The sequence below is a fragment of the Chenopodium album genome, chromosome 24 (genome assembly GCF_948465745.1).
Source record: "Chenopodium album chromosome 24, dcCheAlbu1.1, whole genome shotgun sequence".
Taxonomy (NCBI): Eukaryota; Viridiplantae; Streptophyta; class Magnoliopsida; order Caryophyllales; family Amaranthaceae; genus Chenopodium; species Chenopodium album.
In genome coordinates this window covers 5,055,773-5,157,715 of record NC_137857.1, presented here as the reverse complement: position 1 = coordinate 5,157,715, position 101,943 = coordinate 5,055,773, and the positions used below count along the sequence as shown (strand labels likewise).

Below are 101,943 nucleotides of genomic sequence, written 5' to 3'. Positions count from 1 at the left end.
CATAAGCGGAGTGTAGCAAATTGATTCACATTAATGTTTCAAGAGGAAAATTATTACATGCCCTAAATAATACTACTCAATATAAAAGTATATATTTTTGATGCAACTATAAAAGTATATATAAAACTCATGCATGTGCTTTCATATCTAAATTTGTTTTACATAGTCAAGTATTTACACCTTATAAATGGTACATTTTCTGATTATGGTAATAACTTTATTGCTTTCTTATTCTTACCTTAACTCAATAATCATTCAATCTCTATAGTCCAAGTCAAAAAAGCTTAATTTAATTTACCCAAAATAACATAAACATATAGATAGTCATCATCTAACCACTAAAAACCCTCTTTTTAACCATTTTGAGTATTTGATAGTTGGGTATACTGCAAGTTTTTACTTGCTATTTTTAACTTTCAAATTAAATAAACTTCATTAAATTATTCTATATAATAAGATATATATAATGAGAGTTCATATAATATATATTCTAATAATCTTATAAAATTATGGAACAACAAATAGCTGATCAAGAAAAAAATATTAGTAGTGAGTTACAAAGAAGGAGAGGTAGACCAAAGAAATTTAGTTCAATAATTATGAGCAAGAAAAATATTAATAATAGTGGTGTTATTATTGATGAAGATAAAAAGATTAGGACTTTGGATGATATTGATCAAGATGCTGCTGCTGCATTTGTTGCTGATACTACTCAAGCTGAAGAATCCACTTCCCGAGCTGGCGGCCGTGAGGTGGTTATTGCTATTGGAGATGTCACCAGCAAGCCTAGGACAACCAATGTCGTCCCTAAGGTCGTTGTTCCTACTAGACGACGTCGTAAGAGTAATCCTAGACGTTCACCCTTGGCTTAACTTCTAGATAGAGCATGCATTTTTATTTTATCTAATTATGATTTTAGTCATACTAGTTATTTACATATGATTACTTGAAATAATTTTGTGTTAGAGTTTGTTAGTAATTATAACTAAGATTTGAACTCGTAAATTAGGGTTGGAAGAGAAAATTACTTGTAATTGAACGATACAATGTAACATGGCAAATCATCTAGGTGAATTTAATTTCAACTCGATTTGATAACAAAATTGCTCCATTAATTAATGTTGCGTCAAATATTGGGTGATCAATCGTTTAATTGTTGTATTGCTTATTTTTGCGTATTATGAAATTCTTAAATTTTTTAGTAAGCTTGATCATTATTAGTACAAGTATTAGTGTAATGCTAATTGTTTTTCGAATACTCGTCCATCATCTCACTATCTCTTTTTCACATTATGTACAACAATTGATTTTTTTAAATCTCACAATTAATAAATATTAATTTTTGCACATAATGTGAAAGGAATGTAGTGATTTATTCACATGATGCTTAGAGATCTTCATATCAATCATATGTAAGGCCAGAATTTACACTTCACTACCTAAATTTTTTCGGCTCTTGTGACCACGATTTGATTAGCCTCGTTTCCTTAGGATAGAAATTAAGATTTTTTTTTTTTTTTTTAATATTTTTTTTATATTCTATTTTTTTTTTGTGACAAAGAGATTAAGAAATAGATGTTGGAAAATATATATATTGATGCTATATACCTACCAATCTACCATATTTGATATTATGAATAGTATATGCAATTATGCAAACAATATTCTTTGGGCTAGATTATGCTAAATTCTGTTATAGAATTACAGTACATCTTTTGTTATCAATGTGATTTTTTGTTTTCCCTTCTGATTTCCACATTTTATTTATTTATTTATTTATTTATTTTTTGGAAACATGATTTCCACATCTTTAAGACTTTAACGTCACTTCCATTAGTCATATCGTTGCACAGCATCACCTACTGCGGCCTTGCGGAACACTTGATCTTGTTCTCTAAGGGGGGTGGTCGAGGAGGGTAAAGGAATCCCTACCTCAAAGTAGTCTCATTAATAGTAAAACTCGAATCTTAATCTCTAAAATCTAAAATAAGACCGTTTATCAAGTGAGTCAAACTTTGTTTGATCTACTAGGTATTATGTGAAGTTACGTTTGATAATTTAAGCATCATATTCATATAATTACTTTTACTTTAGTGCAAATGACATGATTATTATAGCTTTAGGGGACAATTCTCTTCCTAACGTGAAACCATCAAACCATAGAGTAATTGAGTTGATGCCATAAGCTTTTTCTAGTCGAAATCCAGAGAATTCAACAAATCTTGACTTCAAGTGTCTCCCTTGAATGATTAAAACCATTTCAATCTGATTTGATCCGATCCGATCCGATCCTACCAATAATTGTTATGACAATCACAACTCTTGCCTTGACTATACGCCTATACTCGCTTGCTACTCTAAAAACAATTACTACATGCTTAGCATGTACTTTAACAATGGCGGAAAATTTTCCTTTGAGAGCATCAAAGATAGTCCAAGAACTAGCTACTAAAGGCGACGATATACCAGAAGAGTACCTCTACAAAGATGGCTACCCTAATGCCATTGACGCTCCTGATGATCTATGGAGAGATGATCTTCTCATTGATTTCTCTCTTCTCTCCTCTTCCTCAGCACCTGAACTCGAAAAGCTCCGATCAGCTCTTTCTCAATGGGGTTGCTTTCAGGTACACTTTTCTTTTAGCTCAAACGTGTGATTTTAGATTATACAAAGCACTACTACGTTGAATGATCCCCCAAAATAACTCAACACATTAAATGAGCTAGCTAATATGAGTAACAAACGAGGTAGAGCAATCAAAAAAGTCAAGTAAAAATAAAGATAATTAGACTCACTGAGAAGCTGATTGAAGTTTAAATTATTTTACTCAGTTTTTTTTTTTTTTTTTTTTTTATTTTTTTATTTTTTATTTTTTTATAAACACTTCAAATTTTTTAATCAATTCAATAGGTCATAAACCATGGAATAGAGAGCTCATTTCTTGAAGACCTGATTGAAGTTTCTAAGCAATTCTTCGCGCTTCCCTTAGAGGAGAAGTTCAAGTGTTCTGCAGCAGATGAAATCTTTCAAGGTTATGGCAGTGATTCACTTACTTTTGGGACTCAAACTCACAATTGGAATGATAGGCTACTTCTATTTTTCTATCCTAAGGAAATTGTCAGGCTTCAGTGCTGGCCACAGAAGCCTGAGAAATTCAGGTAATAAACCTTAAATTCCTACTTCATATCAAAGTTTGTTTGTTTTCGACGTCAGTACTAGATTGTGAGTATGGCTGCCGAATTTTGGCAGTGCAATGATAGAAGAGTATGCAAAGAAGATAGCAACCGTGAATACAGTCATTTGTAAAGCAATGGCAAAGTCACTTAACTTGGAAGAAAACAGCTTCAAATCTGGCAAACAAGGACCAAAAATAGCAAGGTTTAACTTCGTTCCTCACTGCCCATGCCCGGAACGTGTTCTTGGGGCCAAACCTCACTCGGACGGCTCAACGATCACATATCTCTTGCCAGATAATGAGGTTGATGGTCTCCAGATCTTGAAAGGTGATCAATGGTACAAGGTATCAGTCATCCCAGGCACGCTGTTTATCAACTTGGGTGAATTAGGAGAGGTAACTGTGCTGTCTGCACATTCACAGCAAACTCATAAGATAAAAATAAAAATTTAAAAACAACCAACTTGATTCTTTTGCATTTTGATTTATATGTTTTTGCTCAATGGACCAAAAGATTGTAATGTTTACAATTTGCAGGCAATGACTAATGGGGTGTTTAAGAGCACGGTGCACAGGGTAAGCACGAATTCTGTAAAGGACAGGGTCTCCGTGGCCATGTTCTTCTCCCCAGACGATGAGGAAATCGAACCCCTAAAAGGACTGGTTAGTGCTGATCAGCCTCAACTCTACAAGAATATTAACATGAATGAGTACATGCAGAAACTCGATGAAAGCTTTAGGCTAGGGTCAAGAGCAATTGATGCATTCCAAGTTTAATATCTTCTGATAAGTGTAAAACTCGTTCAACTCGGGTACTCATATAAGACACGTGTATGTGTTAATTTATTATTTGGCTGATTGGCTACCAAATCATGAATATTTTTCATGTTCTTGGTATAAATTGAAGTGTCATGTGTTTATACCCATAGTATGGCCAGAGGATTGCAAGCAACATACTTGCATATATCCGTGCTCAAACTGTTCTTTACATTTACAAATTACAATATAACAGTTTCTCCTAAATAGGCGTGGGCTGCACGGCTGCATCCATTAACGAGGAGAGTCTAAGCACATACAATCTCAGCATCCAAAAATTAGGTTATATGAGTATTTCCAAAGTTTAGATTAATACTCTCCCAATCTACCATTTTCCAATGCAGGGCAACACTTTCCACTCATATGAAATTTAGCAATCAGATTCACAAATAGTGGACCAATATTATTAGCCTAGGCCCCAAAAGGCCAAAACTTGAGCAGAAACACTAGAATATCCTAGCATGATATTTGCCTTTCTACAAAGACAAAATACTAATGGCCAAAATAATTCAACCTCCATCAAGATATGAAACTATTTATTCAACTAGTAGTGATTATACTGTTATTATACTTGGAATCAAACAAGCCACCAACTAATGAAATTCTGCATCAACATAATAATCACAAAAAATACAAAAGCCTAGAAGTCGACACAAAATTATCTTTGGAAATATTTTACTATATACTACTAGTCTATTACTACAGTAGCAATGACAGAAGTTCTTCCTTGAACAAGAATTAAAATCAATGCTAGTTCAAGAGATAGCTATAATGCAATAAAATAAAAGAGGAATACCTTTGCAAAGATGGTTTTCCTGAAGCCGTTGATGCACCTGATTTGTGGCGAGAGAATCTGGTCATTGATCTAAGCATGAGTTAGTTGTAATCCAAGCTGAAATGCTGGATCAAGAAACCTATAAGGGGAACCAAGCATATAACTAAAATAGACATATATCTAAGCATGAGTTAGTTGTAATCCAAGCTGAAATACTAGATCAAGAGGGAGGCAAAATGAGATGGCATACCAGAGAACTTCCTGCGCAAAGATGGTTTTGATGAAGCCATTGTTCATGCCCTAAACTTATCATTTTATGAATAGCAGATTACATAGTAAGCTCTTTGAAATCTACTTTTATTCCACAGCACCTGCTGCTAGAGCTGAACTCGTAGAGCTCTGATCAGCCCTCTTTAACTGACAGGTGTACATTCTGTCAATCACAACTAGGAAGAAAACCCATCAAAAAAATGAACTCAGTTGTGGTTTATAATACCCTGCTCAAATAAATGTTGATCATAACCATAAATAATGCTTGCATTCTACATTGCAACCCAAACTCAGTAGATCAAATCTATCATGCATGAATTTCCAAAAGTCTGATTGCCTAAGAAGTTATGCAACTAACTCCAAGCAATTCATCAATACTCCCTGATTAAAATTAAATCTAGACATGCTTGCATTTTTTGTTCATAAAGTGCCCCTTGATAGTTGTTTGAAAATCAATAAGGAGATCAGTAAGAACATTCATTCAGATTGTTAGAAAAGAGCATAAACCATGTAGAGTACGTGATGCATTTAAAATGGTATCTATTAACTATTACTAAAACAAAACATTTGCTGACATCATCAACATTTAAACTATCCTACGTGTCATTCTCACATTAAAAATTTTCCCTCCATTTTTACATCTGATGTCATCATCAAACTATTTTTTACGCATAACAAAATGGAGTAAAATTATTCAAATCGTGCAATGCACAAGTCTAATCTAGTATCTTCTATTTTTAAGGGTAAAACTAGTTGGCACTTAACTGACAAGCATATTTGTAGAATAGAACTTCAGATAGAGTAAATCAATTTGTTTCTGAACGAGTTCAGTTAGCATTGTACACCTTTACACTTAAAAAGCTAAATCCTACAAATCATAAAATACTAGCAATGTCTTAGCTACTACCAAGAGGGAAAAATCACAACGTGAATCACTTGGACATTATTATATGGCTTTGAACAAATGAAATGGTTGCATAAAAAAAACAACGTTAAACAACCACCAAAGACAATATTATTTCTAAGATAGCATGAGATACTGTCGGGAAATCATTATAGTTGGATCACAATTATTGGCAAAGGCTCCAAAAACTTAAGCCTCCCTAATGTAGTAAAATATTAGGCCTCTCCAAAATATGCTTAGGCCACCCTTATGTCCTTACTAATGCAATTAACACCTAAATTTAAAAAGTACAAAGTTATATACTTAAATTTCTTATGACAAATTCATAGTAACATGCTCGTTTGAAAACCAATAATAAAGAAAAAATCACAAATAAACTGTTTTTGTAAAAGAAACTTCAAGCTATAAAACTGCCAAAAAACATACGCAAAATTGATTTCAATCCTCTGTCCATGGTAAATTGGTATGTATGATCCAGAGCCTTCTAACTGAAGACAAAATCACTGATGGCTACAAAAAATCCAATCATCTTGATTTTTTAAAATAACCATTCAATTTTATAAACGCATCAAAAACACCGTCACAGCTCACAGACACCAAGTTAGTTTGAATTTCCATATAAAGTAGTGTCTACATTTGGCATGCAAGTGAATGACAAAAGGAAATAATTGATTGTATTACCTACCACTATTAAAAATAATCAAGAATTGATTTGCTGCATCAGCGAGTGATGATTTGCTTTGTCAGCTAGTATTAAAAAGTTTTTTTTTTAATAATTGATTTGTTTTATCAACTAGGACACGAGTTACAAATACTGAGTATCATTTGTTCTCTTATTTGTAGTTGTTCAACTGTAACTAGCAAATTTGCCAACATACATTTTTGACCATTAATGTCTTAAATAATCTTTTAGGATCAGCTTATAAAACGTTGATTTAAAAAAATAAAAATTGAGATGAATCCAACAACATTTTACATCATTATATATGTGTAATCTACCTTTGTTTCATATTATTTGCAACTTTTGCCAAAAATAGATGCTACACATTATTTGCAACAAATATTTTCTTTCAATTGTAAGTGGTTGTTTCTCTCTATCTATCTCCTCATCAAATGAATTCATACTTCTCGCTCTACTTTACACTCACAAACAAAATTTACCTAGGAGACCATGGAGTCTCCAAAGTTGCAAATAATATGAAACGGAACAAAAATACAGTCAAAGCAAAATTAGAAAATAGCCCACCAAAAGTCCAATTCGAACAACTAATAAAATGGAGGGAGTATCAAAATTTGAAACAGGCAACTAAATAATTTCTGGGTAAAATTGGTATAAACCACCTTTTTTGTCCGACTTTTTTGAAAAAACCACCTTTTAAGTTTTTTTTTTTAACTAAACCACCTTTTAAGTAACTAATTTTTTTATTGCACCACCCCTATTTCAAATCTAACATATTGTATCTCAACCATCTACTTCCAAATCATCAACCATAACAAATCTTTCCCTTCCATCTCAACCATCCGCTTCAATTACCTCAATTTAGGTTTTGAGAATAAACAAATATTACAATTTAATTTTTGTAGCAAAATTAAGTTTGGTTTTTTAGAGCTTTACTCAATTTAGTCATGCATATATATAAAGGGGAGGGTCAAATGTTTTTGGAGGTGAAAAAAATACATGATTTAGGAGCGAAAGTCACAAGTTGTGGACCCTTTTGACGTTTTAGTTAATTTTTTCGTCATAACTTGAAATAGGGGTGGTGCAATTAAAAATTTAGATACTTAAAAGGTGGTTTAATTAAAAAAAAAAAAACATAAAAGGTGGTTTTTTCAAAATAGTTGAACATAAAAGGTGGTTTTTACCAATTTTACCTAATTTCTGCATCAAAATGATACAAGTAATCAGACTAATCACATGAATTACAAAAGCCTAGAAAATTCATTCTTCAAGCATATCATATGAATCTATTAAATATATAATACTATAATAGTACTACTTATTATATACTTGTACTTGTATATAATAGGCAGCAGCTAATACAACTATGACCATTTTACTGTCACTATATAATAAGTAGTACTATAAGTCTACTAAAATGGCAATGGAAGGAGTTGTTCCCTTGACCAAACAAGAACTAGCATCAAAATTAGTTCAGGAGATAGCTAAAAAAGGAGATGAAATACCAGAGGATTTTATCCGCAAAGATGGTTTCCCTGAAGCCATTGATGCCCCTGATTTGTGGAGAGGTGATTTGCTCATTGATTTTTCCCTCCTCTCTTCGTACTCTGAACCTGAACTCACCAAGCTCCGATCAGCTCTCTCCAAATGGGGTTGCTTTCAGGTAAGCTTGCTTTCTTCCTACTTCTCCTGTTCATTCTTTCAATCTACAAACCAAGAAGTGAATTTCACTGTTTTGCATGTTTTCATTGCAAACGTCCTAAATTTGACAAGCATAGGAGAAAAATTAAGTAGTATATTGATCTTTGGCATGTTTGTAAAAAGAATATTTAAACCAATCATAAAAGTACACTAAATGAACATCACTTAAGCATTGAAATTCAAGAGTATGGTACTTTGATTCAAAATATAACACTTCCAATTTTCTGTTAACTAAAAGGTCATAAATCATGGGCTTAGAAGAAAACTGCTTAGAGTTCGGAAAACATGGACCAGCAATAGCAAGGTTCAACCTTTATCCTCGTTGCCCATGTCCTGAACGTATTCTCGGAACAAAACCTCACTCAGACCACACAATGATCACGTATCTCTTGCCAGAGATTGAAGGTCTCCAAATCTTAAAAGATAGTCAATGGTACAAAGCCTCAGTCATCCCAGGCGTGTTTATCAACTTTGGTGATTTAGGAGAGGTAAGTGTGCTCTCTACACAATCACAGCAACCCATAAGAATAAAAACTAACCATTTTTTTTCCCTTATAAGTTACTTGTAATACAATGAAATCAAAGGATTGTTATGTTTTTACTTTGCAGGCTCGTACTAATGGAGTATTTAAGAGTGCAGTGCACAGAGTGATCGCGAATTCTGCAAAAGATAGGATATCTACGACCATCTTTTTCAACCCGGATGATGACGAAGTTGAACCCCTAAACGAATTGATTAGTGCGGATCAGCCACAACTCTACAGGAAATTTACCATGAAAGAATATAGGCCAAAAATCTTTGAGAATTTTAGTCTAGGCTTAAGACCACTTGATGCATTTAAAATTTAGTATCTACTCTTCATTAGAGTATAAGTCATTTTTATTCAATTTCACGGGTGCTTTACTTTTTCAAAAGAGTGGTATCCAACAGAGCTTTTCTTCTGAGCTTGATAAGAATTGTTCAATAGTACACTATGTTAGGGTGTATATGTTCCAATATGTTAAGTGTCAATGATCTGGTATTTGAAGTTAATTGATTAGTGAGAGTAATATAGGGAGCACTATATTTGCACATTTTTACCCATGAAATGTTTGACGTAACATTAAATTATTTAAAGAAGATTGCTACTAAACCAGAAGAAAAGAAGAACCAACAAAAGCAAGGTCTATCCACTATCCTCCTAACTCATGCCCATGACCTCTTTTGCTAGAGAAAGAGGCCAATGGTCTCAAATCATCAAAGATGACCAATTCAAAATGTTACAAGGTCTCGGTCATCCCAGGGGCACTATTTATCAACTTTAAGTTGGTAACTCGGGGGAGATGATGATTGCACTTTGCAGGTAGCAATTTATCGGGTGTTCAAGAGGGCAAGGCAAAGGGTGCTATGAAATCAGAAGGCAGGATAATTGTGGCCATATTTTTCTCCCGGAAAGAGAATAATGAAATTAGACCTCTAAGGCTCTTAAGTGAACTAATTAGTGCTCATTGTCAAGTTTACAAGAAGTTCAATATCAAGTCTATGACCCTATGCCAACATGAAATACCACTCGCAATATTGACCACCAGATACCTTTACCCAACATAGATAATTAAGCCCAAAACTTGAGCAGAAGCACTAAAAGATTGGGCATTTAACAACCACAAATGGGCACTCAGGTAAGTAAAGGAAGTATAAAGTCGAGGAGCCAGCTCCAGTTAATCTTAATGATTGACGAAATTCGTCAATCTAATGGCATTATTGTAATATTGGTCAACAGTACTCGATGCCACCTCATGGTTGAATTAACGGCCAATTTGACGGTTGTTTTGCCATTACTCCACCCATACCACCATTAAAACTCCCTCTGTTGAAAAGCTTCCTGCTTCTTCCTCCATTAACGCTTCTCGAACCTCAACCACCATTGAAGCATCTCCTATACCAACACCAATGAAGCTTCCCTGACACCAACACCGTTGAAGCACCCCGATCTCCACTCACCTTCCCCGACCTTAAACGAAAACCCTGTGCATAAAGGGTGAAATTAAGGGCATGGTCAACCCCAAAGGGTAGGGGTGACCATGCCCTCCATTGAAGCTCCGTCAATTGAGCTTGATTTTCGAAAATGACGAAAGAAGTGATGTCGGCGGTGTAGAAGAAAGAGATAGCAAATGACAATAATTGTGATGGTGGTTGTGGTGGTGAAGTGAGGTTGAAGAAGCGCCATTGTTGAGTAAGTAGATGAGTGACGAGAGAGAATGATGGAGAAAGCAGTAAGAAAGAGGAAGGAGGAAGGAAGAAGCTAAAGTAACGAACATCCTAGCACATTGACAAAAATATCCCAAATAATTTATAGAAAAGTTGATTTTACCCTTATGATCAACAAATTTTGTCAATCATTAAGATTAACTTGTATTTTCTCAAAGTTGAGTGTATCACATATCCCTTGACCTCATACCAATAAAAGCTTGTCTCACTTGAGGTAAGACTTTTACCTTAGACCCTAGAGGCTAGAGGTTTGGGGTTCGTATCTTATCATGTGAAGGTTGCTAGGAGGTGAAAATCTCCTTATCTTCCCTCCCTACTTCTTAGTTCCAAGCCCGCAAATACCCTTAAGTCCTTAACTTCATACGCTAATGCCAAACTCATTTGAAATGCTTGCGTAGCATATCCCATGAAATTGAAAGAGTATCATGATTTCAGGAAAAACAAAAAGAAAAAACAAAAACCAAAAAAAAAAACAAAAAAAAACCTATAAATGGAATCCAAGCATATAATTAAAGTGGAATATATCTAAGCAAGAGGTAGTTGTAATCAAAGTTGAAATACTGGATCAAGAGGGAGGCAAAATGAGTGATGACATACCAGAGAAATTCCTGCACAAAGGTGGTTTTGATGAAGCCATTGTTCATGCCCTTAACCTATGATTGTATGAATAGCAGATTATATAGTATTATAGTAAGCTCTTTGAAAGCTAGTTTTTTTTTTCCACAGCACCTGCTGCTGGAGCTGAACTCGTATAGCTCTGATCAGCCCTATTTAACCGACAGGTGTACATGCTCTCAATCACAACTAGGAAGAAAACCCACCTAAAAAAAAAAAAAATCAGTTGTTTCATAATACCCTACTCAAATTCATGTTATTCATAACCATAAATAAAGCTTGCACTCTACATTGCAACCCAAACTCAGTAAATCAAATCTACTTCCTTCATTTTTAAAAAGATACTTTACTTTCTATAAAGGGAAGTTTCTATTCAGATGCATCACTTTCCCTTTTAGTCAATAAATTCTCTCTATCTTTATCTTATCACATGGGCCTCCTTATTATTTCTCTCTATCTCTCTTTACTCTAAAAATTGCCTAGAACTCCACAATTACAAAAGTGATACATCTAATAAAAACGGAGGAAGTATAATGAATATCTAATTAAAAAAGTCTGATTGCCTAACAAATTATGCAACTAACTCCAAGCAATTTATCAATACTCCCTGATTAAAATTAAATCCAGGCAGTTTTGCAATATTTGTTAATAAAGTGCCCCTTGATAGTTGCTTAAAGATCAATAAGGCAATCAGTAAAAGCATTCATTCAAATTGTTAGAAAAGGGTGCAGACCTTGTAGAGTACTTGATGCATTCAAAATGGTACATCTTCTATTTTAAAGGGTACAATTAGTTTGCATTTGACTGTCAAGCATGTTTGCAGTCTTGTAGAATAGAACGTCAGAGTAAATCAATTGGTTTCTGAGTTCAATTAGCATTGTATACCTTTACACTTAAAAAGGTAAATCCTACAATTCATAAAATACTAGCAATGTCTTAGCTACTACCAAAGAGGGAAAATCATAACGTGAATCACCTGAACATTATTATATGGTTTGAGCAAATGAAATGATTGCATAAAAATCAGCAAGATTAAACAACCACCAACGACAATAAAGCATGAGATATTGTCGGGAAATCAATATAATTGGATCACAATTATTGGTGAAGGCTCCAAAAGTTAGGCCTCCCTAATGCAGTAAAATATTAGGCCTCTTCAAAATATACTTAGGCGGTTAGGCCTTATGAAAATATACTTCGGCCTCCCTTATGTCCTTCCTAATGCAATTACCACCCAAATTTAAAGAGTACAAAGTTTTATACTTAAATTTCTTATAACAAATTAATAATAATATGCTCGATTGAAATCAACCAATAATAAATTAAAACAAAAAAAAATGACACAAAAACTGTTTTTGTAAAAGAAACTTCAAGCAATAAAACTGCCAAGAAAACATACGCATAATTGATTTTAATCCTTTGTCCATGATAAATTGGTAAGTGTGATCCAGAGCCTTCTAACTGAAGACAAAATCACCAATGGCCACAAAAATCCAACCATCTTGATTTTTTAAAATTATCATTCCATTTATAAACGCATCGAAAGCATCGTCACAGACACCAAGTTAGTTTGAATTTCCATATAAAGTAGTGTCTACATTTGGCATGCAAGTGAATGACAAAAGAAAATTATTGATTGTATTACCTACCAATATTAAAAATAACCAAGAATTGATTTGCTGCATCAGCGAGTGGTAATTGATTTGCTTTGTCAGCTAGTATCAAAAGTATTCAATAATTGATTTAGCTAGGACACAAGTTACTAATACTGAGTATTATTTATTCTCTTATTTTTAGTTGTTCAACTGTAACTAGAAAATTTGCCATGACCTTTAGTGTCTTCAATAATATTTTATGATCACCTTATAAAAGGTAGATTAAAAAAATAAATTGAGATGAATTCAACAACATTTTACATCATAATATATGTGAAATACTACTGTTGTTTCATATTATTTGCAACTTTTGCCAACAATATATGCTATACATTGTTTGCAACAAATAATTTCTTTCGTGTTTAAGTTGTCACTTCTTTCAATCTATCTCCTCATCACATGAATTCATATTTCTCTCTCTATTTTACTCTCACAAACAAAAGTTACCTAGGAGATCGTGTGGTCTCCAAAGTTGCAAATAATATGAAACGGAAGTACTGCCTTGACTACAAAACGGAGGGAGTATCAAAATTTGAAACATGCAACTAAATAAATTCTGCATCAAAATGATACGAGTAATCAGACTAATCACAAAAGCCTAGAAAATCATTCTTCAAGCATATCATATGAACCTAATATATATATATATATATATATATATATATATATATATATATATATATATATATATATATATTGTAAGAATTTCTCCTTTATGTGAGAATTATTTCCTATGTAAGAACACTCTCATGTTCTAAATTTTTACTTGTATATTCTAAATTTTAAATCACATGTTTTAAATTTTAAATCACTTATTCTAAATCTTAAATGAGTTAAATCAAATTAAATATTTTAAATTATTAATCATATGTTCTAAATCTTAAATTATTTGTTCAAAACTTTAACTTATGTGTTTTAAATTTGAATTGTTTTCTATGATATTTAATTATGTGTTCTAAATTTTTACTCGTATGCTCCAAACTTTTACTCACTTGTTCTAAATGTTACTCATCTTGTTCTAAATTTAAAATCTGGTGTTCTTAATTTTTATTCATATGTTCTAAATCCGAAATCAGATGTTATTATTTAATTTTCTAAAATTTAAATCAGGTTTTTAAAATTTTAATCACACGTTATAAATCCAAAATCAGATGCTCTAAATTATAACTCACTTAGATGTTCTAAATTATTACTCACGTGTTACAAATTTTAAATCACGTGTCTGAACTCTGAAGTTTAAATAATGTGTTCTGAATTTTTAATCATATGTTCAAAATTTTTACACAGATATTCTAAGCTTTTACTCACATGTTCTAAATTTTAGATCAGTTCTCATATAAGTATGTTTTCTCACATATTGACTTATTCTCACCAGATCCCTCCCATATATATAGGCAGCAGCTAATGCAACTATCACCATTTTACTATCACTACATAATAAGTAGTACAATTAGTCTACTAAAATGGCAATGGAAGGAGTTGTTCCCTTGACCAAACAAGAACTAGCATCAAAATTAGTTCAGGAGATAGCTAAAAAAGGAGATGAAATACCAGAGGATTTTTTCCGCAAAGATGGTTTCCCTGAAGCCATTGATGCCCCTGATTTGTGGAGAGGTGATTTGCTCATTGATTTTTCCCTCCTCTCTTCGTACTCTGAACCTGAACTCACCAAGCTCCGATCAGCTCTCTCCAAATGGGGTTGCTTTCAGGTAAGCTTGCTTTCTTCCTACTTCTCCTGTTCATTCTTTCAATCTACAAACCAAGAAATGAATTTCACTGTTTTGCATGTTTTCATCGCAAACGTCCTAAATTTGACAAGCATAGGAGAAAAATTAAGTAGTATATTGATCTTTGGCATGTTAGTAAAAAGGAATATTTAAAAATAGAAGTACACTAAATGAACATCACTTAAGCATTAAAATTTAAGAGTATGGTACTTTGATTCAAAATTAACACTTCCAATTTTCTGTTAACTAAAAGGTCATAAATCATGGAATAGAAGTCTCATTCCTTGAAGAGTTGATTGAAGTTTCCAAGCAATTCTTTGCACTTCCCTTAGAGGAAAAGCTTGGGTACTCTGCAGCAGATGACATATATCAAGGATATGGCACAGATGCAGCTTATTCAGGTTCTCAAACACGAAACTGGAATGATAGGCTATTTCTTTTTCTCCAACCTAAGGAAAAACTCAGGCTTGAATGCTGGCCACAGAAGCCAGACAAATTCAGGTAACAAACTTTACATTCCTAACAGTCGTTTCAACACCAGTACTGAGACTCTTAGAGTAAGATCACGGATATTGGCAGGGAAATGATAGAGGAGTATTCAAAAAAGATATCATCGGTCAATAAGGTTCTCTGCAAAGTAATGTCAAGGTCACTTGGCTTAGAAGAAAACTGCTTAGAGTTCGGGAAACACGGACCAGCAATAGCAAGGTTCAATCTTTATCCTCGTTGTCCATTTCCTGAACGTATTCTTGGAACAAAAGCACATACAGACAACGTAATGGTCACGTATCTCTTGCCAGAGGTAGAAGGTCTCCAAATTTGGAATGATGGTCAATGGTACAAGGTCTCGTTCATCCCAGGCGCACTTTTTATCAACTTCGGTGAGTTAGGAGAGGTAAGTGTGATTTCTTCACATTCACAGCAACCCATAAGAATTAAAAATAGGAAAATTTCACATTTGCTACCAGGGAAAGGACCCTAATTCACATTTGCTACCCCTTTATTTTTTAATTTTATGTTACTACCACCTAAATCAGAGTTTTTTAAAAATCGCTACCACTTAACGGATCCGTTACGATTTCCGTTAAGTTTATTAAAAAAAATTAAAAAAAAAATTAAAAATTAAAATAATTGAAATAAAAAAAAAAACCACCCTCCCCCTCCCCTGCCACCCCTCCCCCCTCCCCTGCCACCCCCTGCCCTCCCCCATTGCCGGCGTCCGGCGCCCAGAACTTCAGCCGGCGCCGGCACGTCCCCCCCCCCTTCCCCCACCCCTACGCAGCCAACGGCGAACCCCCCTCCCTTTTTCCCGTTCTCGCTGCCCCGACCAACCACCCCAAACCGAAACCAAAACTACCCCCGGAATCAGCCCCCAACCCCGTTCCCTCCACCAAATCGACCCCCCTCCCCTTCCTCGTCCCCCGTTCCTTTTTCTAGCCGCGTCAATCGCAATTCCCTGCCACCAAAACCACCCTAAACGAAACCCTAAAACTTGTTTAGGGTGGTTTCGGGCAGGGCGTTTAGGGTTAGGGGTTGTTAGTTTTGGGTGGGGAGGGGAAGGGCTTCAATTCCGACCAATATCGCCGGCGGCGGCTGCAGCTTGGGCGCTGGCCGCCGGTAGGGGGAGGGGGGAGGGTGGTTGACGGGGAGGGCTAGGGTTTTTTGGGTGGGTGGTTTTTAATTTTTTTTATTTTAATTTTTATTTTATTTTTTTTAATTTATTTTATTTTTTTTAATAAACTTAACGGAAATCTTAACAGATTCCGTTAAGTGGTAGTGATTTTAATAATTAGTGTGTTTGAGTGGTAGTAACATAAAATAAAAAATTAAAGGGGTAGCAATTGTGAATTAGGGTCCTTTCCCTGATAGCAAATGTGAAATTTTCCTTAAAAATAACCATTTTTTCCCACTTAAAAGTTACTGGTAATACAATGAAACCAAAGGGTTGTTATGTTTTCACTTTGCAGGCTTTCACTAATGGAGTATTTAAGAGTGCAGTGCACAGGGTGAGTGCGAATTCAACAAAAGATCGGATATCTGCAGTCATGTTTTTCAACCCAGATGACGATGAAGTTGAACCTCTAAAAGAATTGATTAGTGCTGATCAGCCACAACTTTACAGGAAGTTTAACCTGAAAGAATATAATCCAAAAATATATGATAGTTTTCGTCTAGGCATAAGAGCACTTGATGCATTCAAAGTTTAGTATCTACTCTTCATTTCATGGGTGCTTTACTTTTTCAAAAGAGTGGCGCATCCAACCAAACTTTTCTTCTGAGTTTGATAAGACTTGTTCATTAGTACTATATATACATTACATGGACTCGGGTACTCAGTGTAAATGTGTTCCAATAATTGACAGTTTTTATGTATGAAAACTTTCCATGTTTTTGGTACGAATAAGAGTGTCATATGTTTATAACTATGTGGCTATCTGTTATTGTCCAGGATAAAACATGGCACTTGAAGTGAAATGAAGTATGAGTTACATAGTTTGTAATTGTATGTGTCCTTTTCAAAATCCAAATACTAGCAGAGGCAAGCATACCAGCTCTCTCCATCGTTAAACAGAAGTTTTATTAAAATTTTGAAAGCATTTTACATATTATTGTGCATATAATAAAAGTATTTGTCTAACATACCACTTGTATCCATTACAAATATATTATCCTATAGCCTTATTTGTGAATTGTTATATTGTAAGAAAGCAAAACTAGTACACAAGTATTGATCAAAAATCACTCGGTTATAATGGAACACTGTTTGCACTTACAGCCATCAACACACTATCAAATCTAGAAAAGTACTCCCACAATATTAAACTTGTCCGTGAGTTGTACTGGTTTTCAAATCTAATGCACCAACATCTACCGCATTTTATTGAATTTTATATAGACCGAGTTTTAAGTTAAGTCGTCTGATAATTTATGGTCTTGGTGATATTTGGCACTATCACTCGATACCTACCCCTACCGCTCTAATAATGGCTTTAAACCTTTACACATTGTTTGAACTAATGGAAATGGGGAGAAGGGTAATGGAATGATGGATTATGTTTCATTTGGATAACAAATGAGGAAGGAAGGGAATTAGAGGGGGGAAATGGAGGGAATAAATTGTAGGAAATTGATCTCTTAAACAATGCAAAGATTTGGAAAGAAAACTCATCTTTCTTCCCTCCCTTCCCTTTCCCTTCCCTCTCCCTCACCTACCTCCCCTTCTTTTCCTTCTCTTTCTTTTTCTAAACACACTATTAATGTATTCAGGATAATCCAGAATACACTAGATTTATGGTACTATTATGCTATTATCAGTTGTAGAATCCTAATTTTAGGTACAGATAGAAATTCTAGAGACTTTTAAACCACATTTATGCTGTAATAATCGCAATCCAGTTGGCGATAATTGCATCATCTCCGAGACGGGCCGAGATACCGCAATAAAAAAATATAATAAAAATAATAAGTTGCACTCCCTTAAATCAGCTGTTTTTTTTTAAAGCGATACACTTCTATTTATGACAAGATATTTTTAAAGGCCATATCTCTCTTTTTTCATGGTCCTCTCACCTACTTTTGTTTATTACTTCTCTCCTCTCCTACCTCTTACCACTTGAATAAACAATTAACCCCACTATCTTCTTACATCAACCTCCTAGAACTCCTCTGTGTAACAAGTACAACACAAACAAGTCTAACAACCAAACATGGGCTACCATAACTCCATAAGCATACAGGAATAATTAGTCCTTGCATATTTTGTTTTTTTCTTCAGTAATTGTTCCACTTTGACTTTTGTACAATTTGAATGCCTTACTGTGACCATATTGTTTATATTTTAATCATTTAATGTGTATTTTAATATTAACATTTAAAATTTATACTTGTATACTTTGTATAATTTTATCAACTAGGTCCTATAATATAGTTTGTGTTTTGTATTTTCACAAGAACTAAGGAAAGTGGAATACTACAGTAGTTACTTGATTTACAATAGATGTTTACCAAATATTGGGATCAAAGACGAAATTTTTATACTTTGGAGTGTTGTGCATTTTCTCGTTGTTATTTGCTATCTTTTTTTCATGGGAGATTAATGTTTTAAAGGAATTAAAAATAAAAAAAATTAAAAAAAAATGAAAAAAAAAAAAAAAGTATGCACATATATATTAGGAAAATTTCACATTTGCTACCAGAGAAAGGACCCTAATTCACATTTGCTACCGCTTTAATTTTTTATTTTAAATTACTACCACTTAAATCAACGTTTTTTAAAAATCACTACCACTTAACGGAATCCGTTAGGATTTCCATTGCCACCACCCAACCACCGTCCAGCCACCACTCCTTCTCACCCACCGCTATTGCTAAACATCAAACCACCGCCCTTGTTCAACATCAAACCACCGCACCACCAATCACCGTCCAGCCAATCGTCGCCTGAGCCCACTCCCTGCCCGTGACTCCGGCGAACCCCTTTTTTGCTGCCGACCAGCCACCAACACGAACCCAAAACCACCCCTTTCCCCTTCCCCCCACCGGAATCCGCCCCTACCCCTTTTCCCCCGCCAAATTGACCCCCTCCTCTTCCCCTACCGCGTTTTCGGCGTTCCCTAACCCTAAACCACCACCCAAAACAAAACCCTAAATTCGTTTTTCGTGGAATCTGGGTGGTGGTTTAGGGTTTGTGAAGGTCGAAAACGGTAGGGGAAGGGGAGGGGGTTGATTTGGTGGGGGGATCGGGGCTGGGGGGGCGGATTCCGGTGGGGGGATCGGGGCTGGGGTGGTTTTGGTTCGGGGTGGGTGTTAGGCAGCAAGAACGGGGAGAGGGAAGGGGAATTTGTTGGCTGTGTAGGGGTGGGGGAAAGGGAGGGGGGTGGGTACGCACCGGCGCCGGCCGCCGGCATGGGGGGAGGGCAGGGTGGTGGTAGTTTAAGGGAGGGGTGGCAGGGGAGGGGGGAGGGTGGTTTTATTTTATTTTAATTTTTTTGGTTAATTTTTTATTTTTTAATTAATTTTTTTTAATAAACTTAACGGAAATCCTAACGGATTCCGTTAAGTGGTAGTGATTTTTAAAAAACGTTGATTTAAGTGGTAGTAATTTAAAATAAGAAATTAAAGCGGTAGCAAATGTAAATTAGGGTCCTTTCCCTGGTAGCAAATGTGAAATTTTCCTTATATTATATGTAGTAAAATGAAGGAAATTGATGTTAAAAACAAAATGTAATTAAATAGGAAAGATTCAAACAAGACCATTTTTTGGGAACTGAAAAGGGAAATAGGAAGTATTATGTAATGGAAAGAGTATAATAATTGTAAAAGTTATGCATTGGAAAATGTTTACGTCAAAGTAGAATGATTAATTAGACAGGAAAATCAACTTAAAGTTATGACAACCCTAGGTGTAAATATATATTACTACTAGCACATGCTTTAAGTCAGCCAAAAATTCAACAACTATACTTTTAACTACAATGGCAGAACCTACTCCACTAACCAAGCAAGAAGTAGTAGCAAAGCTAGTTCAAGAAATAGCCAAAAAAGGTGATGAAATACCAGAAAAATACCTCCACAAAGATGGTTTCCCTGAAGCCATTGATGCCCCTGATTTGTGGAGAGATAATTTGCTTATTGATTTATCTCTTCTCTCTTCCTCCTCAGCAACAGAACTCGAAAAAATCCGATCAGCTCTCTCACAATGGAGTTGTTTTCAGGTATGCTTAAACAATCTGATAATCCAAAGTCAAGTTTGTTAGAGCTAAGTCACCCAAAAATGAGATGAAGAAAATCAGTAGCTATATATCATCATCATCATAACAAACTATTTTATCACTTTTTTTTAAATCCAGAGTGTCATACAGATGCATTATGTCTTTATGTTTGTTGGGATCACCCAATCATTCTTTGACACTTGAAAGGACACCAACATAATTTAAAAAAAAAAACTTGCATAAAAGATGGTGCTTAAAATCTGTCTGATAGAGGTTTGATTCAAAAACCAATTTTCCAAGAAATACATTACACCATTTGCCTAAAAGGCGATGTTTTTTCAAATGACAAATTAAGCTTTACTGTATAGCAATTAGAGCCAACAATTTAGAACTTTATTCTTTCTACAGGTCATAAACCATGGGATAGATAGCTCAATTCTAAACAGCTTGGTTGAAGTTTCAAGGCAATTTTTCGCGCTTCCCCTAGAGGAAAAGATCAAGAGCTCTGGATCAGATGACATCTTCCAAGGTTATGGGAATGATTCAATTTATGGAGATAATCAGTAAATAGCCAGCTGGAATGATAGGTTATTTCTTCCACTTCACCCAGAAGAAGACCGAAAGCTTCAATTCTGGCCTCAGAAACCAGAGAAATTCAGGTAAATCACAACCTCTTAACACCCCCCTACCCCTCTATCCCCTTAAGAAAGATCACAACCCATTTATACAAACTATAACTCCTAAACAATTTCATTTAATGTGACTATAAACTTGGCAGAGGAATGTTAGACGAGTACTCGAAAAATTGTAAGCATACAGTAGACTATATACAGGGCAATGGCGAGATCCTTGAGCTTAGAAGAGGATACCTTCATAAACTCTCAGGGTGAAAAAGGACTTTTAATAGGAAAGTTCAGCTTCTACCCCCATTGCTGAAGCCCTAAGCATGTTCTTGGGTTCCTACCACATACAGATGGAACAACTATATCGATTATCTTACCACAGCAAGGTGTTGAAGGCCTCCAAGTTCAGAAAGATGATATTTGGTACAAAGTTCCAACCTCTCCTAGAGCCTTGATTGTCAACCTTGGTGATTTAGGAGAGGTATTTCAAATCCAAATATCTTTGCACTCAGATATGTTCATATCATGATATTAACCCAAACAGTAGGAAAATAATATGATTCTTTACACATATATACTTCCAAATGTCATGATACCAATTACTAGGATTAATAGAATGATCGCGGGCCATTAGCAATACCACCATTATCCAACATCAAAAGTCATATACACCAAAGTGAATGTAACACCCAAAAAAAATTGGTATTGGAATGATAATGTTGTTTTTCAAAATCAAGTAGATCAAAACAGCGCTCCTCACCAAATACAATTTACTGATAATTAGTTTATATAATACTAACTTCTAAATAATACTTATGACGTATACAGGTAATGACTAACGGGGTATTTAAGAGTGCCATGCATAGGGTGGTCACAAGTTCTTTAAGTGAGAGAATATCAGTGGCCGCATTCTACCACCCAGATAAGGATCAGGAAATTGGACCTGTCAGCGAGCTAATCAGTGTCCACAAGCCTCAACTCTACAAGAAGTTTAACATCTACGAGTTTCAGCGGACATTCTTCAAGAGCCATGTACTAGGCCATAGGCCACTTGATGCATTTAAGCTTTAGTATGTTCAAGATTTGATCTTTGACTACAACTACAACCTAGCTCAAAATAAACCCACATGAGTTTTCTAAGGAGAGATATATCCTGTTCATAGAAATTCTCTCATTGAGAGAGTAAGATTAGTTCTAAGGTTGCTTAGCATTGTAGTTTTCATCTTTAAATAAAACCTAGACTAGAAGTCTGGAGCAAAATTAATACTCATATAAGTAATACTCTAATATCATTCTTGTATTATTTTTGGATGTTTAGAAAAATTGTCACATTTTCTAAAAATATAATTTGTCAGATTTCCAAAAACCCTCACTTTAATGAAGTGGGTGAAAGGAAGGATACAAATAACTAAAATGATAATTTAGTGAAACAACGGTAAATTTTTTTATCGTAAGATGTTGGAACAATAGGAAAATCAATTATAATGTGTCATGTTAAGCTTAACATGGTGCTCTGTCTTAATGTGTCATGTTAATGTTACTTGGTTTTTACTCTTGGTAGCAGCTTAACATGACACATTAAGACAGAGCACCCCATGTTAAGCTGCTACCAAGAGTAAAAACCAAGTAACATTAACCACAAAGAGAAATGAATCCAAAATATGCATTTGGGCTATTTTTCAAAACTATACCAACCTAACTGGGCCTGCATCACTTGTTAAATATCAGGGAAGCTAGGATGAGGCCATATATTGAGGCCCATTCTCAAAATTTGCTCAGCCCATTAAAAAATGAACCAAACAAGAACCCACCAAGAAATGTAGTGTCTTTATTTATGAAATAAATTGGAGGATCTTGGACAGAACTTTCTGACATGAAAATGAATTTACCTCAAATTCGACCCAAACAAACTTGACAGGCTAATAATTATGTGCAACTAAGTCATATAAAATCAGTATATGCATAAATAATTTTTAAATAAAAACCAACTTCAAACTTCAATGCAGATAATAAAAAATGGGAGGAGTAATAACAGTGACAGAAGATAGAAGCAAGGAAATACATGTGTTGGCTTGTGCAACAATTAATGCACATGTAAATTATCAAACATTGTGGCAAATTTGCAGACCAAGATGGTTGATTCGTTGGCTACAGGGCACTTCCTTATTTGAGCAAATTGGCATAACTTATTTAGTTATTTGTGAGTGTGAGTCACTTGTGAGCTGTGAACAGTGATGATAAATCTTATTCAAGCTAGTATAGAGTAAAATTATTTTATTTTGCAAAAAAAAAAAAACAATGTACCAAAGAACTTGACAGAATTTACTTGTACCTGATTACTCAATCTAGACCTAAACAATACCTGAATTATGTGACCTGATTTTGTTTATAACCAAAGTTGGCTCAATGAAAAGATAAATGAGATCAATACAACTAAAATCGACCCAAAGTAAGCCAAAATACTTATCACCCAAACATGACATGAACAGTATTGAGCTCAATCAAACTTGATTCGGAGGACTTGTTTGTCTGCTCTAGACTAATATTCCAATGATAAAGATGGTCACAATTAACAAAGAAATTAATCGTTGATAAATTAAAGACCAGATAAAAAAAAAATACTCATAATTAGTATTTTCTAAGTTAATACATAGAACTTGAACAGTAGGATCATTCTTCTGGGGCAGGTTATACCTCTTTTCCTATAGGAAACATAAAGAAAAATGTGCCAAATTCATTTGGGCAAAAAATGAAAAATGGAGTACTATCCTTGTTTCTCTTTAAATAATTTATACCCAATATGGAACTCTAAATTGATTGAGAAAAATTGAAGTTCACTCCAGAGTCCAGATTTGGTTAAAAAGGAAAGGACCACAAACTTAATTGTCAAGCTCAATTAATAATCAAAATTTTTGAAGCTATTTTGTTTCAATAAAAGAAGTTCAACTTCTAAACAAGATGCAATTTCTAAAGTCACTAATTCCTTATAAAAAGTTTTACATTGTTTTTTATGGGCAGTAAATAAGTTATATTTACCAAGCATCATTATGCCTTATGTATTCTAAACTTTCAGAAAATACATGAATCGTATTTCTTATTGTCAACATAACTAATCCATTTATCAATTTCTTATAAAGTACAAATTTGTATTTTTACATGTCAATCAAACAACCACTAAACGATTATCACACTATCAATAAAACTTTAATTCTAGTAATAAGTATTCAAAACCGAACCCATGCACAGATTAAAGAAGGGAAAGCATGTTTAATGCAACATTTCACTTAAAATTTTAAAAACCAGACCATTTAAAACAAGATCATTATTATTATTATACATCATCTTTACAAGGAGAAACCAAAGTCAAAAGTCTAATGCTTAAAAGACGGGAAAGCCAGCTTCATCTACTGCTAGGATATGGCAAGGGACACTTAAATATTCATATAAAAATAACCCATCTTTATCATTGTCTTACCTGCTGATATTAAATAACTTGATAAATAGACTACCCAACTAAACTGATACTGCATAACAAATTTCACAAAAACACAGAGTAGCCCAGAAAATAAGCTCCCCAACCATAAGCTTTTAAATTACTAATACTACTAATTCTACTACTGCTACAATGCCAGAACCAGCTTCCATAACAAAAGATGAATTAAAATCAAAGCTAGTTCAAGAACTGACGAAAAAAGGAGATGAAATACCAGATATATACCTTCACAAAGATGGTTTCCCTGAAGCCATTGATGCCCCTGGATTGTGGAGGGACAATCTGCTCATTGATTTTTCACTCCTCTCTTCCTCAACACAGGAACTTGCAAAGCTTCGGTCAGCCCTTTCAGAATGGGGTTGCTTTCAGGTACGCTACGACCACAACTAGAGAAAGATCCAAATTCAAGTAGGAACAATCAAAAGTCAAAACACTGTCTTCAACCTCTTTTTCATTCTTTTATCTGTGGAAGGTGGGGGTGAAATATAATTACTTGTAGCATGACAAATAAGTACAAAATTAAGTACATTTAAAGCTCTACAGACCCTATCTGATCTGGATTAATTATAGGTTCTTGCTGCTTTTGACCTTTATGTAACTTGCATTTTTCTTGTACAACCCAAAATAAATTGATAGGAGTTTCATTCTTAAACCATTAAAAATTAAAATTGAGATAACTGATGATCATGATCCATGCAGTAGTATACAAATGATTAATTGAATCATAAGATTAAATATTATGTAAATTGCAAGATTTAACGCAAATTAGAAATTTGTATTCATAGGTCATAAATCATGGGATGGACACCTCATTCCTTGAAGAGTTGATTGAAGTTTCTAAACAATTCTTCGCGCTTCCCCTAGAAGAGAAGCTCAAGTGCTCTGCAGCAGATGATGTTTTCCAAGGATATGGAAGTGATTCAGTTTTTGCAGGGGCTCAAACTATCAATTGGAATGACAGGCTATTTCTTACACTTTACCCAGAGAAAAAGCGGAAGCTCCAATTCAGGCCAACAAAGCCGGCGAAATTTGGGTAAATTCTTAAGATAACTCGTACTTTTATTGAGCAAAATGTACAGGAATTCTGAGCAATGTCATCTCAAGGATCAACATTGACAGATTGTGACTTTTGTTGTGAATTTGACAGGGGAATGATAGATGAGTACTCAAATAAGCTAGCAGCAATGACTGAGGGCTTCTATAAGGCAATGGCAAGGTCACTGAACTTAGAAGAAGACTGCTTCTTAAAACATCAAGGGAAGCAAGGACCAATAACCGGAAGAATCACCCTGTATCCTCGTTGCCCATGCCCTGAGCGTGTTCTTGGGCTCAAACCACATTCAGATGGTGCAACAATGACATTCCTCTTACCAGATAAAGAGGTCGAAGGTCTACAAGTCCTGAAAGACGATCTCTGGTATAGGGTTCCAGTCATTCCAGGAGCCTTGTTCGTCAACTTTGGTGACTTAGGAGAGGTAAGTTTTTGCAAATCGACATTAGTCCCATGAAACCAAAAACAGATAATTCAATCATTTTATAAGTCTAGAAGATAAGGATAAAATATGTCAGAATTATATAATGTCCAAGAATGTTCTCTTTTCAGGTGATGACTAACGGGGAATTCAAGAGCGTAATACATAGAGTGGTAACAAACGCTGCAAAAGACAGGATATCAGTGGCTGCATTTTGCACTCCAGAAGATGAAAAGGAAATTGGGCCAGTCAATGAATTGGTCAGTATTCATCAGCAACAAAACTATAAAAGGTTCAACATCCATGAGTTTAGGCAGATTTTCTTTGAGAGCTATGCGCAAGAGCGCAGAACAATAGATGCACTGAAGCTTTAGTGTCAAAACGAGTGTTTCTTAGGGAAAACAAATAATTATGGAATGTATTTCACATTGAATCGATTCTGTTTTGGAATTGATATTTATTAGTATTTGCATTATCACACTAAGTTGAATTCCAATTCATGTCAGAATATGATAATTGTGTGTGTTTGCTTTTATGAATTATGATACACAAATTGATATGATAAGACTGTGCCACTTAATCTTCTAAGTTACCAGACACAAGAGCTCATGTCAAATGCTTGATATTCTGACATGGATGTGATTACTACACTTAAGCAAAAACATTTGAAATTTTCATAACTTTGTCGAGTTTGACACAGAGACCCACACAGGAATATAATCCAACACTAATAGAGTAATAGCCAACTATGACTGTCTGAGTAATAAAATCTATATCACAATGATGGTCACAAGACTCACAACATATAATCCTCGCTATCAATCAAGATTCAGGTGAAACTCAAACATTAATCACATAAATACTATATCAAATCATTCGAGTCTAGTCAACTGAGCCATAAATTAAGCCATTAGACATTAGATAACAAAAGCAGAGGTAGAGGAAACTAAACAAAGGGTGCAGATGTCCTGATAATAGTTGTTAGACTAAAAAACTGATAAAACAGAACAGATTTTGACATATAAAACATACAGGGAGCTAAGTAGTAAACATACCAGACAACGAACTTGGTCAGGCATGAAACTAACACGAGTTCAACAGATGGCTTTTTGTACAGGTCTTAGTTCTTCAAATTCAAGGGCTCATCCAAGCTTGATTGAAGAGAGTGATGTTGCTTTCACCCTGCAGACAACATTTTTCCTTGGATTACCTACAAGCCACAACAAGAACCAAGTTCGTCAAACATCAAGTTTCCTCCAACTCAAACAATATTCACAGATAAACATCAATCTGATTGATACACATAAACTAGTCATGTGCACCAACGACTGACCCCAAGCCTTCAAGAGAGCAAAACATAGACAGTGTTCACTTGAAATTAAGCACTTCGCCACTAGTATGGGTTAAGTAACCAATGTTCAATCATTCACGTTCGTGATAGTAAAAAAAATCATATTATGCTCGTGTTAGAAAGCCATTTAACAGCACATATATAGTCAATTAGACTAACAAAATCACAAACATATTCATTACATTCCAAACAAAGTCCATCTCAACAAATTAATGCATCCATTCCATAGGGCATACTTGTTTGGTGAAAGAAAAGCAAGATTAAGTAAGCCAAAGAAGAAATTGATGGAATTGTAAACTCTTAGAACATTCATAAAAGTAACAAGCACGTGCACGGCACACACACACCACAAACACAGCCCAACCCGACCAAACTCACCTAAGAATAAAAGCCTATCAACATCATCCCAACACCTATACAGAGAATCCCGCCTTGAGCAGGGTCAAATGGGTCCAAATGTACGCAACCTTATCCCTACGGTGACAAAAAGGTTGTTCCAATTAACAAATGACATTCAATAAAGTGTATTTAACACACAAATGTATTTCCTAGGTTTTTTATAAGGCGTCCACAAAAGGCAAGGAATTGTCCCAAAGACACTACCATCCTCTCAATTTTCATTACAAGTCAAATGACTCAAATTCCACTCTAATTAATGCTACCCCATTTTTTCAAATGTCTGAAATTATAATCTTAACAATTTTTTTGGGAAATTCACATTGAACAATAGCAACCAACCAAGTCTTGGCTCGGCGACAAAGATTGAGGACTCGTGTACACGGGTTCGAATCCCCACTCCGCCAATTGTAATTTATAATGCCCTTGTGGTTCATTCGGATCAAAGGAAAAGCATATAAAGAAAACATAACATTGGCAGAAGTGCAAATTAAAATATTACCAACACATTTAACCCCAAATAATTAAATTAGTAGATAAATAATCCCAAGAATTAAATAATAAAGCACATAAATTGAAATTTTAACAGCCAAGTTTGGATTTTTATATATAATTATTGCTGGGGAGTTGTGATGAACTGGTGATCAAGCTGGTAAAGATAACAGTAGAAAAAATTGACGAAAGAAGAAATAAAATTGGAACATTACATACCAGTAGAAATTGAAATTGGGGTAAATTGAAATATTTTCAATATAAATCTTCAATACTATTCTTGTCAATACAGTGTAATTGTGTAAATTGTAAAAGAAATAAAGCTGACGATTTTGGAGGGATCAGATACTAACACTAACACTAACACTTTTCTATTTTCTATTTTTTATTAATCAAAGTTTGATGGTTTAACCAAAAAAAAAAAACAAAGAAGTTTGATGGAGTTGTATAACTTGGAGCAACTATGGAGCGTCACGCCTAAGATTAAAAAAAATTAAAAAAAATATAGGAGTATAAAGTACTAAATGAAAAAATTACCTATATGGCTATATGAAAAAATTACCTATTGATATAAAATTAATAAAAAAAACCTGCTTCAATTCAAAAATAATAATAATAATTAAAGACCAAAATACCCATATACAAGTACGAAGTATCCCTAGTGAGATTGCGCTTATAAATAATGTACAGACCTATATGCCCTTCAAAATGTTTATTTACGTTCTTACCCTCACATATAATTTCTTACATTTATGTCCTTCCACGTGTACAAATGTAATGAGTGTTGAGATTTCTTTTGTTTTACATATGCACTTTTTTTTTTGAAAAATATTTATGCACTTTTACATTTTTTTTTTTTTATTTATAGGTTTATTTTTACTTTACCACCAAGAAAAAAACACGAAATTTTTTTTTACCACCATTATTTATTTATAGGTTTTTTTTTTTTATTATACTACCAAAAAAAAACACGAAATTATTTTTACCATCAAACTTTTAAAAGTTCTATTTACCACCAACTAAAAATCTAAAAATTGTTTTTCATCACATGCTGTCAAAATAACCATTAAATATAACGAAACTAAAAGAATTCTTTGATTTTCGTGTCAAAATCATGTTCTTTAATGTTTATGGGATCAATTTGGCTTTTTTGAGTTCGATTTGAGGTCAAAATTAAGGATGGCAATGGATCTGGACCCGACCCGGATCCGTGGATCCAGGGTCTTTAAAATTTTGACCCGACGGATCCGGGTCCTGCTAAAAAAAACGGCCAGACCCGGATCCAGATCCATTTACCGTTTTTTATTTTTCCTATTTTTAAAACTAAGGGCTTGGTCTTTTACGTTGAAATTCAGTTCAGTTCAGCTCAATTCAGTTCAGTTTAGTTCAGTTCATTTCAGTTCAGCTCCTAATTTCCTTCTCTTATAAAATATTAATTTGAGTTCAGTTCAATTCAGTTCAGCTGAGTTCATTTCAGTTCGGTTTAGTTCAGTTCAGTTCAGCTAAGTTCAGTCAATGAGAACAGACCCTAAAAGAACCTCAAAATGCTCCACCCAAAGAACCTCAAAATGCTCTGCCATGCACGCCGACGAAAGGCATGTGAGGAAGGCAACGGTTGTCTCTGATACCACTGATAAGGGTGAAGTAGTTCTCCAGGAAATTGCAGAGAAGTTCAGAGAAGAGAAAATGATCAGAGAGAATTTAGAGAGAGAAGTAGAAGAATAGATGTAGCGAGAAGTTATAATCATTCTTAATTCCAATTACAATTCACTTGTGCTTAAATAAGCATTAGCACCCCTTCAAAAAAAAAAAGCATTAGCAAGTGCAATTACAACCACACAATCAAAACAGAAAAAGATTCCTTACTAAAAACCCAAAAATAACAAACTTAAAACAGAATTGACAATACACTAAAATTGATTAAAATCTCCTATTAACAGATTATTTCTTAATTATTGACTTCTAACATAATTTGTGTATGTGCTTAATAATCTCTAATGAAGTCAAGTACGTAGTAGATTATTGACTTTCTAACATAATTTTTCTGATTACAGGGTTGCTCCAAGAGAAAAAAATATTGCATGATATGGTGGAGAGATGATGATGATGATCACTTGTTTTTGCTCCATAAATTTTGTACGCTAACTTGATGAAATAGCACTCTAATCTGATTTTTGTGGGTCTTTTTTAGCCCCTATTTTTCTTTGGAAGAATGCACCTTTGTATTGTTAAAGATACTACACAAAACTAGTATCAAAAATCAAATAATATATATCTAGTGTATAAAACAGATTAAATGAACATTACACATACCTTTATACTTGATTCAAAATATAATTTTTATAACCCGAGCCCAACAAATTGCGTTGTGTCCTTAAGACAATTTTGCTCCCTCTACGATACCCAAGGTTATTAAGCAATTGTCTCCCAGGATAGAACGGGTTTCGTTTCTTATAAAATGGTATTGTAATTATAAGAAACCAGCGAACAAACTAGATTAGAGTAACCGCAACTATATGCATGTATATCTTGAGAGAGTAAATAAAACTTATATTCTGTATTCATAAATGAGAACAACCAACAACTATTTATAGACAAAGAAACATGGATGAAAAGACGCAAGTAATGAAAAGATACAATTATCCATCATAATTAATGAATAGTAAATAATGAAATAATGCAATTATCCATATTAACAATTACCAATGAAGAGTTACAATTATCCAAACATACAATGTGTAATAATGTGAAATTAGGTTAAATAAGTTTAATTACAATTAAGGGTCTGTTCATATTTACTGAAATGAACTTAACTGAACTAATTGAAGCTGAACTGAACTGAAGTGAACTGATTGGAACTGAACTGAATTGAGCTAAAATAAATATTTATGTGAGAGGGAAATTAAGAGCTGAACTGATTGAAACTGAACTAAACTGAACTGAACTGATTGGAGCTGAACTGAACTGAACTGAACTGAAATTAAGTAAATGTGAACAGGCCCTAAGTACTAGTACAATGTTACCATGTCAATTAAATCGACCATCATTTATCTATGCACAAAAAATGAAAAAATTGTTTATTTCCCATATTAAAATTGACATACACACATAACAATTCTATTAAATTTCTTTAATCCAAACCGATATAAGGAATTATGTTATTGATTTATTAGGATTTATGTGATTAATTTATATGAATTATAGTATAGTTGAATCTGACACCAATATTATCATCATTTCTATTGAATTAACTATTCTCCATCTGCTACCCATTTTTTCTTTTTTCAAATCTTCTTACTCACTATAGTAAGAAAAAATAGACATAACCGAATTTACTTCGTAGAAAGATAAAGAAAATGATCGAAAGCAATTTATGATAATATATAAGGATCTTAAAATAACAATAATGTTTAACCTCTATCTAATCATCCCTTTGGCAGGTACAATTTTCATTCTCATCGATCTTAGCTCCCACCACCTGCCCCCATTATTGAATACGGGATTGGAACCATTTCTTATTTGACCCGCCCTATTGGCATACATAGATATAATGTTATATTTAGATGGACTAGATGATTGATACAAGTCTAACTATCTAAATAGAGGTGTAAAATTGGATTTTCAGGTTAGATTTAGTCTGGTTAAAATCACGTCAAATTTCGACCTCTCATGTCAAATTCGAGTCAATTTATATTAGGTCAGGAAATGTTAGACTAGCCTTAAAGTCGAGGTCAAGTTTGAGATAATTAAGTCATATTCGTTTAGACTTATGTCGTTGTTTACTCTTATGGGTTTCAAGTTAATTAAATTCAAATTAGGTTTGAATTCATGTTCGTGTTATTAGGTTTAATTTATGAATTACTTTATTTTCGCCTCTATGTTATAATTAAGAGTCAATTTAGCATAGTTATCGAGTAGAGAGAAATGGAGAAGAGAAGACAATAATAAAATAGTACGTGTATGTAAAAGTATATACTCCGTAATTAATAAAACATAGAAGCTTAATAAAGCTTGGATTGGGGACACATACAAGTTGAGACGTCCACATTTTTCAGGGAAATCGAATGGATAGCAATTAACATTATACGTGTTCTCAAATATTTGTTTTGGGTCATGCAATAATAATACAGTAACAAGTACAAAACACAAATAGTTGTTTTCTTGTTACTCTAGGTTGTTTCTTGTTAGAGTGAAGAAATGATGGGAGAAAAATATATTGTTTGTAAAGATAGTTATTAGGTAAAATTGGTATAAACCACCTTTTATGTCCAACTTTTTTGAAAAAACCACTTTTCATGTTTTTTTTTTTTTAATTAAACCACCTTTTAAGTACCTAATTAAATTTTTAATTGCACCACCCATATTTCAAATTATGAAGAAAAAAATAACTAATACGTCAAAGAGGCCCACAACTTGTGACTTTCGCTCCTAAATCATGTATTTTTTTCACCTCCAAAAACATTTGACCCTTCCGTTTATATATATGCATGACTAAACTGAGTAAAACTCTAAAAAACCAAACCTAATTTTACTACAAAAATTAAATTGTAGTATTTGTTTATGTTCAAAACCTAAATTGAGGTAATTAAAGTGGATGGTTGAGATGGAAGAGAAAGATTTGCTATGGTTGATGATTTGGAAGTGGATGGTTGAGATGCAATTTGTTAGATTTGAAATAGGGGTGGTGCAATAAAAAATTTAGTTACTTAAAAGGTGGATTAGTTAATAAAAAAACTTAAAAGGTGGTTTTTTCAAAAAAGTCGAATAAAAAAGGTGGTTTATACCAATTTTACCTAGTTATTATCAACCAATTGATAATTGTGTTACATATATGGAACCAACTCTTATTGATTACTCTATCCTTACTTCATCACAAGAAGCTAAAGATGAGCTCCAATAGTTCAAATTAGCTCTTTCTTCATGGGGTTGCTTTCAGGTTAGCTTTCTTATTTCTATGTATATACTTTCAGTATGTTTTATTCAATTCAAGCATCCTTTATGGTTCATGGTTCTCGTCATTCCTAACGCTCTCATTTTAACCTCGGCGATCCAGTTGAGGTGATTGCTCGAAACTATGCGCCATCTTTAGCTTTTGTTATGCTAATATAGGTATGATAACGATATACTCTCGTGTACTTAAGCATGATAACAATTTAAATCCTGCAAACCTTGCAAAGAGTTGATAGATAGTCATATAATAAAGATTTGTAAAGCTCAGGGTCCAGTCAACTTAATCAACAACACCAAGGATAGTCCTAGTTGAATTCTTCAGCACAGTAGTTGCATGCTATCTGACTTCTACTTAAACGAACCTTTTTCCCCTGAAGATGAAGTCTCCCTAAAATATTAGGCACAAACAACCAACAAAACATATTAGTGATTAGGATAAAGAGAATCAATACTTTGTGCAACATTTTCAATGACACAAATTGAGATTGATCACCTTCATGTATACATTGTGGATCTATATCACAAAATATATGACAATCAAGAACGAGCGGTGGATCACCAGTAGCCACATGGACAGAAAAGAGTTTTCCAGCAGAATCATCGCCTCGTGGATGAGCAATGAAGATCATATGAATCCCAAAGCGTTGTGAAAATGCAGCTCTTGTTTTAACACCTCTCACATACTCATAATCACCATCCTACCAATGATTTTTTTTTTTTTTTTTAAAAGTAAAATAATATAAAACAAAATACAAACTTAAGGAAATCAATGGACATGAGCAACAGACCTGTGTATTTTTGAAATATGACAAAGCAAGCCCTGCAATCTGACGCTCAAGATCCAGATTTGGTTTCTCTACTAATGAATCTATTTGGACCTTGAAACCATCTTTGGTCGTAATTTCATACACATCTTTAGGTTGTCCAAAGAAACCGTGACTGGAAAAGATATCCACCACAAATAATCAATACAGTACTAATTATGTTAAATTGATATAATTATCAATACCATTACAAAAGAATCATCAAATCACATAAAAGAAAACACCCCATAAAATGAATTAAACTTGATCAAATATATGTATGAAAATGAAAACATACATTATGCGATCCTTATACAGCTCCACTGGAAGGGGTTCATCTGAATCAATTGGAATGTATTTTCTAGTGCTGCAAATTATAAAAGATTTCCAACCTTAATAAATTGATTTTAATTCAAGTATAAGAATTTAATATAAAGAAAAGAAAAAAGACGCACCCGTCCGAGAAAATAACACAAATCTGGGGCGTACAGAGTGCAGGAAGTACTACGTCGGAATCAGTCTGTTCACCCCAAGTAAGAATACTATGAGGCCTCCCGCTACAAAATATTCAATTCAATTCAATTCGCAATCTAAACGATAAAGATAAATTAAATTGATTTGAAAAATACGCACTTTGCAATCCAATCATACTCTATTTCCTCGTCGTCTGAAAAATCTTCATATATACCACAACAAAAGTCAGGATCATCATCATATTTGTAAGCATTAGCTTTATAATCCTCAGAATCATAATCAGAAGAATCCCCGCCGTAGTCGATGATTGCACTGGGAAAAAAATCCCAATTCAATTAAATTAAAATAATTTATAAATAAAAAATAGTATAACTGTTACAGAACAGAAATTAAAATTCAGAATTATTCCGAGTAAATTTATCATGACAAAATTAAAACCAACCTACCCTTGTTTGCTAATCATCTCAGGTTCTGTTTCTCTCTTCAACTCCTCTTCCTTCTTCTCCATCCGTTCTGACCCCGCTTTCTCCATAAGATTATTTTTTTCTAGTTTTCAGAACTACGAGTACATAATTTTACAAAAGGGGATAAATTAAAAACCCTTAAACGTATGTTTCGGAAAAAAAAAAAAAAAAAAAAAAACTTAAACGTATGGGTTTTACACTTTTACTAATTTACTTTAATGAAAACAATACATGGGCTTTTGCGATTCAAGGTCTTTTCAACTTGTGACCCAAGTGGGCTGAGGCCTATGACCGCTAAGCAAAAATATCTAAGGGTCGTTTGGTTGACAACGGAAATAACTTCCCATAGGAACTGACAAATTATGGGAACTAACTTCCCACATTAGAAGTCCCATAAATTGTTGAAAAATGTTTGTTATTCATGGAGGAATTTGCAAATTATGGGAATTTCAAGTTACCAAGGGGGTACTTGGTAGTTTAATTTCCATGAAATTGAAATTCCCATATTTTTATGCTCTGTGGTCAACCAAACAAAACCTCAATATCTAAATTTCCATGATTTTCTATGTCCCCCATTTCTTTTGTGCAACCAAATGACACCTAAATGTACCAAAATTCCACAATTTCTAAGTTGCTCTTGCTCTAACCTGAGTTAAGGTCAAATAGGGTGCATAAATTATCATACATATTTGTAGAATTTTAGTCCCTTAACTAGGTTAAATCCCGTGCCATGCACGACAATATTTAATACTTATCATTAGTTTAACACTATTATTTAATAAATAAAATAGTATTCTAGACCTAATTGCAAAATCGGATGAAAGTTCTTACAAAAAAAATTTATCACACTATAAAAAACAGAGTGAATAATATATGCACGACTAATAAAAATAACTATGAATTACATTACAAAGTTAAAGATAAAAAACTATAATTGCATAATATTATATAAAAAGAATAATATTTTGCTTGAAGGTGTACGAATGGAATATACTTATCAAATTGGAAGTGAAATATTATTGTATAGTTTGTATTAAAAACTTCTCTAAGAAGTTTTGGCCAAAAAAATAAAAATAAAAATAAAATAAATAAAAAAAACTTTTGGAGGGAAAATTTTTAACCAGAAGATGACATGTGTCATTCCTGGTTTCACCTTTAGTACGGAGTATAAAGTTATAGATAGATCCCTTAGTTAATAATAGTCTAGGAACCATTTTAAATTATTTGGTAAAATTTAATTATTATTTTATTACAATAGTTAGGGACTTATCAAATTAATTAATTAAGAGAATATTATAGGGACTATAAGGCTGACTTGACAAAAATAGTTTAGGGACCTTTTTAATTGACAAAATTGACAAAAATAGTTTAGAGACCTTTTTAATTAAGCATGGTGGGCTCTATGGAATTTTGAGGTCAAATATGACAAAATAATGATTGGAAATGCCTTGTTTTGCGGGTTTCACGCAAATCGAGAGGTTTATTTAAACACGCAAAATGAGGCATTTTCGATCATTTTTTTGTCAATTCTGACATCAAATTGGATCCAAAGAGCCAATATGCCCCCAACACCCCTAAAGACAATGGATTTGTCATGAAAATTGAAGAATTAAAAATTAAATCTGTTAGGTTTATCGGTTTTTTTAATGCCAGGTGGGAAAAAACAATTTTTAATTTTTTATTTGGTGGTAAAATAAATGTTTTGGAGGTAAAAAACAAATTTTTGATTTTATTTGTGGTAAAAGTAAAAAAACCTTACTTAAATTATGTTTATCTATTATGTTCTTAACAATCGTATGAACTTTAAGGAGGTATGGTTTAAAAGTTTTTAGAGTTTTGATTTAATTAAATTTTTGATTGTTGCTTAATTAGTTGACACAGTCAATTGTAAATGCAAATGTAATTACTTAGAGGTGGGCATGAGGCATGCTAGCCCGCACAAGCATGACACAGTGGTGGCATGGCCCGGCACGACACGGTGACCGAGTGGTGGGACATGGGTCGATCGTGTCGTGAACATAATTTTGAAAAATCGGAATGAGCATGGTAATTTGGCCCGCTAGCACAGCAAGCGACATAAAAGCATGTTTGATCCTCCAATACTTACAATTGGGAGGGAATTAAAGCCTAATCATTCAAAACTGATTTTTATATTTAAATTAGCCTAAAAGGTGAATCAGCTAGATGGGCTACCAAATAAAAAAAAATTAGCACTTGTGCTTAAAAGTAATTACTAATTAGTATTTGAAGGTTGGAATGCGGACTCGTACAAGGTGAGACGTCCACATTTGTAATGGAATTGAATGGATAGCAATTTACACACGTATTCGATATATCTCAAAGTTTTGTTTTGGGTCATACGAATTATACTAATAACGACAAAATAAAATTAATTGATTATTTTTGTTCTAACTTGGAAATAGCCTTCAAAATCATAATTTATGTTAAACAATAAAATTGAAGCTGCTATCTCTCCAATTATGGCTAAGGAAGAATTCGATGAAATTGATGAACAAAAGAGTGAAGAAATGATGGGAGAAAAATATATACTTTGTAAAGATAGTTATTATCAACCAGTTGATAAGTGTGTTACATATATGGATTCTCTTCTTATTGATTATTCTATCCTTACTTCATCCTCTTCATCACAAAAAACTATGCAAGAGCTTCAAAAGTTCAAATCAGCTCTTTCTTCATGGGGTTGCTTTCAGGTTAGCTTTCTTATTTCTATGTATATACTTTCTATATGTTTTATTCAATTCAGGCATCCTTTATTATGGATTTACAACTCATATACCAAGCAAGCTTGGTGGAGTTGATGGTTGGAGAATTCACCTGATGATTTTGAGGTTACGAGTTTAAGCCCCACCAATTACATTTTGCTTGGGAGTAGGTGATTCCCTTAGGCCTTAAGCCCACCTACTCTTAATCGTTGACTTGCGGTGCTAAATTGACTTAACATGTGAGAGGTGTCGGGTCTAACTTGAGCGATTATATATATAATTGTTTTTTTTTTTTAATCTATTTTTTGTGGAATCTATCAGCTGATAAACCATGGTATACCAACAACATTACTTGATGAGACAAAAAAAGTTTCAAGGCAATTATTTGGTCTTCCAATGGAGGAGAAACGGAAATTAGCAATGTTACCAAATGATACAAGTGGGCATGGATACCAAGTTGGGAACGTTTACGTTACTAGTCCTAGTGCTACCAACAAGGTTCTTGATTGGAATGAAGGGTTTGATCTCGCACTTTTTCCGGAAGATCGACGTAAACCTGAATATTGGCCTGATTTTCCTCCTAATTTCAAGTAATTTGCTCACCTAACTAATCAATTATAGTATTACTTGCATATTGTCTAGCACATAGCTGTCATTTGTAGCTAGTTAATTAGTGGCACATGTTTTTGCATGTCTTATGCATAATGGCGCGGCCCGGAGTGGTGGGTCTCGTGCTCAATGAGGTTGGTCTGGAAGTAGTCAAGAAAAAGTTGCGTCTTGTCATGCTAATATTTTACGAACGATATAATGTTATGCTCGACTCAACTCATGTGTTGTGTCATGTTAGATGGTTAGTAAATCCCCTATAAAGTTGACGTTTGGTACTGTTTATATATATGCACGTATTTGTCTAAAGATTCAAATTGATTTTTATTAAATGCTTACGTTATATGTGTTGAAGGGTGATAGCTTTAATTGTCTATCATTGCTTCAGAATACTCCAAGTTCTAATAATCAAATGTAATTTGCATTAGGGATGTGTTCCATGAATACGCGGCGAGGTTAGAAACCATATTTGATGCCCTATTCAAGTTGGTAGTTCAATCATTGAACGTGAATGAAGAGAGATTTTCAAAACAATATGATAAAAATAGAGAAACAAACTTAAGATTGAATTTCTACCCAAAATGTGAGGGCCTTAAACAAGTTCTTGGGTTGAAGCCACACGCAGATTTTTCAACAATGACATTGCTCTTACAAGATGAGGAAGGACTTCAAGTCCTAAAAGATGAACAATGGTTCATGGTTCCCGTCATTCCTAATGCTCTTTTTTTTAACCTCGGCGATCCAGTTGAGGTAATCGCTCGAAACCATGCACCATACTTAGCTTTTGTTATGCTAATGTAGGTATCATAATTCATAACGATATACACTAGTGTACTTTGGCATGATAACAAAACCGAAAAAAAAAAAAACATAATGTTGTTATGTAACGAACTTTTAAAATAGTTACTAACAATGTAATTCTTGTTATGCAACGAACTTTTAAAATAGTAACTAACAATGTAATTCTTGTATGTTGAAGCAGATAATGAGCAATGGTATCTTCAAGAGTGCGGTACATAGAGTGGTGACAAATACAGAAAAAGAGAGACTATCAGTTGTTGCATTTTGGGACAGCGATAGAAATAATGAAATTGGACCGTTAGATGAACTTATTACAGAAGATCGTCCTCAAATTTACAAAAGGATTTCACTCAAAGAATATTTCCCTACATTTTTGAATTGCTATCAATCAGGGAAGAGACCAATCAATGATTTTAAAGTTTAAGATTTTACTTATTTACTTGTATTATGAACTTAATTGAAATTCTGCACGTGCAATTAGTTTTTTTTCAATGACACATATATAAAAGTACTCCATGTTTAAATAAATGACACGTTTATCTTATGCACGTATAAATGTTTTGATAAATGGTTGAATTGGATCATTTATCAACTATAAAATTACGGTAAAATTCGAGCTTTTGCTCAAAGAGAATATGGACCCTCTCTATTTAATTTTAGGGGTTTATTAAGTCAAATTGTTGCAATTAATCTAAATTTTTATGAAGTAATCTATATATTATATATACCTATATACTTATTTTTTGATGCAATATACCTATATACTTATTAATAATATGTATCATGTATTTATTAGATAAAAATATCTATCAAAATAAAAATCCAATCTATCTACACCCTCCGTGTTTTAATAAGTGTTACACTTACCAAATCGAGCCGTGTCTTAATAAGTGTTACACTTTCTTTTTTGGCAAAAAACTACATTAATATATTAAATATCTCTCCTCTCATGCATGCTCCCCACCCAAATCCACTACTACTTTTTAAATTATATTTTTTTCTCACATTCATTACTTTTCAATAAAGTATTAATCCACTAGGTTGCACGTTCGCATTCCCCTTATTTTTTTATACCAATGGACTATTTGTAATTTGCAAATTGCAATGCCATAATTACTCATTCGCAAAAAAAGAAAAAGAGAAAAAAAAAAAAAATCAACAACATTATATGGAGTATTTTATTCAACAAAACCCTGGCAGTCCAGCTTACAAGTCCACCAGCACAGCGGACGAACTACTTTGGCGGCAGTGGGTCCCACCGTCGCATTTCTCAAATAAAAAAGTTCAATTATTCAGTAAGTCCCTTTTAATTGATTGATTATGTCCATGTTTATGCTGATGTTCTTGTACTACAATTGATTGTAATTTTACCAATTCATGTTATTCGATTATTTCAATTTGATGTAATTTGGTTTGTTGGTAATGATTCTTTGAAAAATTGGAATGAAATCTACAATTTTAGCTTGATTGCCATAACTATCAAGAATTTAAACTAAAATCCCTATATTCATAAAGAACAAGTATAGAATCTGGGATTTTTTGTTTTCAATGACATTGAGTTGGGGTGAAGCTTGAAGCCTATAACATTCCGTTCCTAATTCAAATGATAAACTTGTTAGCATTATGTAGGAATTATAGGGTGAAAGCTTAGTTATACTTAGTGGCGGATCTTGGGCCAAAAAGTTAAGGGGACCAAGGGACCAAGGTTTGATCATTCAACTTTTTGCACAAAAATAACAATACTTTACCATTATACCACAACATTTTATTAGACATCATATTACTTATAATCAACTACTCGAATATACTTAAGTGGGGCCGGGCCCTTACCCGCCCTAACCAAGATGATGGTCGCCTTTCTCGCTTCATTCGCTACGATTATCTAGTAAATGGGTCTATGCATTGTATTTATTGGGAGAGAGTAGGAAAGGTGATGATTTTTGCAAATTTGCCGCGAATTGATGCATTAGTCTTGGGTTAGAGACTTTAGAGTATCTTGGTTGAGTAGAGATTCACTTCACTTTTGCTATCTATAGTGATTAACTAATGTTTGAAGTCCTATGTCTTTAGTAATCTAGAGTACTGTTTTAATGCTAAAGAGCTTTTTAAGAAGTATATAAGGCCTTCTTTGCTCTGCCTCTAGGAGGGAATGGATTTAACTTTCACTCAAGAATTTAAATGCCAACTATCTTGCTTTCTCTCTGAGTAGGAGGGAGTACATAACAACTGATATTGATATAAACAGCAAATTAAAATACTGTAAAAAGATCAAAAGAATAAAATAAAATTTCAAGGTGTTGATGTTACTATTGTTTGGTTATATCTATTTGTGTACATCATTTTTTTTGTTTTTTTAGACATGAGACATCATTAACACCTAACCTTGGTTTTATCTGCTTATCTCAACGATTTTATATTTCAAGTCTAATAAGTCTTCTCAGTCAACATTAAAAAATGATTAGTGTTTCATCATAATCTGTTAGAGATAAAAGCTACCAGGTCATCAAGTGTATTAAGTCTCTTTTAATCGCAAGTTTAACTGATTGATTATGTTCATGATTATACTGATGCTCTTCACTCCAATTTTTACCAATTAAATTTAATCTGGTCTGTTGTTCATGTTATTCGTACCAATTATATCAATTTATTGTAAATTGGTTCGTTAGTCAAGATTCTTTGAAAAATTGAAATGAAATTTACCATTTTAGCATGACTGTCATAACTATCAAGAATTTAATCTACGATTCCTTAATATTAGCTGCTGGAATGTTCTTGAGAGAACATATTTGATTCTTGACAACAGCCACCAAATATTCTTCTAGGACCACCTTGGATTTTTTTAATACAACCATATAAAAGTTAACAAAATATATATTTAAATGACGAACACAGACCATGCATTTTAATTGGTTGTTACTTTTGTTAGCCTTTTATTTTAGTGATCTAAACTATTATAAATACAGCAGTCAGCAGATGTATGCATTTCATTACCAAATATCCCTTACTTATCTCACAATTTTAAAGTTAGGATTACTACATAAGATGGTTATATCATCTGTTCCTCGTGTGGAACTAGACTTACCGCCAAAATCAGTTCAAGAGCTAATTACAGCTACAAGCAAAGAAATACCTGAAAGATTTATTTATCAGCTTCCAAACAAAGAAGCTGATGATTATTCTGATATTCGATACATGGATAGTAACATTATTGATCTTAGCCTCCTTAATGATTCATTATCAAACTTGCATGAACTAGAATTACAAAAACTCCGATCTGTTCTTGCTTCATGGGGAGGTTTTCAGGTTTTTTAGGCACTCCTTCAGGGCTTCAGAGTTTAGACATGATCATACTTGCTGTTCTGTTTTTAGATCATCAGGTAGTTTATTGATTTGTGATTTGTTAATGTTTGTTTCAGCTTATAAATCATGGTGTATCAAGCTCCTTGCTACACCAAATCCGTGAAATTTGGAAGGAATTTATTGCTCTGCCTCTTGAAGTGAAGCAGAAACATTGCAGAACACTGGATTGGTATGAGGGGTATGGAGGTGATAAAGTTTCTGAGGATCAAAGGTATAATTGGAATGATAGACTGCGTTTCAAAGTTCACCCTCTTCATCAGCGTAATTACAAGATTTGGCCTGAATTCTTACCAACTTTCAGGTGATAATTTAATGCTAAAACGGTGTATAGAGAACTACTTTGATGTGATGTTTTCAAGCAGTATTCCACCTGTTATAGTTATTTTAATGGAGGGTTGTCTGTAAAAAAAATTCCACAGATACAAGGGCATCTCGAGTTCTTGACAGTTGTAGTAATAGATCTTATATTTTTGTAAGCTAATGCTGATAATTTGTGGATATGTATGTAGGGAAACATTGGAGGGGTACACCATGGAGGTAACAAGAGTATTAGAAGTGATTCTGAAAGCTACTGCAAAATCACTGAATTTAGAGGAAAGCAGCTTCTTGAATGCATGTGGAGGAAAAGACGGTATACATATGTTCACAAGATTCAACTTTTATCCTCCATGCCATTCCCCAGAACATGTTTTAGGTATCAAACCACATTCTGATGGTTCAGCAGTTACCATTCTTCTACAAGACAGTGAAGTCGAAGGTCTTCAAGTTGAGAAAGATAATCAATGGTTCAAGGTTCCCATTGTTCCTGATGCCCTCTTCATCAATATTGGTGATCAATTGGAGGTAATTTGATGTCAGCAGACCTTGTATACAATAATTGAGTGGGTATCTGTGTATTCATGGGCTTTGTCAGTAGACTAAGCTCATTGTATACAAATACATTATATTTATTGTGTACAAGTGTTTGTGATTTGACAAACTATATTCATTGATACCTTGATTAAAATTTGCTATTTGTTTTCAATTTACAAAAGATAACTTTCAAAAGGCCAAATAATGTTTCCTTTGTCCATTCATTTGCTACAGTTAATTTCTCACAATCTCAAAGAAAAAAAAAATGATAGTTTGACAAATCATTAGCTCATGTTACTGATGTATATCTTATTTGATGTATAGATTGCATAAAATTGTGAATAGTTATTGGTTATTGGTTATATTCACTTTCTCTTCACCTAAATTCCACTTACCTGAACTTATTAGCACTTAACCTATTTGACCTTGAAGAACTAAACTTATTTGCCTTGAACTCTATTAAATTAGTTTGTTTGGCTTTTAGAGCATAGATCTATTTGTTTTGGAGATTGGGGAGTACATTATTGTGTGGTTGATTCAATAGTTGAAGTTAATTAATTTAACTTGGGAGTTGATACAATATTCGACATGGTAGAGTTTATTTCTTATACAATGGGGCTTTGAATACTGATAAAGAAATATTTTGATGTATACAGATAATGAGTAACGGTATATTGAAGAGTGTAGTGCACAAAGTGGTGATAGATAAGGAAAGAGGAAGGACTTCAGTGGCTATGTTTTGTGCTCCACACCCAGACAAAGACATAGGACCATTCAGTGAGCTTATTGACAAGGAAAGACCCCAATTATACAACACTGTCAAAAATTATTTTGGTGATTTATTCTTTCAATACTATCCGAAAGGAGAAAGATCCTTATCTACCGTGAAACTCTAAAAATGGAACAATCCAAGTTAATATGTCGTGTCAGAAACAAGTACTTGTGTATTTTAATAACGTACATGATTCATCGAAAATAAGGTCGTGTACATTTAGGCCTTGCCTTGCTTTGCTTAATGAGGATGAGCAGCTGTAATTGTTTTTGGGCTGTCTGCCTTTGCCTTTTAACATGTATTTCAGATATGCAATTTAAGCTTTGGTGTTAAAACCTCAATATTACATTTGAATGAATAACAGAATAAGTGTTAATCAAGTGTGTTCAAGAAATTATGCAATTGGAAAGGTTGAATAAATAATAGTCTCATTTAATCAAATGATCAGTTTAAACAAACGCACACACACGCCAGCACACATTATTTAATAAGGGTTGCTACACTTAATCACCTCAGTAGATAATTTGAAATCAAATGGGTGAGAGATTACTTAATCTTTCTGTATAAATTACAAAGTGTATATCTATATTTTATGACCTTCATATAGGACAGGTCAGAATTTATGACTATTTTGTCATTTAAGGAAGGTTATCTCATTGTTTTGGCAAGTGCTAGATTTAATAATTTGTACTTGCATCTCTCTACTTTTCTAATCCTTATCAGGTTAGAATCACCAAGTAAGATGGCCGTATCATTTATTCCTCCTATGAAGCTTGGATCATCTTCCAAACCAGTTCAAGAACCGATCAAAACCACAGGCGAACAGGTTCCAGAAAGAGATACATACCAGCTTTCAAGCAAACCAGTTGATCAGACTGATATTGAGTATATGGACAGTCCAATGATTGATCTTAGCCTCCTTTCAGCTTCGTCGTCATGTCAACACAAAGAAGAATTGCGAAAACTTAAATCTGTTCTGAGTTCCTGGGGTTGCTTACAGGTTTGTTTTGGAAACCTTTATGCTTTTAAGCACAGTATTTTTTTCCCCAGGATTACTTGTTGTCTTAGATCATCAGATCAGGATGTTTGTTTTGTGAATTCATTCATGTTTTTCAGCTTGTTAATCATGGTTTATCGAGCTCGTTGCTTGACGAAGTGCATGAAGCTAGCAGGGGATTCTTTGCTCTGCCTCTAGATGTAAAACAGCAATACAAGACATTGGATTGGCTTGAAGGTTATGGAGTTGATCAAGTTTCAGAGGGTCAGGGCTATGACTGGAATGACAGGCTGCGCCTCAAAGTTTATCCTTTTGATCACCGAAATTTCAAGCTTTGGCCTGAAATTTTACCTAAATTCAGGTGATAACTATGTGCATACAATGATACAATATATATTATACTATACTCCTCAAAAACCTCCCTTTTACATTTTTTCATTATTTGTCAACTAAATTACACCAGAGTTGATGAATTGAACGATATTATTGTAGGGAAACATTGGAGGAGTACACTATGGAAGTGAGAAGAGTACTAGAAATTATCTTGAAAGCGATTGCAAAATCGCTTAATTAGAAGAAAATATCTTCTTGAAAGAGTGTGGAGGAGCAGAAGCAATTGATATGTTTACAAGATTCAACTATTATAAGCCATGTTCATCCTCGGATGAAGTTTTAGGCTTTAAACCACATTCTGATCTTACAGCAATTACCATTCTTCTACAAGACAAAGAAGTTGAAGGCCTTCAAGTTGAGAAATATGGCCAATGGTTTAAAGTTCCTATTGCTCCTAATGCCCTTTTTATCAATGTTGGTGATCAGTTGGAGGTAATGCCCTTTTAAAATTTCCTATTACTGCAATTATAGGCCTTTTTTCCCCCTCTTTTTGATTTTGTGTGACTATAGGAGGGATTGATCATGATCTGATGAAGAAAGTTATGTATGTATGCAGATAATGAGTAATGGCATATTGAAAAGTGTAGTGCACAAGGTAGTGGTAGATAAGGAGAAAGAACGGACATCTGTGGTTATGATATGTGCTCCACGCCCAAACGAAGAAATTGGACCGCTAAGTGAGCTTATCAATGAGGAAATGCCTCAGGTGTACAAAAGGATCAAGAATTATCCTGATTTTTTCTTCCAGCATTATCAAAAAGGAGAAAGAGGCATCAATGCAATGAAAATCTAAACTAATTCTACTCCAATAAGTTGCAATTTGATCATTATGTACGCAGGTCTTTTATCCTAGCAATCCTCATATATTTGTCTGCAGGTCATAATGTAAGCAGCAAATTAAATACAGTACTGGTAATAAGATAATAAACTTTCAAGGTGTTGATGATATCATTGTTTGGTTATATCCCTACATCATTTTTTCGGACATGGGACATCATTAACACCTAACCTTGGTTTTATATGCTTATCTCAAAGATTTTATATTTCAAGTCTAATAAGTCTACTCAGTCAATATTAAAAATGGTTAGTGTTTCATCAGAATCTGTTAGATGAAAGCTACCAGGTTGTCAAATGTATTCAAGTGCATATGTTTAATTGATTTGAGTATAATCTCCTCTAGCATTAAATCTCCATATTATCTTGCTAGAGTTGTCATCAGGTAAAATAATGGCTGCTTTTTCTGCCCCTCCTACGACTCTAGAATTACCACCAAAACCCGTTCAAGAGCTGATCAGAACTGCAGGCAAACAGGTTCCTGAAAGATATGCAATTTATCAGCTTCCGAACAAAGCAGCAGCTGATAATCATTCTGCAGTTGATTATATGGACAGTCCCATCATTGACTTTAGCTTTTTTTCAGTGCAGTTGTTACACCAACACGAAGAAGAAATGCAAAAACTTAGATCCACTCTTACTTCCTGGGGTTGTTTCCAGGTTTGATCTGACATAACTAATTAATAATTCAGACACCAGAATATAATCTGGGGTACTTTCTGTTTGAATGGAAGATTAATTTTGCAGTTTTTGTAAATGTTTTTTAGCTTATAAATCATGGTTTGTCAAGCTCCTTACTTGACCAAATCCGAGAAGTTGAGAAGGAATTCTTTGCTTTACCTATAGAAGCGAAACAGAAGCGCTCTAGAACACTGGATAGGATTGAGGGGTATGGAAATGATACAGTTTCTAAAAATCTGAGTCGTAACTGGAATGATAGATTGCATCTCAAAGTTTATCCTGCTGATCAGCGAAACTTCAAGTTTTGGCCTGAAGATTTACAAATGTTTAGGTAATAAAATCAATACATACTCCTTTCAATATGTCTTTAAACTAATATAAGAAGACTACTGAAAATTCGCTTTTTTTTTAAAAGTAGTATCATGAAATTATTCTAAATAGAAAGCTTTAACTTGAGATTTTTTTTGTCACTATTTGAACATATGAAGGGAAACACTAGATGAGTATGGAAGAGAAGTGAGACGGGTGCTCCAAGCGATCTTGAAAGCCATCGCAAAGTCACTGAATTTGGAAGAAAACATATTTCTTAGAGCATGTGAAGGAGAGGACGGCATATACATGAACGCAAGATTCAACTATTATCCTCCATGTTCAACTCCAGATCATGTTTTAGGCCTTAGGCCGCATTCTGATGCTTCGGTGCTTACCATTCTCTTACAAGACAAAGAGGTGGAAGGCCTTCAAGTGCTGAAAGATAACCAATGGTTCAAAGTTCCCATTGTTCCTGATGCACTTTTTATCAATGTTGGAGACCAACTAGAGGTAATTTCATGACATTAGTATTGGTGTAATAATGCTAACATAATAGGCAATACTTTTTATTTTATATGACATTCTAAACATATAAGTTTGTAAGGTTTGAGCACGATCAAATAAGAACTATATATGCTGCAAGGCCTGCAACAATAAAAATGAACAGAGGAAGTGTAAATTTTTACAGAAGTAAAAAGTTTAAAAATTAATCTAGTAAAATGGGATGCATGCAGATAATGAGTAATGGTATGCTGAAGAGTGTAGTGCACAAAGTTGTGATAAATAAGGAGAAAGAAAGGAAAACTGTGGCTATTGTAAGCTCTCCAAACCCGGAGAATGAGATAGGACCATTAACTGAGCTGATTGACGAAGAGAGACCACAGCAATACAAGAAGGTCAAGAACTATGTTAGTATGTACTTCAACTACTCTACAACAGGAGAAAGAGCCATCAACGCAATGAAAGTTTAAGCACTGCGGACTGTATATGGGTTGCAATTCTTTATACGCGGCTTTGAGAAATCAAGCTCTCTAATAATCTTTGACTGGTTTGGAGTGATGCTGCATACAGTTGGATTGCTTACATTTCTTCCAACCTTGTATCCACGGAAATAATTCTGAATAATTGTCGTGCTCTGAGTTAAACTTTGGTTCTGAAGTTCTTATTAGTTTTGCAGGATATTGTTAAGTCCGATATCATGTTATTATACTGTTACTCTCTCATTTAGAGCCTTTGGTTTAACTAATATATATTGGCAGTCTAATTAAGTGCCTTTTCTCAAGCATCTTGATCTCTGAATTTATATCTTATATTAGCAGTCTAATTATGCCTTATGCCAGGGACCTAACTCCGATCCCTAAATACAACCTACTCGAGTCGTACTCGTATTAGTAATTAATTATACTACATATGATTACATATTACTTGTAGAAGTTGCAAAAATAAATACACTAGCTCTACACGTTTTAAACTTATTGCCACAAACATTTTTGCACATTTTTTTTGTAAAATTAAAATCTATATATTGATCGATCTTATATTGCTACTACTTTTCATGTGACACATAGTTTGGGACGGAGGGATCAACTAATTAAATGAGAGATAAGTCATCAGCAACTAATTACAGAGTACATTAGTTGGCTGTTACTTGTTAGCCTTTCATCTGTATCATTTATGTAAAAGCTTCTACATAAACTACATATCTATTCTGTCTTATTTAGCGATCTTCATCTTAGAATCAACAAGTAACAATGGCTATATCATCTTTTCCTGCTATGAATCTTGAACTACCATCAAAATCAGTTCAAGAATTGATCAAATCTACTGTCAAAGAGGTCCCAGAAAAATATAGAGTCCAACTTCCAAACAAATCAGATGATAATCACTCTGAGATTGAATGTATGGACAGTCCAGTAATTGATCTTGGCCTACTTTCAGCTGCATCATCAAGCCAACACGAAGAAGAACTTCGAAAACTTCGATCAATTCTTGATTCCTGGGGCTGCTTACAGGTTTGCTTTAAGCACTATTTGCCATATTATATATTTCTGAAGTGTTTGCTGTCATAGATCATTAGACTGATAGTTTTGCAACTCTGCTGATGTTTTTTCAGGTTATTAATCATGGGTTATCGAGCTCGTTACTTGATAAAATCCGTGAACTCGGGAAGGAATTCTTTGCTCTGCCATTAGAAGAAAAACAGAAGCATAGCAGAACATTGGAATGGTTTGAGGGTTATGGAGGTGATACAGTTTCCGAGGGTCAGAATTACAACTGGAATGATCGACTGCATCTCAGAGTTTATCCTCTTGATCATAGGAATTTCAAGTTTTGGCCCGAATATATACCAAATTTCAGGTGACAACTATATATGATTTGCATAGAATCATATGCTACTATATGATAAACCTCAAAAATATATGATAAAAATATATATATGAGCATATTGCAGGGAAACATTGGAGGAGTACGCCATGGAAATGAGGAGAGTAACAAAAAACATCCTAAACGCGATTGAAAAATCACTCAAGTTAGACGAAAACAGCTTTATGAGGGAGTCTGGAGGAGAGGAAGCCATAAACATGTTCACAAGATTCAACTACTATCCGCCATGTTCAACACCAGCACAAGTTATCGGCCTTTGACCACATTCTGATGGTACAGTAATTACCATTCTCCTGCAAGACAAACAAGTCGAAGGCCTTCAAGTTCAGAAAGATGGTCAGTGACTCAGTGGTTTGAAGTTCCCAGTGTTCCGGACGCCCTTTTTATCAACATTGGTGACCAATTGGAGGTAATTAGACAAGAAATTTATTTCTATACTGCAGTAATAGATAGACCTGTTGTGATTTTGTTCTGTTTCTGACCAAGTTACAAATTGATAATTTTATTATGACTACATGATCAAACCCTCTCAGAATGGTGGATATGGAAGTCCTCAGTACTAGGCCAAAGTACCAACCTCTGGTATACGTACACACGAGCAATAACTCGTACACTACCAAATAAGATAGCATCTATAATTCTATATTATACATTTATGTCCATATTAAGTCTGATGTACAACAGTACAAGTATATAAATACAATTGTAGCCTATTAGCAAGTTAAGACAATTATGATAATCTGAACCTGTGGCTAAATTGTTATCGAAAAACCAGTGAGTAGTTAAAATCAAGGTTGTGTACATCCAAACGTCTTTAAATCTTGCTCTAGTAAGATTTATAAATAATGGATGGTTGTTCTTGATGTAATCATGTACTCCTAAGTAATTTTTAAAGGAACCATGCTTTTTTCCTTTGCCATATCTGTATGCTTATGAGTGTCTGACTCGCGTAAATACCAGGCCAAAAAAGCTGTGAGGGTTGAGGTTTGGTCAGGGTCTTTCTCCTTACCTTTAAAAAAAAATAAATAAATAAAAAAAAAACTGTATGGTTATGGTGGGCAGTCGCGTTAACTCCCTTAGCTTTAATTTATGTAAATGTTTATAATCATAAGTTTAGTGACATAAGTTTATGGTTATCTAGCATTGTAATTTCGTTCTTTATTTACACCGACCTTATGTCACGAAATAGCAATACGTTGTGGTAAGTTCAGATATAGATTGATATTAACTTGGATATGCAAATTAAATATTGCAATAAGAACAAGTTTATGTTTTCAGCTTGTCCAATTGTTAATTACACCATCACAGGAACTCGAAAATTTTGATCCTTTACCCGTCATTTTCCCTAATGTGTTGTAGATTGGGCAAACACTACCAAACTTGAGCAAACACAATATATATGTATAGCAACAAGCGATTCTAAATAGCCCCAATGCAATTAATTATTATTGAATTGGAAAAATGAGGATATAACTGTATTTTGGGACACCATAATAAAAATAAAAAGATTAATTTCTAAGGGAAAAAATATCTAGAAAAAGGAATTAAATTCCTAAACTTTGACCTTCCCATATCTAATTACATATCCCATTATACCATATTGTGTAGCAAACAAGCATCTATCATTATGACCTAATTTTCCTAAAATATAAGCACTAATTTTCTATAAATATAAGCTTATCAATTATTGAGGGCATCCCATCAATCCAAACAATAATAAACAGTATTTCCTTCCAATTTTCTTTGCCCTAATATTTTTTCCCTTTCTTTTTCTTGAAGACTTGCGTACAGTTAGAAGTTAATGATGAATTCCTCAAAGAAGTTGACTAAAATTACCCTACTTTACCCATCTTTGGATGAACCCGGGAAGGTGATTCGAGCTGTAAAATTTGTCAAATTACCAAGATCTTACTTTACCAAATCCAAAGACATTAATGTTACGTCAAAATCCAAAGACTTTACCAACTCAAAAGACATTAATGTTACATCAAAATCCTTGGTTTCTTGCAAGACAAACACCCTCAAAACTACTCAAACCTCAAAGACAAATACATTAGCAACTAGAAAGAGTACTACAAAACCTCTAATTAAGTCAAAATTCGTTGAAGAAGCAAATGGAAGGAGCACTACTACTGCGCATTTGATTAGAACTTCCGGCACTTCATCGTCGTTGCGTAAAGGTGTTGTTACTATGGCTGCCGGGGATAAAGAAACCGTCACAAAGGCTACTAGGCGTGCTATACGGCCAATCGACCTTGAGAAGATGAGACACAACCGAGACTATTCTTTCTTATTCGATGCCAATTGAAGGTGATGAAGATGATCAAGATTCAAGAAGTTTTATGTTGTACTTTGTTTAGTTTGAAGTTTAATGTACGATAGATATATCCGAATTCATCTAGGTTTGTCTAATTTAAGATCGAGTCAAGAATATAGGTTCAAATGCTGTTACGTTGTTATTCTATTCTAGCTATTTAATTATCACGCAATATTTGATTTGTAAATCAAAGATGAAAAGACATCAAAAGGTTAAAACAAAATCCCAATGCTTAATTATCATAAACTTGAGTCACCAAATTTATTATAATTAAGTACACATTATTACATACCTACATAATTTAACAGCCAACTATATTATTTTCAAGTTCATATTTTCATTTCAGTGATGGCTCTTTCTTCTTGCATAAAAGCTTTTAGTGTAATCGTCGGCTTTTATTGACTAAATTATTGACCGTTTCCGTTTTATATTTTTTGCAACTTTAGGGTATTATACTATTATTTGTGAGATATAAAATATTCTAAAGTTGTAAAAATTATGATAAGGAGATAGTATTTGGTACCTCCAAATTAAATACTTAGTATTATTGGGCATTTACAACTGACGATGCCCTTTATATAATGAGTACGAGAGCAAACTATTTCCATATGTTATTACATTAAAATACATTTTTTTTTTTCATTTTCTGGTTTAAGAAACATGAATAATGTGTGTAATTCAATTATTAATATTCGATTTATATTTAAGGCGGTGTATGTAATTCAATTATAATTTTCATAATTTATATACATATTGTAGCAATAGAATTCCTTTCTTTCTCCTTATCATCACAACCTTGTGCGCGACACTCAAATTTTGTTCAGCAAAATTAATTTCAACTCAATAAAAATAATTTCAATTCGATAAAATAATTTTAGCTCAGCAAAAATAAGGTAAAATGAACAGAGCTTTAGTATTAAGAATAATTGCTATGAATAGGTTGTAATTAGGGAGTTTCCTAAGTGTTGGGCACAACGGTAATTTACTAATCCATATGTAACACTAGTAGGATTATACCGATGATTTCATTGATTTGTCTATCTATTGATATCCTTCGAACCTGTTCACTTGAGTTTAATTTCAATTCTGTTCATTTCAGTTCAGCTTTAATCAGTTCAGTTCCAATCAGTTTAGTTTAGTTCAGTTCAGCTCCTAATTTCCTTCTCTTTTAAAATATTCATTTCAGCTCTATTCAATTCAATTCAGTTCAGTTCAGTTCGGCTCCAATTAATTCTATTCTATTCAGTTCAGTAAATATGGACATGCCCTTCGTATTATATGCTTCTCTAACTATGTATTACATGAAATCTAAGAAATTATTCAATGCAAAGAATAATCACACGTCATGCACATTGATTCCACCAAATCAAAGGGAGCATTATTATAAAGTAATCACATAAATATTACTGTATATTTTTAGGCATAACATGAATTCATACAGCTAATTGACTTTCATTATACATCACATGATTCTCACTAACAATAAATGTCGTTTTAATATCTGATGACAATTAAGTTTTGTTAATTAAGAAGGAATTGATGATTAACACGAAATGTATATCCAATTCCAAAAGCTTATCAATGTATTATTTATTTATTTATGACAGGTATAATACATTATTTTAAATATATATTAATATTTTGATACCACAAATTATGTACTCCCTCCGTCCCTAAATTATATTCCTATTTCTAGCATTTATTCCTCACATAATAGAGGAAAACAGGAATGTAATTTAGGGACGGAGGGAGTAAAATTTAAAAAAAAATGTTATGAAAAAATATAAATCGAGACGAATCTAACAAGATCTAGAAATCATCAACACTAATCAAAATTAGAGTACTAGAGTATTTAAAATACAAGTAAAAAAAATAAAATAGACATGATGGAATCCTATAAGAGATAGTGAATATTTGTTGTCGGCTTCTCATTGATCAAACATCAATATATATACAAGCCTAGTCTAGGGTTAACAACTAAGGACATATTAGTAAATTACAAACTAATATATACATAAGATTATTTACATAATCTAACACACCCCCGCAGTCGAAACGGGAGATCTGCGGACACTGAGACTGTCCCTAAAAAGACTGTCCTTTGCATTAGCAATGTGGTGGCTAGAGCACATGATCTAGCAACTGGTGCTAGGAAAAGACACCCATGAATAGCACTTATCATTTCTTTGCGCTAAACAAAATAAATTCTTATTAGGACTAAAGACCTACTCAACTTAATTGTCATCAACAAAATAATACCTAAATTTCAAGTTCCAATCTTAAAATGGGCATTTGGAATGTATTCCAGTTTCTTCTTAGGACTAAAGACCTACTCAACTAAGGAGTAGGGACCCACTAAACTTGTACTCCGTAAGAAAAAAGGATATGCTTACATGACTACATGATCGAGTACGTAATATACAGTTTTCTGTCGTATTATTTATATACAATTACTAAATAGAACCAATGAATATGTATCTCCACGTAAGCCAAGTTGGATTCTTTGTCAAAAAAATTTAATGTAAATTAATTTGCAAAATCTTTCTAAATTTGGGTCGTTATTTGCCTTCGCCATCACCCTCCTAATTATAAATATGTACCTCTTAATAATATTATGTCCGTACAGAAATGGCAGAGCTAAATTTATTAATAATAATGGGGTTCATAATTCTTGAAGTATATATTCGAGCATAAGAAATGAATTTACTCCAAGTAATTAAATAGGTCAAATGTTTAATTGAACACGCTTGCTTCAATATGGCTCCCGCCCCTACATAAAGATTGAAGAAAACATATAATTGTGAATGAAACACAAAATTTAACCTCCACTGTTTAAATTCATCTTTAACCTTCACTTTAATCATCATTTTTATTCATAAGATCGACATCAACAACTTTCATCCTTCATATTATGCTTGTGTCTTCGTTTTTAATTAATAATTGAATTAAATTGTAATTCTTCTGTGGTCGATCTTTAAGTTACAACATGTGAAAATTTACACTATTTACTTTCTCCCATTTGAGTATTTGACAATCTTTGTATGTTGATATGTTAATCATTTTTTTTTTTTTTTGAATGAGATATGTTAATTATTTGAGATCTTGTTAAATTAGTCTAACTTATATCTTCACAATATCAAGTGTTTACATAATTTTCTTATCTGTAATTAAAAAAATATAAAGGTTGAAATTATGCATTAGCAAGTGTTAAAACATTGTTGCAACTAATTGAGAACGGAAAGGGGTTAATTAGGGTGGGAAAGTGGTTGATAATGGGAAACAAAATGTGGGCCCACAAACTGTGAAATAAGACAAAATCCGTTTGTGAGTAGTGATTCACAAACTTTTGAAAAAAATGGGTAGTTGCAAACAAATTTCTTAAAAATGGGTAGTTGTTTTCAAAAGAGCAAAAAATGGGTAGTTACACAAATATTCCATTTATAAACTTCACTTTTGATAACATTGATGATTTATACTTACAGATAAACATTTTCATGTACTTAAAATTTAAATTTAATAGATTCATCTCAAACTTTACTTATTTAATATCAAATTTTTAAATCTTCACATATTCGCAATAAATATACTACCTCCGTTAATTATTATGTGCAACTTTAAAATATTTTATATCTCACAAATAATACCCCAAAGTTGCACATAATAATTAACGGAGGTAGTATTAGTGTTTAAAAAAAATGCATGTATTGACAAACCTGAAATGAGAATCGTTAGGAAAGTATAAACTGGACCTTTCGTACAATCTCACTAGTGATACTACGTACATTATCGGTACATATAGTAGATTATTACTAATAACCCTAATTGCTAGGGAACTAACTTCCTAATTAAGTACAAATTAATCATAGCAATAGATGATTATACTACTACGTATATGATTACATATTAGTGATACTACGTACATAGCTTGTAGAAGTTGAAAAACACTCAGCATGTTAAAAAAAATTAACAAATTGTCCTACATGTTTTCCCACAATTTATTTTAAGTCGCCACTAGACCTTAATTAAATAAATTTTAATTGCGTGATGAAATAAAATTATTAAAATTTTTCCATGTATTATTGATCAACTAAAGTTTAATTAATTATATCAGCTTGCCTTTCCTCAAAAAAATAAAAAAATAAAAAAATAAAAAAATGAATAAACGTGAGATATGCCATTAATTAGTTGGTTGTTACTTGTTAATTAGTCTTTCTATCATTTGTATCATTTATGTACATATGAAGACTACTATATAAACACCATAACCTAATCATTATCATCTGTATTTTTAAAGTATATTCATCTTAAAATTAAAGTCAGCAAGTAAAAATGGTTGTTTCATCTATTTCTATGAATCTTGCAATACCATCTAAACCAATTCAAGAATTGATCAAATCTAGAACAGAAAAAGATGTTCCTGAAACTTACAAAATCCAACAATTTTCAAATATATCATATGATAATAATAATAATAATAATAATAATAATAATAATAATAATAATAATAATCACTCTGAGATCGAATACATGGTAACTCCATCAATCGATCTTGGCCTGCTTTCAAATGCATCATCAACCCGACACGAACAAGAACTGCGAAAACTTCATTCTGTTCTTAATTCATGGGGCTGCTTACAGGTTTGTCTTAAACACATTAAGCAATTGTCTTTTTTTTTTTTTTGGGGAGTGTTTGCTGCTGTCATTTAATCACTAGACTAATTTAATTTCAGCTTATCAATCATGAGGTGCCTAGTTCGTTACTTGATAAAATCGGTGAAGTAGGGAAGGAATTCTTTGGTCTGCCATTAGAACAAAAGCAGAAGCATAACAGAACATTGGACTGGTTTGAAGGTTATGCAGGCGATACAATCTCCGAGGGTCAGAATTACAACTGGAATGATAGACTGCATCTCAGAGTTTACCCTCTTGATCAGCGCAATTTCAACTTTTGGCCTGAATATATTCCAAATTTCAGGTGGCATTTTCATTTTCTTCATACAATCATATACTACGAGTATATAATATAGAGAAATTTGTGGAAAATGACCTTTTAAGTGGCCGACTTATTGTAAAAGGACTTTTTAAGTGAAAAGTTGTGAAAAAGGACCTTTTAAGTTATATTTTTGTTTTTAAGGGTACTTGTGTGAGTTTTCTGGGCGGGTCCAAGCCGTCCGGCGTTGACTTTCACATGTTAGTCACGTGAGTTAAACAAAAAAAAAATTATAATAAATAAATAAATTCCCCCCAAATTTCCATCCTATTCGAACTACCCTTTTCATTTCCCCCCTTACTCTTTCTTTTTCTGCCCCAAAATTTCAGTTTTCTTTTTAGGGTGTGTTCTATTCACCTGATTTTCACTGATATGAACTTATCTTAACTTATTTGAACTTACCCGAACTTATTAGACCTTATTAAAACTTATTTTAAATCTAATTTGTACTTGGTTAACCCTTATTAATTAAAACTTATTAGACCTGATCTGAACTTATCTGAACTTATTACACTTGAAATAAGTGAAAATAAGGTGAACAGAACAGACCCTTAAACTCAAGTGAGTAATATGTGATCGAAAGTCAACACTAACTCACCCAAGTACCCCTAAAAAATTATAGAACTTAAAAGGTCTTTTTTTCACAACTTTTCACTTAAAAGGTCCTTTTACAATAAGCCGAACACTTAAAATATCAATTTCACAAATTTTTCATATAATATATGATAAACCACAAAAGTCAAAACTATATGGTGATGGTAAACATGTATATATCATCATATTGCAGGGAAACATTGGAGGAGTACGCCAAGGAAGTTAGGAGAGTAACAAAATTCCTCTTAAGGGCGATTGCAAAATCAGTCAAGTTGGATGAAGGTAGCTTTTTGAAAGAGTGTGGAGAAGACGAGGCCATGAACTTGTTCACAAGATTCAATTATTATCCGCCGTGTTCAACACCAGAACGCGTTATAGGCCTAAAACCACATTCGGATGGGACAGTCATTACCATTCTCCAGCAAGACAAACAAATTGAAGGTTTACAAGCTCTAAAAGATGGTCAATGGTTTAAAGTTCCAATTGTTCCTAACGCTCTTTTTATCAATATTGGTGACCAGTTGGAGGTACGTACTTTAATTTGACTATGATTTTTAATTATCGCGATAATACACCTTTCATGTTTTAACTAGCTCTATTATAATTTATATTCAAGGCATGTACACGTATTAGGGTGCATAGAAACGGGAAACTCTAGCACATACATACATACATACATACATACATACATACATACACATTTAATTATACATGTAACAAATAGTACGAAATAAGAAACTGATTAAAAAAATGTGTTAAATGCAGATGATGAGTAATGGCAAACTGAAGAGTGTTGTGCACAAAGTTGTGATTGATAAGGAGAAAGAAAGGATTTCTATTGCTACGGTATTTACTCTACACTTTCACAAAGAGATAGAAAATATACTGCCTTAAACATAAAAATAATTAATTGAATTTTATAAATTATTAATTTTTTTTTTTTTTTGGAGGCCTTATAAATTATTAATTCATCTTCATTTAGCCAAAGCAAACATGACATTAATAGTACGAGTACTTAATTAAAACATAGATATACTCTTCTAATTTATTTATATTTTACAAAAATTGCTAGGATTTTAGATAAACATATTAACACGGTCTATATCTTGTATGTTATTATAGTCGATTGTAGCCCATGACTACGCTAAAAGCTTCTATGCAAGAAGAGCCGGAATTATGTGAGCTCTTTTCTTCTAATACTATTCAAAAGGAGAAAGAGCCATGCCTGCAATGAATATCTGAACCTCGCAACATACAATAAGCTGTGCATTATTTTTACGTGGTATTTTCTTTTGGTGTTTAGAGAGCCACTAGGGCGAGTGATGAGAATCAATCCCACGATTATTAGAAGGGTGGGAAGCTTTAACCACTTGAGATATCCCTCACTCTCATAAGACTGTGTATTGCAGTCAAATATGTCTAAATCTTGCTCTAGCACGGTTTGGATAATTGTTATTCTTGATGTATTCTAATAAGTAGCTTCGTTCTAAAGGAACCATGCTTTCTTCTTTCATATATATTTTGTGTTTACGTATGTATGGGATATGTTATTAAGCCCCTATGCTTTATGTAATAATGTGTACTTATAATAAAAAATTGGTCGCAGAAATTTATGATAATTAAGCATTGGGATTTTGTTCTTTTTAACCGTTTGATGCCAATTCATCTTTGATATACAAATCAAATATTGCGTGATAATCAAATACGGAGTAGAATAAAATAACGTAACAGCATTTGAACCTATATATATTCTTGACTCGATCTTAAATTAGACAAACCTAGATGAATTAAGATCGAAAAAACACCGATATTCCAAAATCATGAAACAAATTAAAATACAAGAATTCGAGACAATGCAACCATAGTGCAAGCGTGCCTTAGGACCTATACTATCAAGTAAAGAGAATACACATATACTATTGATGGAAGCAATAATTCAAGAAAATCAATAATCTTGATCGAGTACGTCATAGATATAGACAAGTAGATTATACATGAAATAAAACCTAAAGATTAAAGTAAACAAACAAACAATTGCATGCGTAACATAAAGATTTGGATATATCTATCGTACATTAAACTCCAAAGTAAACAAATTACAACATAAAACTTCTTGAATCTTGATCATCTTCATTACCTTCAATTGGCATCGAATAAGAAAGAATAGTCTCGATTATGTCTCATCTTCTCAAGGTCAACTGGCCGTATAGCACGCCTAGTAGCCTTTGTGACGGTTTCTTTATCCCCGGCAGCCATAGTAACAACACCTTTACGCAACGACGATGAAGTGCCGGAAGTTCTAATCAAATGCGCAGTAGTAGTGCTCCTTCCATTTGCTTCTTCAACGAATTTTGACTTAATTAGAGGTTTTGTAGTACTCTTTCTAGTTGCTAATGTATTTGTCTTTGAGGTTTGAGTAGTTTTGAGGGTTTTTGTCTTGCAAGAAACCAAGGATTTTGACGTAACATTAATGTCTTTGGATTTGGTAAAGTATGATATTGGTAATTTGACAAATTTTACAGCTCGAATCACCTTCCCGGGTTCATCCAAAGATGGGTAAAGTAGGGTAATTTTAGTCAACTTCTTTGAGGAATTCATCATTAACTTCTAACTGTACGCAAGTACGTCTTCAAGAAAAAGAAAGGGAAAAAAATATTAGGGCAAAGAAAATTGGAAGGAAATACTGTTTATTATTGTTTGGATTTATGGATGGCCTCATTAATTCATAAGCTTACATTTATTGAAAATTAGTGCTCATATATTTTAGGAAAATTAGGTCATAATGATAGATGCTTGTTTGCTACGCAATATGTAGTATAATGGCCTAATGGGATATGTAATTAGATATGGGGGTTCAAAGTTTAGGAAGTTAATTCTTTTTTCTAGCTTTTTTTCACCTTAGAAAATAATCTTTTCATTTATTTTATGGTGTCCCAACATAATTAAATTTCCTCATTTTTCCAAAAAAAAAAGAAAAGGAAAAAAAATTGTACTTATATTGATAATGGATCTATATGTTCATTATTTTGTTTGGAAGGACCTTATATGTTTAAAGTGGTCTTAAAGGACCTTATAAATTTATTTTGTTGTTTTGGGGGACCTTGAGGTCAAAATTCGACAATAATTGACTTTTTTCTTCGATGTTGGCCTCTCGTTAGACCTTAAAATAAAATGACCCCCTTTTTTTTTTTTTTTTTTCAATGATTTCCCTCAAATTTCCTTATTTTGATTTGTGTCATTTGAAAATTAGAAGAGAGAGAATGAATAATTGGAAGGAAATTGTGAAAAAAAAAAAGTGGGATATTTTTTTAAGATCACGTGAGAGATCAACATCGGAGAAAAAGTTAATTATTGCAGATTCCGACCTGAGCCCGGTGTACAGTAACAAAACTGTAAATCGGCTCAAATAAAGTAAGAGCATCTCCAATGGTTTAATTGTAAGGACTTGCTTGCAATATAAATAAAATTTTAAGCTACATGCTTACCATTGGAGAACAAAAAATTGAGCAACATGCTAGCAATTGTAGCCTAAACAAGCTACATGCTTGATTGTACAATAGACAAATATATTCCACTAATATTGTAACATGTGTATAATCATTTATTTATTTTTTATAATTTATTTTTTACAAACTAAAAAATGTTGTATCTTACCATTGGAACACTTTGTTGTTAAAAAGTGTTGTAGCTTAAAAATTAATGTGAAAAAGCAAGCTACAATGTATTGTAGCTTGCCATTGGAGATGCTCTAAGCACATTCTTCCTTATTTTTCATTTTCTGGATCTTTCTTTCTTCTTTCAGTTTCTCTCTCTACTCTTACTTTTCTTCCCTCTCCTTTTCTTTACTCTTTCATTTTCTCTTCATCTTCCATGATTTATCTCTATATGTCTTCAGATTCAAAGGTTTTTTTTTCCTTTTCTATTTATTGATTTTTGTTATTTAGTTAATAGTACTTGATCTGATTTTGATTTTTCCGAATTAATTAAGCTAAAATGCTTGTTTTGAAAGTTCATGATGGAGGTATTTTGATTATTTTTCAAAATTTTCTTTCACTTTTTATGATTTTGTAACCTCTTCCTGTATGTAATTTTTTTTCTTCTGATTTTAATTACTTATGTTATATTGAATTCTGGATTTGTAGACGCATTGCATTATCATTTTAAGCGATTAAATCTTTTTCTATTTTAAGAAAATACTTCTCTGTTTTGTTAAATTTTTGTACTGCAATTACTGTGTTGCTAACGTAAATGCAATGACAAAGATGCAACCCGCCACCAATGGATGGATATGGCAGGGACATCGGCGGACATTAGTGCGTTTTTGTAAAATAGGGGTCACTTTTGTTTAAATAAGGGTCACTTTTGTGAAAAAAGGGTCACTTTTGTGAGAAAAAAAAGTCACTTTTGTGAAAAAAAAAAGGGGCACTTTGTGAAAAAAAGGGTCACTTTCATGAATATGGGTCACTTTTGTTAAAAAAAAAAGGGTCACTTTTCGCAAAAATTTCGATATAAAATTATTGTACACCGGGGGCATGCAAAAGTTTTTGATATATATATATATATATATATATATATATATATATATATATATATATATATATATATATATATATATATATATATATATATATTATAATCCAAAATATACATACTAGAATGTAATATAAAAGTGAAAATAATCCAAAATAACTTGTTCTTGTCATTATATAATTATCATATAATTTACCGGCGATAAAAAAAGTCAACAAGTTTTTCATGCTCTGATCTATAATATATAAAAAAATACTCAAAGTAACATCCGAAGCAACGCTCGGATCACGCATTCATTATTTGATTATTAATACAGTATGAGTTTGATTACAAAAGTCAATTAGAAGGATTCAAGAGTAAAAAGTAATTAGTCCAAATTTTGTTCAAATAAATAAAATAAACAAAAATTAAAAAAAAAAGTAACTAGCTCAAAGTCTTCTAACTTTACATATATGAGTATGACCCAACTCAAATTTGAACACAACTTTGAGGCTATATTATTGACTAACACAAATTTTTAAATAAAACGGATGTTCAGTAAATTACTGAACATTTGTTATAAAGTGACTATAAAAGGCGCAAAAGTTACACTAAAACGCACAAAAGTTACTGTGACATATATAAGAGTTATTTATGCTTCATTGATAAATTTGACAAAAGTGATACATTTGACAAAAGTGACAATAAATTTGACAAAAATGAACTTGATGTACAATAAATTACTGAAAACCGGGTGTATACAAAAGTAATTGATTGCCTAAATATAACTTGACTCGAATATGATCAAAGAATTAAAGTGATCTGAACCGAACCCGACCTGAAACCCAATTCAATTTTAAGTTACAACTCCACTTAAACCCATATGGGTCATATTTTACTCAGATAGATGGCTGATCTGATCTATATATTTTTATCTTATTTTAGTCGATTGTAACCGACGATGAAACTAAAAGCTTCGTTCCATACAAGAAGAGCGGGAATCATGGGAGTTATTCCTTCCAATCTTATTCAAACAAACTATCGAAAATGTAGTGTGTAATATAGTACACAAGTTAATATTAAGGATGCATGTGTATAGTCAGACGTCTCTAAATCTTGTTGATTAATATAAAAACGAAAATGTTACTAATAACTCAATATTATTACTGGATTATAGTCCTAAGTACATGTGCTAAGATACGAAAAGAAACAATAGATTCAACGAATGTACGAAGTATAGATTTATATCGGGCAATTAATTAAGTTGAACTTGGCAATTAATTAAGTTGAATTTGTATATCGCAAAAAAAAAAAAAAAAAAAAAAGTGAGATCAATTGATCCAATAACAACATTTCACTAAGATTAAATGTTCGTCTTTTTTTAGCCTCTCCATGTTTGTACTGTGAAGCCGTGAAAACTGAAGATCAATCCGACGAGTCGTTAGCGGTGGTGATTCGATAGGTGGTTGATTGGACAACAAGAAACAATATATGTAGTATTTGAAATCTGAATCCGTTTAAGCCTTTTTTTTAAAGAAGTTAACTATACTATACTACATACAGATAATTTCATATTACTTGTAGAAATTACGAAAATAAATACACTCATCACTACATGTCAAATAAATCAAATAAATTGCAACAATGATTTTATACATATTAAGACTCAACTTATACCTAAGTTATCTTTTGATTGTGTGATGAAATAAATTATAAATAAATTAATATTAAAATACATGACTATTATTTTTTGTGACACTTTTTGGAATGGAGAGGTTGATTAAACAAGTGAGGAGAGATTGTTATGTACTCCCGGGTGTACCGTATACTCATAAGTGTTTTGTTCTCAGTTTGATGATTGTTTATTATTTAATCATCAAATAAAGAGCAAAAATTAACCTTGGACTAGTTGGGTGTAAGTTACACATGAGTGTATATAAAAAATTCTAGAGAGAGCTTGTTATGTACACCCGGATGTACTGTACACCCATAAGTATTTTGTTTTCATTTTGATAATTGTTTATTATTTAATCATCAAATAAAGAGCAAAAACTAACTTTGAATTAGTTGGGTGTTCGGTACACCCGGGTGTATATAAAAAATTCTATGCAATTGTTATCCATTCAATTTCTATTGTGATCTAAAGTTTGAGATATAACAAACACGTGCGCAAATTGATATCCATTCAACTCCATACACAATGGTGTATTAAGCTTCTATGTTAATTTAATACTACCTCCGTTACAGATTATGTGCAACGATTTGACATAAAGCAGAGAGGGAAAATGTCTAATCGTTGCACATAATCTGTAATGTAGGTAGTATGATAATTAACTAGGACACTTAAACTAATTTAAGCCATACATTTAAAACATGTGTTAATTTATGATCTATCTTCTAACTATGATGAATTTAACGATTAATTAATACAATATTATCTTAGTTACAAAAGTAAATTATAGGAATTCAAGGAGTATATTGTAAATGTCCAAACTTGGCTTAACATAACACAGTACAGATGTCAAATTAAATCTAATAATTTGAATTTGGCTTGAACCTATAAGAATAATCGGACATACTCCTAGTTGACCTAATATGATCACCCAACCCAAATTGGAAATAACCTTTATTAACTAGATCGACTTAACATAACTTGACTAGAATGTAACCCGAAATTTGATGTGATCTAAACCAAATCGAGTACAGACTAGAATATAACTCCCTAAGTACGGTCTAGTCGTAGCAATAGATATTTATAGTACATATATATGATTACCGTATACGAAGAATATTATTACTTGTAGAAGTTAAAAAACACAACATGTTTTAAACTAATTGCCCTACTTGTTTTCCATATCATTTTATTTTAAGGCGCAACTAAACCTTAAATAAATTTTAATTATGAAATAAATTTTTCAAAAAAATCATTGTATTATTGATCAGCTAAATAAATGGGAGATGGCTATGCCATTAATTAGTATTAAATAGTTAGTTGCTACTTGTTAATTAGTCTTTTGCATTGTATCATGGATTCACGTACATGTAAAAGCTACTATATAAACAACGAACATATCCAATTTACAATCATCAAAACATAATCTGATCTATTTATTTTCCCAGCATATTCATCTTAAAATTAAAATCAGCAAGTAAAATGGCTGTTTCATCCATTTCTCCTATGAATCTCGCAATACCATCTAAACCAATTCAAGAGTTGATCAAATCTAGTGCTGAAAAAGTTGTTCCTGAAACTTACAAAATCCAACAACTTCCAAATATATCAGAAGATAATAATATTAATCACTCTCATATCGAATACATGAAAACTCCATCAATCGATCTTGGCCTACTCTCAGATGCATCGTCAAGCCAACACGAACAAGAATTGCGAAAACTTCGTTCTGTTCTTAATTCATGGGGTTGCTTACAGGTTTGTTTTAAACAGTCAATATTAGTCATTGATTAAATTATTAGACTAACTATTTCGCCGTTTTCTGATGATGTTTTATTTTATTTTATAATTTCAGCTTATAAATCATGGGCTGGCTAGTTCGTTACTTGATAAAATCCGTGAAGTTGGGAAGGAGTTCTTCGCTCTACCATTAGAACAAAAACAGAAGCATAACAGAACATTGGATTGGTTTGAAGGTTATGGAGGCGATACAATTTCCGAGGGTCAGAATTACAACTGGAATGATAGACTGCATCTCCGAGTTTACCCTGTTGATCAGCGCAGTTTCAAATTTTGGCCTGAATATATTCCAAATTTCAGGTGACTATTATATTTTCTACTATATATACGAAGTATAATGTATGATAAACCTCGACAAAACTATGTGATAAACATATATTATTATTGCAGGGAAACATTGGAGGAGTACGCCGTGGAAGTGAGGAGAGTAACAAAATCCCTCTTAAAGGCGATTGCAAAATCAGTGGAGTTGGATGAAAACAGCTTTCTGAAAGAGTGTGGAGAGGATGAGGCCATGAACTTGTTCACAAGATTCAATTATTATCCGCCGTGTTCAAAACCAAACAGCGTTATAGGCCTTAAACCACATTCAGATGGGACGGTAGTTACCATTCTCCAGCAAGACAGACAAGTTGAAGGTTTACAAGCTCTAAAAGATGGCCAATGGTTTAAAGTTCCAATTGTTCCTGACGCTCTTTTTATCAATATTGGTGACCAGTTGGAGGTCGTACCTACTTTAATTTGACTGTGATTTAAAATTACCGCGATAATAGACCTTTTATGTTTTAACTAGTTCTATTCTATTCAAGGCACGTACATATATTAGGTTGCATGGAAACGGGAAATTCTAGTATTTGACACGTGTATATATACACATATATATACACGTGTCAAATACGGAAACTTATTAAGAAATTGTATGTGTTAAATGCAGATGATGAGTAAGGGCAAACTGAAGAGTGTTGTGCACAAGGTTGTGATTGATAAGGAGAAAGAAAGGATTTCTATTGCTACGGTATGTACTCCATACTTCAACAAAAAGATAGAATATATACACCTTTAACATAAAAATAATTAATTGAGTTACATAAGTTATTAATTCATGTACCTTTAGCCAAAGCAAACATGACATTAATGACTGCGTAACTAAATCTTAGATTTATCCTTTTATTTTATTTTTTTTTTATTTTTGATTTTTTTAATTTTTTGACAAAATAGATGGCTAGAACTAATGTAAACATTTTAACGGTCTATACCTTTTTATGTTATTGCAGTCGATTGTAGCCGACGACTACACTAAAAGCTTCCATGCAAGAAGAACCGGAATTATGTGAGCCCTTTTCTTCCAATACTACTATTCATAAGGAGAAAGAGACATCCCTACAATGAATATCTAAACCTCGCGACGACGTACAATAAAGCTGTGTATTACAGTCAAATATGTCTATATCTTGCTATCGCAAGATAAATAATGGATGATTGTTATTCTTGATGTAGTCTATTAAGTAGCTTCATTCTAAAGAATCATGCTTTATTTCTTCTTTCACATTTTGTTCATGTTTACGTCCGTATTTATGTATGGGCTATCTTATTAAGCCCCTTTGCTTTATGTAATGTGTGCTTATGATAAAATTGGTGACCTAAGGCTTTGGGACTTTTTTCTTTTTATCCTTATTTTTTATTTAATTTTTTTTTTTTTTTTTTTTTTTTTGAAGCAAGATGCCAAGTTTGAGTTACAATTCTTACCAATCAAATATTGCGTAAATAAGTCCAAATTAGGGCCGACAAGTTAAGTTGGGAATAGAATAGAAATTTTATTAAATTTATACCATGTAAGTTTAATTGGTATAATGCAAAAGAAATATGTACACTGTAAAATTCTCAATTGGCTAATAAACGAGCGTGCCATACTACAAAACTTCCACCAAACATGTCTTCGAACAAGATCAAATTAAAACCAATATTTTTTGACTCGCGCAGTCTCAAATTAGACAAAAACAGATAAATTTGGATCGAATTAACACCAACATTCCAAATAATTAAAATGAAACAAATTAAAATATGAGAATTCAAGACGACAAGCATAGTGCTTGCGTGAACACGTATACTTTTGATGGAAGAAGTAATTCAAGAAAATCAATATTCTTGATCAAGTACATCATAGATATATAGACTTAAAGATTGTACTGTTACATCACTTACATGAAACAATACCTAAAGATTAAAGTGAACAGTTGGTTAATCTAGTGGAATAATATATATGTCTATACCAAATTATTGCATTATGCGTAACATAAAGATTTGGATATATCTATCGTACATTAAACTCCAAACTAAACTAAGTACAACGAACATATAACTTCTTGAACCTTGATCATCTTCGCCTTCAATTGGCATCGAATAAGAATGAATAATCTCGGTTGTGTCTCATCTTCTCAAGATCACTTGGCCGTATAGCACGCCTATTAGTAGCCTTAGTGATAATTTCCTTAACCCCGGCAGCCTTAGCAACAGCATCTTTACACAACAACGATGAAGTACCGGAAGCGCTAATCAAATGCGTAGCAGTAGTGTTCCTTGCGTTTGCTCCTTTAACGAATTTCGAAATAAGAGTGTTTGACTTAATTGAAGGTTTTGTAGTACTCTTTCCAGTTGCTAATGTATTTGTTTTTGAGGATTGAGTAGTTTTGAGGGTGTTTGTCTTGCAAGAAACCAAGGATTTTGACGTAACATTAATGTCTTTGGATTTGGTAAAGTAAGATCTTGGTAATTTGACAAATTTTACAGCTCGAATCACCTTCCCGGGTTCATCCAAAGATGGGTAAAGTAGGGTAATTTTAGTCAACTTCTTTGAGGAATTCATCATTAACTTCTAACTGTACGCAAGTCTTCAAGAAAAAGAAAGGGAAAAAATATTAGGGCAAAGAAAATTGGAAGGAAATACTGTTTATTATTGTTTGGATTGATGGGATGGCCTCATTAATTGATAAGCTTATAATTATAGAAAATTAGTGCTTATATTTTAGGAAAATTAATTAGGTCATAATGATAGATGCTTCTTTGCTACGCAATATCTACTGTAATGGGATATGTAATTAGATATGGGGGTCAAAGTTTAGGAAATTTTCTAGATTTTTTTTTCCCCTTAATCTTTTCAATTTTATTTAATTTATTTTTTTATTTTTTTTATTTTTAAGAGTATCCCAACATATATTTGTGTTCCTCATTTTTCCAAAAAAAAAAAAAAAATAGAAATAAAATTTTTTAAAAAAAAAATTGTTCTCACATTGATAATGGATTTTTATTTTCTTTTGAATGCAAGAATGAGTTATAGACAACAAAAACATATGATCTTATCTCCATCAACATTAAATTATGTATTTTTCCATAAAAAAGCAAATATACAATTGCAAATATAATTTGATAGTTCTTAATTCCGCAATTCCTATAAAAAGTAATCCATATATATATATATATAGGAAGAAGTATGGACTGTGGACTTGTGGAGTAGAGGGAGTACCAATTTAAAAGCTCGGTACCAATTCCAATTAGATGTTATTTGTACCTCAGAGGCTACATACATATGATCATTACTCAATTAATTGGCATGTCAAGCAATCCTTGCCAATTTAAGGTAATGTTGAGTTTATATAGCTTCTAAAAGATGATACATATATTTATGCACGAAATTGCTAGTGTATAATGATGCATAGCTAGCTAGACAAAGTTATTATTACTCAACGTGATAGAATCTATACAGGCATATAGCTTATAAGGCTGTTATCCGGTCGCCGGCGAAGAATCGGAGTTGATGGAAGAGTTGTAAACTTGTAAAGTAGAAGATGCCCTAATCTTACTGTCCAAGTAAGTTTATTGGGTCCTTTTGTAATTGGGCTGGGCTCAAAGAAATTGAACTTGAGGATGTCAAAAACGAGCAGTACTGTACCCAATACAAATAAAGTCTACATGTTCTAAATTGGTTTCTTCTTAAAAAAAAAATTACTTGTCACAAACGTGTATATCTTTTGATTGTGTGATGAGAAATCTTATAGGTAGTTTTTTAAAAAAAAGTGATATGTTGATCTAGCATGACTAGATTTCTTATGACATCGAAAACCTTTTGTAACACTTATTTTGGGATAGAGGGAGTAAATAAATATCCGTTGATTGTTAGTCTTTCCATATATATTAAATTATCAAGTGAATGAAAGCTACCATAAAAACAATATACTTATCCAATTAACACCTAATGTCTTCTACCTTTTCTCACTATTGTCATTTTAATATCAACAAGTAAGATGGCTGTATCATCTTTTCCTCCTATGAATCTTGAACTGCCATCAAAACCAGTTCAAGAATTAATCAAATCTACAGACAAAGAAGTCCCAGAAAGATACAGAGTCCAACTTTCAAACAAATCAGATGATCATCACTCTGAGATTGAATATATGGACAGTCCAATAATTGATCTTAGCCTACTTTCAGCTGCATCTTCAAGCCAACACGAACAAGAACTGCGAAAATTTCGATCCGTTCTGAATTCCTGGGGTTGCTTACAGGTTTGAACACTATTTGCTAGTAAAAAAAAAAAAAATTCTGGAGTTCTTGCTGTCACAGATCATTAGACTGATTATTTTGCAACTTTAATTTGCTGATGTTTTTTCAGCTTACTAATCATGGGTTATCGAGTTCATTACTTGATCAAATCCGTGAAGTCAGTAAGGAATTCTTTGCTCTGCCATTAGAAGATAAACAGAAACATAGCAGAACATTGGATTGGTTTGAAGGTTATGGAGGTGATACAGCTTGTGAGGGTCAGAGTTATAACTGGAATGATAGACTGCATCTTAAAGTTTACCCTCTTGAAGACCGAAATTTTAAGCTTTGGCCTGAATATTTACCAGATTTCAGGTGAGAATTTTCTCTGCATACAATCATGTACTATATGTTTAACTCCTCAAAACTATAATTCTCTTTTATTCACAATAACGTTGATAAATATGAGCATATTACAGGGAAACATTGGAAGAGTACGCCATGGAAGTGAGGAGAGTAATGAAAACCATTTTAAAAGAGATCGCAAAATCACTTGAGTTAGACGAAAACAGGTTTTTGAGTGAGTGTGGAGGAGTGGAAGCTATAAACATGTTCACTAGATTCAACTATTATCCGCCATGTTCAAAACCAGAACAAGTTATAGGCCTTAAACCACATTCTGATGGTACAGCAGTTACCATTCTCCTGCAGGACAAAGAAGTCGAAGGTTTACAGGTTCAAAAAGATGGCCAATGGTTTAAAGTTCCTGTTGTTCCAAATGCCCTTTTTATCAATATTGGTGACCAGTTGGAGGTATTTCGAAAGGAATTTTATTACTAATTCTGCAATAATAGACCTTATGTTCTGTTTTTGGCTGGGTTACAAATCGCTAACTGATAAAGAAATGTGATGTATGCAGATTATGAGCAATGGCATATTAAAGAGTGCAGTGCACAAGGTAGTGATAGATAAGGAGAAAGAAAGGATTTCTCTGGCTACGGTATGTTCTCCACCCTTCGACAAAGAAATAGGACCATTAAGTGAGCTAATTGATGAGGAAAGACCGCAACTATACAAGAAGATCAAGAACTATGTTAGTGTTTTCTTCCAATATTATTCAAGGGGAGAAAGAGCCATCAATGCAGTGAAAATCTGAACTTCCGGCTATAATACTCCCAAGTTGTAGGTTGTTTTATATGGGCGTTTCAGAAAAAACTATCTAAAAACTAGTGAATAGTTTGCCATAAGGCTGTGTAGATTATGATAAATGGTTGTTCACTTGTTCTTGAGGTACTTCAAATAAGTTCTGAAGGAACCTTGCTTTCTGTTGTCATATTCTGTACATAATTTTGGGCACTCATTAAGTCCCTCTGCTTTATGTATGTTAACTTATAATAAGACTAGTGACAAAAGTTGATGATAATCAAGTGTTGGGATTTGTTCTTTTCACCTTTTCGGTAAGTTTAGGTAAGTTTGGATAAACTTTGATACCAAATTCGATTTACAAACCAAATATGGCGAGGTTAAGTTCAAATAAGGGCCAATAAGTTTAGTTTGGAATAAAATAACAAAGCTCAAGCAAATAAGTTGATTAAGAATGATTTCCTATTTTCCTATGCATTTTGAGGTCTGAATTTAATGTATTTCAGTAATTTTTACAATAGCAGTCCTATAATAATTGTCATGTATAACATACATAAACACTTAATCACACATTAATCAATATTAAAGCATCGTATAAACATTTTTAAGTGAACACCACCAGCTCATACAATGACACAAACCGTTCAAAAGTTGATTATACTATAGGAAAGAAGATACCGGGAGAAGTGTATTTACCAGCTTATCAAATCTTGTTTTAGGTCTTAAACCACATTCTGATGGTACATCAATTACCACTCCCTGCAAGACAAACAAGTTCAAGGTGTTTGAGTTCAGAAAAGATAATCAATGGTTCAAATTTCCCGTCATGATGCCCCTTTCAATAACCTTAATGACCAGTAAGTGAAACTGACTGGAAAAATAAAAAATCTAAACGTATGCTTATTTTGGGAAGAGTGTTGTGCATACGGCCACGGTAGTGGTAGATAAGAAGAAAGAAAAGTGGCTATGATGTGTTCCACACAAAGAAATTGGACCACCAAGTGATTTAATCAACAAGGAAAGGCCACATATGTGCAAAAAGATCAGGAATTAGACAAGAGTGGAAAAAACTGTTACTGATAAAAATTTAAAACTATTGTACTCCAGTAATAAGTTGCAATTCAATCAACATACAGGTCTTTCGGAAACAATCTATCAAATGACATTCGACTAATTAATGACTAAAGCTATGAAAATCAGAGCTGCTAAAACCTGATGTAAGTAATTTGTTCTAATGATATTCTCATCAACAAGGTTAATATATACTCATATAGTCCTATATAATGTCCAAAAGGCAAAGGCACAAATCACTGATGGTATTCTAAATCTCCAAGTTGGCATTTATCAAATACTTGACTATTATTACTACCCCCGATCACGAATGAATGCATGATAAGTTTACACTAATAGAGATAAAAGAATTGTTAGTTATTGCATTGGTATTCAAAGCTGACCGCCTAAATTATACCAAATTACCAAGTGCTCCATATTGATGATATCAGTGATATAATATGTGTATTGAAATAATGCAAGTAGTCTGGTAATATGAAATGGAGAGAGCACACGGCCATAATAATACAAAACATAATGCCCCACCAACAATAAAGAAAGACTCCATTTAAATGCTCAACTAAAAAATCTTCAAAACCAAAGGCATCTGATCCCAATCTTTCAAATAATTTAATTTTTTAGAAAAAGTTGAAAACCAATTTCTGCTTCTGTTCATCCCAATAGTGAATAATTGATAATTCCTCAGAATATTTTTGAGTGAAAGCTACAAAGACCACGGAATTGAACAATTAGCAAATTCAATATACACACATCTAATCTCCTTGTTTGCCTGTTAGATTCACCAAGTAAAATGGCTGCATCATCTGTCCCTCCCATGAAGCTAGAATTACCACCAAAACCAATTCAAGAGATGATTAAAACTATAGGCAATCAAATCCCAGAAAGATACATTTACCAGCCTTCAGACAAAGAACCTGATAATTCCGCAGTAGGATATATGGATAGTCCCATAATTGATCTCAACCTTCTTTCATCTTCATCATTGCAACAACACGAAGAAGAACTGCGAAAGCTGCAATCCACTCTGAGTTCCTGGGGTTGTTTTCAGGTTAGTTTAGTGTTGACATACTTAAGAGTTCAGAGTTTCAGTATCCATAATGTAATGTTTGATACTTGCAGTTTTACTAAAAATTTATTTCATCATTTGTTCTTTGATGTTTTTCAGCTTAGAAATCATGGTTTGACAAGCTCGCTACTTAACCAAATCCAAGAACTTGATAAGGATTTCTTTGCTTTACCACAAGAAGTGAAACAGAAGTATTCTAGAACTTTACAATGGGTTGAGGGATATGGAAATGATACGGTTACTGAGGATCAAAGTTATAGCTGGAGTGATAGACTGGTACTCAAAGTTTATCCTAATGATCAGAGAAACTTCAAGCTTTGGCCTGAGGAATTACCAAACTTCAGGTAATAATTCAATACATAAAATGTTTTATGTACAATATGATAGCTTCCAAAATAATATTCCTCTTACCTTTTTTATGGAAATGAGAAAAATGGAAGACTATACCCATATGGAAAGTTTTAAGAAATAATCCTCAGAAGTGTTTTTAATACAACGCCCAAACTTGGAATTCATTTTGTCTATTTTTGAGCACTTGTAGGGAAACATTAGATGAGTACACTAAGGAAGTGAGGAGGGTGCTAGAAATGATCCTAAAGGCCATCTCAAAATCACTTAATTTAGAAGAAGATAGGTTCCTCAGAGAGTGTGAAGCAGAGCAGAACATATATATGCTAGCAAGGTTCAACTATTATCCTCCATGTTCATTCTCGGATAACGTTTTCGGCCTCAAACCACATTCTGATGCTTCAGCAATTACCATTCTCTTACAAGACAAAGAGGTTGAAGGTCTTCAAGTACAGAAACATAACCAGTGGTTTAAAGTTCCCATTGTTCCTGATACCCTTTTCATCAATATTGGAGACCAATTAGAGGTAATTTCATAGCAAAATTATTTGTTAATACAAACATAATAGACCACATTTAATCAAAGAAACATAGTAGAGACCATAATTCTGTATTACTTGTATGGCAAACTTGATTTTCCATGTCATCTTTTATACTCCGTATTAACATTAACTAAGAATTTCTTCTTGGCATGACAGTAACTCATAATTTTAACAGGTGAAGTACAGTATTTGCACATCAATTCAATCTTAAAAAATAAAAATAAACTCCCATAAAATGTAACATTTTATTTGAGGAAAGAGTACAAAAGGTCAAACATCACCTATTGTTAGTCTGTCATAAAAAGGATTGTATCAAAAAAAAAAAAAAAAAAAAAAAAAAAAAAAAAAAAAAAAAAAAAATTACAGGTTACAATTTTATCAAATATTTTATCAAGTGGAAATTGATCATGTAGTGGGGGGCTGATAAATTGATGGAAGTAAATTTGATTGTATGCAGATAATGAGTAATGGTTTACTGAAGAGTGCAGTGCACAAGGTAGTGATAGATAAGGAGAGAGAAAGGACATCTGTGGCTATTGCATGTTTTCCGCATACTGAGAAAGAAATAGAGCCATTAAGTGATCTGATAAACAAAGAGAGGCCACAGCTTTACAAGAATGTCAAAAACTACGTTAAAACATACCTCCAATACTCTCCAACAGCGGAAAGAGCCATCAATGCAATGAAAATTTAAGCACTGCAGACTCTGGATCGGAGACCATGCGAGTCTTTCAAATTTGACACTTCTTATAGTCTTTATATAGTTAGGAATAACGCTGCAGATATTTGGATCCCCCCAAACTTTATGTTAATGGATATAGTAAGTACTGAACAATTGCTGCACCCTAAGTTCCAATTCAGTGCTGAAGTTCTTATTAGTATCTTCTGCAAGCCAATATGCTCTTATCTAAAGTTTTTGATTAGTATTTATGGGCAGTCTTATTGTATTTTCTTTATGTAACTATACACTCAGAAGGTGCATAACTAGAAATTCAAGGCAAGATTAAAAGAACATTACATAGGAAGAAAAGAAGTGGGTGCAACTTCAAGTCTTCAACCCTTCCCAATTTCCAATAAGTTCATATACACCAAAACAGCTGGTTCCTTAACAACCCATGCAAATGCCCAAACAACTTATCTAACCTCTCCAACTGATCCATAGCATTCTGATTGTACAGAATTAAGGCAATAATGACATTGATCCAAGCAAAAATTCATGCTAATAATAAATATTATGTAATTTACAGTCAAACTACAGAATTAATAATCATTGAAGGACTATGAGTCAATGACGAATAGCCTAAAATGCAAGTGCTAAAAGAACATCATATGATAGACTTACCAATGGATATAACTCATTGCAATTGCTTTATGGAATCAATAATAGCAGCAAGTACAGAAAACGATTGAATGTGGTATCTGCAGAAATGAGCAATACCACTGTCAAGAACCCACGTCATAGAGTAGTGAAACTAATAAATTCTGAAATGAAGAAGATTAAAAGGAAAAAAAAAAAAAAAAAAAAAAAAAACATTGACAGTAATCTGCTTTACTGCTTACCAGAACCTAAAAAAATGAGATACAGCCAGGGCAGGAGCGACTCTCCAGCTAAACATCACAGGCCTGTCAGAAACTATGCTACAAATGATGGATTCGAACAATACTACAACTTCAGCATAAACCATCACACATTTTCGAATACCATTTTACAAGCACAATTATTTGACAAACAACACATTGAATAAGTATCAGAAACATTTTGATGAAATTTTTCAACATTATAAATTCCCTGGAAAATGCTGGAGCAAAAGATGTGCCTTGACCAGGCTTCAAGAAATGCATACAAAATTCAGTAATTCAACTTCAAATAAAATATTTATTTTTTAAAAAAAAAGGAAAGAGTGGGAAGGGGGGAGGAGCGGCATGGTTTAGCTAAGCACATCAGTCTCCTTTTCATGTAAGTTTGCTCAACAACAATGCATTAGCTCAAAAAAAACCTGAAAAGATAGACAACCCAACATAAAAATATCTGGTTAAGCTTTCAATTTAGTCATATCTGTCAACCTTGAAAACTAGCAATAGGCACCTAAGTGTTATTCTTCTAACCACATAAATATGCAATTCTCTATATTCCCATGGAAAACAGGAAAAGTAAATTATCAACAAAGTCAATTAAACTGGATAAAAAGAATACACATTTGAACAAAACCTGTGTGCTGATACACAACCAAGCAGGAATGCATTCTGAGCAAGGACACTACAATAAATCAGATACATCAGTCTCATAAGATAAGTTATTAGATACGTCAGGAGATACACCAGTCTCACAAGAAATCTCATCACAATATCACAAGGGACTGCAGTATCACACGGAACATTAAAGCTTCAAGAGCTTCATAGATTATCATCCTTAATGACATACCAAGCAGCATAAGATTGACGCACTGCTAAGTGCTAACCATCATAATTTAAAACTTGTGTGCTCAACAATGGCACCACAGCAGAAATATTCAGACCCGGGGAGTGCAGAACCATAAGTCTCAAGGAAAGATAAAAAGAAGAAGACAGGATGTAGAAACATAGATATACATTATCACTGAAGAAATTTGAATATGTATGTAGGCTAGTTAGACACAAATTGACCTTGCATACATTTGAAAAATATTTGAGTCACGTAGTATGAAAAGTAAATAGCTCAAATTTCTTTGGGATTTCTTCTGCTTTGTAATTTTTAAGAAATTTGAACAATTTTAAGGCACTCCTGTGAAGGACACTACATTCAGTTTCAATGAAGTAGCTTTCCTTTGTTTTGAAAAAGAAAAAATCTTGTCTTTCTTTCTTTCTTCTAATTCTTCTTTTTAAAATATTCTTTGAAGACAAGGAACAGAGCAATTCAGATTTTAACCGATGACCAGTCAATGATTCCATACTTGATCAATGAAGTTCTTATTTATAAAAGACAAATTTCATTTTCCCTTGCCACACCATTCTGTATTGACCATGTATATTCTCAATAAATAAAAACTTAATTCATCAGAAGAAATATGAGAATTGAACAACAGATAAACTCCAGTAATTATTATCATACATACATTGCAAGAAATCTGCTCATGTATTGTACAAAGTTTTTATGGCTAAATAAAGAAGAGAATTCTAAAAGGCAATTTATTCCATAAATAGAGATAGGTAAACACCTAAACTCAAAATCAACAAAGGAAAAGAATTTTACAGGAAGTCCACAGTCAAACTTGGAGCACATCAGATCAGTTCACCTAGCTCACTAAAGCATCTGCCATAGAAAAACTTCACGTGACCATGTAAGATGCATCTTCATTCCAAAGCAATTCCATCACTAAACCAGTTTCCCACTTGAAAACAATTGAGTCAGCATATCAGTAAAAGCGTGGTGCACTAGACCATCTCATCCGCAACAATGCCTTCATAGCCACTTCAATTAAATCCAACTTCAACATCAGAGAATGTCAGAATGATAGTCGCTCAACATTGATTGCTACAAAATTCATGTCCAATAGCCACACCAAAAAATTGAAGAGCCGGGCTACAAAAACTTTCAGTCAATTTCTGAATTTGCATTTTCCCTAGGAGTCGAGCTCGAGGCAGCACCAATTTGTGCCGCAGCATCAGAAAGCAACTTCAACTCCTTCGCCTTCCCAATACGTTCATCAAGCTCAGTACACCCAAACAACTGATTCCTCAACAACCCATGCAAATGCCCAAACAACTGCTTCTTAACCAACTCAAACGCCCAATCTAACCTCTCCAATTGCTCCATAGCATTCTGATTGTACAGAAACAACCCATAAAACAGCTCAAAACTATCTTTCGACGTATTATCCACCAAATTCAACAAACTCTCATACCCTTTGGTATTAATCGGCGTATCTTCTAAATCAAGCTTCTCCAACACCCTCCCTAAGAAATGTGTAATGAACTGAGACCCGGCCGCGTACTTATCGTGCTCGGCACAGGTCATCTCCTCAACCCTACACCCAGCTCTCCTAAAAACATCCAAAAAATTCTCACACCTCCTAATTCTACCCTCTGAACTCCCAATCCTAACCTTATCATAAACAAATGGCAAACCTCCCCACCCATTTTTCCCAGATTCAGGTCCAAACATAGGATGAGTACATAATATATCAAAATCAGGTGGTAAAATCTGAAGAAACAAATTACGAGGAAATTCTTTCACAGACAAAACATCAACAAAAAGCGTCGATCTCTTAAGACGTTGCAATGGAAGTGAATTCAACATATATTCAGTTGATAAAATCGAAGTACACAACAAAATTACCTCCGGATGTTCTTCGCACAAATCATGAGGATCAGAAAAGTACGAAACACCGAGATTCGAAGCAATTTTCGAGTAATCTGACCTAGAATACGCAAGAACAGTGTGACCTTGTGAAACTAGGGTTTTCGCGAGAAATTGGCCGTAATTTCCGAACCCAACGATTGCAACCTTGAGCTTCGGGTAATCCGGTGATGGTGAAGATGAATTGCCATTAATGGCGGCAAGTTTGGATTCGTAATCGTATGGTTGAGCTGCATCGATGCTGCGAATAGTTAGGGTTTTGACGCCGCCATGAAATTTCCGGCGAAGAGAAAGGAGGTTGCCGGAGTTATTTGAGAGAGAAGAGTGGTTCGCCGGAAAAACCGCCGGCGCCGGCGAGAGTTTGGCGGTGGTTGTGGAGGAGAGAGAAAGCATTTGGATGTGTTTCGTGTTTGGTCGGAAAATTCGAAGGAGAATTTGGGGAATTTTTTTTTGAGGTGAGAAATTAATTTGGTGGTTCTGAATAATTTGGGAAACTATATTTTAATATTTTTTGTGTTTTGAGAAAGCCTTACTGTTTTTTTTTTTTTCTTTTTTTTTTTTTGAGGGAATATTTTTTGCCTTACTTCAGTCACTTGTTACGGAGTAGTTAGACTACCAAACATTTCAAACATCATACGGAGTAGTAGAGTTCAAAAAATCATGTCCGACCCCGTAAAATAAGTCCGGTTTAGTTGGGTCAGGTTTGAGATTTGGCCTAAAAAATACTCCATAACACATTGTCCACGCGTAACCAAGATTGTAACGTGGATCACATACCTTGTTCATTAAAAAAACAAAAAACCAACATATTACCCGTAATATTTAAATTTGGGAATCATAAATCAAAATAAGTCTAACAAAAACCACGCGAATATGTTTTTCATTATAAGAAAATACTATCAAAAATAGAGATTGTATCGTGTGTAAAATTGTACGTGAATAGAGTAAATTTTTGTAATGTAGCTAAAATGCGAAAGAAGTATGATACAATGTACTCCATATGTCGTATTAACAATTAGAGTAGTCCTTATATGAATCAAGTCGATCGACCCATAATCAAAGGACCGCCCGGGTCAAATACCGTACAAGCATGTTTATCTTCAACTAATACAGTAATACATATCCATAATTAAGATTAGGTTAGATTAGTTATTAGTATATAATAGTATATGTATGTGTTGACTGACTGTGTCTATTGAGTAGTTGCTTTTGGTGAGATGCGAAGATTAGGTTAGAATAGATTGTATTTGTGTTTGACTATTCGTTGAGTAGTAGCTTTGGTGAGATGTGATTCATGTATGCACTATATAGTTTTATAATTGTGTGATTGTAAATTAGGGCATGTTCACATTTACTGAACTAAGCTGAACTGAACTGATTGGAACTGAACTGAACTGAACTGAACTGAATTAAGCTGAAATGAATATTTTATGTGAGAGGGAAATTAAGAGCTGAACTGAACTGAACTGATTGGAACTGAACTAAACTGAACTGAACTGAACTGAACTGAACTGAAATTAAGTAAATATGAACAGGCCCTTAGTGATGCAAATTAAACAAGTTTACACTAAATTAATTAGGAAGCAAGTAATCTAAGTAAGGTATTCTCTATGATTATTATAGAAATTTAGTTATGTGTCTAAAGTTGGTAGAGTGATTTTTTGGACTTTAGATATAATTAGGTTAAAATCCCGTGCCATGCACGGTAATTTTTAATACTTAATACTTATCATTAGTTTAACACTGTTATTTAACTATAAAAATTTATACTTAATTGCAAAATAGGATGAAAGTTCTGTAATTATAAAATAAATTTTTTTAAAAAATTTATCACTAAAGAAAACAGGGAAAATAATATATGCATCACTAATAAAAATAATTATGAATTATTGTACAAAGTATAGATTAGAAACTATTATTGCATTATATTGTATAAAAAAAATACTTTTATATCTTTGTTTGAATGTGTACAGATAGAATATACTTATCAGATAGGAAATGAAATATTATTGTATAGTTTGTATTAAAAACTTCTCTACGAAGCTTTGGCCAAAAAAATTAAAAAGAATAAAAATAAAACTTTTGGAGGGAAAATATTTAATCAGGAGATGACATGTGTCATTCCTGGTTTCGCCTTTAGTATAAAGTTATAGACGTGAACAAATGGAAATTGTTGTAATAATTCTACCAATATGATTTTCTAAAATTTTAACCAACTAAATTAACTAGTTAGTCTTCAACAAAAAATTAAAAATGAATAATTTATTAGAGACATGTAATTTTATGAGGTCTTTGAACCAAATGAGGTTTTCATCATTAAATAAAAAAAATAAGAAAAAAATAGAAAAAATAAAAATAAAAATAAAAATAAAAATAAAAATGCAAACTCACTCACTTCAATCATCATTAACATAACATTGTACAAAGTCAAGATGACTTAGACCACATGTCAAAAAGATACACTCATGCAGTCATGCGGCTGTCATGCGTAGTTGGTAATTTTCTTACTCTTTTAATATTTTAAGCAGTCTTAAGTATCTTTCCTTATATTATGTCATGCGATTGATTTTCTTTACTAAGTTCAAAGATACATATTGAAATCTTGTTTGTGTAAGTCCCACAATTAATCGTTTGTATGTCCATGGTCTTCGAGGTCGAAATAAACTAAAATCCATCATTATACTTTTAAAAAGTAGACATATTGTGTGGTTTGTTTACGTATGATGTGATAGATGTGTTGATTTTGTTAAAAAAAAACGTGAACCAGAATTAAAACTGCAAATCAAATATATTATATGAGGTTTACATGTGATCTGATGTATGGCTTTGATATATATAAGAATAATTAATGTATTGACATCATATATACTAAAATACGGAGTATGTATTCTTAGCATAGTTTTTTCTTTCTTTAAAAAAAAAGGAGAAAAAAAAAAAAAAAAACATTTTTAATCAATTAGTATTCAAGCCTCATATACGTTTGTCCTGTAATAAATTAAATGAGGCATCACTTAATCCCGGAAATATATAAATATACTTGGACATTTTCGTATGAGATTTGTGAGACAATCATGCGTAGCCTCATTAATTAATTAACAGATTATTGATTTTTGATTCCAAAATACTAACTCTTACAATTAGGATGGAATCTAATGGATCAAAATACATTAGGATGGATGCAAAATCTCTACTACATCAAGTTGTTAGGATGAATATCTGTTTTACTCTCAACACTAATAATACATACGTACATGCATGTAATATCATTATAATAATATTTAATTGTGCAATAAGTATAAATTTGATGATAAATTGATAATTTTGCATGACCTCTACAAGAAGTAGTTTACATGGGATGATGGGAATGCGTGGAGGGATTAATTAGATGCTCATTTGAATAAATTAATTACTTTGCATTGAGATTAGTTGTCTATAATTGGATCTTTTACTAATGTTTGGTGCAATTAAGTAAAAGATGCCACTAGGCTTGTTTGGCTTTGCATCGACATGGGTAGGTCAAATATATATGCTTCCTACTTTAAATGTTAGACTTTGTACAAGAAATGTTGAAGTTTACTTTTTTATTTTCCCCTTAAAAAAAATAAATAAATAAAATAAAATTACTTTGGTAGGTGAGCGCAAAACTTTGAACTATAAAGTTTAATTAACTTAGTCTTCGACATGAGGTCACATATATATTGGAGCGTTTACAATCTTTACATTATTGTGATACAAATTAAAGGTAGGTAAAAGGTTAATGTAGGACATCTTGTAAATTTTGAAATGTATGCAATTGTTGTACTCTATAGTAGCCTACATGCAGAGGATGAATAGGTAAAGAGACGGAGATAGGTCAAACAAAAACAAAAGGGAACGAAGAGAATACATATATTAAATTTAAATTCCACGATGAAGCATAGATTTTGGAGTATGTAGTTTTCAAATAGAATAATCAAAAGAAGTTAAAATTAATTGATGAGGTGCCTTAACAATAATACAACACGTATTTTTTTTTCCCCTTTCTATTTGAGGAAGTTACAACAACACGTAGTTTTGCAGACAAGAAGAGAGAAGAGTATGAACACAATACCTACATAATTGATTTTTTTGCAACCAACTTAAATTAAAGTAATTTTAATTTGTCAAATTGACACCTACCTTATCCCTTTTCTTGAGATGTTTGACAATATAGAAAACTAATCAGTTCATTTAATTTGTACTATAATATTAGCTCAGATCATGCAATATATTACATTATCACTTATAATCTTTGTATTTTTGTCATTTTGATCATTTATAGGTGTCCGTTGTAGTATGTACCACGTTGAACCTCAATTATTTGCTTATACTCTTATATATATGAATCATTTATCAACTTAATCATCTGCTTTTAATCTATTAATCGCAAAATTCGCAATATATATTTCTATTTGAAAAGGTGTTACATATAGGGAGTAAATCATTATGCGTGTCTCATACTCTCATTAGAAATACTTGCAAATTAAATCTATATGAAAACTTTAAGCAGAACATATATGTATTGCTATTTAGAGACATGTTTTATTCCATTTTTTTAATATTGTCTTTCGGTGACACTTGGACCAACAATAGGATCGGAGTTTCTAGCAATTTAAAGCTAACCTTTTTGCTAGGTACTCAACTTTGACTTGATCAAACACCAACTTTTGATCAATTAACCATTGCAATAGTTTTAATAATTGGGTCGACCTAAACTATTCGTCTAACCAATGTTGTATTTCTACTCCATTTTAATGCAAACTCTTATGATGATTAGGAATATCATATTTAATGCAAACTCTTATGATGATTAGGATTGAAAATTATTGAAACAATACCAATTATAAGTTACTCCCTCCGTCCCTTAATATAATGCCTCTTTTGAGCATTTATTCCTCACATTATAAAGAGAAAGAGGCATTGTATTAAGGGACAGAGGGAGTTTCTTTTAGTACTTGAATTCTTAACGCCATGTTCGTTTCATCATGACTTAGGGTCTGTTCACATTTACTTAATTTCAGCTCCAATCAGTTCAATTTAGCTCCTAATTTCCCTCCCTCATTAAATATTTATTTCAGCTCAGTTCAGTTTAATTCAGCTCCAATCAATTCAATTCAGTTCAGCTCTAATCAGCTGAATTCAATTCAGTTCAGCTCAGTTCAGTAAATATAAATAGACCCTTATTGTTAGCTTGCTAACTAGATAAAAGTTCAAATCATTCAAATTTGACTTAATAAAACTTGTCCCAAGATCTGAGCTGAGTTGAATTGTGTTCGACCTTTGATTAATTTCAAGCGAAGCCACCTTAAGGTAAGTCAATTATAAGCTTGATTTTTTTTTATATTTTTGAGATTTTGTTCGGATCTCTAATAATACATTAGTTAATCATTTTAGTACGCACAAATTAAAGCATAATGCAACGCGATAGTTATGAATTTAATCGATATTATTAGGGTCAAGGATTAATACTAAGAGTATAAAATATGCAAACATGTACTAATAATTAATTCGGTGTTTTTTTTTCCTCCGAGAATTAAACTTGCAAATTGCTTGGGACTTGATCGAGAAAGAATATTATAACGAACGCTCCTAATTAATAAGAGGTTAGTATGCATGAAACGTACTTTGCGTTTAGACAGCCACATGCATTTCTAGTTTTCTACTACCACTTTGTACGCAATATAATTGTTTTGATAGATGCATGACAATCGATGAAGAGAGTGATGGATCGATCAATAATGATTTCGTATATTTGATACGTATGTAAATAATGGAGAGATACAAGTTAAAATTGGGACAAAACAAAATTAAAAGGAAGGTTATTACGTCCCAAAGAAACTAATTAAAGGAGTGTAGATATAGATTTTGAGGAAAACTTTAAATATAGAAGACTTACGATATATTTAAAAGGTGGTGAATCAGTAATAAATGGTGTTAGTTCGATGTGTACATAGTAGACAACGTGGTACAACATATACTTTGTAAAGATTGTTTCAGCTTAATATCTATTACAAGTACGTAACTACGTATTTTCTAACCATTTAATACCTTCCAAATTTTAAACTAATTGTAAAATAAATGTAAAATATAAAGTATAAACTATATACGGAGTATTTTTTATTGTCCTCACTAATATATAATACAAACGAAATTTTGCTCCTACTATGAGTTAATGACAATGTCACACCATATGAACAATATATATGTAACACCTCCGATTTACTAGCTAATAATAGTCAAGAAATAAGAAAAATAAACAACATTTAAATAAAATTGCGGAAGCATACACCTAAATCAGAGGTATTACTGCCACACTTGACAACCTATCAAGTGCTAAGGCTTACAAAAATCCCAATAATTACAACCCAATAACAATAAATTAGGTGAGCTATTTATACAACTTTACAAACTCATTATAGCATACTAATCGAAACACTTGAGCTCCTTTAGCTACGATCACTTGATCAACCTGCTAAAACAATCTTGTCTGCTCACCATTAAGGACAAATTCCAAAATAGATCGTCGCAGGGCCACCATAAGAAAAAGACATGGCCGCAAACACAAGTAGCACAACAAAAATATACACACGTCAGCAAAAAGCTGAGTAATCACCACTTATCAAATATATAATGAAATGATATAATATTTAATAATATAATTAGCTCACTGACAATGTAGTTTGAAGCTACATTCACCAAAATATCAAACTAAATACGACACTTCACATAACTAACCTTGATAAAATCCAACCTCAAAATAATATGATACTCTGCTCAATTAACTCCTCTAACCAATAAGTGTGCCACGCTCTTTGTTTTATACCTAGCCTTGGACATGGGTAATTCGAATAACAAACCAACAAGTATAAAAACTTGAATACTCTCAATAACCAGAAAACACCTTAACCAGACCACATACGGGCCAATTCCCACTGTAGAGGACCATAGAAAAATAAATAATAAAGATTGTACCTCATTCTTAACTCATGATCATTATCTCATTACCAAACATGCCAAGGACTAAGGTCTATAACGCCGAGCCTTAAACCAATAACAAAATAATCACTCTCAACCTTTTGATCTCATACATTGATCAAATAACCATTCACAAATTAATACATAGTATCTCAATAATGGCACGAGTACCCAAATTACACGACAATTCGATTCATAAATATCTCAACTCTTCCAGGGCTAATACTAGTACCCAAAATTAATTAATTCTCAACCCAAAATAATACTCTACATTTATAAACCTAAACCTCGATAAAACAATACTCCATATAACAACAACATTAAAAACCCTAACATATTTATACGATTCATCATATACGTACAACAATAATAACAACACATTAAATCTGATCAAATCATGAAATTGTATACATTAATCATACATATAAATTAAAGCACATGAACAACTAATCATTCAATAATAATATAAACAACTCTAAAATAGATACGTGTGATTACCATACGGATGAAATAGCTTCGGACTGCAACGAGAAATAGGCCGGCGACCTTGGTGTTCGTAGACTTTGAGTTTGCACAAATAATATATCATGTGGCTTCTATATGGATCTCATCATGATGTAATCATCAAACAAGGCAATTGATATGATGATGGAAATTGTTGAACGAAAAAGAAAAAAAATTAAAGAACATATTTGGTTTTGGTATGTGAATGTGAAACGCACAAAATCGGAAAACCGCTGACTGTTGTCCCTGTCTTTTTTTTATATAAAATATCTTGTAAAGTTTTAGAATATTAATAGGGTTTAAAATAGTTAATATAAATTAAATAAGAGTTCTACTAAAATTAAAATAGGGTTTTAAACCTTTTTCGAACTCTAAAATAAAAATATGAGATTAGGAAAGTTTTTTTAATAAATAAAAATAAACTATATATAAAATCATAAAATATTCGGATATTACAATATAAAACACGGGTCGATCTAATATTTAAACGTGTTCAATTATAATCTTAGTACGGAGTACTACGCAAAATTCTGTGGATAGCTCTAATCTCTATTTCTCAACTTTAACCATAGATGACGAGTTTGGCATAATATTACGAATTGTACTTTTTAACTTTAATGTTGGAGATTCAATTCCGATCCTACTATAAGCATTATTTTTGCCAATTTAAAAGTGTGTATAGCTTGCTAATCCATCCCACTTTCAACTTGTTGATGAGGCAGTTATTTGTTCCCATACAGTTTCGGTTTATTTTGCCAAATCCTTTTGAAAACACAAATTGTAGTTTGTTTGATTTCCTAATTTGATTCGCTTAAAGACTAATCTAAAGAATTATTGTCTAACTACCTCAGTGGAGCAGATATATTAGAAGGGATAAAAAATGAGCCTATGTAAATGTCAACTTATTAAAGTTATATGTATGTACTATGTATTAGGTGGAAATTGCTACTCGCACAAATTTGGTACTAAAACACTAGTATATCACAATAATGAGCTAATTGTTGTTGCTTAGCTAGCTGTATTACTCAATTACTGTACTAGTATTTTTTTTTACAGATTGAGTACCAACTTAATGTGGAAATTAAGGGTTTGTTCACTTCAGCTTAATTTCTGTTCAGTTCAGCTCCAATCGATTCAGTTTAGTTCGTTACTATATACTTCCTCCGTTTTCTTTTAGATGCAACACACACTTTTTCACGATATTTAAGAAATGTGGGGTTCACATAATATAATAAACTTTAAAATGGGATGAGTGGTTGTTAGGAGTGTAATTTAGTGGGTCATGTGCTTTAAATAAAGGAAATAATATAGTTTTTCCCTAAAGTAACTTTCCTTTTATAGTGTGTTGCAAGTATTGTGATATTTCCTTTTTAGGGAAGTGTTGCAAGTAAAAGAAAACGGAGGAAGTATGTATTAGGTGGAAAACTGGAAATTGCTACTCGCACAGATTTGGTACTAGAACACAACCACGATAATGAGCTAACGGCTGTTTCTAAGCTAGCTGTATTCCTGAATTACTGTATTTTTTTTTTCAGATTGAGTACAAATTACATGTGGAAATTAAGTGTACAAAATATCCCATTCTAAACAAGTAAATATGATGGTTGTTGAAATCAAATATTGAGTACTTATTTAGCATTGTTAATATGACACGTACGCATTTTATGCGTTTCTCATCAGATAACTAAACTTGCGTATTTAGCATATTTGTTAAATAGGAACATCCGGTAGCTAACCTAGCAAATCTAGCATATAAGGAGTTTGAAGCCATCAATTCATCTTTCTTTTATTTTAAAGAGCTAAGATACTCCACATTTAAGCGTGTATAGTAATATACACCGGTTTTCAGATCCTCCTTGAGTATTTGGTATCTATTCTTGACCCTTGGTGGTCGGGTTGGGGTGTTACAATTTCTCCCTCTAATCTATTTGTAATAGACTACTTATGATATGCTAATTAGGTTATAAAAGTATGTCAACAGTATAAACTGAAACGAAGAATACAACATGTGAAAGTAAAGTCACACCTTGATCTTGTTTAAAGTGTCATTTTATTAATCAACACATGAAAAAATAAATTAACTTTCATGATTTGTACATTTATTTATCATCTCATGAAACTTACTTTCACTTAGCTATAATTTACTTTGATTAATATTATACATACTTACTAATTATACTACTTGAGCAAAAAAACATAGATACATAACCATCAGTAACAAAAAAAATGCAGTTAATGAGGCTGCAATGGATTTCAGGAACCCCCAAAACATCCTGTATCCCCTCTCTAGCACCAACGGCTCAATACGTACGTGCTCGACTATTGTTATTGTCGTTGTTGCTGTTGTCGTCGATTTCTTTGTTAACACTACTACATTGCCTACCTTGTACCATTGACCACCACAAAATCGGCCTTTTTTTCTGGAATCTCAGCCGAGGGAGGTATTTGAAGACGATCATCACTAGGAGAAGGAAGCATGAATGTTTGATCAACCCCATTTTGTTCATTATTAGTCTCAAGCATCAATTGTTTTCTAACAAGATCATGCAAATAACCAGAAAGTTGCTTCTTTACCATCTCAAAAGCCCAATCCATTCTATCCAACTGTTCCATTGCATTTTTATTGTACAAAAACAATCCATAAAACAACTCAAAGCTATCTCTTGCTGTATTATCCACCAAATTCAACAAACTTTCATACCCTTTGGTGTTAATTGGTGTGTTTTCTAGGGCCAACTTCTCCAAAACCCGGCCCATCATGTGGGTTATGAATTGTGACCCGGCCGCGTGCTTGTCATGGTCGGCGCAGGTCATCTCCACCATCCTACACCCGGCATTCCTGAACACGTCCAGGAATGCCTCAGCCCGAGAGGTCCGGGCCGGGTCTGACCCGACTCGGACCTTGTCAAAGACGAATGGGAGCCCGCCCCACCCGTTCTTGCCCGAGTCAGGGCCGAACATTGGGTGGGTGCAAAGGATGTCAAAGTCCTTAGGTAGGACTTGTAGGAAGAGGGAGCGGGGAAACTCCTTGACCGAGAGGACATCCGCGAAGAGGGTGGACCGACGAAGGCGGTGGAGGGGGAGCGAGCGGAGGACCTTCTCCGTTGAGAGGATGGAGGTGCATAGAAGGATCACCTGAAAAAAGAATAACAATAATGTACACAAATTAGAATTGGTCAAGCTAGTACTTCGTACCCCAAATTTCCTACCAAATCCAATTTATTGAAGAGCAATAATAATGTTGTAATAATGAAAATAACTACTAGTGCTACAAAACCGCGTGAACATAACCAACTTGGTACATGAGATGTTTTACTAGGACGACTAAAGGAGACCAATTGGGACTGAATTCATTATCGTACCATGTATGTCAATTTTAATTTGGTATTGCATGATAAAATAGAATAGTTTTAGCATATTAGAATGTAGTTGAGTCACACTTGATTTTGAAATTCAATCACGTTTACAACAATATCCTTACGACTCTCGAGCCTTTACATACCAGATTGTTTATCGTCAAAACGTCACAACTTCAATAGTTAAATAAAGGGATCATTTTAGATTTTTCTTTTAGAAAGTGATGGATTACAAAATAATAATTGACTTTCTTGTGTCTTTTTTTTAATAAACACGACGTGGTCAAAGAAAAACGATACGAAATTTTGCATATGGCTACTTTATGTCATTTTAACATCCCATTTTCTAACTTTTTTTTTATTATTTTTTTATTTGGTAGCTCCATTTTCTAATTTGTATATTCTGTCTTTTTTCTAAAAAAAGATGCGAAGTTTTTTATTAGACTAATAAATAAAAAATCAAAGTACATATTATATTGTCATTTTGCTACTATTTCATAATTAACCGCCTAAACTAAGTGATATAATAATTAATATTTTGGCAATGGACAATTGTCATGTTAATTAAGGTTCTATTTTCATACGATTATTTTTAGTTTAGTTCAGCTTTTAATTTTATTCATTTCAGTTCAGCTCTAATAAGTTCAGTTCAATTCAGTTTAACTCGGCTTATTTCAGTCAATGAGAACAGACCCTAATTATGTTATAAGCCATAAAATAATCAAGTTCGTAGACTTCATTAGTACTTCATACTTCCTCCGTTTTCTTTTACTTGCAACACAGCCTTGTGGCACGTGTTTTGAGGTCGGGTTTATGTAATCTAAACGGACAAATTTTTCATTATAATTTTTACAAATGATACTTAACCCTATTCTAATTTTTGTGTAAAAATTATATTGATAAAATCTCTCGTTTACCCTCACTAATCATCTCCTAAAAGTGCGTGCTTAAAAGGTGTGTTGCAAGTAAAAGAAAACGGAGGAAGTATTAGTTTTAAGTTATCAATGATGATTTTGACAGTTCAAAAATTTATACAAAGTATAAAAGAGATGTTCAATTGTTAGGCTAGGAATTTATTATAGACCAACTAATAAAATTAAAGCTACACGAATTATCTATGCAAGTTGCCAATTCTTTTTAAAAAAAAGTTACAATCAAAATAATTCCCTTTCGAAATTTATGTCCTAGTCCCATTATCTCAACCTATCACAATAACCATAACAATGACAGAACGAAACGACTAACAAGTATTTTTTAACAATCACAAGTTCACAACTTATTGACAGAATTAAACATCGCAAAATAGTAAACGTGACTAAATAAAAAAAGCTGACCTCAGGATGCTCCTCACATAAATCATCGGCGTCAGAGAAATACTCGACGCCGATCTCCTTAGCAGCACGGGAGTAATCCGACCTAGAATAAGCCAAAACTCTATGACCTTGCTGAGCAATAGTCTTAGCCAAAAACTGACCAAAGTTACCAAACCCAATAATACCAATCTTAAGCTTAACATCTCTATTAGCAACTTCAAGAGGGTCACTACAAACCCGAGTTGATGATGAGGACACAATAAAATCATTATTAGACTCCGAGCCACCCCCGCCGCAACGAACATGAAGGTTGTTGTTGCGGCGGTGGCGGAGAGGAAGTGCAAGGTGAGTGGGAGGAGAGAAAAAAGCGGAGCATTGTTGCGAGTGGTGGTTGGCGGCGGCGGCGGTGGTGGTGGAAGGGTGGAATGATGAGATAGAAAGCATGTTTATTACTATTTAGAGAATAAGAATGAGAATGAGAAGTGGAGAGTAGAGAGAATTGGGGGTAGGTGGCCAAAGTTGGGGGGCTAGGGAGTTAGGACTATAAGCTAGATCTTGGCAACGAGTTATTGGGAAGAGAAATGGTTGGATTTTATAGAAGTTAGTAGTAGTAATAGGAGAAGTAGAGGACACCACCTTCCTCTCTTTAGACTTTTTTGGGGTGATTTTGACACATGTTAAGTTGTGGTGGTGGGTGGTGTTTTTTAGGTGGGACCTACTTTTTCATATTACTCATCATTTTTTTAAATCAAAGATTTTATTGAATTAATTGATTTTTTAATTAATAGATCAGACCTAGTTTGGCGATTAGTTGTTAGCTATTTTAACTAGCTGTTAGCTGGTAATTGTTTGCGCTGCATTAACTCTTTTGACTAGCTGACTGTTATTTGGTGTGTTGGTGCAAAAGTGTTTGATAAATAATTGTTAGTTATTAATTATTTTAATATATACATAGTCAAAACTCCAGAATTTCTTTCAAAAGGTTCTTCATATAAGTTTTTGAGCCTAAAAAGCTCTTTTAAACAGCTCTTTACTAAACGCCCTTTAATAGCTCTATAACTCTATTTGCTCCGTAATGCTCTTTTAGCCTAATACCACTGGTGATCTGATTTGATTTAGAATACATATTCAAATTCACCTTAAGAAAAACATCAAACAACAACTAGAGTTGCTCATGTGTACATAAGCTAAAGCCAAATTTAATCAGGCTCTTATATTAAGGTGAAAATAAAGAACACTACATGAACTTAGGATAAGAGATCAGATTGAAGCTAAGGTTGATCATATAACTTGTAAGATTTGCTTTTGTATTAATCAAGTTTTACTCATATGGTCTCGAATGTAGGTACTTAATTAAGGCGTTTAATGTTTATGTCCAATAATTCCCTTTATCAATTGAGTTGACTTAATTTTAAATTTAAAACTGGTTAACTGATCATCATTTAATATAGTAAAATATATATAATTAATTTAGTTATGAAGAAATGTTTCAAAAAAGGAATCCCAAGAGTGAGACAAATGAAAATTGAATTGAAGTATTTAGGTTAAAATTGTACAAGTTGACCAATCACACTAAGCTACTTCTTATTACAAATACGGAGTAACTTGCCGTACTTAATATATTTTGATTTTGATTTGTGATGCAAAATAATCGTGAGATAAGAAATTGGTCATTATGATATGCGACAATATAAACCTAAATAATCTTAATCTAAATTATAATAATATAAGCACAATTAATTATTATGTATCCTATGTCTTGCAAGATATGAGAATAATATTTTATACTCCGTTATGGTTTTCATCAATCATTATGTGACCATATATATTACTACCTCCGTTTTTATTTAGTTCACACGTTTTGACTTTAACACTATTCACACACCTCTCTTTGACCGTGTTTTGTGCTTATACGTAAAGAAAAATATAGTCATGTGGGATCTTATTAGATTCCTCACGTTATATATACTTTCAAAATATCAACTTTTCATAATTTTTATTTATCGATAATTAAATATATTAATGATTGAATAAGTGTATTGGCAAACTTAACTAAAGAAACGTGTCAACTAAAAAGAAACGGAGGAAGTATATATATACTAATAAGATATTCCGTGTATCACTCTAAGGCCCTGTTTGATTCACCTTAATTTTGCCGAACTGAAATTATTTTTACTGAACTGAACTTATTTTTACTGAACTGAACTTAATTTTACTGAACTGAAATTATTTTTTACTGAAATTAAGTTATTTTTACTGAACTGAAATTATTTTTACTGATTTTCTATTATAATTCTTCTTTAAGAAAACTGAATTTTACAGAACTGAACTTATTTTTACTGAACTGAAATTATTTTTACTGAGCTGAAATTAATTTTACTGACCTGAACTTATTTTTACTGAACTGAAATTATTTTTACTTAATATTATTTTTTTAAGGTGAAAAGAACAGGGCCTAACTATATCATTATATGTGGTCAATCTGGTCACAAAACCATGTCAAATCGATCTTTTTACACCAAAATAATAAGTACAAGTAAATCTCCTGAAAGTTAATGTATTTGGATATAAATCTCCTGAAAGTTAATGTATTTGGACATACATCAAGCTGCAGATGTATTAAGGTATGGTATGAGACTATGAGTTAGGTAAGGCGACACTTTGCTTGGTTTTAATTTCATGGGGAAATATATCTTAGTACAATAGTTAATTTGACCCAAACATTATATATTAGAAATTTAGAATAATAGTTAATTTGACCTAACCTTTACAAAAGTATATAAAGATTAAAACAAACTAGGAAATTAGAAGTGTTAACAAATATAGCAAAGTCGGCTTCCTCCTTGTTGGTGAAAGTTATACTAGCTAGCTTAGCTTCATATAGAATGAGACATTGAGACTTTTATGTTTCATTCGTGACCAAATTTATGATGAATACTCACAATAAATGGTGAGACAAAGGGTAAAATCTGTTAATTAGCAATTAGTTGCATCAAGAGTACTTTGGAGTCTTGGAGATAGGACCATTGATAACGGAATGTTTTTCGAGTTGGTCTATTATCTATCACCATGGGAGGCAAATCCGGCAAATAACTTTATATTTATGGCTAATAATTACACTCATAATCAACCTAAAATGCCCTAATCTAATGTTTGTTTCCTTCTTTAAAAAAATAATAGCGAAAGGTTGTTATGATATGATGATATTGGAAACATAAGTTCATGCATCGATCTGCTTTCAAAATGCACGTTTTTTTTAATCTAAGATACGTAGTATATACTTCACTGTTGTTTAATTTAATCACAACAAGACGCTATGATTATTGAGGAGGAAATCCAAGTTCATCAGGCTGATAAACTTGTAATGTTTATCAGGGGGTAAATTTGTCTTTTCCAGGGCAAGTTGGGGGTATTAAAGTAAAATAAAACATAGAATTGCATCTGATAACTAGAATGAACTTCAATGGAGGAATTCGAGATTGTTAAGGATGCTTAATTGCTGACAGATTCAACGGAGGAATTTATAGAGTTTTTCGTTTGATTTGGCGGCGAAGCCGCTTATATTTGTCGCCGACATGGTGGTTGACGTCGGTAGAGATGATTCAGACGAAAGAGGAAGAAGATGGTGTTGGTGGTTGTTGTCGGTGGAGGCGAAAGAGGAAGGAGATGGTGTTGGTGTTTGTTGTTGGTGGAGGTGAAAGAGGAAGCTTCAATGGTGCTTTAATGGTAGATATATGGGTAGGAAGAAGATGAAAGTAACCTGTTCTACTTTAGCAAAACGTACAATGCAATAATAAATTAATATAACACAAATACCAAAGCTCTCAATTTACAATATTGCCACCTGATTAACAAAGTTTTGTTAATCAGGCTGATTAACCGGACCAGCCCATTATTGAGTCCATAACACATTTATGGAAGTGAATTAAATTACAGGCTAATATTATTTCAAACACTACTTAAGAAATAAATGTTTACTTTGACATGTATCATGTATGTGTATTTTTCTATTGAGTGTATCGATTATTAATTTCCAACTGATTGTACAGTATTAACCAATAACCATTCTTAGGGCCTGTTCTCATTGACTGAACTCAGCTGAACTGAACTGAACTGAACTGAACTCAGCTGAACTGAACTGAACTCAGCTGAACTGAACTGAACTGAACTGAAATGAATATTTTATAAGAGAAGGAAATTAGGAGCTGAACTGAATTGAGTTGAACTGAAGTGAACTGAACTGAACTGAATTTCAACGTAAGAGAACAGGCCCTTATTGATTTTTTGAAATGCACAACTCAAATTTCCTTAAAAAGTTAATTATAGCTTTAATTTATTTGAAAATTGGTTCTTGGTTCTTGGTTGTTTAATACTTCATACTTTTTTTTACCATTTTTTAAACATGGTCATCTAGGCCTTTTTTATTTATTTTGGCGGTCGATTCAGACAATAATTTAGGCCTTAAACAATTGATTATGAGAAATTAAAGAAATCCCAAAGAAAAAAGAAATCCCAAAGATACCACAACATTATTCTGAGCAGCAGCCATTGACTGTTTACCAATCTTAAATAACAAGTAAACCCTAAAAAATAATTAGATATAAATAAATAAATACTTGTAAAAGTTTGACTGTTAAAAAAAACTTGGATCTTAATGGAATTTCCCACGTGAGTAAACTAGCAGAAAATTATGCGGAGTAATGCTTATGATTATAGGTACGACCAAATTTTGCCGGCGGCCCAGATTAAAATTGATGAGCAATATAAATTAATGAATCATCTATTCTTTCTTATACTTCATACTTTCCTAAGCTAGTTATTCCTTCTAATATACTCCATAACATTCATGAATCATTCTATCAAAGTCATAAGAATAGATTAATATATTCACTCCGGTTTTTATTATATATTTCATGTTTAAATTTTTTTTAAAATTTGATCAAATTGTATTAATTTTGGAGTCAAGAAATAAAAAATATATACGACGTATATTGAAAACCATCCTTTTAAATTTGACGAGGTTTATAAATTATGTTTTGAAATCAACAAAAAATGAATTTAGGAAAATCCCTTGTTGGTTCAGGCGAAAAGTATTTATGGTTCAACCACCATGCTTTGTTGACCTTGCTCGTTCTAAACATAAAAGTTACATCGCTTGATTAGTGATTTACAACATGCTTCACGAACTTTATTTCACAGTTTTAGCTGAAGTCGAGCTAATCCTTTAATATCTGTTTATTTGCAGATCCTCTTTTAAGAGTGATTCTTCTATTCTATGTGGATGATATCATTTTATTCAGTTCTTCATTAGCTACTCCGTATTATTATTAGCTTTTCATATACGTCAATCATTAAATATCTTGTTGCTTAAAATATGCATTAAAACTTAATGAAAACAAACACAAAAAAAAAAAAAAAAAAAAAAAAAAAAAAAAACAAATGAGACTAATGTTAAGAAGCGAATAAAAAACTGAATAATATATATTATTTTACTAGATTAGACTCGTGCGATGCACTAAATAAATATTATTTTACGATTTTTACAATATTATTTAGCTTATTTGTGTTTAATATGTATGTAGTACAAACAATTTAATACATCTAATAAATTGAGAAATTAATAAAGAGTGGAAGCCCCAATTCATATAATCTGTATAAAATATAAGAAAATGAAATAGTCTGACATTCCTTTAATTTTTCCAATCAAAATTGCATAATTAGTCAATTTAAATATAAAAAAGTTAGGAAAATGTATAATTAATTTATCTCTATCAAATTTTTATTTATTTTGAAAAAAAATAATGATGTCATTATTAGTTTTGGCGGGAAAATTTTTTATAAGAGGTTGACATGTGGAAAGTGATGACATCAGTGGTAATTACTTTAGTTAATTTAAGGATTTTTTTCCCCTCCTAATCCTTTTGAAGTTTTTTGACGGGAACATAATCCTTGTATATTGCCCCTATAAAATATCATTATCTAAGTTTAATATAGTGATATAATAAGTAAACAGATTAGATTTCATCACCAGCTTTACGACCATGATATGCACCACTAACTGTGATTGTTGATTAGGTTAATTGGTTGGTTTATTTTTGGATGTTATATTATTCTTCGTATTAATTATCATACATTTCTTTGTGGATAATGATATATACAATATACTTATAATACAAAAATAATAATAATAATAATAATAATAATAATAATAAACAAATAAAAAATACTTATAATACAAGCAAGTACATTAATTGTTGTATATCAAGGGTGTATGAACAATGATCCCTTAATAGAGAATTTGTTATACCGATGTGTATGGAAGGACTCTCTTTTCTTTTTTAGAGGGGAGCGATGATATAATTTTCTATATATCCATACGTTAATACATTAGAAAATTGGTCAAAATCATGTAAATAATGGTGAAGTATTTAAGCTTCAAATTCTTTTTTTTTTTTTTTTTTTTTGACAAATAAGCTTCAAATTCTCTTGTCAAAAAACTTGTCAATTTCTGTTCCAAGAATTATTATATGGGCGCCATAAATATATTTGTTCTTTTATAATTTTAGAAGATTTAGACATCATATATACATATAAAAATCTTAGCTCTTCTTTTATTTTATTTTTTGACGGGCATCTTTGCTCTTCTCACTTGTGCATCTCAATGCATTCAATTTATCCGGGCAAATTTAATATACTACCTCCGCTTCATTTTACTTGCAACAATTTCCATTTTGGGGTGGTTCATATTACTTGCAACAAAATTTTTATTTTCCTTATTTAGTAACTTTTGGGCTGTAAAATGACATATATGCCCTTACTTTTTTTTTTCTTAAACACCCTTATTAAATTACAAATCTGATTTTATTAAATTAAACCCCAACCTTAAAAAAAAAAAAATTATTTAACTCTCATCCCATTTAATATTCTCTCTCCTCCTCCAACCCCATTTTCATGGTGGCTTCATGGTGTTAAGAGCGGCGGGGGGTTGCAGAACGGCGCCGTCGTGGGTTTGATTTGGGTCGGATTTCGCGGTGTCAGATCGTGGGGTTTCGCGTGGGTTAGTTTCGTGGGTTTGGTTTCGTGGGTTTGCTGGGTTGGTGAATCGGCAGTGCTTGGTTCGTGGTTGCAGATCGGCGGCTGGGGGTTGCAGAACGGCGGCGACTTGGGTTTGATTCGTGGGTCGGGTTTCAGATCGGCGGGTTTCGTGGGTTGATTTCGTGGGTATGGTTTCATTGGTCAGGTGGGTGGTTTGGTTTCGTGGGTATGGTTTCATTGGTTTGGTGGGTTGATGGATCGGCAGTGCTGGGTGCGTGGGGTGGTGGTGGCGAGTCGCCTGGTTCGTGGGGTGGTTGGGTTCTTGGGGTGCTGGGGTTCGTGGGTTGCTGGGTACTGCTTGGGTTCGTGGGTTGGTGGTGGTGCATCGGCGGTTTTCTGGGTGCGTGGGGGTGGTGGTGGTGCATCGGCGGTTTTCTGGGCGTGAGGTGGTGGTGCGTCGACGGTGCTGGGTGGTGGTGGGTGGTTTGGGTGTTGCTTGGTGGTATTGGAGGTGGTGGGCTATTTAATTTAATTAAGGTTGTATTATTTTTTTTCTTTTTTTTTGTGGGTTGGATTAATAGTTAAGCATATAACCTTATTATTCCATAATCATGTTTTCAATCTTTTGCCTTGGTTTCCGAAAACTTGTACTTTGTTGCGACTAAAATGAACCGGAGGTAGTAATAAAAATCTCTACAATGAAATAGATTAATTATTTCCCTAAATAAACTTATTAAAAATAAATAAATAAATTGCTACTCGTAGTTTCCATTCTTAACCAATGATTAAAAATTCAAAGAAAACGCCAAAATACATGACTTTCATATCACTTAATGATAAAAGTGCAATGAGAAATCTAAAAGTTTGACACTTGTAATATTGTAAGATTTGTAACTTTAACTACAAGTAAATACAAATATACGACTATGCACATTTCTAATCTAATTTATTATTAAATGGTTGTAATTTTTTAGATTAAAATCAAAGAATATAATCTAATACCCGTGTGAATTGACTATAAAGTCTATAATATATTAATGATATATCGTTAGCCATATAAGCCAAAATCAAAACATTATGCGATGTATGCTAGCAAACAATAGCCATCACCTCATTTCAATTCATTGACCAAATTTATGCAAAAATATAATATTCATGTAAGATTTTCACTTTATAATAATTAAAGATGTGAAGTTAATTAAATGTTTTAAAAAAAGATGGTTTAGGATAAGATCAAAAAAATTCATGCGCATAAAGCTACATACTCTCACTCTCGGTCCGCTTCTTCTCATATAATTGCGGTGATTAGGGGTTAATTAACCTCAACCTAGCTTATACTTGTAACAACTCTTTAATTATAATATACGATTAATCGTTTGATAGGTTTTTTGTTGAGCAGGTTTAAATGGGTTAGTTTTCTCAACGCTATACAACAAATTAAGTTGACTTGAACGCGTATATTTGATCAAAGTCGCGTAGCTTAGATCATATTGTGATATTTAATGTTAAAGTGGAGAAATATGGGAGAAAACGGCTTAGCCTCGTGTATTCCATTAATCACAAATATATATCAAATACAATTGGAATACCTAACTTACCTAAAACTCCTAATAAGATAGACTTGCCAAATATACAATATTAACATAAATATAACAAAATAAAATAAAAACGCCCAGCAGTACACTCGAAGGAATGCACCACAAAACTGATCAGAATTGGGGAAAGAAACCCTAATTCCGAAAAATAAAAAAAATGTAATCTTTGTAAAATTGTAACGAAAAATTGAAGCCTAATCTCACAAACAAATCAATTTGCGGAAGTAATTCAAACAAACAAACCAAGGATCGAAAAATTCTCTAAAAATTAGAGAGGCTGTGATACCATGTTAAAGTGGAGAAATATGGGAGAAAACGGCTTAGCCTCGTGTATTCCATTAATCACAAATATATACCAAATATAATTGGAATACCTAACTTGCCTAAAACTCCAAATACGATAGACTTACCAAATATACAATATTAACATAAATATAACAAAACAAACCAAACTCTAATATTTAAACTTTCAATTGAGAGAGTATTATTACTAACACGTCTTTACAAATTTTAAGAGTCGCGTTATCACTATGACAACCACTTAGAGGATTGTTTTTACAAATTATTACTTTATCATATTGATTAGGACATATTGAAGTAGAAAAAAAATCCTGTAACACATGTCAAAAGTACTTCAAAGTTCATTGACAAAATGAATAAATGATGGTAGATAAAAGAGCACATCAAAAATAGATACATGGGAATATGGTATAAGTAAGAAAATGAAAATCTATCGTTGATATTATTACAACCAAGAAATATTATACCGACAGATACCTACTTTAGTTGAGCTTATTCTCACATGTTTGTAGGCTGAGAAAATAAATTATTTGAATTTTTATTTTATTTTTTGTTTAAATTATTCTTGTAGTTGTAAATTAAATTATATTCCGCCGTCTATAATTATCGTGGCTTTATTTTCTTTTTGGTACTTAATGCTCATCAACTTTGAATGTAAATTTATACTAATATATAAGAAAATAACAAAGTTTATTAATTATGTGAAATCTTTTTCGATATCTATAATCATAAATTTTTAAAATATTAATTAATTACAGATCGATAATAATGGAGAAATAATTAAACATCAATTTAAAGACTTTTAAAATAATCAATAAGGGATCACGGGAGTATTTCAAACTTTGTATTATTCATTTTATTAGATTATGAACGAGTGTTCCATTTTTTTATAAATTTTGACAATCTAGAAGCTAATCTAATACCTTTTTTTAACTTTGTCTCATGTGATTTTTCGGGTTAGAGTGCTTCTTCACTCCCCCTCACATGGACCAACTTAAGGAGCTATATCGTGGGCCTGGTCTGATACCATGTCAAATACGGGTCTAAGCCGCATCCGCAAACCAAGAAAGAGAGTCCACTTCATTAATTTAAGGAGGTTCCTTCCCAAAACCATATGGCAGCTAATCCAATACCTCATCGTTTATAGTTACTAGTAATTAACTAGTATTACTATATCACTAAGTATATGTTAATCATTGTACGTGTTGTCACGTGTTCATTGATAGTCAAGCCGTCAAGCCACTTTTACTAAATATGAATAAATTGACCAAAAGTAAGTTTCCACGAAGAATAGTTCGTCACACAACTAGGCATACATAATAAATAAAATGATTGATTTGGTCCAAAGCAATTTTGTTTTTATTCCAATTCAAAGTCATAACTTAATGATATATAGAAGATAGGCCTCGATTTTTGTTCTTTATTATGATGGATACTCGGCTTAAATGATTTATGTTATGTCAATTTTTTTATATAAAATGGAGAAGAAAAAAAATGAAGTAGAACGTTATTCGCTAGGGCCAAGTTTTATAAGTTTATCATGCTCGAAAGATCATATAGCTCATCACTTTGCTATTTTAGCGGAATTTGGTTTGATTTGTTATAATTATTTTTTTCAATTTTCATGTCATAAATTAAATTGAACGATAAATTTTATATGGAGTAGAATACTTCTATAGTTGTAGATTGTAAAATCTTTACACAATGTGTAGATAGCATGAAGGTTCAAGAGATTCTTACCAACAACGAAAATTTTCAATAAAAGACTACCTTGGATTAATGGCTCTGAGAGCCTTAATTGCATTCCTCTTGAGATACTTTTCTTATGAGTTGTTTATAACAACTTGTACCCTCTTTTTTAATTATAGGTTGTAACTTGTTAATGATACTTTGACCATCTTTTGATGGTATTCAGTGTTTTATAGTATGGATCTACTTAAATTTGGTTGCTAATAACTAACTATTCATTTTCTATCATTTTATTTATTACGAGTAGTTTGATAATGTCTTACAAAGACTCATTATGATTTGACAAATTGTTGTTGATAAATGGCGTAGATATGTTGAATTCATTTTGCTATGGAAGTACATTAAATAACACATACAACATCCGTCCAATAATAAGACAGAAGTATTATGTAACTTCAATCTCTTACTCTCAAGTCCACGAATTTGTTGGAGTAGTGCTAAACCTAGAGAACAACTCAACCACAACGTTTTAGTATCTCGGATGGGCCAAATCTCGAATTCAAAGCAATATATATTTTCTTCTCCGAATACCAAATCATTCTCACCTCTTTTGTCACTTTCACTCCAATATTTTTCGATTTAACCTTGAACCCCATAAGTTCAAGAATAGTTAATGGCAAGAATAACTAGTTATGTTTAGTCTTGTCATGATTGTGCCAAATG

At 32.8% G+C, this 101,943-nt stretch overlaps 13 protein-coding genes and 3 pseudogenes across 15 annotated transcripts; 14 read left to right on the top strand and 2 right to left on the bottom strand.

Annotated features, from left to right (window-relative positions):
- Nucleotides 1-2,366: 2,366 nt before the first annotated feature.
- Nucleotides 2,367-3,953, top strand: LOC145612546 (jasmonate-induced oxygenase 4-like). Its single transcript, XM_081667896.1, has 4 exons — nucleotides 2,367-2,627; nucleotides 2,912-3,159; nucleotides 3,251-3,572; nucleotides 3,714-3,953. Exons 1-4 carry the CDS (start codon nucleotides 2,397-2,399, stop codon nucleotides 3,951-3,953), a joined length of 1,041 nt encoding a protein of 346 aa, XP_081524022.1. The 5' UTR covers nucleotides 2,367-2,396.
- A 4,089-nt stretch (nucleotides 3,954-8,042) lies between these two features.
- Nucleotides 8,043-9,170, top strand: LOC145610430 (protein DMR6-LIKE OXYGENASE 2-like). Its single transcript, XM_081665773.1, has 3 exons — nucleotides 8,043-8,428; nucleotides 8,580-8,809; nucleotides 8,931-9,170. The coding sequence occupies exons 1-3, from the start codon at nucleotides 8,044-8,046 to the stop codon at nucleotides 9,168-9,170; spliced, it is 855 nt and encodes a 284-aa protein (XP_081521899.1). The 5' UTR covers nucleotide 8,043.
- Nucleotides 9,171-14,307: 5,137 nt separating this feature from the next.
- On the top strand, nucleotides 14,308-16,773 carry LOC145612529 (protein LATERAL BRANCHING OXIDOREDUCTASE 1-like). The gene is made up of 4 exons (XM_081667881.1): nucleotides 14,308-14,548; nucleotides 14,820-15,067; nucleotides 15,146-15,461; nucleotides 16,534-16,773. The coding sequence occupies exons 1-4, from the start codon at nucleotides 14,309-14,311 to the stop codon at nucleotides 16,771-16,773; spliced, it is 1,044 nt and encodes a 347-aa protein (XP_081524007.1). The 5' UTR covers nucleotide 14,308.
- A 3,267-nt stretch (nucleotides 16,774-20,040) lies between these two features.
- On the top strand, nucleotides 20,041-21,971 carry LOC145612254 (protein LATERAL BRANCHING OXIDOREDUCTASE 1-like; annotated as a pseudogene).
- A 2,532-nt stretch (nucleotides 21,972-24,503) lies between these two features.
- On the top strand, nucleotides 24,504-26,283 carry LOC145612253 (protein LATERAL BRANCHING OXIDOREDUCTASE 1-like). Its single transcript, XM_081667632.1, has 4 exons — nucleotides 24,504-24,762; nucleotides 25,179-25,426; nucleotides 25,541-25,868; nucleotides 25,997-26,283. The coding sequence occupies exons 1-4, from the start codon at nucleotides 24,526-24,528 to the stop codon at nucleotides 26,237-26,239; spliced, it is 1,056 nt and encodes a 351-aa protein (XP_081523758.1). The 5' UTR covers nucleotides 24,504-24,525; the 3' UTR covers nucleotides 26,240-26,283.
- A 6,954-nt stretch (nucleotides 26,284-33,237) lies between these two features.
- On the bottom strand, nucleotides 33,238-35,097 carry LOC145612571 (uncharacterized). Of its 2 annotated transcripts, none has more exons than XM_081667920.1 (7): nucleotides 34,778-35,097; nucleotides 34,509-34,643; nucleotides 34,313-34,414; nucleotides 34,156-34,224; nucleotides 33,843-33,993; nucleotides 33,548-33,752; nucleotides 33,238-33,442 (listed from the first exon to the last, which is right to left on the bottom strand). In XM_081667920.1, the coding sequence occupies exons 1-7, from the start codon at nucleotides 34,861-34,863 to the stop codon at nucleotides 33,360-33,362; spliced, it is 831 nt and encodes a 276-aa protein (XP_081524046.1). In that variant the 5' UTR covers nucleotides 34,864-35,097; the 3' UTR covers nucleotides 33,238-33,359. The 2 variants fall into 2 exon arrangements, with proteins under 2 accessions (XP_081524046.1, XP_081524045.1); XM_081667919.1 differs by having other exon boundaries at nucleotides 34,491-34,643; nucleotides 34,778-35,091.
- A 2,131-nt stretch (nucleotides 35,098-37,228) lies between these two features.
- LOC145611993 (protein SRG1-like) lies at nucleotides 37,229-39,467 on the top strand. The gene is made up of 4 exons (XM_081667374.1): nucleotides 37,229-37,506; nucleotides 37,840-38,108; nucleotides 38,553-38,874; nucleotides 39,107-39,467. The coding sequence occupies exons 1-4, from the start codon at nucleotides 37,237-37,239 to the stop codon at nucleotides 39,347-39,349; spliced, it is 1,104 nt and encodes a 367-aa protein (XP_081523500.1). The 5' UTR covers nucleotides 37,229-37,236; the 3' UTR covers nucleotides 39,350-39,467.
- Nucleotides 39,468-41,893: 2,426 nt separating this feature from the next.
- On the top strand, nucleotides 41,894-44,040 carry LOC145611734 (jasmonate-induced oxygenase 4-like). The gene is made up of 4 exons (XM_081667091.1): nucleotides 41,894-42,228; nucleotides 42,342-42,586; nucleotides 42,795-43,128; nucleotides 43,794-44,040. The coding sequence occupies exons 1-4, from the start codon at nucleotides 41,899-41,901 to the stop codon at nucleotides 44,031-44,033; spliced, it is 1,149 nt and encodes a 382-aa protein (XP_081523217.1). The 5' UTR covers nucleotides 41,894-41,898; the 3' UTR covers nucleotides 44,034-44,040.
- Nucleotides 44,041-44,531: 491 nt separating this feature from the next.
- On the top strand, nucleotides 44,532-46,272 carry LOC145611733 (protein LATERAL BRANCHING OXIDOREDUCTASE 1-like; annotated as a pseudogene). Its single transcript, XR_014106442.1, has 4 exons — nucleotides 44,532-44,909; nucleotides 45,026-45,267; nucleotides 45,399-45,731; nucleotides 45,856-46,272. The product of XR_014106442.1 is annotated as a protein LATERAL BRANCHING OXIDOREDUCTASE 1-like (transcript).
- Nucleotides 46,273-46,434: 162 nt separating this feature from the next.
- On the top strand, nucleotides 46,435-48,131 carry LOC145611735 (protein LATERAL BRANCHING OXIDOREDUCTASE 1-like). Its single transcript, XM_081667092.1, has 4 exons — nucleotides 46,435-46,793; nucleotides 46,901-47,145; nucleotides 47,303-47,636; nucleotides 47,861-48,131. Exons 1-4 carry the CDS (start codon nucleotides 46,527-46,529, stop codon nucleotides 48,095-48,097), a joined length of 1,083 nt encoding a protein of 360 aa, XP_081523218.1. The 5' UTR covers nucleotides 46,435-46,526; the 3' UTR covers nucleotides 48,098-48,131.
- A 746-nt stretch (nucleotides 48,132-48,877) lies between these two features.
- LOC145610429 (protein LATERAL BRANCHING OXIDOREDUCTASE 1-like) lies at nucleotides 48,878-50,074 on the top strand (annotated as a pseudogene).
- Nucleotides 50,075-56,054: 5,980 nt separating this feature from the next.
- Nucleotides 56,055-58,306, top strand: LOC145610428 (protein LATERAL BRANCHING OXIDOREDUCTASE 1-like). Its single transcript, XM_081665772.1, has 4 exons — nucleotides 56,055-56,466; nucleotides 56,559-56,803; nucleotides 57,606-57,939; nucleotides 58,178-58,306. The coding sequence occupies exons 1-4, from the start codon at nucleotides 56,158-56,160 to the stop codon at nucleotides 58,304-58,306; spliced, it is 1,017 nt and encodes a 338-aa protein (XP_081521898.1). The 5' UTR covers nucleotides 56,055-56,157.
- A 6,769-nt stretch (nucleotides 58,307-65,075) lies between these two features.
- Nucleotides 65,076-66,601, top strand: LOC145612667 (protein LATERAL BRANCHING OXIDOREDUCTASE 1-like). Its single transcript, XM_081667989.1, has 4 exons — nucleotides 65,076-65,351; nucleotides 65,449-65,693; nucleotides 65,784-66,117; nucleotides 66,328-66,601. Exons 1-4 carry the CDS (start codon nucleotides 65,076-65,078, stop codon nucleotides 66,454-66,456), a joined length of 984 nt encoding a protein of 327 aa, XP_081524115.1. The 3' UTR covers nucleotides 66,457-66,601.
- A 2,984-nt stretch (nucleotides 66,602-69,585) lies between these two features.
- Nucleotides 69,586-71,327, top strand: LOC145610344 (protein LATERAL BRANCHING OXIDOREDUCTASE 1-like). The gene is made up of 4 exons (XM_081665675.1): nucleotides 69,586-69,952; nucleotides 70,060-70,304; nucleotides 70,409-70,742; nucleotides 70,849-71,327. The coding sequence occupies exons 1-4, from the start codon at nucleotides 69,692-69,694 to the stop codon at nucleotides 71,083-71,085; spliced, it is 1,077 nt and encodes a 358-aa protein (XP_081521801.1). The 5' UTR covers nucleotides 69,586-69,691; the 3' UTR covers nucleotides 71,086-71,327.
- Nucleotides 71,328-72,676: 1,349 nt separating this feature from the next.
- LOC145610345 (protein LATERAL BRANCHING OXIDOREDUCTASE 1-like) lies at nucleotides 72,677-75,029 on the top strand. Its single transcript, XM_081665676.1, has 4 exons — nucleotides 72,677-73,191; nucleotides 73,309-73,553; nucleotides 73,751-74,084; nucleotides 74,557-75,029. Exons 1-4 carry the CDS (start codon nucleotides 72,934-72,936, stop codon nucleotides 74,791-74,793), a joined length of 1,074 nt encoding a protein of 357 aa, XP_081521802.1. The 5' UTR covers nucleotides 72,677-72,933; the 3' UTR covers nucleotides 74,794-75,029.
- Nucleotides 75,030-77,106: 2,077 nt separating this feature from the next.
- Nucleotides 77,107-91,152, bottom strand: LOC145610026 (arogenate dehydrogenase 1, chloroplastic-like). Its single transcript, XM_081665269.1, has 4 exons — nucleotides 90,623-91,152; nucleotides 88,461-89,067; nucleotides 81,428-81,494; nucleotides 77,107-78,685 (listed from the first exon to the last, which is right to left on the bottom strand). Exons 1-4 carry the CDS (start codon nucleotides 91,043-91,045, stop codon nucleotides 77,671-77,673), a joined length of 2,112 nt encoding a protein of 703 aa, XP_081521395.1. The 5' UTR covers nucleotides 91,046-91,152; the 3' UTR covers nucleotides 77,107-77,670.
- Nucleotides 91,153-101,943: the final 10,791 nt, after the last annotated feature.

Coding starts and splice junctions, on each gene's coding strand:
- LOC145611993 (XM_081667374.1), top strand. CDS start 37,237: ATGTTAAACAATAAAATTGAAGCTGCTATCTCTCCAATTATGGCTAAG. Junction 38,109..38,552: donor GATTTTCCTCCTAATTTCAA/GTAATTTGCTCA, acceptor AATTTGCATTAG/GGATGTGTTCCATGAATACG. Junction 38,875..39,106: donor ACCTCGGCGATCCAGTTGAG/GTAATCGCTCGA, acceptor ATGTTGAAGCAG/ATAATGAGCAATGGTATCTT.
- LOC145610428 (XM_081665772.1), top strand. CDS start 56,158: ATGGTTGTTTCATCTATTTCTATGAATCTTGCAATACCATCTAAACCA. Junction 56,467..56,558: donor ATTCATGGGGCTGCTTACAG/GTTTGTCTTAAA, acceptor ATTTAATTTCAG/CTTATCAATCATGAGGTGCC. Junction 57,940..58,177: donor ATATTGGTGACCAGTTGGAG/GTACGTACTTTA, acceptor TGTTAAATGCAG/ATGATGAGTAATGGCAAACT.
- LOC145612667 (XM_081667989.1), top strand. CDS start 65,076: ATGGCTGTTTCATCCATTTCTCCTATGAATCTCGCAATACCATCTAAA. Junction 65,694..65,783: donor GAATATATTCCAAATTTCAG/GTGACTATTATA, acceptor TTATTATTGCAG/GGAAACATTGGAGGAGTACG. Junction 66,118..66,327: donor ATATTGGTGACCAGTTGGAG/GTCGTACCTACT, acceptor TGTTAAATGCAG/ATGATGAGTAAGGGCAAACT.
- LOC145611734 (XM_081667091.1), top strand. CDS start 41,899: ATGTATGCATTTCATTACCAAATATCCCTTACTTATCTCACAATTTTA. Junction 42,229..42,341: donor CTTCATGGGGAGGTTTTCAG/GTTTTTTAGGCA, acceptor TGTTTGTTTCAG/CTTATAAATCATGGTGTATC. Junction 43,129..43,793: donor ATATTGGTGATCAATTGGAG/GTAATTTGATGT, acceptor TGATGTATACAG/ATAATGAGTAACGGTATATT.
- LOC145610344 (XM_081665675.1), top strand. CDS start 69,692: ATGGCTGTATCATCTTTTCCTCCTATGAATCTTGAACTGCCATCAAAA. Junction 69,953..70,059: donor ATTCCTGGGGTTGCTTACAG/GTTTGAACACTA, acceptor ATGTTTTTTCAG/CTTACTAATCATGGGTTATC. Junction 70,305..70,408: donor GAATATTTACCAGATTTCAG/GTGAGAATTTTC, acceptor AGCATATTACAG/GGAAACATTGGAAGAGTACG.
- LOC145610026 (XM_081665269.1), bottom strand. CDS start 91,045: ATGCTTTCTATCTCATCATTCCACCCTTCCACCACCACCGCCGCCGCC. Junction 81,495..88,460: donor GCATGATCTTGTTAGAAAAC/AATTGATGCTTG, acceptor GATTGTCTCACA/AATCTCATACGAAAATGTCC. Junction 78,686..81,427: donor AGTGATGCCTCATTTAATTT/ATTACAGGACAA, acceptor CAAAACCCTAAC/TATTCGCAGCATCGATGCAG.
- LOC145610345 (XM_081665676.1), top strand. CDS start 72,934: ATGGCTGCATCATCTGTCCCTCCCATGAAGCTAGAATTACCACCAAAA. Junction 73,192..73,308: donor GTTCCTGGGGTTGTTTTCAG/GTTAGTTTAGTG, acceptor GATGTTTTTCAG/CTTAGAAATCATGGTTTGAC. Junction 74,085..74,556: donor ATATTGGAGACCAATTAGAG/GTAATTTCATAG, acceptor GATTGTATGCAG/ATAATGAGTAATGGTTTACT.
- LOC145612546 (XM_081667896.1), top strand. CDS start 2,397: ATGGCGGAAAATTTTCCTTTGAGAGCATCAAAGATAGTCCAAGAACTA. Junction 3,160..3,250: donor CAGAAGCCTGAGAAATTCAG/GTAATAAACCTT, acceptor GAATTTTGGCAG/TGCAATGATAGAAGAGTATG. Junction 3,573..3,713: donor ACTTGGGTGAATTAGGAGAG/GTAACTGTGCTG, acceptor TACAATTTGCAG/GCAATGACTAATGGGGTGTT.
- LOC145612529 (XM_081667881.1), top strand. CDS start 14,309: ATGGAAGGAGTTGTTCCCTTGACCAAACAAGAACTAGCATCAAAATTA. Junction 14,549..14,819: donor CCAAATGGGGTTGCTTTCAG/GTAAGCTTGCTT, acceptor GTTAACTAAAAG/GTCATAAATCATGGAATAGA. Junction 15,462..16,533: donor ACTTCGGTGAGTTAGGAGAG/GTAAGTGTGATT, acceptor TTCACTTTGCAG/GCTTTCACTAATGGAGTATT.
- LOC145610430 (XM_081665773.1), top strand. CDS start 8,044: ATGGAAGGAGTTGTTCCCTTGACCAAACAAGAACTAGCATCAAAATTA. Junction 8,429..8,579: donor AAGTAGTATATTGATCTTTG/GCATGTTTGTAA, acceptor TCATGGGCTTAG/AAGAAAACTGCTTAGAGTTC. Junction 8,810..8,930: donor ACTTTGGTGATTTAGGAGAG/GTAAGTGTGCTC, acceptor TTTACTTTGCAG/GCTCGTACTAATGGAGTATT.
- LOC145612571 (XM_081667919.1), bottom strand. CDS start 34,863: ATGGAGAAAGCGGGGTCAGAACGGATGGAGAAGAAGGAAGAGGAGTTG. Junction 34,225..34,312: donor TGTGTTATTTTCTCGGACGG/GTGCGTCTTTTT, acceptor TATAATTTGCAG/CACTAGAAAATACATTCCAA. Junction 33,994..34,155: donor CTGTATAAGGATCGCATAAT/GTATGTTTTCAT, acceptor TATCTTTTCCAG/TCACGGTTTCTTTGGACAAC.
- LOC145612253 (XM_081667632.1), top strand. CDS start 24,526: ATGCCAGAACCAGCTTCCATAACAAAAGATGAATTAAAATCAAAGCTA. Junction 24,763..25,178: donor CAGAATGGGGTTGCTTTCAG/GTACGCTACGAC, acceptor TTGTATTCATAG/GTCATAAATCATGGGATGGA. Junction 25,427..25,540: donor ACAAAGCCGGCGAAATTTGG/GTAAATTCTTAA, acceptor TGAATTTGACAG/GGGAATGATAGATGAGTACT.
- LOC145611735 (XM_081667092.1), top strand. CDS start 46,527: ATGGCTGCTTTTTCTGCCCCTCCTACGACTCTAGAATTACCACCAAAA. Junction 46,794..46,900: donor CTTCCTGGGGTTGTTTCCAG/GTTTGATCTGAC, acceptor AATGTTTTTTAG/CTTATAAATCATGGTTTGTC. Junction 47,637..47,860: donor ATGTTGGAGACCAACTAGAG/GTAATTTCATGA, acceptor GGATGCATGCAG/ATAATGAGTAATGGTATGCT.